This window comes from Cyprinus carpio, chromosome A15 (genome assembly GCF_018340385.1).
Source record: "Cyprinus carpio isolate SPL01 chromosome A15, ASM1834038v1, whole genome shotgun sequence".
Classification (NCBI taxonomy): domain Eukaryota; kingdom Metazoa; phylum Chordata; class Actinopteri; order Cypriniformes; family Cyprinidae; genus Cyprinus; species Cyprinus carpio.
In genome coordinates, this window is record NC_056586.1 from 13,881,283 (window position 1) to 14,025,461 (window position 144,179).

At 36.8% G+C, this 144,179-nt stretch overlaps 5 protein-coding genes across 8 annotated transcripts in view; 2 read left to right on the forward strand and 3 right to left on the reverse strand.

Annotated features, from left to right (window-relative positions):
* Positions 1–6,428: 6,428 nt before the first annotated feature.
* Positions 6,429–37,479, reverse strand: LOC109088010 (mediator of RNA polymerase II transcription subunit 13-like). 2 transcript variants are annotated; one of them, XM_042771084.1, is made up of 30 exons: positions 37,347–37,479; positions 34,675–34,909; positions 33,838–34,006; positions 28,857–29,002; positions 24,839–25,036; positions 24,560–24,754; positions 23,869–24,028; positions 23,644–23,751; positions 22,839–23,543; positions 21,494–21,710; positions 21,380–21,410; positions 21,162–21,283; positions 20,291–20,333; positions 19,017–19,210; positions 18,727–18,926; positions 16,753–17,657; positions 14,601–14,768; positions 14,297–14,520; positions 13,714–13,906; positions 13,282–13,627; positions 12,984–13,200; positions 12,711–12,902; positions 10,700–10,923; positions 10,466–10,608; positions 10,227–10,385; positions 9,949–10,092; positions 9,708–9,868; positions 8,901–9,065; positions 8,659–8,759; positions 6,429–7,331 (listed from the first exon to the last, which is right to left on the reverse strand). In XM_042771084.1, the coding sequence occupies exons 1-30, from the start codon at positions 37,413–37,415 to the stop codon at positions 7,199–7,201; spliced, it is 6,267 nt and encodes a 2,088-aa protein (XP_042627018.1). In that variant the 5' UTR covers positions 37,416–37,479; the 3' UTR covers positions 6,429–7,198. The 2 variants fall into 2 exon arrangements, with proteins under 2 accessions (XP_042627018.1, XP_042627017.1); XM_042771083.1 differs by having other exon boundaries at positions 20,249–20,333.
* Positions 37,480–41,096: 3,617 nt separating this feature from the next.
* Positions 41,097–68,006, reverse strand: LOC109088005 (tumor necrosis factor alpha-induced protein 2-like). Of its 2 annotated transcripts, none has more exons than XM_042771090.1 (13): positions 67,828–68,006; positions 59,168–59,650; positions 57,035–57,252; positions 50,446–51,100; positions 49,115–49,229; positions 48,612–48,722; positions 48,071–48,171; positions 47,380–47,493; positions 47,165–47,300; positions 46,584–46,706; positions 46,003–46,158; positions 44,339–44,460; positions 41,097–42,892 (listed from the first exon to the last, which is right to left on the reverse strand). In XM_042771090.1, exons 1-13 carry the CDS (start codon positions 67,857–67,859, stop codon positions 42,613–42,615), a joined length of 2,646 nt encoding a protein of 881 aa, XP_042627024.1. In that variant the 5' UTR covers positions 67,860–68,006; the 3' UTR covers positions 41,097–42,612. The 2 variants fall into 2 exon arrangements, with proteins under 2 accessions (XP_042627024.1, XP_042627025.1); XM_042771091.1 differs by lacking the exon at positions 67,828–68,006 and adding an exon at positions 63,891–64,037.
* Positions 68,007–69,363: 1,357 nt separating this feature from the next.
* Positions 69,364–81,984, reverse strand: LOC109063343 (protein phosphatase 1 regulatory subunit 14A-like). The gene is made up of 4 exons (XM_019080415.2): positions 81,657–81,984; positions 71,672–71,752; positions 71,285–71,317; positions 69,364–70,689 (listed from the first exon to the last, which is right to left on the reverse strand). Exons 1-4 carry the CDS (start codon positions 81,852–81,854, stop codon positions 70,555–70,557), a joined length of 447 nt encoding a protein of 148 aa, XP_018935960.1. The 5' UTR covers positions 81,855–81,984; the 3' UTR covers positions 69,364–70,554.
* A 4,497-nt stretch (positions 81,985–86,481) lies between these two features.
* Positions 86,482–93,480, forward strand: LOC109063342 (tissue factor pathway inhibitor-like). Its single transcript, XM_019080414.2, has 9 exons — positions 86,482–87,053; positions 88,281–88,451; positions 90,752–90,820; positions 91,095–91,136; positions 91,233–91,388; positions 91,478–91,549; positions 91,702–91,872; positions 91,963–92,010; positions 92,468–93,480. The coding sequence occupies exons 1-9, from the start codon at positions 86,666–86,668 to the stop codon at positions 92,644–92,646; spliced, it is 1,296 nt and encodes a 431-aa protein (XP_018935959.1). The 5' UTR covers positions 86,482–86,665; the 3' UTR covers positions 92,647–93,480.
* A 15,497-nt stretch (positions 93,481–108,977) lies between these two features.
* Positions 108,978–144,179, forward strand: part of LOC109104007 — a 59,610-nt gene continuing 24,408 nt past the window's right edge. Inside the window, exons 1-3 of one of the 2 annotated variants that reach the window (XM_042771085.1) lie at positions 108,978–109,626; positions 129,430–129,507; positions 140,382–140,788. In XM_042771085.1, the coding sequence (XP_042627019.1) occupies positions 140,432–140,788 (357 nt within the window). In that variant the 5' untranslated portion in view covers positions 108,978–109,626; positions 129,430–129,507; positions 140,382–140,431. Of the gene's footprint in view, positions 109,627–129,429; positions 129,508–136,551; positions 136,923–140,381; positions 140,789–144,179 lie in introns of those variants that run through there. The other variant, XM_042771086.1, reaches the window with a different exon arrangement.

Sequence of the window (144,179 nt, forward strand, 5' to 3'; positions counted from 1 at the left end):
AATCCACACCAATGCACAATAACATTGTGTGAATTGTTTATTATAAACTTGAGCTACAGATTTATTTTCCATCATTGCCTGTAAATGTTTTTATCACTCATCAGCTGTTAGAAATCATTCTCAAAAGGCCCGTTCACACCAAGAATGATGACTATTAAGATAACTATGGGTTTGTTTACATTACGATTGTACTAAAAATGCAAAAGTTTTTCCTTTGTGTTTTTGAAAACTTTCATGGAACCTTACAGACATTGTCAAAATGATCCCTGTTCACACAGATCCATGAAAACGACTAAAAACGTTGTATTATGTCACAAGTGTGCTGTACATTTCCCAAAAAGTGAAAACATTTTGATCGCCATCTGGTGGCTGGAGTATAGGACATAAACTGCCAAAATAAATAATCAAATTGAAAATTCAAATACTTTTTCCCAAAGATGGTTTATATATATATATATGGCTAAATAGTATAGGATATAAATATATGCCATATATATAATATATATATATATATACATATATATATTTTTGATCGCCATCTGGTGGCTGGAGTATAGGACATAAACTGCCAAAATAAATAATCAAATTACAATTGAACCAAGTATTTTATATGTATTTTTTTTTTTTTTTTATGAATGATTTAGTATTTAGTATCGAGAAGTTAGGACTTAAGGCTGAAGGTTTGGGGTTTGTGGTTGTTTTCATTGGCCAAGGCCCGCCCATGAGGCCGTTTAACCGACATGTCAAACAACCAATCACAGTTCGTTTCATTCAGCTTCACGTTTCAAGGCATGGAAATGTCACCACAATAACAGGCCAGTGTGTTAAACTCTCGGACGTATTTGAAATATTCTATGCCGCAAACTTTAAATATTTCACATACTTTTGAAGCTCCAGTGTTTAGTTGATCCTGATAAGTGCTCGTTGTCACAGTTGTAAACACGGAGGCTTTCTTCTTTCGTTGAGGGGGTTTGGCGTCACGGCATCTTTGTTTCCAGACAGAAAGTTAAAGAACATGACACACACATCTCCCGGAAATCCTGCAGAATTCAACCAATCCGATGACGACTTCGACACTCCTGAAGTGTTTCCACTTTTGTGTCCCATATGCATCAGACGTTTAGCCAACGGTCCGTGGGCATGATGTCTGAGGCTGAGACTAGGTTCGATTCAACAACTGAATGAAACGGATTCATTCCTGAATGAATCTGATTTTGAACAAATCGGTTAATTCAGTAACTCAGTCTTAAGTCACTTGTTTAGTTAAATGAACGATTCAGTGACAGACTCATAAAGACTTGTCGCCACCTACTGGTGTAATTATGTAACCAGCTAAAGTCACTAAAAAAACACTGGAAAAAAAGCTTAAAATGGCATGCAGAATCACATCAATATTTCAAACATTGTCTCTAACTGAGAATCATCCTGAACAACCATGAAATCCTCTCAGCGTGAGCAGATGGTCCTTCCAATATGCAACATCATCCATGTATTGATTGACAATTCAATCCAGATGAGACCACATTAGACTGCAAACTGACATCTATCACAAAGACTGAATCTTCCTCTTAGTAGTGCAAAGATCTATATGATGGGCCCCTCACAAATCAATAGCAACAATAATGTTCTTGTTTCACAAATCCGTAGTATTGATGAATAAAAAATCCATGCAAATTCAACATATTGGTAGCTTCAAGTCTTACGTGCACTTCTTATAGACCACAAAAGTTAAACCAAGCAGTTGAGATGTGACGAAAATCCACACATTTGCCAGTCTGTTCTCATTAGGACACACTGGCTCATTCTACACCCTCAAAGTGTATCTGTTTACCCATGGATCTCATTTGATGAGACATAAGGCAGTAATTGGATGAGGCTTGTGATCAGATGTTCTCTTGGGGAAGCTAATTCCACTCTTTCTGACCTGCCTAATCTTCTAAGACCAAGCTGGAGTTAATGGGCTGCTCTTCCCCCACCAACTGCTGCGGGGTGAGTAGGATATCCAGACTGCTGTATAGAAAATGCTGTATTAGAGCTCTGCAGAAGGATGTGACAGTATAAGCTGCACAACACGATCCATGATAAAGTAATTTATGCATGAGTACTGGACCGCAAGTGAATAGAAGATACATTTTCATGATTAGTCGAGCAGAGGTCATGCGTAAATGGATATCATATATAACATCCCTTCTGACAAAAATCGTTAATCTGACCGTAATAGTTCCCATTTACTGGAATGTGATTTTTTCTTCTCCACTGGGAGGCAGCTAACAAAACATTATATTTTAACAGACAGAAACCACATTTGCTGCTGCCTGGGATACTGTATATGACTTTTTTCATATTCTCTCATTTAAGAGAAGAGGCTGGAAGTGCTGGCAATTTATGAGTGCACTAGACAATATTTCAGATTGAATTTCAGTTAAATACACTCCTACTATATATATAGTTTTAAATATATATATATTTAGTGTGATACTTTGTTCAAAACACAAGACAATTATAATTTAATGAACGAAAAGTTAACTTTTCTTAGATTTTATAGATACAAATGAAGCAAAAACAGGATTATTACAAGTTTTTGAGCAATACAGTGGTGTTTTGTTCCTGAATGAATCAATGTTTTTGAACAAATTCCTTGAGTGAATCATTCAGCGACTCACTCATTTAAGACTAGCGTAACAATATAGTGCAAGAATTTCAAATATTGGGGGGACGCCTTTGACTCCTGCACTCCTGTCTTTTTTGTAGCATCTTTTAACAGTGTTCAAAAAATGCAAGAAATCTCATTTTGAAATTTCATTGCCCACGTCTAGGGGGCCATTCACACAGAATGTAGACCAGACTAGGTGGCCTAAGCACACCTCTAAGTGGGCCACAAGATTGGTTAAAATTATTTAAAATAAGACAGAAGAAGTTTGAAAATAGGCAAAACATCTAACAATCAGGATGTAAGCTGAAATTGCATTTAATTTTTTATATAAACAAATTTATTTTAACATTTTATTGGGTAGAAATCACTAATTGTGAGTAAAAAAAAATTAACAGCTTGTAACCACAAACTAGAAGAAATTAATGTAAAAATTAACTGATAATAATAAAAAAAAGAGTAAAGAACATTCAGTCATTGGGTTTATGGAATTTAGTTAAGTATTTAATTTATATATTTTAAAATACCGCCACGCCTAGTTTCTGTAAATAAAAGTTTGAAAATGTGCTTCTTTGTCATTATTGCAGAGCACCAGAAATATCTCTGGGTTCCTTTAAATATTGTCCAAGTCCTTGGAGTCCAAAAGAGAACTGCTATGATAGAGAGAACAGGTTTCAAACAGTGCTCCTGTATATGACTTTCTTTTTATTCTCTTATTTAAGAGAAAAGATGGGAAGTGTTAGCATGAACACAGTTTTATAGCAAATTTCCTTGCTTTTATCTCAAAGATCATAGATATCTTTAAACCCCCCCACACACACACACACAATGGATAACGTCGTGCATGTCAGCAATCCAAATGTACCACCTGCCTCCTCTCAGAGTCCCAACCCTGTAATTGTACGTTGATTTGACAGACAGCTACATTATGATCATATGAAACGGAGCTAATCATGCTTTCCTGTCTCTTTCATCTGCACCAATGAGCTCCTTCCATACAGAATTCAATGACATTTCGCTTCTGCGCCACAGATGAGGAAAGGTCTTCTGTGACCCCCGTTTTTCAGGCCTGCTCACATGCAAAGCAGGTTATACAAGTCTTAAAAGAGCCTTCCTTTCAGCCGGCGACAGCAATCGCAGGCCCTCAGAAATAAAAGCGATTATAAACGTCAGCATGTTCATTATATTAAGCCTGTGTGCCTTTCTATCTATTCTGCTCAGAAATATGCAGGCAATTAATTAAAATCCCATGTCCATGCCTGGCAGACATTACTCTAATATCGGCTTTAAAGAGAGCACAGAGGCAGCGATCACAGTGCCAGGTCACATCACAAGAGACGGCGAACCTCTATATTTCCCGTTTGTCCTCTCCTTTTTTTATTGCCATTCATTTTCCATCAGCAATACGATGCCAGCATTATGCTTGACTGATGTGGAGAGACAGAGCAATTTCCTGAGACACTTAACACCAGGTCACAAGGGGTTGAAATACGATAGACAGATACAGGCATTCAGAGGCTGCCACTCGAGATGATGCCAACCCAGATGTTATGTCAATGGCCCAGGGTGAGGAAAACACTTTCTCAGTGCTTCGATTTTCAAGGATGGTGAAATTGCGCCTCGAGTGTGCTTTCAATTTGCCCAAAGGGACGAGGTGAAAGCGAGACCTCGCTATGAGTTGATATTCAAACGCATTCATTCAGCTGCCTCATGGAGGAGACTAAATATGGAAATCAACTTTGACTGCCAGATGTTTCCTCTGTGTAATAGAAGTCATTACCATCACATTTAGCACTTCGTTTCCAAAGCGCCTCACATTACGCGGTGAAACGTATTCCTCTGCGAGCTCGGTAACAGTGCATTACGTGCAGATAATGATGACTTTGTTATCCTGTGGTCTGTGAGGTCCATTTCCCAACTCCCCCTACCTACAAATGTCAGCCCCGACAGGCAATTACAGGAGTCCGATTACTCCCTTCTCTGCTATCGCCCTCCAATCTCAGAGACCCCTGGCGTGGTGAAGAGCTAAAGCTAATTTTCCCCCGGGCCTGAAACACATGGACTTGGCTATTAAAGGCCTAACAGGTTTAGTCCAAGCAGTCTGCTGTGACACTCAGTCGATATCCTCCATCCTCTCGGGTCATCTCAACTGTCAGCGGTCTGAAGGGAGAAAATGCTGCACTCAACTGCTGATGATGTTAAAATCAGCCATAAAAAATGCTGAAAGACATGATTCATGAGTATATGGAAATATTTCAGAATAGGATTGCAGAGGTTAAAGGTTTGCTACATTGGCTGAAGCACTTAAAATAAAGTAAATAAATGTATGTTGTAGATGTAGCCTACTTGCACTGCTCAGATAGACGATAGAGCAAGCATGAGCTTTGTTTTTGTCCACCTGAAAGGTAGAAGTTCTTCTTCAGCGGCTTCAGGATGTTATGAAAGCGCGACAGCTCCACCTGCTGCTGGACACATACAGCTGCGGGATGAAATATCCTTCACGATTCGAAACATTTACTTTTTTTGGAATTTTTTAATGGTAAGCATATTATCAACAGGATATATAAAATCGTTATTGATTTAAACTTATTTTTACTACTGTCAAGCATTTTAACTGCAAAATAAAAAATACTAAAATGTTTTTAATCTCTTTGTTGTTGGGACGTTGTTCTGTAACACTTTTTGTTGTTGTTGAATTAGATACTTTTATCCAAAGGGACAAATGAATGAAGAATATGAAAAGCGATTGTTCTGTAATGTAAACATATATAATGTAATAATCTCTCATATTCGGTTCAATTAGTTTTTGTTCGGGTTGTATACTATACTACATAGCAATATTAACACTATGCATTATTCAATATGCAGCTTGGGAGTTTACACTTGTGTACACTTTTGGACTTTAATTAAAAGATTAAAGTAAATGACGGTTATAAAAACATTTATTGGGGCAGAATCTTTGGTTGTGATGAAAATGACACGACCTCTCAAACTGACATGAATTTTCACACAGTTGCTTGCCTTTATTTTTACCTTTTTAAGAATACATTCCCAATGTTTTAAGACTTGGAAGACTTAAAGGTAAAGCAGTAAAATCTGGACGCATTAAATAGCAAAAATAAATCATGAGGCATAATAAAAAGTTTCCAATTTTAATGTAACCTTATTGCATGAAAACAAAAATGAAAATTGTTAGTTTTAATAAAAATCAAGACCTGGGACAATATAAGTGCCTTAAGTAAAACGGAGAGAGAGAGAAAGAGAGAAAAAGCAATTTCCAAGACAGAATGCAGAACAAAATGAAAATATTTTGACACTACAGATGAAGGTATTTTATCAGCAGTAGCACATATGACTGGTACATGTCTCTGAGAGAATCAGGAAAAAAAAATTATAATTCCTCAAGAGCCATAACCATCATGTCAAGAGTAGTGATGAAAATATAGTGTGTGATGCAGTGCCCAGTATCTCAATGAACAGTTACAATACTGCTAACACAACACATGCACAGCTCAGCCTCTGGTTCAGCTCCATCAGGAAACGAGCGCATATGCAAAACCAGTCGCCAGGACACGCAAACAGGCCTGATGAGAATAGCACCTTGTCATTTCACAGGGATTTGAGAAGAATAAATACACAGCAGTTTCTCCCTCGAGGGCTTATCATATCTGGAGAGTATGATGAAACCTCCTGCAACATGGTTTCTCATTTTTTCCTTAGAAACCCAAGATATACAGTAAGTTCAAAATCAAGCAGGATGTGCAATGATGACCACAGGTTTCAGGTTTTACACACTTTATTCCTAAAACATTAGCTGCACCATCCATAGCGGCACACAATTGTATGTACACATTTATATACACACACAATTTTCTAAATTTTTGATATAAAATATATAATCCGACAATGTACCTCTTGTCCTCTTATTTGAACACATTAAATTGCTGTACAGGAATTCTGTAGCTACAGCCTATCTTAAAGTCCCCACCACACAAAGGTAAGAACGTGAGCTCCTGTATACTTCATCTGTACACTGTGACAGTAAAAATTGTGGAGAAAATATTTCTCTAAATATTCCTCTAAAAGTAACCAACAGCAAATTCACTTGTCGGTTCTGTAATTAAGACAATTACATACATGACAAACCATTTTCAATTCATTTAGGAAGGCAATATGCAGCTTCCTGTCTTTATATAATATAAAAGATTAAGAAATTACACATTTAAAAACATACAATAAATAAGATATATGCAGGCATTTCAACTGGATAAAACCTGACCCAAACTGCACTTTCAGGCCATTATCAGGACTTGAGTCCACTGAGATGGACTAGTTTCCTTCCCTCCAGTTGTTGTGAGATGGACACTTGGCATGAACTGGGCAGCCTGGCCTTGCCGTAAGTGCGCTGTCTGATCTGTCTGAAGTTGGTTTGCCCAGCCGTGTCCACAGCGTGGAGGCCTGCGGTGGCAGTGCAGTGCAGTGATGCTGTGTCTCTGCAGGGTCTGTTGGGAGAAATCATGGCAACAGTTGTGCAGAACCCCTCGTTGGTTAGAGCATGTTCATTATTAAGTTGTACATTTGGTTGAGCACAACAAAGTGCACGGGCAGACAAGAGCGCCGGTCCTGAGTCGCTGGGTCACAGGTAAGCCATGACAGGGCGTTATATTGTTCCAGCACAAATCTGCAAAAAGAAAAAATGTGTGAGAAATCCATATACACATATATAATTTGAAAAAGTGGATAGATAGTTCATCTAAAAAAAGATAATTATTTCATTAATTAGACATCATGTCATTCCAAATGCACAACTCTTGCTCTCATTTTCAAAACACACAAAAAATATTTAGGCATAAATTTAAGATTTATGTATCTGAATTGCGTATAAACTTTCCATCCATTTGGATTCCACAATTTTACCATAAACAAACAAACTTAATGTGATGTATTTTTGTCAGTCATAGGATTTCTTCACTCAACCAAAAAAAAATATATATATATAGCATAATGCTATTTACTATTTGCATCTATTTAATTGCATTGATTCTAAGACATTTGAATAAATGCATTTTGAAAATGTAACTTCATATTTTCAATATGCATTTATTCAAATTGCTTAGAATCAGCATAAATCTGTTCACTGTGAAAAATTTAGGTGAGCTATCCCTTTAAATGTAGGCCTAATTTTATTTATTTTTTTGCACAAATGAAACCTTCATTAAAAGTCCATTTCATTAAAACGTTGTCAAAAGTAATCCATATGAAACAAGTGGTTTAAGAGACACATTCTCTTTCTAAAGCGATTTAATTTAGACTTTTTCACTGATCAATCTACATCCATTGAGCCTCTGTTGACCACATTAGATGAGATTTGTGATTAGAGGCCTTAATTGTTCATTATTTGAAGCAGCGGTTCTCAACAATGGGCCTCTACAAACTTCCAGAGGGGCCCCAATAAATCTTAAAACTATTTAAATGTAGTTACATTAACATATCTAAATTAAAAATGCTAAAAATGTCATGTCTCCTTAGAATGTCATGTTCATGTCTTCTCAGAAGACTTGGACTAACTGCTTGATTCATATGGATGTCTTTATGAAAATGTTTTAAGCTGCAACATTTTGCTAGAATTAAATTTTTAATGAAGGGACTGAAATCATAGGTTTCATTAAAAATATCTTCATTTGTGTTTGCATGAGTGAATGTCTTGTTGGTTTGAAACCACATGAGGTGGAGTAAATGATGACTGTGGGTGAACTATATCTTTAAATAAATGGTGTTCTGATGCCTTTAAACAAAATACTTTTTTTGGAAGCCAGTTTATTCATAAATCAAATCCAGTCTGGGATGGTTCATAAATCAGCTGCAATCCTTGTAATCTTGAATTATCAAAGCTCCAACAAGTATGAAAAATGAGTGTTACACCATGTGGGAATTTTTTATAAATGAACAGAAATATATTAGAGACATGGGATATAGGGAAGAGTGGCTGTAAGGGGTCCAGCTGATACCTGAGCACATCTGAGGTATGGCTGGAGTCCAGAGGGTGTGTGTGTTTACTGTGCAGCAACTCATCTGACTGCACTGATGAAACATTAAGGTGCAGAGAAGCCTAACAGGAAGACAGAAACATTCATTATATGACACTTTTGCAGCTCTGTTAAATAGATTAGCTTGTGAAACATGATTTGGACAATAAAGCTGTAATGTATCTCTATAGTGAACTGATTATTACATTTACTGAGCAGCTTACCTTCAGGAAAAGTGGACATTGGTTCTTTGCCTGTGGGCAGGAGGACCAGAACCAGTCAGGCAGTGGGCCAGCTTTAGCCGTCGACACAAAGTAGCCCAGAGCCATGGGCTGCTGGAGGATGTTGGGAGACTCGTCGTGAGACTCCATCCTGTCTGTGCTCTGGCCCTGAGGACGGGGAGAGAGACAGTGAGAGGGTGAATTCACAGCTTTGAGAAATGATTTCAGCCACTTAAAACAGTTGTGTAAAAGTATGGATACAATTCAAAATAATTTCTCATTACTCCTAAACTTAGTTTCTGATATTGAGATATTCAGAGATATACAAGATATTGAGCACACCATTAAAAAAAAAAAAAAAAAAAAAAAAAAAGTAACACTTTTATTCAGCAAAAATGCAATAAACTGAACAGTTTATTTGAAAGATTTCAAATAAATGCTGCTCTTAAACTTTCTATTCATCAAAAAAGTGTTTCCACAAAAATATTAAGCAACAAAACTGTTATCAATACTGATAAAAATAAGAAATGTTTCTTGAGCACCAAATCATTATTTAAGAATGATTTCTGAAGAATCACGTGAAACTGAAGACTGGAGTAATGATGCTGAAAATTTAGCTTCACTTCACAGGAATAAATTGCATTTGAAAATATATTCAAATAAATCTAATAAGAAATTGTAACAATATTTCACAATATTACTCTTTTACTGTATTTTTAACAAATAAATGCAGCCTTATCGAGCATAGGTGACTTCTTGACTGGTATTGTATGCAGAAATTCTTCAGAAGGACAGAGCAAATCAGTTTACCTTGCTTCCGTCTCCTCCGTGGTGGTAATGTGAGCCAGGCGAGTGTACTGGGGAGGTGGTGGGAGAGTTGGGTAGGATGTTAATGAGATCAGGATCAACCAGGTCATTCTCTGACAGCAGGTCTAAGATCCCATCCATGCCGCCCATTCCATCTGTGACATCTGCAAACACAATGAGAACTTATGTTAGCCTGCTATAAACACAATAAGTGTTCGGTGGGGTGGATGTGAAAGTGTCTGACCGTTGTTGGGATTAAAGGCCTGGAGGCCGGCAGAAGTGGGGAACACGAGGATGTGAGTGCAGGAGGTGTCCTGAGGAGTGTTTAACTGTGACTGCATGTTCAGGGTCGTGCTGCGGCCAAACACGGAGCCAGTGGACACGGAGTCTATGGAGAGAAAGAAAAGGAAAAGAAATCATGAACTTTCATCAAATAATCATCAGAAGTTTCTAAAGGTCTGAAAGACAAAGTACAGCCAAATGCAGAACAACCGCTCTGTGCGAAAGCGCCACATTAATTACCTGGCATGATGACAAAGGATGCCTGTGGTTCCATGGCGACTAAACAGGTACTGAGTATGCTGGGACTGTCTGCGGCAGAGATGCCGCACATCCTGCACATCTCCTTCAGTCGTCTGCTGAGAGACTGTAAGTTTCGCCTACTCAACATAATACTCCAATCTGATTGGAGCAAAAACAGCAGTTAGATCAATAGCAAAGGGCACATGATGCCAAACAATTTGAATAATTGCGATACCTACCACGTAATTCCCCGTGACCTATCCTTCCGAGCCGGCCAATCACAATGCGCCAAGGAAGTGAGGTCATCTGTACGAGACCCAGGCACCATTCCCAAAGCTTCTGAAGGCCCTGCCGTCGTGCAGAGCCCTTTTTCCTCCGAGCTCTGTGTGAAAACACACAAACACCCCAGTCATAAACAGAGGCCTGGGCTGGAGCAAACGAAGCCAATCGAAGACCAACTCTTGAGTGCTCACCGGTTGGGTACGTCAATGCTGATGACGCAGGTTTCCAGCAGCTCTCCGTACTGGTCTGTGCATGAAGCCAGGAGCCACCTTTGGTCATGTGACAGGCAGTAGGCCACAAACAGCACGTTGTATTTCTGGGCAGCCTCTCCAAAAGTCTCACCCAGCTCTGTCTGCTTGTCCTTCACTGGTGCCAAGACGAACGGTGGTGCGTAGAGATGTAAACACTCTGGTCTCTGAGGAGGACAAGGACCAAGAGGTCAATAGTATGATATATACACAATTCTATTTCTTAATATTTTTGTATCTATAAAAACTGCAAAATGGCTGTTGTTCCAGGAAAATTATTTGTGTCTCATGTTGAATTTCCTGCCATCAACTGCCTTATTTTTTGATGCCACAGACCCCAAAATTAGATGTTCCCTTTGTGAAACACCCCATTTTAAAACAAAGGCAGCTATACACTTCTGGTTGAAAGCTCAAGACACATCTTTTATTATTATCAATTTTGAAAAGAGTTTTTGTTCCTTAAAGGGATAGTTTACTCACCCTCAAGCCATCCTAGGTGTATATGGCTTTCTTTTTTCAAAAGAATTCAATCTGTGTTATATTAAAAAATGTCCTGGCTCTTTCAAGCTTTATAATGGCAGTGACGTCCTATTTTATACGCTGGAACGGCACTCTAGTGAATGCGCGTACAATAGTTATTGGAAGCTAGAGATTACAGTTAATAAAGTTTTAAATATGGATATTTTTCTATAGAGATTAATTTTTTTGATTTTTTAGGTATTTATTAACTGGAGTATATGTGGAGTACTTTTCATTATGAATGGATGCACTTTATTTTGTTTCAAAATCTTGACCACCATTCACTGTCATTATAAAGATTGGAAAAGCAAGTACATGTTTAAAAATATTTGTATTCGTCTCAAAGAAGAAAGTCATATACACCTAGGATGGCTTAAGAATGAGTAAATCATGGGGTATTTTTCATTTCCGGGTGAATATGAAAAAGAAAAAAGCAGATAGGCATAGTATGTGTACAGTGCAACAGCAAATAGCTTTTTTTATATTTTAGAGAAGTCAAGTTCCGATACTGAACAGGACCACATGGTGATGCCAAAAAAACCCCTAAACCAACCGCCTGCTGACTGCATATATCTACTACAGTACAAGGTTCCTTTCAGAATAACTAAACACAGCAACATACACATGACGGATCAAACCATTATTGAATGTGTGTGGAAAGTGTGAATGTTTGCAAATGGCTGTGCCTGTGCATAAATACAATTTGCAATCAGTGCATCAAGAGCACTCATACACACATTATTATAAAAGACTCATGCGTGCTTACTGTACAACTCCTGTACGCCACCGCAATCGTCTTTACCTTGATTGCAGTCTTCATCCATCAGAACTTTACTAGCGAGACTGGTTATCCAGTTGAGAAAACATAGTTTGCATGTGTTGTGTGGACAATCTGTTTAGTCTGTACTTCAAACAGCACAATGTGCAAGGGCTCGCGCTCTTCAGAGACAATCACAGAATATGACAGAGCTCGTGTTTAAAAGCGAAACACACTGGAATGAATAATTCACTGAAAACGCAACTCAGGTCTCTGTTCTCTCTGCAATCTCTGATGTAATCAGCCTGGTTTCCTTTATATTAGCGCTGTTTTGGACGGATTGTTTGAATGCATTTGCTTTTTGGATCATTGGAGTGAAAACTTTCCCGGAGTTTTGCGGCTTAAAATGATCTGATTGCAAGCAGAGATGCAAAATTGGGTTAAAGGGTTAGAACAGAAATTGTGCTTCAGTAATTTTGCGTTAATTGTGTTCAAATTAATCGTATACGTTAACGCATAAACGTTGACAGCCCTAATTATAATATATAAAACTTTGTAAAAAAAAAAATAATGAAAGAAACAGAAATAAAAAACAAAATTGGTAAATCTGTATCGATATGTATTTGAAATTGAAATTGAAAACCCTTTGCCTAATATATTGCCAATTATTAGGAGTACCTCTTTGCTCTGTAGTGCAGTGTCAATGGCCAGGCCAGGGCCGAAGCCCGTTAGCGTTTTGACATTAGTGGAGGTTGGCAGACGCCGTCTGCACTGAGTGTAAACTGAGAAAGCCAGAGACTTCAGGTGCTGTGCGTATATATGGCGCTCCTCACTCCAGACCGGCTGCAGCAAGTACTGGCTGGGTATAATCTGGCAGAAAAAAAAAAACAGGCTGTTTAGTTCCAAGTAATGTGACATTTCTTAGAAAGCACGGATCAGATGGATTCTTACTTGGACATATACAGCATTCCTGATGTGAGGAGGAAGAGTCTGAAGCATCTCTAGATAACAGCGAAGAAGACCCATCGTCCACACGCTAGAATTGCCGCCTTGGCCTGTCTCCTCATAGCTGAATGGATTTACGATGTAGATCACTATAGAAGGAGGATAGGTGACGGCGTGGGAGTCTCCATCAGTCGGCACCCCCACCTTCTCTCTCTCCATTGTGCTGAAACACAGATAAATTAAGGATCAGAGATCACATCTGAGAGAATCAGTAACATGATTGTTTGGATGTGAAAGGTGGTACCTCTCTGCGGGCTCAGACTGGACCTGAGGTTGGTTGGTGGCCGACGTGCCGTCACCCAGAGTCCCTGCACTCTGACCACCAGTCGGCTGGCTGGACTGCAAGCCTCCAAAAGGAGGCAGTGAATTGGGCTTGGAAGATGGCATGGTGCCTATGCCCTGAGAGCAGGAGGAAGAGGAAGAAGGCGTGGATGTGGTGGTGGTGTTAGTGTTGGAGGTGCTGTTGGTAGATGGGGTGGTGCTCTGAGCGGCTGTTACGGGGCTACCAGAGCTGGAAGTGTGTGTAGAGCTGGTCGGGTTTCGCTGGGAAGGCAGTGAGCTGTCCAAAGACTGGGATGCCAGAATGGACGCTAAAGAGATAAGAAATATTTAAAGACTGTTAGATTTACCTTGTCCGCACAACATCGAAGAAATTTTAATTTGTTTCTGTACATACCCAAGTCGTGACAGCACACTTGTGCGTAGAGTTTGAGTTTGTTAAACGCCTCGCTGCTGCTGCTGTTTATGGTTTTTGAGAGCCAGTCAGTGAGAGTCTGATCCGGGAGAGGTTTGGCTCCAGTATCACTCACCGTCACAATGCCATCAGCATGAGACTTAGCGATGGGCTTGTGCTGACCGAGCCGACACGACTGTTGAACAACAATAAACCATCATGTCAATTTTATTTGTATAGTGCTTTTTACAAACATCTTCATAACATCTTAATATAACATCTTAATGCCTACTCAGGTATACTGTATGTGGATAGAGTTGTAAATACTTATATATCCAACTTCATATAAAGAGCTGGCCGATAATATAGTTGTTTAATTTTACAACAAAGCAAAATCAGGTGGTTGAGACTTGCTATATATATGTTGTTGTTTTTTTTCCCCAATCTTGCAATGAAATAACTTAGGCACTTGAGATTTCCTATATAGTATTTTTTTTTTATGCAAGTGTACAATTCAAATGAGGATAAAGTTGGACATAATACATATTATTATGCATAATTCATTAGTTCTTTAGCAAAATCTAACCTCATATATAGCTGTCAAGTCTCTGAAGAAAGTTTTGGCTCCATTAAGCAGGGCTTCGTTGTCGGGACACACCACCATATATTCGATATCCCGCTGAGAGCTGTACGGGTCTAACAGAAGCTTCTCCCAGTATGGCAGAGCAAAAGGAGACAGCACCACATAGTCATACTCGTAACCTACCAATAAGGTGGGAATGGGGAGGGGCTCTGGAGATTCATCTGTGCCTGAGAGAAAAGAGTTGTGTAAATGTGCCTGTATCATTTATAAATGACGCAGAGGATGGTGTGTGTTGAGTTATGCCTACCGTACGATCCCCTGCCAGCCATCTTGTGGAACTGCTGCCAGGTGAGGGGGCCCTGGACTCCCCAAGAGCGCACAGACCTCTTCTTCTGGATGGTGTCCTGCAGGACAGGCTGCAGTGACAGCAGCATCCTCAGCACATCCTGAGAGAACAGCATGCTCATATCGAAAGCTGCAAGAACACAGAGACAGTAGTGTTTTACAAACACACCAGATTTAGATTTAAACAGATTCACTGCTTAACACATTTAGCTTGAGCAGGGCTCCAGATTCATTCTTCCCACTGGTCGCTCTTTTGCGAACTAACTTTCTCAGTTGGTTGCACGAGCACATGATTTGGTTGCAATATTTTTTATTTATTTATTTTTTAGAGCTAAAACGTGGGATTAATCAATGCATGCTGATTAACTTTTATCATAGTTTAAGTGGTTAACATTCAACCCGTTCTTTTTATCTGTAGTATTATTTGTGATTTGAATTTTGTGAACGGTAGTTCCTCTTTTGCTATGTTATAAGTCGGGCTTCAGGTTCGAATTTGCGATCTTGTTGTCATGTTTTACAAGAAAAGATAATTGTCTGTTTTGCTTACATAAATATACACACCTTTCACTTTTTAAGACTAAAACAAAAGATGGTTTCAATGTTATTCTTAATTAAAAAGCACAACAACAATAAAACTGTAGGGTACAAATGACAAACTAGCTTACAAAACGTTTATTAACAAAAATGAATAAAATGAGGTTTGACAAATAAATTACAGAATGTTAAGCAAACACTGAGGAATCAAATAAAAAATAAAAAATAAAAGAGTGCCTCCATAGCGTAACGTTAGGTAAACAGCAAAGATAACAAGCTTTACAAAATGAAAACAAAAATAAAAGTAAAACTAAACTTGCTGTCGGTGACACGTTCACCTTCTCTGGTTTAAGAAGCGGTCTTTTACTTTACTTTAGCTTGAAAACCATCCATCGTTTCTTCAATAATCAATGATCATTTCACCCTTTTCTTGCAAACGACTGCTAAGCTCACATTCTATTCTGCCTTCATCCAATCAACAACCAGTGGACTGAACCAAATCCTGCCCTAATTTTTTTTATTTTCCAATGATCTGTTTCTTTTGGATGTACGTCACAAATACAGAACAAATGATCTGTTGCTACTTCAAATTCAGTGTGACTTTAAACTGGTCTTTGATTCCAAAATCAAATCAAAATTAATCCTATTTAGATTAATACATTCCTGGACTTAATGTAAATGTATTCATGTTATTTCAAAGAAAATATTGCAACAGCTCCCCCATAAATAAATTAATGAATACACAAAAAAATTAAATATGAACAATTAACAAAAAATCCAACAACTGAACAACTCCAAGTCCTTTTTATTCAATTCTACTCTCCAACCACCATAGAAAACACTTTTCACAAACTAATTAATTACTGATGGAAACAAAATCATCTCTAGATATCCCGTTTTATTCCAAAATGGGTCACATTATGTCAGTAAATTGGACTGTAAACTCATGTTTCATGTTGACTTTAAGACCTGACTCGAATTACATGCTTAGTTCTGACTCAAAGATGTAGTGTGCTCAAAACAAGTTAATGTTTTGAACTAATAATAATAATAATAATAATAATAATAATAATAATAAGATATTTTTCCATTAAATATGAATTAAAATCCAACAATCTCAAAGCCGAAACCACTGTGGTGCAGTTGGGCTTGGGTTGTGTAGCAGACCTCTACAGCAGTGGTAGACTCAAAGACCCCCCTTTGTCCAACACAATATTCAAGTCTATTTCTGGTATTTATGCTGTAATTTTGAAAAAGCTGCTTATTTTCAAACTTTTTTAAATAAGAGAACCTGAGGGTACAGATATTAAATGAATGAACCACAATTCATTTTGTGACTTTAGAAGTTAAAAACAACAATTACTGAATTACTAAATTTCAGTTTACATCTTGTGTTTTGCGTTTAAGCATTCATACTAGAGTTAAATTGTTTAAATATATTGCTAATTTATTCAATTCTTTTTAGTCCTCTTGTGGCCTCCTGGTGGGTGCTGGCTTTCTGGTTTTGAACCACTGTTAAAAACCTTGCACTGAATGAACAGTGTAAAAATAAAAGAAGAAGAACAACAAAAAAATCTCACCGTTGCGTTTGGCCCAGTGGTGTAAAGAGGAGCTCTTGATCAGCATCTCATCGACTTTTCCCCCAGACATGTTGTCCATGAACTGTCTGCCATGCTCCAGAGCCAAGTAGCAATCACTGTAATAGTCCCTCTCCTCCAGGCGCAAGGGGGTCTTGAGACTGGTGCTGGGATGTTCTGGCCTGATGATGGGGGAGAAGGGGTTAGTGCACAGGTCCTGCAGCAAGAGGATTAGATCATCCGGGACCTGCTCTTTAAGGGCCGCCCCTATCTGAAGGGAGGCTGCGCGTACAGCTTCAAAGTGCTTCTCAGTCTCCCGTCCAGCATCTGAACCCCTTCCCATGATGTCCAGCTCATCCTCCAGAAAGAGGCCGGCCCCGTTTCCATAGCGACGGTTCATGACCGCGCTAAAACCGCAAGAGCAGGGGTCCATGCTTGAGTACTGAGAGTCCATGTTGGGATCGCTGATGTAGACGCCCACATCTGCCCCCGTAATGTTCATGTTGCAGACACAGATGCAACAGCTGTCAAAGTTGCAGTCCTTGAAGAGGTTCATGACCGATTCTGAGAGGATGAGGGTGACGTATAGGCTGTGAGCTTCCGGGATGGAGGGCACGGTGGCCGGCTCCACTGAATTTAAAGGTCGGCAGGTGGAGGGTGTAGAGGCGGGAGAATAGAGGTCAGAGTTCTCGTATTTCAGTGAGCCCTGGACGCTGGCAGGGCCTCTGGGGGTGCGTGGGGTCCGGGGTGTCCGTGGCGTTGGGGCGGAGATTCGAGGGGTGGCAGGGGAGGGCAGGATGCCAGCGCCGCAATTGCTGGGCGGGGCGCTGTTGGACATAAAGGTGTTGTGTGTCTGAGGGGTGCAGCTCTGGTCCTGCTCAACTGCACTTCCTACACTAGGGATGTTGCTGTTGAAGAAGAAGAGAAAGTGTCAGATATAGCGACTAAAATATCAAACCAACTGGCATTTCAAGCCAAACGTGTGACAGAAATAAGACTGTTTGGTTTAAAATGATAAAACATAGTTGGCTGATTTCTGCTTGTCACATAGTGGGATCTTTAGTCATCTCCTCAAATCCTCATCAAGTCAATTCAATTCAGGGAGACATGATCCAATTCCAAAACGATTCCTGATTCACGGTTTAAATTATTTAAAGTGATTCACTGCCAAAATCTGTGTAAAGATTCAGCATAAAAGCCTTTTAAAAAGCATAAAAGCATCTTATGTCTGCTCTGTCTCTTATGCTCCCCAAGGCTGCATTTTTTTGATAAATAAAAATATAGTAAAACGGTAATAATGTGAAATATTATTACAAATAAAATAACTTAAAATAAAATATGAAAAACATTACATATATATATGTACAGTATATGTATATATATGACAGTGAATCAATGTCTTCTCTTTCTCTTACAGTTTAAGTGAAAGTTCACCTGTTGTTACTCTGTGGGAACTCACCTGTGGGAACGAACTTCATAAATTCACTAAGATCACCTTGGGAACAGTTCATAAGTTATTGCAAAATAGCATTTAGTTTTGAATAAGGTGTTCAGAAGTGGCAGAAAAACATCTCAGCATTAAAACAGATGCAGGTACACGTTCTAAAACTTGAGTGTGCTTGCCATCAATGCTCTGGACACATTACTCAATTAAGGCTGCACTATCATTAATACTGAATTGCTATTTTGGGCTGGCAGCTGCTTGGACCACAAACAGCAGAGAAGAGTGTTATGTGCTTGTTAAAAACTTGACCCACTTACATCAACCACCACCTGCTCAATATGCATCCTCCCAAGTAAGGTAAATCAATCAATTAAAAGCCTTTTAGGCTTCCATACATGCCAACAAGCCAATGAAAGCTTGAATTGCTCAATGTCTCATTAAAGGTTTGTTTGTTACAAAATAACAATCAACCCTGTGTAACACTAAAATCTGCTAGGGAGGAAGAAAAATCCCTCATTTCTGGGCTGTTGCACCTGTCCTTGTTGAGGAAGGTCATGGCTGCCATCGGATGAAGCATCTCCAGTTTGCTGACTGTCCAGCTGGGCCGGTACACACACTCTTCTGGAAGCTTGATGGGAAGCAGACAATGGCTGGGCAGCATCTTCAGAGGGGCGTAAAGGGAGCAGCCGATGAGCGCTTGACAGGACTCTTGCTTAAACACGTAGGAGAAGTCCTGAAAATACAATTAAGAAACAGTCTTGCATCACAAAATGCCTCTTCATGAAAATATTCCTGGGAATTGGCAGCAGTAATTAAGTACTACCTTAATCTCTGAGGGTTTGGGGCTGCAGAAACCCTCCTCCACCTCCATCTTGAAATGCCCGCTGATGGCCCCATCCAGAAGAGAGAGGCCAGCCCCTGACTCTGTATTCCCCATGTTTATAGGAGAGTAGCCCATGATGATGTGCTGCTCCAGTGATGGAGGGGTTGGGAACATCTGGTGCAGGTCTGCAGAATCTAGATCAATAAACACACACAATGAAGGAACAGAATTTTGGCACTATAAATAGAAAATAGGTAACAGATGCTTGCCATTAACGTCTCAGTCTGTGATGACTTGTACAGCACTAAAACGGTTTTAGTTTGAGAAAACATGTAGCTCTTGGATTCTGTAGCTCTTAGTAGGAGCCCATGTAATGACTTTTCTAGAATTGCACAGATATTAAAATCCTATACCATTTCATAATAAAAAACAAAAACATAAAAAGCAAATTTGAGGAAACAAATGTTACGAGCAGTGTTATTTTACTATTATTTATTAAGTTTTAGTAACTTAGTTATATTAACTTTAGTACTCTTAAGAACTAAAATTAACATTAAAATGAAAGAAATTGTACTTTAGTTTTATTTTTAATAAATTTAGTACCTTAACATCAACATTTTATCAGTTAGTTGCCAAAGCAACTCATTTTTGTTTTTATGTTTAAGTTTTTTATGTTTCAGTCTTCTAATATTTCTATTCTATTTTATTTCAATTAATGAAAATTTTAATAGGTATTTTTCAAGTTAATTTAAGCATCACAACATTATAATGTACAATTTTTTTTTTTTTTTTTAAGATTTGCTGAAGATTACAATTAATTTACTGTTCTGGAGGTTATTTCTAGAGGTTACTGTTTTTAAAAATAAACTTAAAATGAAATTAGCTAAAAAATGAACTTGAACAATATCAGATACCAATTATTATTTTTTTATTTAATCTTTAAATATACTTTTAAAATATATTTAAAAAACAAATGTGTGATAATAAATAAATATATTTTTAAAAATATCACTCTAATATCAGCCGATAACCAATGCGGTACAAGTATATATAAAGCATTTCTACAGATTTAACAGCATAATGTAAAAAATTCCTACTCTCTCTACGGATAATATGAACTTCAATGAACACATTTTAAACCAAACTGCTCACACACTTCCAATAACAGTTATTATAACAAATGCATCAGTAATGATGCAGATTCAGCAGGGGTCATGAATTGAGGCACATACAAGGCAGGGGGTCTGGCGCTGCAGGTTTTGGTTCTTTCCTACCAAATTTTCCCTCTGTTACACCAGCAGCTCTCCTGGATCCAGGCTGTTTGGAGTAAGACAAAGAAAGGCTCACTTTAATTGCTCTACTGTTCTCCTAGTTCAGCAAATACAGAATTTTATGATCACCTACAAGTTTTTATAATGAGGCAGGACATCCAGCAACAAAGCTGTCTCTAATGGCACTTTTCCACTACGTGGTACGACTCGGCTCGGTTTGCGTTTCCACTACAGTTTAGTATCGTTTTAGAGAGGGTGGGATTATTCTCATAGTTGCACCGCCTCTACTTCTGTGACTCCTAAAAAACTTTTTCATCCCGCATCGCCCGATATCAATGAGAGGAACGTCTGTACTTCCTCAACAGACAATGAAACAGCCACTTTTTGGTCGTTAAAAAAAGGTGCGCTCGTTCAAACCAGTTGCGTTCGATCCTTCGCTGGCTGTGCGGATTTAAATCTAGTAGTTCTGTTGTGTTTGTGTCGCAAGTTCAGTGATGCAGGTAATGACAATTCTCTCCGGCCAATCAGTGATCAGCAGAGTTTACACGTCACGTTTTGGTCACGCTACGGTTCACTTGGAACCTCAACCGAGGTGGTGCTAAAAAAATACCAGGTACTGTACCCAGTGGAAAACCACCCAAAAGTGAACTGTACCGAGCCGTACCATGCTTTGGAAAAGCGCCATAATTTGCCTTCAATATGAATATCACTGTATCCAACAGATTCATTACTGCTGGAGCTTCACAAAGCATGATTCATATCAAAAAGTTATAGAAAACAGTTCATTATGATGCTACGCTTTGTTTAAATTAGGACAGCTAGCCTTCTAACTATCCACTTCACAGTTAGCTGGTGAGTTCATAAGGGTACTAACCGTCAGGTCATCCTCGTCAGAGTTAAAGAGGTTGTCCAGGTCATTAATGGACACAACCAGATCTGTCTCATGAATCAAGCTGGTGGTAGGAAGTGGTTTACTGCCACCTGACCCCTGGGCATCTGTGTGAAAAGGTGTGTTCAAGATGACCCTCAGAAACATTTTCAGAAACAATGAAAAAGTTTTTATCAATTTAAGTGTAAGGAAATAATACTCACCATCAGAAGATGGCAAACTGCCATCATCCCTCTAAAGGCAAAATAAATAAATAAGACTTCTCACTTTGAGAAACATGATATCACAACATTTTTCTAAGAAAATCACTGTCTGACCTTATTTTTCTTCCCAGGCTCCCTCTCGGCTCCTGGTTTTTTGTCTTTATCAGAGAAAGTAAACTCCTCGTCTCCTTCCACAAAAGCATAAGGATCAGATTCATGCTCCTGGTCTCCATCGCACTCAGCTGCAGAGAGATACTGTTTTTTCTTTTGCTCGTACATCTTCACCAGCTCTTCCGACACTTTCAGAGGCCTTTTGGAAGAGGACATAAACCTGCAAAAAAACACCCCACACTATGTTACACCTCTAACTGGAAGAAAGTAATACTGAATAACCAATCAGTTACACCAATACTACTTTGACATTTATTTGTTTGTATTTACCATGATGGATAGCTAAATAAATTAACACCCAGGAGAAAATGAGACACTTAAATATTAGTAGTACTAAAAGATTTATACAGACACATCACTGTAGTTTTTTTAAGAAATTAGTACTTTGTTACCTTAAAGTGTTAATTAAATTTTTTTAATATATTTGTAATTTAAAAAAAAAATACATTTTAAAATCATAAACATGCTTATTATTATATTTTTATTATAATATTCCATATATCAATTAAATATATTTTATATAATAATATAAATAATAATGGTCATAAACCTGTCCTATAGCCTGCCATAGCCACTAAATCAAAACATCAAGTGTGTAGCAAAAACCTGAGGCTAAACTTTCCAGAGACGCTGACATAGTCAGTGGTCATTTTTTCAGCAGCTGTAGACTATTTATCTGTTCCAGCAAAACATTATTAGGTCACACAGAGTGCACCAGAAAATTGGGCCAGGAACAGGGTCCAATTCAACTTATCTGCCTCTGCAATCAACTAACAACCCAGCAAAGCTGCCTGATGTTACTGACAACCACTGAAGCAAAATTACTTACAAAAGGGCCAAAGAAATGTTCTTTATGGAGGCGTAACTTGCCTTACAGTCTGTAATTAAGATGTTAAAAAGCTAACCTATTCTCAGGCATGTTAGAAAAGCTTCCTTTTTCAAACAGGTAAGGACATGTTTTGAACAGCAATTCAATTTTATTTTTTACAAGGATCCATTCTGCCTGCCAAAAGAAAACTGTTGGTATTCAGTTCAACAAGCCAAATGACTTTTCAATCACACTTCTCAAAGTTGAAGAGGTGTTCCTGTGGTTCAGTGGTAGAGCATTCTTCAAAAGGTCGTGGGTTCAATTCCCAGGGAACACACATACTGATAAAAAAACAATGTATAGCCTGAATGCACTCTAAGTCGCTTTGGATAAAAGCGTCTGCTAAGTGCATAAATGTAAATGAAAATGTGTTGGTATTTAGTGTCACAATATCACTATTTAGTGCACAAGGCTACTCACTCTGTAACTGACACAACACCATCCTGGCCTCCGGCTCTGTTACCATCCTCGAATAGTGTGACCACAGGAAGCTGAGGTGTTTGGAAATCTGCATTCTTCCTACCAGGCACCCTAAAGTACCTCCAGGGGTTATGTGTTGTGTCCTCGTTGGGGTTTATGGCGGAGCCAATGTACACGGTGGCTTCTAGGGACTCTGGGTATGGAGGTGGGCAGGGTAAAGGCATTGGGTCTAATGGAGAATCATCTGGGGGTTTCTGGGGTACTAGGCAGGGCTCAGAGGAAGGAGGATAGAAGTGTTGGTGCAAGGGTGAGGAGGAAGTCTTTAGGCCGTCGGCAGTCTCCTCTCCGCGCTCACAAGGGTGCGGGCTGAGCGGCGGGGGCTGAGGAGAGCCAGCCATCTCATCAGTTGAGCTGTGCAGCATTGGGGTCTTGCTGGAGGTGACGTCAGCGTGGTGGAGGCTGGGGTAGCGGCTGTCCTCGTGGCCCTGCAGACACAGCCTGTGAACACCATCTCCCTGCTCCAAGTTGGGCTGTTCTTCACACAGTGAGCTGCGGTGGTGGAAGGGCGTCTGTGGCCTCTTTTGCTGCTTGTCTCCTTTCTCCAGCTTCTCCGCCATCTTGTGTTTGGTAGAGGGCTGAGGAGGTTGGCCAGCAGATGGAGGATGCCCTGGGGTGCTACATGCCCGCTGTTTCTGGTTCTTAAACCTGGAATGAAAAGTGAAAGCTCAGTGTCATCAGCAGGCTTTCATTCATTAATTTTAGTTAATTACATGTCATTTGTTGCAAATGTGCAGCTTGAGAATACCTTGAGCAACTGCACTGTGACCTTTGAGACGACTCCACAAAGTCCCAAACAGAAGCTTTGTCCGTTTCTTCCTCGCAAACTCCATTAGACATGGTTGAAAACTTTCTCCTGGAAAAATAAACCATACCAAACACCTGAAGTTGCTTTGTTCTTACACAATAAATTTCCCATTGCCAGGTAATTTGCTCTGGCTGATCAGTTAAGCTGTAGCTTTTATAATCATACTTGTTCTGGGCTCGGTTAATATTGCACTCCTGCCAGACTCGCTCCACCATTTGGCTGGCTAGCCGGCGGGGGATCTTGCCTCCGTGATGACTGCTGCTGTCCACATTAAAGGCGCCTGACATAGCTGAGAGTTTCACCCATTTCTGGGCAGGCTGAGAAACTGCAATAGAGGGGGGAAAAATCATTATAACTAAATGTTTTGACAGCAACAGAGAATCCAATGCTTTGACGCTGAACTTTTTGAAAAAATTTGAATTTTCGAATCTTGCCGATATTCGACTGATAGTCGAATCGTGTTTGAGGGCGGGTACAAAATACATTACCAAGAGTCAAGTCAGACATTCGACAGCCATAATTACTGACATTAAAACACATTATGCTGACAAAAATACATTAAATTAATAGTCACATAATTAAACAATTACAATTATAGAAAATGCTACGTTTTTTACAATACATAATATTTTTTTCTTCTGCATCTAAAATGTCAGTTAATGCTGTAGTAAGAAAAAAAAATATATATAAATCAATCACATAACATAACGTTTCCATTAACTCAACCCCAAATGGAGGGAAAACAAATTACTTGTGTAGAAGTAAAGTTCAACTTTTTAACTTTTAACTTTTTAATTTAGATTTATTAATTTTTTTTTTCATTTATTCACAATAACTGAGAATGTAGTAATGGTACCTGCTTGAGCCTCCTCTGGTGAAGTGGGAGGAGTCAGAGTGACTGAAGAGATGCCAGTATCTCCATGGACCATGTGACTGTGCTGACCTCCTGAGTAAGAGCCCGAGGAGGTGGAAGAGCTCACTGTAGCCATGACTGGGATGTCTGACTGGGCCACCAGCACCAGGCTGGCTGGGTACACCATCCTCACCCCAGCTGTGCAACATAAATGATTACTTGCACCTGTACTTCACATTAATTGAGATTATGTTGAACTCTCAATATGTACGGCTGACTTACCAACAACAACCTCAACAGCAGCCAAGGAATCATCCTCCCAGTCGAGGTCATCCATCTTGTCATCTGTGACCTCCTTGGTGTTGGGGCCTATGGGATAGAACTGCTTCCATTCTTCAATCAACTTCTGGGTCGGTGGATCTGACAGCTTGAAGGACTGGCCCGTCAGAGTCCCACTCAAACCATATGGAGAGAGGACCACTGGAGGAAAACAAGCAGTCTGTCAGTAACAAACAGTACTGTCTCAATGTAATTGCAAGTGTGATACTTCCTGGTAATATCTCTATTCACTTTGTGGTTACCTGAGAACACGAGAATGCTTAGGGCCACAAAGAAAGCCATAAAACGAAAATCATGAGCTCTGTCAATAATTCAGTTCACACTAGATCTGAAACAGGACAATAAATAAAGAGCAAAGGTATTTCCTTTCTGAAGTGTATTATGAAACATGGCATTAGATGTTAACATATGTCTCGTAATTATTATCTATATATCTATGTTATATTAATATCAATAAGATACTATTATACTTTTAATCATATTTAGAATTTGTTTTGTATTTTCCATTCTGATTTTAATTTTTCAAGTTTTAGTAATGTTGTTGTGTTTTTGTAGTTTAAGTTTTTATTTCAATGTCTCTATCTATTTTTATTTCTCTCTCTCTCTCTCTCTCTCTCTCTATCTATCTATCTATCTATCTATCTATCTATCTATCTATCTATCTATCTATCTATCTATCTATCTATCTATCTATCTATCTATATATATATATACACACACATACATACATACATATATATACATACACACATATTTTAATTTTATTTAAATTTCATACATCAAGTTAAACTAGGTTAAAATGAGAAATGTTTTTGATATTTTATTTCAGTTAACATTTATTTCAAATAACAATTTTTATGGTTTTAATTTTAGTTTTCTATATTAACCCTGATATATACTAAATATATTTAAAATAATTTTTAAAACCATTATATATTTTCCCTATGATTGTTAGATGCATAAAATATTAAAAGAACTTCATTATTAACCTCTTTCCTGAAACTTTTGATCAATTTAAGGCGTCCTTGCAGGATAAAAGTATTCATTTCGTAAAAGTGTATAATATATTTACGAACATGAATTGCAGTTTGCAGCTCCTTTAAAGCAAAGGAAACTGACTGGAGCACAAACAGTTGCATTATCTCCACTCCTCCTCCTACAACTTCCGAAGCTTTTCTCACCTACAAATACACATTATTCAAAACTGTGGTGAGATCTGACCTGTGCTGATACAGGGAGTTTCATGACACTTTAACACAAAACAAACACAAAAGGCAAGTCAAAACTTGGCGTGTTTCAACATGTGTACGAGTAATACAAATTTTCACAACGCAAGAATGTTCATATATGTTTATATTAGTCTAATTAAGCATATCGTTAGAAGCAAGAAATATAGTCATGTTGCAGTCATAGTAAAAAGAGCAAATTTTTTCAATATGAAGGAATAATAGGAATGAGTGCACTTGGCATTCGACATTATTGCTTTTGCAAATACATCTAACAGGAGTCTAGCATAAGCATCAGTTGCCCTTTGGGAGATGGTTAATGAACTAACACAAGCCAGACAAGTGAGCACAAGCCCTGTGAACGAGCTCTGCCAGAGTCAATCTTCAGCCATTACAGTGAGAACAACTGGGATAAAAAACAAAACAAAAATAAAATTAAATCAATCAATCTGTGACTGCTAACCACTTAGAATGGAGAAAAACAAGCTTCAGATAAAGAGGTTTGTCATCAACTCTTAAAAACAAGGACTCTTCCATTAAACAAATATTTTACTCTAAGCCCTATGAGAACTGTGGAATGACCTGAAACCATTTTGGCAGCATGTTATCAACACATCAGAACTTAATTTGTATTTAACCTGGAATATTGCTTTAAAAAGCATCAGCATTTCCAAAGGTGAATTAATGACTGACATTGATCCCACATAGGACAACAGGTTGAGAAGAAACACAGATGCATCTTGTTCAGGGTAAAGCATACTGTTGCAAGCAGTAATGTAAGACACAAGGTTGTGAACTCAGCACCTTGGAGGGAACGGTGGTGATGTAACAAAGTTGAAAGCCAGAGAAGTACTGAATCTGGAAAACACCTCATCAGGGCCACAGTGGGGCTACACTGAGATAATGACTATCACAAGAGAAGCAGCGTCTCAGAGGTGTTAACATATTGTAGGCCTTCCATTACTGTGCCCTTGAGCAGAAGAGAAAACATGTGTTTGCCACCAGTCTGACTGCTGAGGCAACGACAAACCACAAAAAAGACAACAGAACAAAGGGGAGGGCCTGTCATCTCTTGAGTTTCAACACTCAAGTGTAAAATTCCCTCTCATGTCTACTGTCATTATGTGCTTCACACTGAGTGTTAAACTTTCCGCTTTTGTATACAACTGTGTGACTTAATGTGAGTCAATAAAAAAAATAAAATCAACAAATGAGTTTAATAGCATTATTTTCACATAGACACTAGGGATGTGTCACGATTTTCGAATATTCGATTAGTCGATTTAATTACAAAATATCGATTAGATGTGGACCGTGCCCAAATGCATCTGACCTCCAAAGCCCGGTTACAACTCACTGGCCGCTTTGTAGGCTATTTATAAAACAAACAAACTTGAATTTAACAAACATAAAATATTCCAATCAGATTTCTGAATTAAATTAATAAAGGATCGAAACAAAATATGAGCACTGGACATGCTCATTTTTTTAAATAAAAATATGAAATAGGTTATTGTTATAAATACAGATGTTAAAATGAATGTTCACATAATTGCCGTCATTCAGGCTGGTCACAATATGTTTTAGCGCGTACTGTGTTTTAAGAATGATATTCTGTTTTAGCGCATAATGTGTTTTAAGCCTAATATTCATGGCTGATTTAATCTGTTCTAATCTTAATTAATCTGTAAACTTTTTTCAAAATGCTATTAATGTTCATGCTCATTTTTAAAATAGAAATGTCCTAGGCTCCTACAGCCTTGTGAGCAGTTGATAATCGATGGACTGGTTTGTTAATAAGTGCCGTCATTCGGTTATGGTATATTAATATGTTTCAGCAATCATACAACCATCAGTTGGCTTGGGTTAGGATAGACTATTCTCTAATGAATTAAACAGTTTGTTATCATACAGATTGAAAGCCTGAATAGTCTCTCTATTCTAGAACATTTATTTGATCAAAAATTCAGAAAAAAAAACAATAGTATTGTGAAATATTATTAAAATTTAAAATAACTTCTCTATTTTTAAATTTTATTTAAAATGTAACTGATTTCCAGCAGTCATTACACCAGTCTTCAGTGTTACATGATCCTTCAGAAATCATTCTAATCATTCTTTTTCTGGATTCTTTGATTAATAGAAAGTTCAAAAGTACAGCACTTATTTGAAATAGAAATCTTTTATAACATTATAAAATGGCTGCAGTTATGCAACCACTTTTAATCAATGCAATGCATCCTTGAATAAAAGTATTAATTTCTTTAAAATAATCTTACTGACCACAAATCTACTGATAAATGTAATTCATCCTTGAATAAAACTATTGATTTAATTAAAAAAAAATGTTCTTACTGACTCCAAACCTTTAAATGGTAGCGTATATTATACTAATATTATAATGTGCAGCATGAAAAAAAAATTATATTTGAGATTTGCTCAAGATTACATTAAACAAATTATTAGTGTAACTTTAAGTGAGATACAGATCATGGCAAAGGTAACCTAAAGTAAGAACAGATGAAATAAGCATGCAAAATTAAATATAGAGTATCAACCAAATAAAATAAATAAATAAATCTTTTGTGAACCAACATGGCATGATTTTTGTGTGAAATATCAATCACACAGCCTTTGCATGTCCTGAGGTTGAGACTACAACAGCATGACATAAAAAATTCAAGACACAACATACACACAGATCAGATCAGTCACCTGATCAGTAATACTCCTACCTTGAACCGAGCTGCTGCTCTGCTGGGCCAAACTCAGGTGCTCCTCACTCAACAGATAGACAGGCTGGTGTTGGTTAATCTCCACGCTGGTGCACACGTTACTGTCTCCATGTACGAAGAACGTGAAGGAGCAGGACAGGTGCTCACTGCAAAGGAATAAGAACAAATGGAGGATTACTCGAGGGTCTGGAGTTTACAGCCCGAGAGAAAGTAGCACACTTCCTGGAGGTCTCTGGGAATGGTTTGTGGACAGTTGAGGTCTTTACAGTGTGTTTACAGGCTTAGTGCCTTGAGAGCTACAGTTAGTGAATAAACCTTTGTGACACTGTCACACAGGACACGTTTTAATGGTTTTATATATATTTGAGTTTTATGGCTTTACATGATGTCTTTACATGATTTCATTGCTCTTAATTGTTTAAAGGTGCTTTCACACTTAGTTCGATTGCCTGGTCCGAACCTGAGTTCTATTCTACTCTATTCTAGTTCAAGCCCGTCAGGAAATTCAGAAACACACATTCTCATCAAATAATACGTCATTATTAGTGGTTCATTTCCATGATTTGGTACGATTGTGACCACACCTTTTCGGGTACGGTTTGTGCAAGTGCACCTGTTTTATAAACATAATTGGACTGTAAAGTAGTGGTCGACTGATATATCGCCAAGGACGATATAGCGGCCGATATTTGACATTTTTCAAATATCGGCATCGGTCGATAAGTTTTTCTGCTTGGCCGATGTGTTTGAGGCGGGACTTTTATTTTGACGGTGCTGAGAGCGGCAGCACAGCTGACATTATCCCTCTTGTTTACTGTCGTTGTTAATAGTTCTGTCTAATATGATAGAAGTCTGTCTAATAATCAGATAGAACAGTTAAAGTAATTAATGTATACAAAAAGTATTATAACAATTGCTGTTATATTATTAGTAACAGAAAGGCAAACATTATAATACTTTCTCGTTTGCCGTCAGCATTAGGCAAATAGGCATTTATATCATTTTACTAGGGGTGGATCAGTTCAACTTTTTCACGGTTCGGTTTGTATCACAGTTTTAGAGTCACAGTTTCAGTATGGTTCGGTACGTGCTGTGTTTATGGAAAAATTATACCATCAAATAAAAATAAAGAAAATAAGAATATTCTATCTTACTACAAGCAAAAGTACAAATAGATACAAAAGAGTAAAGATACAAATAAAATAAACTGCGACTTTCAGGTTTTTTTTTTTTAGGTAGGTCTAGTATTAGTTTTTAGGTACAGAAATTGAATAAAGTAATCAAATGTAATACAGAATTGCATATTTGACTGTATAAATTAAAGATTAATCTTTATCCAAGTTACAAAAGCTATCCAATCAAAAGCATTGAGTGATTTATTTGTTGTTGCTGTTCGATTAATATTAAGATGATCAAATGCACTGATACAGTACGTTCAGCAGGCTATGTCTGCTATAGGATACTTACCAAGACGGACATTTTGACATAACTTTTGTGTGAATTTGTCCATTCAAACACAATACTTTTTAGAGAGAGCTTAATATTTGCTTGTGTTCTGAGATGTGTGCAATACTTCAGAGAGAGCTTAATATTTGTCTGTGTTCCGTGATGCGGGTTTGCATGCTTCTGATGAGCGAATGCACAAATATTTTCACTGCTCGCACGAGCTCGCGTCCTCTGGCTCTTAAATGTTTAAACTGGCAAAACTTAAATGAGTTTAGTTTCACCACAGAAATCAACGTGTGCTGTTTAGGTCTCGCCTGTTTGTCCACGTTTTTTTACCCTCATCGCTGTAGCTGTAATGTACTGGGAAGCCAGAATGCACATCCATCAACAGAAACATACATTAGCCAAACCCTGTTATTCATAAGAAACCATATTACAGGTGCGTTGTCAGATTTAAGTTAAACCACGGTCCTAGCGCGTGCCGAACCGTGTGTGGAGAACCGAACGGTTCAATTTTTTTTTGTTCTCTGTGTGACGGTCGGCCGTGTGTATTGAATGCTTTAAACCTTAAACTTGTGATTCCAAATTATGCATTTGCACACTGCCATATTCATGTCATTTTCTCTGTGTGCTGTATGTAGAATGAGTGTTACCCTGACTTTATTTGAAAAATATGATTCCCAATCCATACAAACTTCCAAGAATACTGAGTGCCCTGTTGGTTAAAGTGTTTACTTCCTTTTTATTTATATTTTTATTAAATATTTATTTGTGAAAAATACTTTGTCATCTTAAGTAGAAGTATGTTTATTTTACACATTTATTTTTTAATCCATTGTCAAATGATATTGTAAATAGTAAATACACCACTGGTTTTCACTTCACAACTGTCGCCTGTCATCTTTTTAAACACTCAAACTCACATAGTATAATATGACCCCATTTAAAACTATGTAAACTATGTAGGGCTGAACGTTACACATTGACTAGGAGTACTATGAAAAGGTTACTACGCGAGTATCCTATTACAAGTTCAGAGACTTCAACTTTGGGGTTTTATAAAGTGTTGAATTAAACTCGCTTTGTAGCACACATTCTCAAAGTTAACAACCCAACACCTGTGAGTGTGACCCGCAGGCTAGAGTAAACAGCTGTTACAATGTAACCAGACGTGCAGATGATGAGTGATCAAATTCACACATTCAGGAAATATCAGCTGAACCCACAGTTTTTTTTTTGTTTTGTTTTTTCACGAAGCCTTAATTCTGAAGAAATTTTATATAGATTAAAAGAATGAATCATAATATTACAAACTTGCATTTGATAAAGCAAAAATCTGAAATGCTTTTATAAGGGAATAAACTATGCAATGCTTCACAGCAAATAACAATCATGTCAATTTTGTTATTTGCAATGCTTCATGGAAGTGGGCAGCTGCTGATGAGCTCTTCTGTCACCATTTCTGTTTCCATGGTAAGAGAAACTTCTTTGATAGGTGAAATTTCTGCTCAGGATGCTTTTATTTATAATATTGAAATCATACTGACTTGTGGTTTCTTTAGAAGCTTTAAAGTCAGTTTGTATTGGAAATACACCCTGTGTAACTCCAAATGCACGTTATTGATCTTATTGAGAAAAACTCATCCACGCATTTCATTTTTTTTTTTTTTTTTTTGGACCTTGTAAATTTTAAATTAAAATGCTAAGTTAATCTCACAGTGAAATGACAGCCTTTTCACTGGCAACATATGCTGGACTTCTCCAATCATTTAGTCCACTTAAGATTCAGCCCCCTTCTTACAACTGACTTCAAGCTTGCATGCACACCTGCCTACATCCAATCGACAACTTTTTTTTCCTTTTGCAAAAATTTGTTTCACTTAGATGTGTCATAATATGAAAGAAAAGATCTGTCACTAATTCAAATACATCAGAACACGAATCTGAGCCCATGGTTGGTCTATACTGAAAGAGTAATACATTATGATAAAAATTCTAAGTCATTGTTTTAGTTCTGTTGCAAATGTTTTATACTACAGACATATAATGTTCTCTTTAATGGCAATTACAATTTGACTTTCTAGACCTTTACAGTGGCAGCTCTCTCTTTGCATGCCTGAACACTGTAGCCCATTCTCATTCAGAAAAACCAATGCAGAGAACCAGAACTTCCTGCCTTTAAGCCAACAGTGCAATGCTCTCACTGGAGGGATCGAGTGATGACCCCTGGTGACACTAGAGGGTACAGTGCCAACATCACCCTGTGCAATACCAGTGACGTATGAGAGGAAAAAAAAGAGAAAGAGAGAAATGGGGAACCCTGCATTCCTCAAACGTCTGTTGAGCACTCTTAGTCAAATGCCACAAGCAAACCACTACAAACCTCAAACTACAAACATGGCACTTCAAAGCATGTACACTGCCCTATGCACTGCCGTTAAAAAGCATGATGTGAGTATGATTTAAAAAAAAAACTTGTTGGCAATGATGCAACTAAATTGATTAAACGTTACAGTAAGTCATTTATAATATTACAAAACATTCAAATAAATGCTGTTCTTTTGAACTTTCTATTCAAAAAATATTGAAAAAAATCATGTTTTTTCAGTACTGTTTATCAGTATTGATCATAAGAAATGTTTCTTGAGCAGCAAATCAGCATATTAGAATGAGTAATATTCAGCTTTGCCATTACAGAATTTGTTTACTATGATATATTAAATATATTAAAATAGAAATAATAGATATTAAATTGTAAACGGTAACACTAAACAGTAGTGTATATATTTAGAGCTCAATGTGACCTAACAGCATTCAAGCTCACCTGTCTGCCTTATGAGAAAAAAAAAAAAAAAACAAAGCACCAGAAATGCTCAGCCATGAGTATCACTGCTCATTAGGAAGAACTCTGGATGTCTGACATCTTTTCAAGTTTAGGCAGAGCTGAACAAGTGAAAGTGAAATGGTGGTTCCTGTTGACCTACCTAGTGTGAAACCGCATAGTCAGTGTTTTGTGAGAAGAGTAAGCTCTTCATTAAAACTTAGACAGAGGAAGCAGCCACACTTTCCAGCTCTTGCATCCTTAACTGACACGGAGTGCACAGTGCGCACAGCCACAGCAGGAAGCCGTAGCCTCCCACCCACAGACACACCACAACACCTCTTCCCCAGAAGGAGCCAATGACATTATACAAATGAGACAGACAATTAGATGGACCGCACCTTTTGCCCCTCCCTACATTATTCGAATGTTTCACTTAAGACAGGCACTTCATTAAGATGACGTCAAGCTCTGGTGCAAACAAACAGAATCCCTGGCTTCCAGAGCAGGAGCTCTTCCTCACACAAGAATGCCAACAGCCTGATGTCACTCGTCTGCTGCGACAAACAATGAGGATCATGCTGTTAAATGCCGCAGCTTACGGCATGCATCCGCATCGCTGGGCATTAAAACACACCAGGTTATCACCAAAACGTAAACAAGGCGCACAGTGGTCACAGTTTCAATCTTCAGTTTGCACGACTTCTCTTTTACCTTTTGTTGATGGGCTTCTCATCCTTCTCGTAGGGTTTGACAAACCACTTGCCGATACGAACAAAGGATCGGTTCATGAGGCAGCACTCCAGCAGGTTATGGATGGCTTTGAAGAGCAGCGTTCGGCACTCGTAGGTCAGGCCGCTCTCCCACGAACCGTCCTCATTACCTTGAGACACAGAGGACACATCAGTACTCTATTATATCCACATGCTCAACTGCTGCTGGCCTAGTTAAGAGCCTTTACATCACTTTTGAGTTAATCATAAAGCACAGGGCAAAAACAGATGGATACTTTGGAAGACCACACATATTGCAATTTCAGGCCAGTAGTCAGTTTTGATTTTATGTGTCTGAAAAAGAAAGAAAAAAAAAACACTACCATTCAAACATTTGCAGTCAGAAAGTTTTTTTTAAATAATAGAAATTAACAACTTTTAAAAAATCTAACCAACCCAAAACTATTGAATAGTAGTATATTTATAATTTAACTTTATGTTAGATTTTAAATTTGCTTTATTTTTTATTGGCAAAAAATAAAGTCTCAGAGTCTCACTGCAGACATACTAAAATCCTTGAATAGTTTTGCTTTGACGCAACTGCAATGAATGCAGTTAGCAAACTTCAACAACTGCAATATCAATAACCAGTCTATGACTAATGTCTGGAAAAACACCTCCAGGTTAACTACCAATTTTGCTATAAAAAAAAATCAGCATCAAGCCCCGTTTAACCTCTGACAAGAAAAATGTCATCTCTGACTACACATATTTCTAATTGTGTATGCACATGTTACAGTTTGGAAGATGTGTCAGTTTAACAACCAAGCAGACATACATGATAAGTCATGGTGGACGAGCTCGGCAAAGTTGGGGTCGTCTCCCCACCAAAAGATCCAGAGCTCCCGCCGGCCCGGGGTCTGGTGCCTCCGCCACACGCTCAGCACGTCTGCCTTCAGGCAGCGACTGAAGCTGCACAGGATGGGGTCCTCCTCCGTCACCGGGAAGAGGATGGGGGACGAAGTGGGGCCCTGCCATACAAAACACTTCCATTTGATCCCAGTGAGGTCAGCCTAAAGGCAAAGAGAGAAGGAGAATGTGTGTGAAGGCTCAGCAACCAGTGATAAAGTGACACCTCCACTAGGATTAATAGGCATGCATATGCAAAAACACAGCCAAAATGGCAATTTGATTGCGCAACTTTGATAAATGTAGACGTGCAATTAGTTTTTCTGTGACTAATGCAAGATGACGCCATCTAACCATTAAACGTCGTGAATCAACACGTAGGCCTATTTGAAATTCACTGTCAACATTAAGCTCTGAAAAACTTTGACTTTTGCTTAACTTTCTCATCACTTTGATAAGTATCTGAAAACTTTTCTCATATGCATCATTTGCTTGTCCAAGATTCATCCGACAATTTAGAGTACATTTCATGTCTATTGAAGACAATTAAATTTTTTTAACAAATTTTCTTCACAAAAAACATTATAATCTTGAAATTGCTTTGATGTCCCATAAATTACATCTTTCGCAGTAAGTGGACCTTGAATTTAAAGTAGCATTCATATTTAAAGTAACTTATTCTTTATTTAAGATTAACTGTATTCACGTGGTTAACAAGTACACTGAGCAACTAGCAGATATTGTACACTGATTCAATTACATTAACTGAAACCAGCAGTAATTTTGCTGAGAAAGCATACTGATTTTGCACTTTTTTTGTGAAATGTAGCCTCAATTATAGAATAAGCCCCAAACAAAGATGAGATGACATGTCCACTCATAATCTGCATTAAAGATCACTTCAATCAAGTTCACAGTCTGACCTGGATTAGTGTAGAAATACAAGTAGTTTATCCAACATGTCCATAAAAATATGAGATTTTGGTGCAAGAAGGAAGTGAAATAAGGCCAGACAGACAGGAAGCTTATCATGAATACTTGGCTCTTGTTTACAGATCACTCTACAACCTCAAATTGAAGAAACTAACGCAGGTGTATATAGGAAAATTAGACTTCTATTACCACACAATACATTTACAAAGTTCAGCAAGCATTACTAGTACATAACCAAGCAGATAATTAGACTAGGCCATAACAGACAGAGACAAAACAAGGACCACAAACAAAGCTAAACAGCTTTATAATCTCTCCTTTCTTGACAAAGTTCACACATACGGTCTTATCAGGAGCGATACAACGTGACATGAAGAGTTATTTCTCCAGCGGACTGATCACAGTACATTAGAACTTTTAATTATTAAAGGTTTTCTGAAATGTTATGTTTAAATATGCAAAAGAGACGTTATCTAATTAAATATGCACTAATATGCATATATTTCCAGAACAGAAACCTAAACATTCAATTAAGACTCCTTTCATTCTGTTGACATATTAAAGGTTTTTACAACGGGATTTTTTTTTATTACTCCATAAATCAGAAAATACAGTCAACAGCCAGAAATATATATATATATATATATACACCATGTTTAGGAATAAAATGTTATATAAATCTGACAAATGACACATAAACAAACCACTAACTGTTTTGTGCCACTATTTTAATTTTTCCATGTATATATATATATATATATATATATTTTTAAAACTTATTACAATTAAATTTGACACAAAACGTCATGATGAAAAACAGCTGACTGAAAAAAAGCATTCAAAAACAATATCTGCTATATAAAGTTTTCTCATTTTGTTCTAAATGTCTGTTGTAACAGTAGGCGGTTTTGATATCTCTTTTTATCACTTCATAAATCAGAAATCACATTCAACAGCTAGAAAACATATAAAAACACATTTTCACCATGTTTTTAGTAATTAAATTATATAAAAACCAGATGAGCGATACATAAACAAACAAACAAACTCTGTGAAAACCTTCAAAATACAGATAAGGAAAAAAAAAGCAAACTTTGATATAAGTAAGTACTACTGAAGTGGAGGTTTCTGACTCAGTAAAGAAGAGAAAAAACTCATTTTGAGAAAATAATATATTACAGTTGAAATCTACAAGCGCGGATAGAAAAGTCTATTTTGGACGTTTTCTTTTCACTTACACGAAAGAAGACATGTTATAAAAGCAAACTAGCCTATAATCTCAAATTATTATCCAGTGCATGAAAACAAACAACGGTAGTGTGCTGGATTTGTCTGTTGATATTGTTCAACATCGCTTTCCCTCTAAAGCTGTTTTTCTACTTAAGAGTTACTTCATGCCAACAACTTGCAGCTTGTTCCAGCCAGTTAACGTTAGTTCAGCAAGTGTTTACCAACGTTAGCAAACACGACCTAAATAACACAACAAAGCCGTATCTCGAGCGCCAACCTCTGTTTACACAACACAAACAAACACCTGAATGTCTAATAAATATTTACAAACCGGCAGCGGCAGCGGTTTAGTTCGTATTAAGATCAACAGGCCTCTGTTTGTTTGATTGACTGGCCGGCTAAAAATGGCTTCTGGCCCTCAGTCAGTTGATCTCTTACCAGACAGAAGAGATTGGAGTGGCAGTCCTCCAGGCTCGCCCCGTTGGGTACAAAACAAGAACTCATCATCAAAGCGCAGTCCGGCGGGCCATCCTCTCTTTCAGATCCCAGGAACAGATAATGCGATGATGGGGTTTGGACAGGGTCTCTCGGACACAATCAGCAGGACGGCTTCGCGTCCAGCGAGCTAATTAGCTTAGCTCCGCTATGACTCCGCTAGAGGTTAGTCACTTACCAGGAAAAATTGCGCTAAAAACTCCCTGCGCGCATTTACCATGATCCGCGGTGAGATATTGTTCACCCCCGAGATTTGTTACATCAAATAATATGTGATTTCAGCAGTCCGAGGGGGTAGGGAGCGAATTCAGCCCTCCCCCTTTAGCTTAGCATAGCATCAGGCTAAGCTAAGCGAGGCAGCAACAAACAGTTCAAGCCAGAAGAATTCAGCTTCAGATTTTACTAAAAATCACTCGCTGCTTTCTAGGTCTTCACCGGACTGTCGTCAACGGCCATTCACGGGAAAGCTGACGATGGAAGTCAAAGGTTCTGGTTAAAAAGTACAGTTAAAAGAGGCAAGTCTGTGCTGTGCTCAGCTGTGTCTCACTGGTTTGTTTGAATACATTGGTCGCATCCTTTAATGGCGGCCACAGGGACACAACTCTACTAAGTTTTTATTCTGTGTACTCTACTCTACACTCCACTCTACTCTACTCTACTCTACTCGGCTCCGATTGGCAGCGCTGCGACTCGATAGAAAGAGGAAAGAGTCGATGCTGCATTCCTCAAAGCTCCAAAAGAGTTGACTCCCCAATAGAGCTGTCACCTGCTTTTAGGGAGATTTTCGATCTTTTAGATGGGACCCCATCCTAAAACATAAAACGCATCTGTATAGTTAATTGTATAAAGGTCCAAGTTGTACTTTGAAAAAAATATTATTCTAAATTTGATTATTATTTTACAAAAATTACTTTATGTGGAATGTGTAGTTTCTATTGTTACATTTTTACTTTTTTAAATTTATAATACTGTACTTTTATATGTTATTTATTTATCTATTTTTTATTTAGAATTTTGTTTTATTATTAATCATCAATTATATTATTATTATTTATGTATCACAATCTATAATGAAATCATATATATTATATTTGTATAATAGAGTCATAATATCATGATTATATCTAGATATTTTCTTTTTTTTTATGTTTATGATTTTTTAAATTTTTTATTAATTTTATTATTGTATATTTTTGAATGTAAATAGGAATTAATGGTAAGTGTAAATTGGTTTTTTGAAGATAATTTCCTTTCGCCATTTCAAAATTAATATTTCTGTAATGTTAATTAAGTTTGATTAATATAACTAAGATTTATATAACTATTGTTATGCACTAAATAAATATTTTTTTCTTTTTTTTCAGAATCTTGGAAGCTGATTCATTCCAATTTCACTTGTTATACCAGCTTCTCATCTACTAAAAATTTGATTGGTGAGCTGTTTATTGTGAGCATGGAAACTAAGCTTTCTGAATCATTCATGAGAGAAGTTGGGCAGGGACATATGATGACATTGACATTAAATTAATAGCAACATGTGCTTGGCTGCATATTGATGGAAATACAAGGAGATCATGCATGAAGTATTATGGCATTTAAGTTATTCAGTGTTTGTTAAGGCTTTGGTGAATATGGCTAATGACTCATGCTAAGCAATTGTAATCTTATGACTCCTTCAATAAAAAGTCTCATTAATTCATATTAAAATAGACATTTATGCCACATTAAGTCATGTCAGCTGGATGAAAAACATCTTGTTTTAAAGCAAAGCCCATAAAAGGGTGAACTGCTTATTCAGATAAAAATTTACTATTGTTATTATTTAATGACTTGTTGCTTCCAAATTTGAAATAAAATCAAGTGATGATTGAGTTAATACTTAATCTAAAAAAAAAAAAAAAATGTTTCGATACTTTTCAAATTAATTCGTTTTGATTGACAGTGAAAAGATCGCACAATGTAAAGTCAAAAGCTGGCACTTAAAATGAAACAACTTACATTTAGCCTAATTGTGAGACATCATTAAAGTGTTTTGTTCTTTTATAGAGTGTATATTCACACCCATTATGGGTTCATTAAGTTGACCCTTTCCCACGTTCACCCCTGCTGTGTATTTGACATGCTAAAGGGGCTCTTTTGCGTTTAATTAGGTTCAGCAACGCCTTGACAACCTTCTTTCTCCTAAATACTTGGGACGTGTGTTACAGTAAAAAGAAAGTACATCTATGACAGAGGCTGCTATTAATCACATAGTAAGCTAAATATACACACTGAATAGTTATATTAGAATTCATGTGATGTCAGATTGTGTGTGTGTGTGTGAGTGTGTGTGTGTGTAAGAGAGAGAGAGAGAGAGAGAGCGGGAGAGAGAAGCGCGCCATCTAGTGTACAATAAAAAGGCAATTGCATAAGGCGTAAAGTTGACATAATAAAACATAACATATACAAGGATATATAATCACATATCCACAAAGGCTACGTAAGAATTTAGGAGAGAGAGAGAGAGAGAGAGAGAGAGAGAGAGTAGGTGTACCTTTGCAAAAAAAAAAAAAAAAAAAAAAAAAACAAACCATTAAAATGTAACATTTAAGTTTAATTAATAACAACTGAAGTTTAATTTTAGCAGTAAATGACATTTTAAGTAGAATCACGTGGTGCATAGTGACCACCTCCAGTGTTAAATTCAAATCTTTTTTAATTACTTAAACGAAAATCGGTTTAAAACAAGACAGTTTTAATACAAGACAGTTAATGGATGAATGAAACTGCTCCACAGGTCGACTTACCAGACATAGGCTATTCCTCAGAAGCTCTATGAGAGAACTGCTTCCAGGTCTATATGATGTTAATGGTTTTTTATTACATGCCAGTCCTGCATGTATTATTTTGCAAGAATTATAGGGGGTCATTGCATGCATCTCATGAGTATGAACGCTGAGATGGACTGACGATCGTTAATCACTTGTTGTATTGACCAAAGAAATGGTTTGATATTTGTGTTCAAACATTCACATTTTTTTTAATTTCCTCATGAATTGTTTTGATCAATAGTCGTTTTGTTTAAATTTTTAATGTAGCTAAAAACCATATAGGCTAGGCTATTTAATGGCATAAATGGCTTCGTTTGTCTTTGGCAAGACTTATATAAAACGTATATGGCTATACAGAAATTGACTTTCAGATGAACCCATGCTATATTTGGAGTACAAACTGTTTCAGTTAAATTAGTGATCGTGTTCTAGCTTCAAGTTTAAACAGATGCAGATGTTCAACCAAACAGTTCAAATAAACAACAAAGGAATACCATTCTCTAAAATATGATTGATTACTGTACTCTTCACTGTTACAGTGTTATAAATCATATTTAGTGTGTCTCTAGCCCTTGCGCACGCGTCTTTGGTTCGGTTTGGACTATTGCTCAGCACCAAGGACAGCGGCGACCAAAAACGCGCAGCCTAGATGATGATGATGATGATGATGACGTGAGGGTCGATGTGACGTCAAAACCAGCGAATCACAGCAACACACAAGCTCCCAGTGTATCTGACTTACTGTTGTAGTCAGTGGAGGATTGGTGCTGTATTTAACACACACACACACACACACACACACACACACACACACACACACACACACACACACACACACACACACACACACACACACACACACTCAAAAAAAAAGGCTGAAATATCTGATCCTATGTCATTTATTCGTATATGATTTAATATATGTACACTGTAAAATATTTTTTTTCTTCCTATAACCAAAATAGCAGTTTACGTCAAAGTCTTAAGTCTTTAATATGTAGAGTACCCTAAAGTTTACTGAAATGCTCTTTCTTTTCAATGGCGCTCACACAGCAACATATACAGACTCATCAAACATATGATGAAAAGACAAGTTGGATGAAATATGGTATTTTTAAAAGACAAACTCTGTAGCACAGTAAATGCAGAACCAATAAATGTTAAAAAAAGAAGTTCTGTCCATCAGTATTTTAGGTAAACAAACCAAAAGCTTCTATGACAGTACATTGAGCACAGTGTCTCTAAAGTGATATAATTATTCATGAATTTTCGCTAATTCTTTTGGTTTTAGTTATTTGTGCTTGGATTGGTTTCCATTGTTGTGGTTTTGTCAGTATTTATTACTGATCAATGAAATTACTGGTGTAATAAATAAGTCTTGCAATACATAAATAGTCCCTCTTGATTTATTTCACAGGTAAATCTGAGTGATCTAAAAAAAATACAATTATCTTTAATGACAAGATGATAGATGACTGGACCACAAAACTATCCATTTAAATGTGATAAAAAATTATTAAAAGATTAAAGATAACTGTAGTTGCATAGTACCTTAAAATCAGTCTTCAGTCATGTGCAACTAAAACAAAATATATATATATATATATATATTTATATTTATAACTATCAATTTCTGTCGCAAAAGTCAAGATGATAAATGGTATGATTTAGAAAAAAATTCCCAAACCCAAGCAGTGTTTTGATCAGTAGTTATATATTTTTTACAATGCGCACTCGGACCCCTGCAACTTAAGATCCTAAAAGACATTTCTTAGGGATGGTTGCACTATATATTCATACAATAGCACACATCAATTCCAGAAATAAAATATATATAGTGGCCCCAAAGATTGTTTGGACATTTTTAGATACACAGAATGTATGAGTTTCATTGCATTAGGAATGGAATAAGGCTACACCTTTTCACAGAAGTCTTTTTGACATTTTTGCAATGCCTTTTAACCAACTGGTCCTGAAACAATTTATTGAAATATGTATGAACACTAACATTTTACAACCACAAAATGTTTTCTAAAATGTTTTTCTTGAAAAGTGTGTTTTTACAATGTTTTTTTAAATATAATAATTTCTATAAAGGTTTGATTTTTACTTAGTTTTTTAATGCAAAGACATTCATACATTTTTAAAAGTGCCAAATATTTTTGGTGCCACTGTATTTCACAAGCCTTTGAAATGTTAGTTGTGCAAAAACAGTTGTAGTGATGCCAACTGTAGTGTCATTTTCTCATTTTTCTCAGAGATCCTGCAATCTTGATCATCTGTAAGATGTTCCTACTTGTCCTTATGATATGACAATGGCACATGCAAACATTTTAGAAACAAATGCTGTGCTAATGGGCATTGCTCCAGTGCTCCATGAGTGCTCCATTTGAGATGGTTTACAGCATGTCATCCTGGTTTTCCCTGGTTGGAGTCCTTCTGCGTCGGAACCGCATGCTGGAGAAGAGGGACGAGGCGGTGAGGGCGACCCGGCTCAGGCCTACATTTAGACAGTGCACTTCTGACGTCACTGGCACCTCAGCGAAGAGAGCCCTGTCACGGGACACCCGCATGACGCTGTCGCTGTTCTCGATGTCCTTCACTATATTCAAGATCTCTTGCCTTTCTGTTTGTCGGGTCATCCCACGGATATTGAGTATTGCAGAAACATGCTTCCTCTTCCAAACACAAGAAAGATTCACGTATGAGGCAGATTGTCATATTAACAATAACTGTTCAGTGTCATAATGCATGTTTAAATAAGTGAAATATTGCATTAGTTAAACAGTAATACGGCTGCATGGTGAGTGGTCAGTACTGACACTTTACTGGAATAGACTTTCATTAAGTGAATTTCTCTTTACATGCTTTGTTTGTCTTAAAGTACAAGCCTATTTTTTTTTTTTTACAGAAAACAATTTTTTGTTTTCATAACTTGCAAAATGGAATATTCTTCTAAACTGAAAACTCTTCAAATACAAAGACAAAAAAAGTTATGTTTAAAAAGACTAGAGCTTGTTTTTGAAGTTTATTCTATAGATTTGTCAAACTGTAAAAGGAATTTTTAAAAAAAGAGAGAAAGCAAAGACATTTATAATGTTTCAAATATGTTATAATAATTTCAAACGTGCTGTTTTTTTGTTAAATGGCTGCTGAAAGTTCAGCTTTGTCATCAAGGAATAAATTACATTTTAAAGTACATTAAAAAAAACTGTTATTGTAATGTAATGTACTGTATTCTTGATCAAGCCTTGGCAAGCATAAGAGACTTCTTTCAAAAACATAAAAATAAATGTACCAACCCCAAACTTTTAAAAGGGCAGTGTATTTATTTATTTATTTTATTTTTCCTAATTGTTTCTCATTTCTTTTCCCAAATCCAAACTAAACTAAACAAGTAAAAGCAAATAAATAAATACAAACACAATTGGAAGAAACAAACAAACAAACAAAAAAAACTTTATAATATTCTATAATGTACTGTATATGTAATGTATAATGTTTATCTGTATACTGTATATGTATAGCTAAAAAAACAGGGTGCAAAGAATCCTCATTTAACCTTCTCAGAGTTGGCTCCTGTTCATTCAGAGTTTCCCTAGATCATAAAATGTGTGAAGATATATACAGTAGATCGGAAAGATTCCAAATGTTCATCATTTTAAAACCCAAAGGTGTTGCTAATGCTAAACAATGGAGCCAACAGCACATCTAGGTCATGTATTTGAAGTTTCAGGCTTTTTTTTTTAGCACACATTCCACAAAAGAGAGTTTCCTCTGGATTCTGCAGCCGTATAAAGCTCTTGATTAGGCGACTGCCTTCTCTAGGTTAAACCATGGAGATTTAGGTCAGGCCCGGGCAGGATGCCTGTGTTTTTGCTTTGTCTTTGCGAGGATCCAGAGTTGGACAACTGTACACCTTTCATGCGAATCTGGGATAACCAAACAGTCTCCCATAAAAATCAGGAAACCTCAAAGGTCTTGTTTGCTTTTACAAGCCACTCGTGTCAAATAGAAGGAGCATGTTTTGTCAGATGACCTGAGCTCTCTGCTTTTTGACCTCGATCATATCAGGGGCTACAAGGTGTCCCGGCCTAGCGGCACGCTGCCCCTCAAGACACTCACCGTATGTCAGGGAATTCCCGTACCAGGACGCCAACTTCCATTTGGATGGAGGGAGTGTCTTCCAAGAGAATGATCTCCGATAAGTGTGGAATACAGCTGTCGAGCCAGGAGGCGGAGGATTCCTGGATGGGGGCAAACAAAGATAACATCAGATCTGTCACTAGATCCATCAAATCCTTCATATGCCGAGACCGATCGGCAACTGGAATTTGCAGATGAACGTTCAGATTAAACACAGCTGCCTGGCACTTAAGACTTTTTCCAAAAGTACATTGTACAATGGCTTCTGACAGACAGCCAAAGACCACAGGGCCCAAACGACTCCGACATACAATTAGAAAAGGCTATTTTTACCCTTGTCTCTGGAAAAACAAAAACCTAGAGGATTAGGAGCACATGTTGTTCCAATTGAAGGTAAATATCTGTATGCCCATTACACCAAGGCAGGTCTTCCTGACTCCCAGTTTGACCTTAAAGGCAAGTCATGACTTCAAAGGCCCGGGCCAGGACATTCCTCCATAAACAAAGGCATCCTGTTGTCCACTGAGGTGACAAACAGATGTTTTAACTGAAGCAAGGGGTGGACACTGCACAGGGGAAAGGAGTGTTTGGGTGGGTCACAGAGATGCCCTTTGGAGCCAAGGGCCTGTTTGGCCATCTGCCTCCATGCCCACTCCAGACGTGCCCATTCTTCAGAATCTCTTTTGTTTGAAAGTTGCCGGCTGTAGACGGTTCGTTTTTGAGTGATTAAAAACAGGACATGACATGTTGGCAAGTGTGATGAATCTGGGAATAAGGATTTCGTGAGAAAAATATATTTGCCAAGCTAATAAAAATAAAATGAGGTTACACTTTATTTTACGGTGTCCCTTGTTACAGTGTAATTATACATTTAAGTGCTGATTAATATCAATTAACTACATGTACTTACTATATGGTTAGGGTTAGGATTTGGTTTAGAGTTAGTTGCATGTAAGTATGCATAATTTATAGTTATTATTAAGTGTAACTAAAATGATTCAGAAAACAGTACAAAAAAATCTCAAAATTTCCTGAATGTGCAGTAATTTTCCATGTTACAGTAACATATGAGGTGGTCAATTTGTTTCATACGTATGGGATTAAATAGGAAATCATAATTACAAAAAAAATCCAAAATGTATTTATACTCTGCTGATCATACTCAAATATTTTACATTTACCAGTACTAGCATATTTTATAATTATATCATAATTAATATTATATATCTTGCTGATAGCAGGGTTGTTATTGTTAACCAAAAATAAATAAACAAAAAGGACAAATTTTGTCTTGGAAAGTGACAGAAATAAATTTAAGTTAAAGCACTAAAATGACTAACTGGAAATTAGTTAAATCCTAAAGCTAAAACTGAAATAAAAAAATATGAAACCTAAAAAGTAATAAAAAATGACACAAGCATATATCACAAAACTACTAAAAAAAAAAGAAAAAAAAAAATGAAAATAAAAACTAAAAAAATATAAAAATAAAAGCTACATCCGAAATATAAAAACTAACATTCTTTTAACAGAACAGCGCTGGGTTTCACAAAAGCAACTATTGTCACAAGAGTTCAATGGAACATGTGACCGAAGTTACCTATTGATGCTTTTGGGAAGGATCTTTCAGTTAAGTGACTCACCAACTCTTTGAAGAGTGTTTTTAGGTGCTTTCCTTCATCACGAAGGCGGCCAGCCATTCTCTTCCTCATTTTGAGTGACGTGCAGATGATTCTGCCCCTCATGATGGCCCGCACATATTCAGTCATCACACGCCGGTGCACCTCCACCACCAGGACCTAAGAGCACACAGTAAATAAGAGGCTTATCTCACATAAACCCCAACATGATCATATTTGAAACAGATACATCTTATTTCACCCTGAAAGGTTTATTTTGGGATAATGACTGACTGTCTGCACATTATCCACAATATTATATGGCTAAATTGACAATTAGACACACAATTGATTTGGGTTGAAATTGTTTTATGTAAAAAGAAAAGGCTGAGAGAGCTATATAGACTTTAGCAGTAATTGTACAAAAATACTTGACCACAGAATTGTGATGAACCAACATGAATTTTAAAGGGCTGTGTAGATACAAGAATAAAAGAATCATAGCGTACTTGACAAAGCAGTAAAAATACACATTTTTAAGAATCATTTTATGACAAATTTGCAAACTGAGGGAGGAAATTCATGTTATTGACATCTTAGTTTACCTCATAAGGTGGATTGTCCATTCTGCAAAACTTCTTGAAGTGCTCTTTTATGAGCGCCTCGATTTGCTCAAAAGGTTCAGTGTTGCTCAGCCATTTTCGTTTAATCAGCTTATCAAAGAAGGGCTATGTGAAATCAGACAGAATTGATTAGAAATGACACACACAGTAAAGTACACACTAGACTATAATGTACTATATTTGCCTTCACCAGGATGTGAGGACTTTCATTTTTAGAGACAAGAGAATGCAGCTAACTTCCTGTTAGAGCCCCATCTTGGTAAAAAAGGATGCAGCGAAACTATGTGACCCATGAGAGCTGGTAATGCCAATCTGTACAGCAGACACTGAATACTGTTCGGCCTCAGGCCAAAAACATCTAATTCACTAGTGTTTTTCACATAGTGCTGCTATTTTAGTGTCTCAAAGCCAGAGTATCTGTGCAAAACAACATTCTTGAGAACAGCCCATAGGGGAAATGCTGATAAGATATTCTTTATATTCTTGGACAGATATGCATGACAAACATGTGCGTGCGTACATGTCTATGTGAGGAAGTGTGGGGTGATCTGTGGCAGCCTCACCCTGATATATTCAAAAAGTCTGTCGTTCAGGACTCTCACACTCAAGTTGACAATCCTGTCCAGAGCTGTGTTGGCTCTACGAATCGAGTCCTCGCTGGTCGAGGGGTCACACTGGCCGCAACGCTCCACAAAGCTCCTAAACACACCAGGTTATATTACAGAAACTCTAAAATATTAAAAACATCATATAAATAAAGGACTTTGAGGAAGCCTACCTGAAAGGTGGACAGCAGTTGACAAGAGCGATTGTTTTAGCGATGTAACAATCTTCATTTTCTCCACAGGTGTTTACGAGCATCTCATGGAACATCTCCACCTTTCGCTGAAAACTGCAGCAAAAGGATGGCATGGAGATAATCTGACACATTTCTACGTGAATTATCCAACTAAATATATAAAATGTATTTATCTAATAAATTAGCAATTTTTTTTTGGCATTTACGACATTAAAAAAAGGTTTTTTTGCAACTATTTTGGAGCCCCATATAGGGTCCAAGATAGAGTAAAACATTAAGATTGTGACATATTATTACAAATTAAAAGTACATTTTAAATGTAATTTATTCCTGTGATGACAAATCTGAATTTGCGGCATCATTACTCCAGTCTTCAGTGTCACATGATCCTTCAGAAATCATTTGCTGCTTAAGAAGCATTTTATTATTATTATCAGTGTTGAAAACAGTTTTGCTGCTAAATATTTGCTAATAAATGCAAAATGTTGTGGAAACTGTAATATTTTTCTTTGAGGATGATTACAAAGTTCCATATGTATTTGAAATAAAAAATGTTTTGTAACACTGTAAAAGTATTTAGTGTCACTTTTGATCAATTTAATGCATCCTTGCTGAATAAAAGTATTAATTTTGGTACAATAGTGTCACATTTCAAGTATCACTTTCCCACCTGTACAGGAAATCTGCCAGTCCGTTGAGACTGCATTGAGCAACCCGTGAGCCCAAATCTCTGTTTATGGCCGACGATCTCTCAAGGTCTTCTTGTAGCCTCTATAATCAAAAAGTATAATTCAATGAAATATCTTGCTCAATGCTCTTAATAAGGTGACTATTTTCTGGAATATATTTGCTTAATTTCATTCATGACCACTAGGGTGCAACACAGAGCCTGCAAAAACAATGTGCTGTAATGGAAACATGCTCACGATGGGAAATGTTTATTTATTTTAGTTCCAGCTAGGAGACGATTTTATTGTTACACAGAGGTGCACGGATGCCATTCGACATGTCTTACGTTTTTTGTTCTAACAACAGACCCAGTGTCTAAAACCTGCTGCAAATATTGCAGACAGCCAGGAACAGTGGACCATTATACACTAAATCTATACTGAGAAAATAGATTAAAGTAACATGTGATGCCACCATATGTCTAGCACAATATCCTATTTTATATAAATAAGCATGAATGGTCCGTGCATCCATGCGCTGACCTGAATAACAGTGCGAGCCAGAGGTAACTGATACTCTTCAACATTCAGGGTGTCCAGCCATCTCTTTTCCTCCTCGTCCAAAACCTGAGACAGCTCATTGGTCACTTTCCCCTGGAAAACACATTTCAACACACTCATTAAAAGCAGCCTTGCTGTGAAAGGGGATGGCCTGTATTGGGTATGTACGAAATTATAGCATCATTCATGACATAAATTTTAGACTAATGCCACTATTTTCAGGATGGGGTAAAGGATTATTAAAAGCCCACACATTCATGTTGCTTAATGAAGGGAAAAATATGTTGTCAAAGTGACGCCTATTGTGTAGTGCTCATTGTCGACAGGAAAACCGTGCGTTGACCCCGAAATGCCGCACTCTAATTGACCGTGCAGGTTGCAATGACCAGCCATCTCTATGAGTGGACAGGATGTGCCGTTGTTCAATGCACACAGAAAATGCTTCGAGATACTTGGGGATGAAGTTTGGGAATTTCGGTTCTTACCCTGACTGAGTTGAGGCAGTCAAGCTGGAGTTTTTCCACCGTCTCTGCTGGCAGCAGTGGGCCGAGCTGTGAGAGGTTAATGGGTGTTGTTATGGTGATTGTTCCAAGGACATCTCTGCAGCAACAACAGGAAGAGCAAATCACAAACTGAGTCTGGACTTCACTCATAAGGAAACACTGAATTATGAAGGAACAGGAATGGGAAGGTACAAGAGTGGCTTTCACCTCTCATATCAACCAGAGCTATTTATAACAATCAGTTTTAGGTTTGCTGTTGCTGTATGTGGCTTGACAACTGGATACAGTCAGTAATACTTAACAATGCAAATTACAAAACAGGCCATCGCTAATGTACATCGCCACCAGATTTTCTTTTATTATCGTTCAAAATTTTGGGGTTGGAAAGATTCCCTAATTTATTCCTGTGATGCAAAGCTGAATTTTTAGCATCATTACCAATGATCATTTAGAAATCATTCTAATATGTGACCCTGGACCACAAAACCAGTCTTAAGTCGCTGGGGTATATTTGTAGCAATAGCCAAAAATACATTGTATGGGTCAAAATTATAGATTTTTTTTAATGCCAAAAATCATTAGGATATTAAGTAAAGATCATGTTCCATTAAGATATTTTGTAAATTTCCTACTGTGAATATATTAAAACTTAATTTTGGATTAGTTATATGCATTGCTAAGAACTTCATTTGGACAACTTTAAAGGCGATTTTCTCAAATTGTTGTATCTCGGCCAAATATTGTCCTATCCTAACAAAATGGAAATTTTGCAAATGCAAATGGAAAACTTATTTATTCAGCTTTCGGATAATGTATAAATCTCAGTTTCAAAAAACTGGCCCTTATGACTGGTTTTGTGGTCCTGGGTCAACATTTCTTACTATTATCAATGTTGAAAACAGCTGCTTAATATTTTTGTGAAAACTGTAATACATTTCTCAGTTCAAAATTTTAAAAAACTCTTTTGGAACAATATAAATGACTAAATTCAAAGTCTTCTGAAGTCATATCGAAGGTTTATATGAAGAACAACCTGAAATTAGAGTTGCCAATCACAAATATTCAGTCCTCAAATTTCCTTTGCACACATACAAATTCTAATTTGCTGTTTTACTCAGAAGAAACAGTACCAATGTGTCAAACCTGACACATAACATTTGAATATGGCTTCAGAAAACTTAATAAGGACCACTTTTAAAGCACGATTTTGGAACTTGATAACCCCTGGTCACGGTTTGGTTTCTTTTTTCTAATACAGCTTTTGAATCACATTGTTTTGAGTGAACAATCCTAGTCAAACTGCTGGTGTTTACCTATTGTAAATGTTGTAGAGCCAGTCTAGTAAAGAGTATATGTCAGTGATTTGCAGATCTCCATTAGTGATAGCTTGGAGACGACGGGTAACAGCCTGATGGTAGCTCTGTGTGTACACTTGGAAGGAGTCGTATTCCACAGGATATACAGACACCACATTACGCCGAGCCGCTCCAAGGTCCTCCACCATACGCACTCTTAGTTTATCCAGATAGGCTGCGAGCTCGCCTGCCAGTGCTTCTTTATGCTGGGGAAGGTTTGCATCAGCCAACTCGACTACTGCCTCCCTCCAGCGTTTCTTGAACTCCCTCGGCCGTGGGCCTCCTGGAGCGGCTCCTTCACTCTGAGCCCAGTCCCGATCGGCTTGCTCCTCCTGCTGGAGCACCTGTACCACCAGGCCCAGGTTGGGCCCAGCAGTGGGGCAACGCAGAGATTCCCTAACCACGTCCCACAACTCTTTCTGCAGGGCCTCGTACAGCAGCTCCACATCTTTGGCTTTGCGCCGACTGCTGTCTTTGCTGCTGGGGCTGCTAAAATCCTCAGTGCCCCCTGCTGTCGGGGATTCGGCCTCCCTACACTCCTGCTCCAGCTCCAGAATGTGAGTGTCAGCCAAAAACAAATCTCTTTTTGTCACCAACTGCAGGATCTCCAATACTGACAAAACAGAGAAAAAGAGGTTAAAAAGTGTAACGATTTAAGTTTGGATAGTGCACTCTCACGTCTATGTTCAAAAATGGGGGGTGACAGTTAAGGGGTTGTATTTTTAATCACAATTAAATTCATGATCATGACAGGCCTAGACATAGGACATATTTGATTTGAGAGCCACAGCGAAGATGAAATAAACTCTGTAACTCTGTACTCATACACCTGAAATTAACTTCTAAACTTAAAGCTCCTACTTTTATGAATCTGGGATCTGGACCATGCTCAAATCAGCAATGATAATTTTTGCTGAATAGAAACTAAAAGAGCAAAAAATGTTGCCTGAACTTGCACTTTATGATTCAGTATATATATATATATATATATATATATATATATATATATATATATATATATAAAACAAAAAGGCTGGTCATTATCAAAATATTTTTCCTTGTCCAGTAAATCATGAGAACTTGAAACTTGGACAATGGGGAGCTGAGGACCACTGTTCTTAGCTTAGGAGAAGATGTATGTATATGGGAACATTATTTTGGCCATTCAATAAAGTTCTTCAAAATTCACCCATTAGTAGATTTCATGCCATTAAACCTAAAACATAAATGCAATATATCTTCCAGATGGTCATAGGGACTGCCAATGCACTCTGCTGGCTATATAATGATCTCACTTGTGTTTATTACGTGTAGCAGCACTTTTTGACATTCCAATTTTTTATTTTATGAAGAAATTTTTGATGGTTTTCTTTGATGAAGCAGTCTTTGATTAATTGAGAGACAGGTCAGCGCTCACACCCATCCTTCATTATATCCGTTACTTTCCTTTGGGATGAACACATTTACTTGGGCTAACAAATTGATCCGATGTCACTGTATCATCTCACTGACTCTGAGACCGGACTGCTGATGTTTATACCTGGAGGAAGAAAAGGTTGACCTAGTAAACTTAAGTCTGAGAGGAAGAGTTTAAGAACCGGCTTCCTTTTAACTGATTAATTAGAATATTAATAAAAGTGGCCATGCCCCAGAGTAAGCTGAATAGAATTGGGAATAACAGGAATTGGAATTTACTTTATTGTAATTCAAAGAAATTCAGCAGGTAATGGCATTCCAGGGAATTAACTGTTTGTCTACCCTTGTACATGAATCTATCTGTTTGTACGGCTCATAAAACTTTCACATTTTAAGACTTTTTCCAACTTTTTAACTGTCAAACAAGGTTGTGTGTGTTATATAATATATACTTATATATTGGAACTTACATACCGGTCAGAAGTTTGGAGTCAGTATGATTTGTTTTAAAGAAATTAATGCTTTTATTCAGCAAGGACACATTAAATTGATCATCATGAACTTTAATAATGTTATAAAATGTCTATTTCAAATAAAAGTTGTTCTTTTGAACTTTCAAGTCTTTCAGGAATGTATCAAAAATGTATCATGGTTTTCAAAAAATATGAAGCAGCTATTAATATTATGACAAAACATTGATATTAATGTTGTTTATTGTTTATTGACTATCTCAGCATCATTACAGGTACCCAAGGATGTTTGTCATTAAAAAATACTGAATTATTTTGCTGTTTCAATGAAATGTCAATACCAATTTACCAAAAATGAAAATATAAAAAATGACATCATGAAAATGCACAGAGTAAATTTTTAAATTCATAATCATATAATGGTATACACATATAGGGAATAGGTAATCTCCTGTATAAATGTTTCTTGAGTAGAAAATCGAATTATTTCTAAAGAATCATGTGACACTGAAGACTGGCGTAATGATGCTGAAAATTTCAGCTTTGCTGTCACTGGAACTGATTACATTTTAAGATATATTAAAATAGAAAAAGTTATTTAAAATTGTAATACGATTTAACAATATTACTGTTTTAATTGTATTTTTGATCAAACAAATGCAGCCTTGGTCAGCATAAGAGACTTTTTTCACAAACATTAAAAATACTCACACTTTTGAACAGTAGTGATATATACTGTATATATATATACACACATACATATTCACATGCACTTGTGTAGAATGATAGACATGACTATTGGAAAAGCAATGATCCAGAAGTTGAAATCCATGTAGTTTAAATGGTTTTATCTCACAGTCATTAAAATGCACTGAGCTGTGCAGAGGACAACACTAGCTCTTTGTTTCCACAGAGTTTCACGCACTAAATTCATGGTGTGGAGCATACTTCACTTAAGCATGGACATGTCACCACCCTTCCTTAATGAAAACCACAGGGATTGAAGTGCTGCCTTTTAAGGGCAAATATGGCACATATGCTACACATATACCCCCACCACAGCTTCCAAGAGGACATAACACTGTTTGCTTTTGGGTGAGGATTTAAACTCGACTGAAAAGATCTGACTAAGCAAGATATCCTCTAACATAGCTCCAACACACCTGCACAACCAACACCTCTCAGTCAGCCATTACAAGGAAAAGATTAGCCTTGATTCTAGGAATGTAATGGAATACGATCTGTTCTTTGTCGTGCCACAGGTTCGGGACCATTTTCCATTAACCCTCTGTGTTTCAGAGTTAAAACCTTTCTGTCAAGCCGGAGCACAAGAAACCAAAGAACTTGAGGATAGCAGCCCACAGAAACTCCTGTTCTCATTTATTCATTTCCTCTTTTTAATGCTTGGCATGTGCAGAGTAGACAAATTTTCCCCAGAAGTGAAATATTTAATAAATGGAGGATGATTGTATTTCCTGCCTCTCAAGCAATACTGAGCCCATCCTGAAGGAATTCCACATGCTAAAATTTTGTTTCAACATCCAGGCCCAGTGAGATGAAGTGGCTTCCAAATGACAACTGGCCTCGCCTGCCACTGGAGACCTAAAGGTTGTAAAAATGATTTCATGATCCTTCTCAGGACAGATCGGTCCTACTCCCTTCTTAATTTATTTGGACATGGCCAACAGAACAACAGAACAGAACAAACCTAAATTGGACCATTTGGAAAATGCAAACTCCACCTTACTCTAAGTGCTACCCTGCCCTCACTTAATGTAGGTTTATTTGAGATGCATTAACAAATCCTCCTGCCAAATGTTGGACAATAGCTGGATAAGGTGGAAGTGTTGGCTATTCCTTTCACGGGTGACTGCCAATTGGCATGCAGGAATATTTGCTATCATATATGGGAATGCATTAACTGTAAACATTCCACTCAGATACAGATTCCATGGTTCCAATGGTTCTCAGCTGTAGTTATGGCTTATGGTTGGAGGTTGCGGATTGTAATTTGGCGAGGTCTGGAAATCATTGACTAGGATGAGGGGTAAACGCCCTTCTATATGGTTTCTTTATCAGTTCAGTCAGATGTCATCTAACCCTCTGCCAATCCCAAAGACAACTATATGCTTTCAGTCTTGATAGGTACCAGCAATCCGAATGCAGCAAAGACCTTGCTGTCTGAACTCACAACAAAGCAATGAATTTAGTTGCAACATGCTTCGTGTTTCAAGAACAATTTTTTTTCCATGTTGCGACATCATTGGAAGGGTGGTACTGTTGTTAAAGAAAAATGACTAGATTTACTTCCCTTGGTGGAACTATATATACTGTATACTATATTTACTGTATACAGTGGGGCTTAAAAGGGTGGGACTACTAGTGAAAATGCTTCTATTTAACATTTTTCTGATTTAACACAATTTTACTTCCATCACATATTATATTGCCAGCAAAACAATATGAATAAAATTTCGACTTCAGAATTAAAATGTTACATTTCTTAATTTTAATATGTGGTTCTCTTTTTATTATGCTTTTAGAGCATATATATTATGTTTTTAAAACATTATATTTATCAAAGATTCCTAAAAAATGATCATGGTTAATGGTTTCCACAAAAAACAAAGGCACCACAACTGTTTAGCAACATTGATAATAATAATAAATTATATATATATGTATATATATATAAATAATAGCCAGTTATTTTCCAAGTGAAATACTATTTCACAATATTACTGTTTTTATTGTAATATCGATCAAATAAACATAGCCTTGCTGAGCATAAGATACTTCTTTTTTTTTAAATCTTACCAACCACAAACTGAACAGTAGTGTGTAGATATATTGTTTATATTAATAGTTCATATAAATAATTATATCAGTTATATGTTGAGCTGTGGAGTAAGGTTGGTAAAGCAATGGCAATGAGAATGTTTTGTCAACTCCTACTCAAGTGAAATCAGATCTGGCAGCAGAAGTTGACGATTAACAGTTGAAACACCCTCCATGAACAGCATTCCCGTCCTGTTCTGTGCTCCATTTTCTGGATTTTCTTGCATGTGCAGCGACCGAGGCATGTGTGGCATTACACATTATTTGAAGCGCATCTTATGTCCCATATATTCTTTTAACGCATCATTGTGAAGATGTTTGATAACATTCTTCAAAAAGGTTCTCTGTGAGTTAAATAATTAAAGCCACTCAGGAATGTGGGGCCACTTGAGAACAGCTGGGTGGATGGAGCAATGCTTTCTTTTGTCACAACACTTATGTCTGCAAAATAAATGAGAAGTAAGCCTTTTATTTAAGCTCATAAGAACCTTTCTGGAATACTTAAGAAACTACAAAAGCAGACTAAACTAAGAAAAACGTGTTCACCATTGGAATGTTGTATATCTAATATGGCATCTGATCAATGTGTGAACAAAAATGCTCTTCACCCAAATTATGTTTAAGTGTCTGGTGGTCTCTTCAGCTGAGAGTTGCTGAACGAACAATTTGGAAACCCACATGACTGTTGCGGGAGGTCACCAGAAGGTTTCCCGTCAACATAATGTGGCTAAATACACAAATAAAAAGTTATTTTTTTGCTGTGTCAGCTGCGACATGCAAAGCAGCAAGAATCACTAACCCTGTCCCCCCTGCTGAAACAAAGCAAAGACATGACCAAACATGAAACTGTGGGGCACATTCAGTTCCCCTTTGCCCAGATTCCTCTTTTATCATGTTCCATGCTGCATTTACACAAGGGGAAGAGATTGATGGTTTTAAATGGGACAGCCCCTTAGCCCGTATGGTGAAAACAGCAGAAAAGTCTTGAAAATCTGCTAAAATGCATGCCGCTCTGACAGGCATGTTCCCCAATTATCAATCTTTCTGCAAAATTGAGTTCCAACTCTAATCAAACACACATGAACCTGCTAATCAGAGTCTTGCTTAAAATTATTGTGTAATTATGTAAGAGCAATTGCGTAAGAGAAGGGCTGAAATGAAATTCTTCTAGGTTGAACACACAATAAACTCTGTTGACTGTTTAACAAATGCACAAGCAACCACTAACAACTGTAGATATGTTTGCAAACAGTCCAGGCCTGTAATTCTAGCACCTGGTATTGCTACTGTAGGTTGATGGTCCCAGTCTGATCCTTCACTACCATCCTTTATGCTTATTTTCTTTGACCAACAGAGCCTGCAAGTTGTTGCTGGTTTTGAACCTTATCTCTCCTTGTCTCTCAGGAAAACGCCTGAAACCTGAGCATGAAATCATGTGCAAATTCCTGCCTTTCATGTACTATGCTCATGCAGGCCAGGCTAATCAATCAAGCTCTGGTACAATATGTGGTCAAAAGTTTAGGAACAAGCATTTAAGATAGTTGAATAAATTAAAGATACATTTGTAGTTGAATTAATTTGCAAATAATCCCATGTTAGACTGTCTGTAGATTTTCTAGAAGGGCAATACAATTCGGCTTCAAAAGTATAGTCATAAATACTGTATTACACTGACACAAACAATTACAAAACAACTGTTAAATAAATAGCTAAACTGCCGATGAATGTTTACTTAATTTCATGTACTGTGAGGAATATGAGTCTATAAGTTGCTGAATGGTTACTCTACAAATGCACAGCTTCATATTCAGTTGACTTATTACCTGAAAGTGGCTCCCTGGGTTTGACCTCAGGCACCTCCTCCACTGGCTCCTCTTCAGGCCCCTGAGATGAGTGGTCCTGCATGGACTCCCTCTTCATCTTGCCCTTGCCCACCATCTTCATGAAGGAAAGTCGGCGACTGGTAGAGTCAGCATCAGTTTCTGAGCACAGGTCACCATTGGTCAAGCTCTCCATGCGATCTTTGCACTTTCCAGCCATTCTATTGAAAGAAGAAAGGTGATGAGGAGAAGTGTGTTGAGAACAGTGTCTATTCTACTAGTGGCAACAAATGTAATTGCAAAATTACCTCCTATCTGCAATAAATCAGCACATAAAAAAAAAAAAAATTGGGATTCAAGTTATTAGTCCTAAAATGTTTATCTCACTACATTTCTTTCTCATCTTAGTGCTTGGAACCGATATGGAGTGCATTAGCGGCTGTCCACTTTTCAGCTGCCTTTGTTCTATAAGTATTTTTTTCCCATTCATTTTTCCCATCGGGATTTTAAAAATAGTCTTTGTTGAGGAGTTATAAGTCATGAACCATCCAGCTATAAAGTTGAAACACAACATTTCAAACCTTGAATTGAAGCAAAACAGTATTGGAATTTCGGACAGACCAAACAGACTAAAATACAAGACTGTTTGCTTCTGTCTTAATAAATGCATTAAAATCTCATTAAAATGAACCAATATTCAAACAAATCTTCTGCTGTGAGTTGCAGTTCTTTTCTGCACAAATACTGGCCACAAAAACACAGATGAGGAAAACAACACAGTGCACTCCAGGAGAGACACTCGTCTTAGTTTGCCGGCATCTTGCCAACACCAAAACTGTCTGAAAGTATTGAATAGAATATAGAAAAACTGAGAAGATGTACAGAAAAGATGTGAAAAGCACTGATAATTTCTATGCAAATGACATTGGAAAAGACTTAACGCAAGGAAACTTATCTCAACTCACAGGTACTGAGATTTATAATTCACTCAGTTTTCATGCTTTCATTTGATGTGTTCTGTGTTAAGCGGATAAATAAAGAGAATAACAGCATGTTTGTTCATCTTCAGAAAGTGATTGTGTGAAGATCAGAAACTACGGAGCAGCTGCAGTGTGTTTGGTGCTGTCTGCAGTCGCAGTGCTGTGTGTCATGCTCAAGAATGAAAATGTGGCCAATGAGAGAAATCAGCTAATACTCAAGAACACAAACCAGACAAATGAGAGAGAACAGCTAAGAAATGAACTTCTGATTCTTGGTAAAGTTTCTTTAGTCTTTGTAGTTATTTGCTATCTACCTTCCTAACATATTTGCAAGCTAAATGTGTCCAGTTTCTGGTGTCATCCACTTCCACCTGTTATTAGCTGAACAAAACAGTTCTTTATGCTGCTTGACATTGTAAACTGGTATTTCTGACCATATTATTTTAATGTACTACTGTAATTATAAACAAGCTGGTCAGTAGTGCAAATTGTTTTACTGCACTTTGTTATTTTTGTTCTATTTTATATCGAACATTCCCAGCTTAGATCCACATTGAATACATTTATCTTAACTTGAGAAAAGTTGGAGGAATATAAAAGTATTGCTTTAAAGATACATATATATTCATAAATACTCAAATAGTTGGAGAGTGTAGGGAGACTGACTTGATTATGTCATTTGCAGTGCTTCATGGGAGTATACTATTAAAAAAAAAAAAATACAAAATTTTTATTTGTTATATATATATACAGTATATATATATACATATATATATGTGTGTGTGTGTGTGTGTGTGTGTGTGTGTGTGTAATGCATTATCTAGTTAAAGTGATAGTTCACCCAAAAATTTTAATTCTGTAATCAGTTACTCACCCTCATGTCACTCCAAACCCATAAGAATTTGGTTAATCTTCAAAACTCTGGAAAACACTTGATTAAGACACTTGATTCATATGAATTTGCTATACAATGATTTTATGATCTTTTTGGATTTTCATTTCTGAGTGAACTATCCCTTTAAAGGTCAATTATTGGACTGCATTTATGCCACTCCCAAAAAGTTGTTAAAAGTTTGTTTAGAAACAACTCATTAATCAACCTTAAGGAATCATTAAGAGGAATTGGAACTATTAAACTCTTTGCAGCCCATAATACCTTAGTAAGCTCCCTTCTGAACTCCGTCTGCCCTTCTTCTTCCTCTGCATGGGTGAAGCTGAACCTATAGAGCCCTGTGGGGAGGGGGTGTCCTTTCCTTTGCTCCTGCCAGATATGCGCAAGTTCTTGCCCAGTTTGCCCAGGGTCTTGAGGGGAGAGACTCCTTTCATGCGTTCCAGGGTGCCTTTGATGGAGCTTCCCTTCCCTGATCCTCCACGCCGGACCTCATTAGCCTCATTTTCATCTTCCTCATCCTCAAACGGGTTTCTGTCCTGGGGCACACGCCCATCCAGAAGTGAGCCTCCATTGCTTCTTGGCCAGTCCTCATCTGATCCAGGCTCTTTAAATGAATTGAGGTTAAGACTCATTTTTCTGAGAATGAACTCACTACGTGTAGTCGACAAATCCACGCTAAACCTGCCTCCCTTCAGCCGAGACGGGAGGTTCTTAAGGACCGGCATGGTTGCGCTGAGAGGATATATGCTGGAAGAGAGATAAAACAGTTAAAGGCATATCTGTCAGCATCACCACTACCAGTATGAACTGTGCATCCATTACAGATCCAATCTTCAGGAAATTACTACTACACAGGCCAGTACACTTGCATTCATCTATGATGCTGCTATGCACTTTCATTTTTTATGAAATTATTCCTGAAATTACATATTACAATCCATATAGAAATAAAGAAAGCAATATCAACACAATATCAGCATAGAAAACAGTATTACATAACAGAGATAACAGATCTGGCAGTTTTAAATGAAAGATTAATGATTTTATGATGGGTAGAATCAGAAGCACACCCTTTGGTTAATCCTGAAGAGAACTTTTGATGTTGCGGGCCTGCCTGTATTACAGGGGTGATCCAATATTTTTTATACTCATTTGAGGAAAAATGACACATACAGCCCTCAGAATGAGAACAACCTTTTATTCTGGCTAGAACAAGCCACCCAAAACTTACATCTGACACTTTATTTTACAACCGAACCCAGTGTTATGCCTGAATATATGAAATCTTGTGTAAATAAACAAAAGGAGGCTTCAAATTGATGAACCGAGTCTATTTCAAGAAAACATGTTTGCCTTTTTCAAAGGCTTCTTGGCTAGAATAGCCCTCTTGGATATTTATGGCTGGTGACAAAAGGGGATTGGAACAGCGCTGAATCACTTCCGGTTTGCTAATTTGTGTATGTGTGTGTGTATACGAGGGGGCCGATACTTAATGTATGATTAGCTTTGGGTTAACAGTCATCTACCTGACTTCCTTGCGATAAAAACAACATTCTGCAATTTTAACAATAACTCACAAAAAAGAAAAATGATATTACCAAAATGTATCTGAGATCAAAGACATATTTCATATAGTAGCCTGGAGACCAATTTCACTGTGTAACAGCCAACAAGCTTTAAATTCCTAGAGAGGGTCTATTGTCTGTGGCTTCCTACCTCTTTTAAATAATTATGTCTGCATGATTTTTCCATATGGGTCACCTACCATTCAGGGCTTATTCTTTTATGATCATTCACACTGGAAGACGTGAGTTAGGCCATGAACATACTGAAAGTAGCCGACAAGATATTTCGCAGAATGTTTCAACTGTTCTTGTCGATGTAATAAAAGTCTTTCATTGTATGCAGAAAAATAAACACTTAATAATTTGTGTCTTACAGAAGAAAGAAAGTCACACAGGTTTAGAATGGCATAAGCTTAGTAATGATGAGAAATGTTTCATTTTTTAACCTGACTTGTCACTTGATCATTGAGTCACCAGTGGGATTTAATTATTAAACAAGAAGGGAATTTACAAAGCAAATGGAGTGAATGAGAAGAAAGTAAGTTACGCAACCGGTCAAGTGCTTATTTATGCTTAAACTGTTTAACAGGGGATTTACAAGTTAAGTTGGGACTGAAATGTCTTACGGCAATTGAAGTTCCATTGCAGATCATCATCCTCACTCAAAAAAATCTCTGAAATTCCAGCTCTAATTATAAACCTTACAGTGGAGCCAATATGAAACGTCGGGCTAGATCATTGGGTGAGATATAAAAGCCATACTACCGCTTTCCCAGACCAACTCCTCTTCCTGTCTCATTCAGGTAGGGGACAAAAGGGACAGGTCCCCCTGCATTACAGCCAATGGCAGTGGCATTCTTTAATAAGTGGATAACTGCATAAATTCAAGGAGAAATCAGACAAGTAATCTATATGTCATTTTCAAATTATCTTGTTAAATTGGTAGCTGTGATTGCAGAAATTCACAGTGACATAGAAATAGAAATAGAAAATGCAGTGACATTTCAGGTATTATGGGATGGCATCTTGGTGCGTATATATTTTTACAACAGACAAAGACTAGATATTAAATATAATATAATGCACTGAACATTAATTAAATTGATAATGTAACACAAAGCACTCTAATGTACATTACTGATAACAGAAAAAATCTGATGTGTCTCACAGGCACTTTAGGGAATACTTTTTTTTTTACAGTTTTTCAAAGTAAATTATACAGTCATTCTATTTGCTAAAAAATCAAGTTGATAGTATTTTACAGTACAATTACATAATTACATAATAATTACATAACATAATAATTCACTGCTGACAAGATGGGGTAAAAACTGATAAAAAATTGTCTGTCCATGCAGTAGAATTTTTTTTTTTAAATCAGTGCTACATAACTAAAGAAAACAGAGCAATAGGACTGTGGTGAAAAAATGTAGGAAAACTTCAATGACCATAATGCACTGGGCTCGGTCAGACTATCCATGAACAGGGATACAAAAGTTCAGAATTATGATCTGTGGTTTTAACAAAAACCCTAAAGCTGTCAAAAGTCTGCCGGATGACCCGTATTGAGACTTCATTAGACGGAAAAAAATAAACATGGTTAACTTACTTATATACTACAGACACTGTAAAAATACAAAGCTTGATGAAAATCGTTGAACTTACACTTTAAACCATTTACAGTTTTTTTCACTATGTGGTAAGTAACAGTTGACCAATTAATGGGTTTTTACTGCATTTTTACAGTTTTTCCTCCCTTGAAAAACTATATTCTTGTTTGTACTTTTTGATTTGTGTCAAAGATGGTTTTTGGAGGATGCCAAAATACTAAAATCTTGTGAAATCTAAGACCCAGAAGCTTAGTCTCACTCTGTTTGCACCATAATCCTCCTCATCTGCATCTACCATTTCAAAATTATGCGGAAGACTGCAGTGCCAGCACGGTTCAAAGTCTATAGCAGGGATGGGCAGTGAGTTACACTCAAACAGAGTGAGGACTGGTCTTAATATGTGACAGGCAGAGGCACTGCTTCTGTTATAGCTTTGGGTTTCAGGCTCTGGTTAAAGGAAAAGCACTGGAATGTTGGAGAGAGCCAAAGACAACCTCCCAATGACTTTCCCCAAGGTGAAGTTTCAATGCTCCTGAAGTCATGGGGTAATGCACGCATGTGATCTCAAACAGGTCCTCTGAAATTTAGAGAACTGATTAAAGCCTATGTGTTTTAATTGAGAAAAAAAAAAAACATTAGATCTGGTTGAATGTAAGATATGTATTGTGCAATATTACTGTTTAGATAGATAGATAGATAGATAGATAGATAGATAGATAGATAGATAGATAGATAGATAGATAGATAGATAGATAGATAGATAGATAGATAGATAGATTTTAGTTTGTGTGTCATTGAAGCCATAAAAGTGATTGAGGACGGAAGTGTTAAAAGGGTCCCTCATGCCATCATTCATCACCACTATATTACAGATGAACTCAAACAAGCACAGCATTATATGAGTACCACAAGGTCAGATTACTTGTTTTGACGCAACCAACATTAGCAAATCTTAGTCGTCCATCTTGACATTGGAATATGCCCTGCTATAAAGGCTTGTGCTTTTCCAGGACATATTATCTTTCCCTTGGGAGTAAATCTTTAACTGTACACCAGGAGAACAATGTTACCTCATGAGACTTTCTGTGAATGAGGATGGAATCTTTCTTTTTTTTTTAAAAACGGGAAGGCTAAACATTTTACTTAATAAGCAGGAAGAGAAAAGTATTAAGTCAGCTAGTTTAAAAATCAGTCAAACTATTTTTTTTTTTTTGACAAGGTTGCAAAAAAGATGTGTAAATGAGGATTGAACTGAAGGACAGAGAGGACAGTACTAACTACTGACACTGTATTCACTTTAGTTCATATGTTTATATAAGATGTATTTGTTAAAAAAAAAAAAACTGACTGAAACCGAAAAGTTTAAATATATATATATATATACATACATATATATATATATATATATATATATGTATATATACACACACACACAAATATATATATATATTAATAAATATAATAAATAAATATAAATAAATAATATATATATATATATATATATATATATATATATATATATATATATATATTATATAGCTTTACGCCTCCTTTATAACCTCCTTTACCCCCTCTAGTTCATCTGTTTTTAAAGAAATATTCAACATAGCCTAGTAATAAAATACTCCAATATTTCATTCATTTAACGCAGTTCTGATCAGATCCAGAGTTGTGAACAATAAACTGCAGTGTTATTACAGGCGGTAACGAGTTTAACATGGTTACAAATTAAACGAGATCTCGTTACAGTCAACGCTACAGGTCCAGTGAAATTTAGCACTTTATAATAACAAACGGGAAATAAAAACTTACAGAGTCCATGTCGATCGATCTTCATGTCAGGAACCAGAAGTAAAAATATTTGAATGAAATAATGAGATATTTATTTAAATCGAGGAACGTCACCTACGAGAGCAGCGTAAGCCAGAGCAAGTGATGTGGAGCTGCGCTGTCAGGACTTTTACTTTTAGTTCGTGGGCTGGACTAAAGAGAAAACACACATTCATCCGCAAGCACACAAGAGCAGGTAAACTGCTAAATATATTTAAAGTAGTGTTTTTTATTTGAAATAATAATATTATTATTATTAATAATAATATTATTATTATTATTATTATTATTATTATTATTATTATAATTGATTATTATATAATAAATAATATTTTATTTAAATCATTTAAGAATGTAAAAAATAAATTTAATAGTAATAAATCGCATTTATATTTAAATTTAATGAAATCAGCAAAATTTAAATTGTTAATTAAAAAGACTTTGAGAAAACATTTTTTATTCATTTAAATGTATTACTATTAGAGTATTGTTGTTGTTGTTTTAAATATATTTTAAGAGCATTTACAGTAAAAGATAACTACAGTTTCTCCAATAGGGTTTCACCAGTGTCTGCCTCAAGTACTTGTCATTTTTACATTGATTTAGTGTGTGTGTGTGTGTGTGTGTGTGTGTGTGTGTGTGTGTGTGTGTGTGTGTGTGTGTGTGTGTGTGTGTGTGTGTTTAGATAGTTTGAAATCATAGTACTGTATTCATTTATTTAGGATATCCTTCATTTAAAAAAAAAAAGTTATTTAAAGGTATATATTGTTTATTTAAAGGGTCATGGGTCATTAAAATTGATTGTAACCTCACAGCTCTTTTTTTTTTCTTCTCTCAATTAACATTTTTATATTTCACAAAACAATCAGGCAGCACACATGCCAAGATTAAGTCAGACAATTTGTTTAGTATTGTCTGAACAAAAGAAATGGCTCATGGAGGGCACATTGCAATCGAACAAGGCCTGAATAAAAGAAACTAAGCATGTTGGAGGAGTGTGAGCTTCTCCAAACACTTGTTTTCTTAAGCATCTTGGCAGCCCATTGAGTATTATGATATCTGTTTCCTTGGACAATATGATGAACTGTACAAAATAGCTTATTCGCTGATGCATAAACAAAAGATTGCCATGTCACGCCTCCGATGAATCTCAGGGACATTCGTATAGGTCAAAAACTTGGCATGGCTATTGAACTCGTATTTCTTTTTCAGAAACGAGAGCGCTGACCAGTTGGGCTGACCAATTGGGGGGGGGGGGGGGGGGGGGGGGGGGGGGGGGGGGGGGGGGGGCGGGATTACAAGATTTACATTCTGTACATTCATGCTTCAAAAAGATCAAGCTACTCACTTATCTTCATGGATGCACTTTCTCATGTCCTTGACCTTGACTTGTCCCTGCTAATCAATTATAAGATGCATGCTATATTTTTCAGTTGAAACTGAACAAGGATATCACATACTTTTTCCTGTTGATTGTCATGGGGCAAAACGCACATCAGGAAACCACAACTGGCGCCACATCTAAGATAAGCACTAAATAAAGAGACACTGTATAAAGAGAAGCTGCAAACTGGGGTGAATTCTTAGCTTGGGTAACAGGAAATACCACAAAATAACATTAACTTTGTCATTGTTGTGTGTGTTTGCTGGTGCATCCTTTGCTCCTGTTCTGCCTACGATGTTCACCTTGGCGACGTTTCAAATATTTCTCAACAGCCCACGTGATACAAAAGGACAATCTGGCCCATGTTTCATTTGGCAACATTTTATGTTTTTCAGATTTTATTTCATTTATTTTTTTTGTAAAATGTTTGTTTGACCAAACATGATGATCCCTTTCTCTTTCTAAAATCTAATATCACATGTTTGTATATCATTTATAAAGACCCACATATACTAGTAAAAATACAATTATTATAAATATGTGAAAAATATTTAATTTCTATTATTTATTATTTATTCTATTATTTATCTCAATATTTCATATTTAAATTATTTAATATATTTTTATATGTATTTATTTAAAAAGTATCAGATCATAAAGCATTTATTTATTTATAAAATATAATTTATAAAAACCCATACAGTATATACTGGTAAAATACAATTGTTATAAATATGTATAAAGTATTATGCATAAAATATTTACTTTTTATTATTTATTATTTGTTCTATTATATATCTGTTATTATTTCATATTTATATAATTTATTTATTTGTTTAATATAAAAATAGTATATTTTATTATAATAATTAAATGTGTAATAATAATTAAATTGTGTAAATTTTTTACCCATCATTAAGTGTACAGTTAGACATGCATATTTATGTATTTATTTAGTTAGTCATTGATTAAAATTTTATACTTTTACATTATAAAAATTTAATAATTTTAAATTATAATTATTATAAGTAGTGTTAAAAACTGATTTTAATTGCATAGTTCACAATATTTAAATCTGCAAAACTTGTGTATTTAAATGAGACATACATACATATTTATTTATTTATAAATAGAGAAAATATTTTACATTAATTTAAAATGTGTTTAAATAAAGACATTACAGCTGTTTTTATATGTCTGTCCATTGCTGCATGTAAAGTCCTACTGTCATTACACTAAAACACACTATTCTTAGTTTCTCTCCCAAAGTGTTATGTTCACATCCCTGTTTGTCACCACTATTATGCAACTTCTTGCTGGCACCTTAGTGAAGGGTCAGCGGGGATGGTCCAATCGGAGCCTGCCTGCATCCTGCAGTGGTGCTCCATATGGACCACAGGAAAAGCCCTCTGCATCTGTGCTGAGAGAAGTACTCTATGTCATACCACTAGAACAGCAGCCCTGACCACAGCGAGCAATCAGCCGCAGCCTTACTGACACGCTCCAGTGTGGTGGATGCCAGCAGAGGAACAGGGGTTATCCTTTATAGGGCCCATTTTAGCTGGTAGCATCCTGATTCCGTTTCGCTGTAGTGTGGGCATCTGCAAGCAGGAATGGACTGGATGGACGTCACAAGTGTAACCTTTTACATCGAGCGGGTCAGGTTAAAGCTAATTTAAGAGGTTTGTGGGGGAAGATATAAGTCAGCATTTGAGGAAAGATTGATTATGGCATGGCTTTGTCTATCCCAGGGTTGTGATGTTATTGCAGTACATGTGTTTTCTGTCATCAGCATTTTCTGTTTACTCTGGGCACAGGTGTTGTTTTCACTCACTTGTACATGCTCAGAAAAAAGGTACAAAAGCTGTCGCTGGGGCATTATCCTTTCAAAAAGTCAATCTTGATGGTACACATCAGTTATACAATGTAAATAAATCAAATAAATTCATACTTCTTTTGTTGTTTATTTAAGAAAAACAAAAACATGGTTTTCCGAGTCATTTAAATGCAAATTAATTTTGCACATTGTTAGGCCTATGCAATTCAAGGTAACATGAAAACATTTTGACAGTTTGATTTTGGGGTTTTTTGTTGTTGTTGTTTAACATTTTTAGTATCAGTTAGGTCCCCACTTGATGTTCAAAGTCAAATCTGAAGACCTCTATCTTTGATTTCTGTCCACTGAGACGAGATGTCCAGAGAAAGTGATTTAATAATAATCAGTACCTGACACATGTGAACATCATAACATAGACAATGCTAAATAAATCAAGATGTACTTAGTCATATTCCACAATCATAAAGATCAAAACAGTTTTGTAAATACAAGAAGTGTACAAAAATACTGAAGTATACTTGACATTAATGTATATCATTGGCACTGAGACCTACACAACATCCGAATAACCTTCTTCACCCAAGAGAAACAGCTGAACCCCATGACATTTAAACTACTGCCTCCACTTGTCATTTCAGCAATTTTGAACCTATGAAAAGTCAGAAAGCCCTGTCAAACCAGAAAAACGTTCTTCTTACCTTGTCTGGCAGTGAAGCGATGGTAAATCCATAAAAGACTCAGAGCAGGGACATCCCAGTGTCCCAGAGGTTTTGTATCTGTGTATGTGTTTGTCTGTTAGTTTGTCAGGCAGTTACTGTAAGTGTCCAACTCAGAGAGTAGCTAACTATACATGTGCTGCCGTCCAACTGAAAGTGCGTCCGAAGCCCGGGGCTAGCTATGGTCACTTCCTTAGTTGTTTTGGAGCGCAAAAGACGATGCTTTTTCCTCAGGAAGCCGGCCATCCCCTTTCCTTTCCACCAGCTCTGAGCTTCCCCCACCACCTCTTGGGCCTATGGGATCATGGGCACTGCGACTCCACTAATTACGATGCAGTACAGTAGTTTTCTGTTTATTTCTTTATTGACTGGCATGGATATGTGTACTTTTGACTAACATGATTGGTCATCATTGGTGTGTGGTGTGAGGGAAGTGGATCTGAGTGTGTAGGAGTCTACTGTCCCGCTCGGCTTTTGTCTGGAAAGTGTTTGTTGATGCTAAACGTCCTAACACATCTGAAAGTGTTTTCCCAACTGTGGGTTGAAATAAGCAGGGCAGACTTGGCGGGTTGCTGTGCCCGGGTCAATGAGTGCACCTGCGCCATCTCTGCGTGGGGTAGTTTGTTTGTTTTCTTACAGCGAGACTCGGCATTGTATTAGACCCACGGATCTATAGAGGCTTTGATCACCACTGTGGTAATCAGAGCTATTTATGTTGTTTACATCATAGGAACAAGCATGCTTTTGCTGCTTGAAAGAATTTGCACTGCTCTATCTGAAAAGCAATGTTTCTTTTGGTTTCTTTTATCCCTTTGTTGACAGGCCTCACCGTCGACATGGTATGCTTCTGATAAAGCATGCGTTTACAAAATGTTATCTTTGTACAGAGTTTTAAACTGCCATTCATGTGTTTCCATCTTTCAACAAGCAATACTGCTGATTGACTGGCTGACTAGTTGTTTTTGAAAGCTGAATAAGAGCTGCAACTGAATGCCAATGTCCGTGAATAAAACTATTACAGTGAAGATATTAAATTATAAAACATCTTCTGTGCTGATTTTTAATAGTAAATGGTTTGTAAGTCAAGTGAAACACATTTATGTTATACAATAACATATACAATAGCTTGTGTAACCAAAATATATTTAATAAGATCCTATTTATGCATAGATGCATTACTGCCCTCTGCTGTCTTTTTCAAACAGTGAGAAGACTTTTTTTTTTTTTTTTTTACAGGATAGCTCAACATCTTTTGTTAGATAGATATATCCACAATTTATCCTGAAAATTTCTTAATTTATTGTAAAGAAAAAATCACAAACTCATAAATCTGTCATTATTTAAATTTGATTATGTGTGTGAAATTAAAAGGTAGAAAATCAAACCTGCAAAATCAAATACAAGCACAAAACTTTTACATTTATGCATAATAAGTACTTTAGTAAACATAATAATAATAATAATAATAATAATTAACAGAAGACATACAGTAGATTTATTATTATTTTATTTCACAAAGATATAACGGGCTATTTACAGCATTATTTATTTCTGTTCTTTAGCTGGAGTGTTTTTGTTTCATTTAAAATAAAAAAGGCTTGGGGATACCAAAAAAACAATATCAAGAGGGATACCAAAAGATAAATAGCCCATTATTTTTTTTCACTCAGTTTCATATCATTATAAATACAAAATAAAACAAACAAGTGAAACAAGCAAGCAAAAATAAAAAAAAAATTCTGGTACTCTGCCACTGTACAAACCATACTGGTGAATTATACACTAAACTAAATACAAAGCTAGAGGAAAGAGGAAAACTCAAGAATTCATTCAAAATGTGGAGTCTTCTTCAAACATACAATAAATTTGACAAGCTTGTAGCAGTTCATATAGTCGCAGCAAACATATTAACAATACCTTATTATTTTGTGACAAACCAGCCTTGTTTTCTACAGGGAAAAAGCTTAAGCTGTCAGTTTTAATGAAGCATATTAAATTCAAGACTTTTCCTGAAAATGATTTAATCTGGCAAAATCCTACTACATACATAAACAACACAACAGGAAATTACTGTAACTGATTTGAAATCTAAAAAGCACCTTTCAACAAATCTTTGGTCCATTTGTGGAAAAACTCATGGCTTCGGCATAATCTAAAAAAAAAAAAAAAAAAAATCTAATTTCATGAGAAATGTCCTTCACATGGGTCAGTATTTCAAAGGAAAAATTATTTAAAATGGCTGTTATGCACTGAACAAATTGTTTTCTCAGGTGACCTAAAATTCACTAAATTAACTTTTTATTACAGCCCAATAAAGTTTTTTTTTTTTTTAATATTACCAAATAAACCTGACTGTATTGGGTTATACCAATGAAAGCAATTTTATGGGATCAGGTAGAAATAATTATTTAAATGAACAAATAAACATTCATTATGTGAAATCACTTCTACTGTAACAAACAATTACAGACAAATTTATAATTGTTTAAAATTTAAAAATGATAAAGACAACTTGTCATAGGTCCATGCAGTGGTTAGTCAGAGTTTTACTCTGAGCTTTAGGCAACTCTAAAGCAATTTTTATAGTTATTTATTTATTTATTTTTTATTACTTCACAAATTAAAGACAGCAACATGTGCTGCTGATGCCTTGATATGTAACATTTTTGATACAGGAGACTGAAGAGCTGTAGATGTTTGCGCAGGTGCTCAGTTTATCTCAGTGTCAGGAGAGCCCTCGTGATCAGGGAAGATGTGAAGCTGGGGATGTTCAATCCCATTGTTGTGAAGATCTTCTTGTTTCTGCAAGCCATGAAGTTTATTCACCAATTCTGTGATGAAGACCTGATGAAGACATGGAGAAAAGCACACCATCAGAGAAGAATCTTTAAAGACATGATGAAATGTGTCAACAGTGTCTGAATGAAAACAACGCAACTTATAAGAATAAGACCTGAATATCTTTTAAAAGTATTGACTTGTCAATATAAACTTTTTGTCAACAGAGGGCAGCAAAGGACGATGCAATGGTTGTAGCCCAGATCTAGAGGTTTCAGCTGGTTAGCATGTCCTACTTAGCCATTACTGGTGGTTGTTGTAACTACATCTGGCTATAGAAAGCATTGAGTAAAAATATTTTATTTTTCTGGGTATTATCCCATAACACAAACATGTTTGATAAAGAATTTTGTCTATTCATTAACACTATCAGTCACTATTTCCTGCAGTGTGACAGTGAGTCACTTTTATGTCTACAATAAACTTAAACACTTGCAGGGGGGTATTTTGTTTTAAAGATAAAACATTACAGCTATGTGTGGAAATGGACTACTCAACTTTGTAGGAAAAGAAATATCATGTTTATTTCCAGTTGTGTGATAGAAGTATAACATATAATTAGCAGAAGGGAGGGAGAGAAAAGGGAGGTAGTTAGACATACTTCTGTGTTGTTTCCGCAGGTATGAAGGATGTCCTAGAAATAGAAATTTAGAGAATTAATAAAGAGCATGACACAGATCTTATCCCTGCTGAAAAAAAATAATTTAGATGGTTGGATGGATAATGCTGGTTTGATTCAGTTCTTGCAACCAAAGAGATCTTGCTACTTAAAGGAATAGTTCTTTAAATATATTAATTTTGTTCCAAAACCCTATGGGTTTCTATTTTATGTGGCAAACAAAAGAAAAAATTTAAAAGAAGAAATTGCTCATAAAAGTAGTTCATATGATTCATATTTCAGGGGGAACTGTTCCTTTTAACTAGTTAAATAAACCACAAACTGGTGACCAGTAGGTTTTCCTCATCAGTAGTTTCAGAAAGCAGATACCTTAAGCTTCTGCGTCCTTTCTTCATCACTTTGTAGATCTAGTAGCTCGTCAATGTTCACTTCTTCTGGCATATCCTCTTCCTGTGAGGAGAGAAACAGTCACATTTAAGGCCTCTTCACACCATCATGAAAAATGGTAGGCTGAATGAAAATGTTATGTCACTCTCTGAAAGTAGGTGGCACATCTGGAAATCAAGAAAACTTGTTACACAAACATACAGTAAATTTATGTTAAATAAATTTTGTTTTGCTTCTTACACCCACTTGTCATGGAAAAGAAAGGAAGTTAAACAGTATTTACAAGACAGCTATTTCTGAGAGCACTGGCAAATTACAGAGCAATTTCAAATCTTCCGTTTATGTCTAAAATTCTAGAAAAAGTTGTGACTGCTCAGTTGTGCTTCTTCCTGCAAAAATGATATCTATGAAGAATTTCAGTCAGGTTTCAGTCCTCATCATAGCACAGAAAACACACTCATTAAAGGGATACTCCACCCCAAAATGAAAATTTTGTCATTAATCACTTAAACACATCATTCCAAACCCGTAAAGCTTCCTTTGTCTTCGGAACACAATTTAAGATATTTTGGATAAAAACCGAGAGGCTTGAAACTGTCCCATTGGTCTGAAAGAAAACAGTGCAGCGCAACCTGCGTCCAGCTCATATTCTCCAAAATGGCGCTACGGTGATATGGGGAGAGACAGAGGAGAGAAATTGTTGAATAAAGTCGTTATTTTTGTTTTCTTCGTGTACAAAAAGTATTCTTGTCACTTCATAATGTTACGGTCGAACCACTGGTGACAGGTGGACTATTCTGAAGATGCTTTTTATACTTTCCTTGACCTTGACAATGTTATTAACTTGGCAGTCTATGGGACAGTCTCAAGGCTCACGATTTTGATCCAAAATATCTTAAATTGTGTTCCAAAGACGAACGAAGCTTTTACAGGTTTGGAACGACAAGGGGGGTAAGTGATTAATGACAAAATTTTCATTTTGGGGTGGAGTATCCCTTTAAAATTACAATGCATCAGACCAAGGCTGCATCTCATTGCTAGTTTTACTATATCTTAGTGCTGCATTTAACACTATAAATCATGATATACTAATAGATCGAATACAAAACTATACAGGTATTCAGGACAGGCTTTAAGATGGATTGGATCCTACCTGTCTGACCATTACCACTTTTTTTTTTTTTTCTTAAATGGGGGATCATCTCAGTTAACGCCAGTAAATTATGGAGTGCCGCAAGTATCTGTCTTAGGCCCTCTGCAATTTGCTGCCCCTTGTTAATATTATAAGAAAATAGTAGAAAGATTAGTTTAAATTATGACCAAATTACATTTCTAAATTATCTAAGCTAACAAAGTGTATTAAAGATATAAAAGACTGGATGACCAATAATTTTCTTCTATTAATTTCGATTAAGACAGCATTTTTGCATTTCCCCTAAACTCTGGAACAGCCTTGCTGATATTGTTCAAGGGCTCAGACACACATCTCTGTTTAAAATTAGAGTAAAGACCCATCTCTTGAGCCAAGCATATACATAATACATCTAATAACCTTGTACTCCAGTTATATCTAATCAAATGCATATTATCATTCCTTGCTTGAAATGTTATGAACAGCAGCTACGCCAATTATTCTCTATCTGCTTTTCTGTTTCTGCCACAAGATGGGAATCCCAAGGTAACTAAAGATTACACAAGCTTCAATCTGGATCCAGCCTCTTATGAAGATTTGAGATGACCCAACACCTGAGTAGAGATGACGCCAACCCTCCGAGGACTTCAGATGACGCCAACCTTGAACCGATATACAAAACTACCACACTGTCCTTACATTACTATCATTATGAACACAACATACAGTATAATCTGTTGTTAATCATGTTCACCATCTGTTTGAATGCATGTCATTAACTAACTGCATGATTTGTACTATCAAAGAACTGTACATATCTGCCATATGTGTATCACTTTGACATAGTCACTACTGATAAACTGCTCCTAATTGCAATGTAGAAACATTCTTTTTCTGTGAAGCTGCATTGCAACGATGTGTATCATGAAACACATTATACAAATAAACATGAATTGAAAAAAATGCGAATTGAATTCTGAGATTCTTGATCTCTGCTATTCACGGTCAATTAACAAAATAGTTTGTTAGTGAGTGCCACGAAGTTGAAATTTTATGTAACAGCAGCATATCCACATGTGACAAAAAGCTCAAATCTTATTGGCTGGCCAGTGTTTTTCGCAGTGCAGTTGAAAAGAGAGAACACTTTTCCAACATTCTCCATTAATAATTTTATTTTAGAATAAATTTTTGTAATTTATTTATTTATTTGCACTGACAGCATGCAAATGTCTGTGTTGGTCTGAACAGATACTGTACTATCAGCTGCTCATGCAAATTAAGCCACAGTCATATTTTTGTGAAATTTTTCAGACACTGTCCGTTGTCAATAGTTCCGCAATGCATGAGGCACCACTTAGCCAGAGGTCACTTGAAACCCAGCAGCTTTATATTGGTAAACACTGTGAATTTGCATGTTAAAAATTCAAATTTATACCAGCTGTGAAATTTGTATGGGGACATTTGTGGGTAATACCCCTTATGTGAAATTCCAGAATGTTGAAGACCAGAAATGCAAGCTCATGTGAAGAAGTTTTGCATTAGGCTGCTTTGCAAAATTTAAGTTTGAATGTATATCTATAGAAGATCAATACGTCATGGTGCGACCTCTTAGCAGAATTAAAAGAACACAAACTTTAAAGCTACAGGTTTGCAGCATTGCAGGAAGGTGAAGTAGAGAGTTTAATTTTAAATGTAGTCTTTATTATAAATGTTATTATATTTTATATATTATAAAATTTGTCTAGGTGTGAAAAGACCTTTACATTTAAACCTTACTTTTCATGTAGTGCATATATCCTAAATCAAACAGGCCTCATTTAATCTTTTATTTCAGATATTTATTTCAGGATCTTTATCTGGTCATTGTTTGTTAAAAAAAAAAAAAAACTTATGAAAAAGCATGCTAAAATCTGAATACATCATTAATGCATTAATTATTAAACAGTGTGAACAAAGCATTTACAATTAGACTTAAAGGGATACCCCAAAAATGAACATTTTGTCATTAATCACTTACCCCCATGTCGTTCCAACCCCTTAAAAGCAACGAGAATACTTTTTGTAAGTGAAGAAAACAGAAATAACGACTTTATTCAACAATTCCTTTGTCAACAGTCTCCTCTGTGTCTCTCCATATCACCGTATGCTGCGTATTTTTGTTTTCTTCACTTACAAAAAGTATTCTCATTGCCTCATAACGTTACAGTTGAACTACTGATGGCAGATGTCTTTCATACTTTTCTGGACCTTGACAGTGCAATTTGCTTGGCAGTCTATGGGACCAAAATATCTTAAATTGTGTTCCGAAGACGAACAAAGCTTTTATGGGTTTGGAACAACATGGGGGTAAGTGATTAATGACAAAATTTTCATTTTCGGGTGGAGTATCCCTTTAATCCAGGACTTGATAAAAGAAACTCGCAACTGTTACATGCTCTCGTAAACAGAACAGTTGCATTAGATATGCACATTCAGATATATTCGCACTTGACTGCCCACCACATAAATCAATGAATCCCCTAAGTTGTCTCTAAATGTTAGAAGTCATACTAAATTGAGAACATTGATGAAATCAGATGGTGCCATAGCATGCAGGTCCACACAGCTTTATAGAGTATTGTCTCCTGCTCCATTCAGCAGCTGTCAATTTAAGCCAGACAGCTGTCACTCAGCACTAATCTATTGTGTGGGAATTAACAAGTCCCGCCCTTCCCTTTTATTCAAACCACCTCAAATACACCTCCAGATAAACCAGACTACTTATTTACAATACTAAGTGTCTGCATTGATTTTAAAATCGTAACTGCAGTGGAAAAATTATTTCCAATAGGAAATGGTGTACCTGAAAAAATACAATCTATTATTTATTGTACACACCTCTGTTTCAAAAATGATGTAATTTTCACTTTCCTTTCTATTGTGGCTTGGTGCCTTCGAAAATAGGCCAAGGTCAATTTACAGGTCCTTCCAGTAAATCATTTACAAAAAAAAATCAAGCTTGAAACTTGCCACCCTCCAGCAAAGCAGAATGAAAACATCACAGCATATTTTCTTCTAATATATGCCAATCTGATCATTTATTTGATCCCTTGGTGATCTCTGTGCTATCTCTGATACAATTCTTTTCAATTTTTATGTTATTTAAGAAAAGTATTATTTTCTAATTAATTAGAAAAACTTTCAGAACAGTTTCAGATGATTTATGGAAAAGATTTGAATCAAGATATTTAAGTTGTATGAACCACTATTAAGATACATCTGTGGTGCTTTTGGAATCTTTTTTTTTTAGAAAAGAAAAAGTGACCAGTACAATTACTTTTTTTTGTTCCACAGAAGACAGAAAGTCAAACAGGTCTGAAACAACACAACAAATTTTTAATTAAAAGGAATAGTTAATGCACCAAAAATTAAAATTTGTTGAAGATTAACTCCAATCCATAATGTAGATGAGTTGAGTTTATTTCTTCATCAGAATAATAGTTGTCCTCTCACACCAAAATCCACCAACATGTTTGTTTAGAATATTTTGGGCTGTTTTTGCTTGTAAACAGTGCTTGATCTGTGCATATTTTTCTCCTGATTCAGATGAAATTACTTTTTCGCTGGAGAAAGCAATATTATGGATAGAGGACATTTTTGTGGAAGAAACTTTGAAGTTTAAAATGTAAATACAGCCTTGATTTACATTTTTAAATCCAGCCTTGTATATTATAAACATGTAGCTTTTCACTTCACATTAAATTAACTTATGATTTGGAATCGTGTGGGATTATAGTAATATTTTTTTCAGCAGTTTGGACACTCATTCTGACGGCACCCATTCACTACAGAGGATCCATTGGTGAGCAAGTGATGACAAGAACAAACTCATCTTGGATTTGCAAATTTTTACTTTTGGGTGAACTATTCCTTTAAGGATGAACTATCGCATTAATCACAAAAACTAGCTAGAACTAACTAGAACTGATGTGACCTAAACTAACTCACAACATAGTATAGAGTGTGGTGGGATTCAGTCTAAACTTACCAACTTAACACCAAGAACTCCAACTACATTAAAATTATTACCAAAACTCCAAACTGCCATCAGTATGGTGTACATCCACACAGCAGATTATGCGCTGGTCATGCAAGCCAGAATGTTTCCTGATAAGGTTACGGAAAACTACAGGGAACAGGGCTGGCGTGGGAGAACTTTCAAAATCCTGAAACTAACACCACCGTTCAAAGGTCAATCAGAGAAAGATCCATGCCGAAAGCCCTACCAGGGCATCAGTGACCTTTCTTTTAACTCCAAATGCCACTGAAATCCTGTGAAACAAACATAACCCTTCACATGCTGAACATACAGAGCAAACCTTCAGTAATGCCTTTGCTTTTGATTCATTCCTAAGCAGAGAAGTTTTGCACATTCAACAGAAAACAGAAAATTAGTACATCAAATAGTATTTTAGACATCAATTCCTTAAAAAAAAAAAAGAAAGAAAGAAAAGAACTACACACTTCATCAAATATGCAAAGGAGAATGCTTTTCAATAATCACTGGTCTTGAGTATTTATATGTGTAAATATTCTTGTCAATTTTGGTTGGTCATGGTTTATTTAAAGCTTGTCTCTGTAGTAATTCCCCAAAAACTCGAAACATGAGTTCTTTCACCTTTTACACGCATGAGTGCTGAGTGAATCACTCAAACTGGTTTAGCATCAGTTGGTCCCCCTGGGCTGTGATTCAGTCTCTATTAATTCCAGGCCAGTAGCTAATGGGTAAGAGTGTGTGTGTGTGTGTGTGTGTGTGTGTGTGTGTGTGTGTGTGTGTGTGTGTGTGTGTGTGTGTGTGTGTGTGTGTTTTTTTCTGTACTCTTTGAGTTGGGCTGTTTCTTTTCTTCTGTTTCTGTTTCTATGTCTCATTAACAGCAATTAACCTAATTCAAATGTCCATCTCCTGTGGCTTTCTGCAGGCATTCATATATGGAATGGAAGACTGAGAATGTGACTAATGCTTATAAAACATTATTTCCAAAACATTATGTATCAAGACAACTAGTCTGACAAGTAAGGCAAGTTTTTTTTTTAAATGTATCACTGGTGTTTGGTACAGCAGGCATGATAAGGCCCTATAGGGCTAGGGATTTTAATAATCGTCCTGTTTGAGCTACTATTTTGTGAACGCAATGAAGTCAAAGGGGTCTTATGTCATTTTGGACCCCAGTGACTTTCATTGTGTGGACAAAAACTGTTCATTCTTCGGGATATCTTTTTTTATGTTCCAAAGATTTAAGAACATTTCGGAACAAATTAAGTAAATGATGACAGAATTTCCATTTTTGGGTGAAATCAAACCATATCTGAACACCAGTGGCTGGTTGCTGCACAGAAACCCCCTTCAATTCCTCCAAAATGAAAAAATGTAGTTCTACATCCAAACTCTTTCATAAAGGGACATAGATTTGCATGATGAACTCCAAGTAACACTGCATTCAATCCAACTAAATCCAAGCAGAGTAAAATGTCAGATCTTTTGTGCATCATCTGCCCTTAGGACTCCATAAACTGTGATGTAACTGTACGCTGTAAATGCAAAAGTGCATGTGAGATCAACACGGGCTGACATGATTTAGTCAAATTAATAACATTACATGCCTTTGATGGAATTGTTATCATTCGTTTAATCTACTGTACAAGAAACAATTTTATTTTGTTTGTTCTTCAAATGTTTGTGCACGCTGAATAAATGATTTAATGCAGCCTGTGGTTAGTGACCTCTTTACAAGCTGACCATATTAGGAACAAGAACTCAACTGCAGGTCAACTCTGTAAAGTCATTTTTTTATAAACATTCTAAATGTGGCTATCAGTTTCATGCATCTGCTGTTTTTCACTTTGGTCCTTGTGATGCTGATATAAGCATTTTGGTTGAATCCATCCAGGTGCATTCAGTTTCTGATCATCATTCCCATGGTAATGGAGCTACATACAAACATAGACATTATTGCATTACCACTTCTCAAACTGAACTGATAATGTACAGCAAAAAGAAAAAAGAGAGGCCTTTTATGCATTTAACGTGTAACATCTGTGTCCTTTATTTTGAATACCACAATAAATTCCAGCTAATGCTAAACTTCTCAGCTGAATTTACATTAAGATCAAATGGCCCAACCAGTATTTAATGCAGTCTGAGTTTTCTTTTTCCTTCCATTTCAAAGTGCACGACTATGTTAGCATGTGCCAAATTTGGCTATCTAATACCCCGTGACAGATTCATTTGCATCAATATACCACAGACTATGATTGAATACATAACCACTGACATCAACAACAAGAAATATGAGAAGTATTTTTTTTTCCTTATCAGTCTGTTTATTTAGCTACCCTAACCATGCATGATTACATTTCACAAAATTTTGGATGTTATTTTTAGCATTTAACTTTGTTTAGTCAGTTTAGAACAACTGCTATTAACCATTACCCATTACCCATTGTCACATCAGTAGTACAAAGTTTTGTGACTCTAGGTCCGGCCCATTTATGATGACATGGAATAAAAGATAAACCAGCCTCTGGACTACAAGTTAACATGAATCTGACCACTACAGAACTGTAATCTAGGATTTTTTTAAGCTTTGATAGAGCAGAGGACTAATGGTCCCGTTCCATGGGGCTTGTGATGCCCTGTCTGTGGACCAGTTGGTAGCAGGTAGTCATTTTGCAGGATGGGGGTGGAGGACAGTGGCAGGAGGGCTTTCTTTGTGAGATACAATAACATATGGGGTCATCATTTCCACAGCCCCCATCCCCCTCACTCACAAGAAACACCCCATGAGACAAATATACCATCAATCAATCCCAGGACCATAAGAGCAGGATGTAGTTGGGTCTGCTGCCGACAGGAAATGATGGAGGGGATCTGATTACAGCCTCAATTGGGGCTGTTCCTTTTTAGCACCAACATCACATCATGAAGATTACAAAAAGATCACTGTTGGGATTCATCCAGTAATGATGTACACTTAAATGTTTTTTAAAAGTTTCAAAAGGTACTAATAAGTAGCATTTAGGTACTAATATATACACTTCAGGTGCTAATATGTACCTTTTAAGGTACTATAATACACCCTTTAGGGGTGTTAAGATAACGTCCCAGTGACAGCTCTTGCACCTATTTCTTAAAAAATATATTATCTAAATTATGTAAATTATTTTTGAAGTTGTAAATAAAACAGATTATTGGAGTAGCTTTTACAATAAAATAACATGTCACGTTAATACTTCATGTTTGTCACATAAATGTCATGTTTTATTCACTGCGTTCCTTGCGGTTTCTTATTTCAGTGTACAATTTAAAGCAGACAGTGCAAAAGCAGCTAGATCCTGTTTTTAAAAAGGATTTACATGACAAAAAATATTAAGAGATTAAAATATGCGACTTTAATTAGTAGCAGGCAAATCTGGAAATATACAAGTTGTGAAACACACTGCAGAAAACCAGTAATTATAGATGTTGAAACTAAATGTGTTGCAACACCCCTTGGTCTCCCCTATAAAATTTCATAAGCGTATATCGTGGCAGGATGCCATGTGTTTTCCAGTGTCAGAGCGCAAGCATCTCCCTCCTCACATCCACCATCACAAAGCCCAGTACCTGTGAATGTTTACTGTTTTCCAGAAGCCTGTTAGTGTCCCAGAGCTCTCCATGAAGGCAGCAAGTGCACCAACAAGTTTTGCCCGCATCTTTGAGAACTTAAGATTGGCCCACTGATTTCGCTGCTCATGGGAACTGAACCCACTGAGGAAAAAAAGTCACCTTTGTCTTAAAATATCCTAAGAAACAGGAATGTGAACTAACTGGATGTAAATTGTAAGCATTTCTGCATATCAGACGTTTACTTGTCATGTCTAGTTTTTTAAGCCTCTCAGGAGAACAGGACAAGTAGCCTGATGTAGGCTAACTATGTGTGCTAAATCAGCGGAGTAAAAGTAAAAAGACCATTTAGGGATGCAAATCCCATTTCAAAGTTACTTTTGTGGTCTTAAATAAAGATTTGATAAAAAGGAGTACATAGTTCATTTAGGCATTACTATAAATACAAAATACTAGCTTGTATAATACACACACACACACACACACACACAAAATGTGCACATTTGTATAGCCTACATAAATACAGAACAAAATCTAGAAATGCAGTGCTATAAAAAATAAAATTAAATAAAAATATAAATTTAGAAAACTGCATATAATAACATAAAGTAAAAGTTGGCATCAGCTTGTCATTGTTTACACATTTATTCATGAAGGACACAAAAGGCTGTGGATTCGTGGACTGATCCAAGAAAAGGTTCACGCCCTTTACGAATAGACGTGCGTAATAATCACTGATTTGCACATCAAAAGGGACTCAGTCAAGGTTTTTTTTTTTTTTAAACATACTTGTGGAAGGAAAAATCCTTTATCGCATTCTTCCATCTTTGCCATCAGACATTTTACATTCCATTCATTTTCAAATGGTGTGACACCTGCTTCACAATTGGGACACGTAGACTAGGTGTATATTTTCACGTGGGTAGTAATGATTTATATCAACCTCCCAATGATAGAAACTTTCAATATTAAATATTATGGCATCTTACTAATTAATTAATTTCACTGACAGTGTAGACATATAATCGGCAATCAAGAAGAGATTTATCAGCAACGCCTTTGATGCTTCCAGGTCATTAAATATTCACAGAAATTATTTGAAAGTCTTCATACTGAGTTTTTATTTCATTTATTACATCGCAGCCTATTGTACGTGTGTAATATTATTATTTTTTTGTTACAAGAGGACTCACCCTTCCCAAATACAGCTCGTCAAGTCCACAATCTATCCACTTTTCCACATCCAGGCGCCTCTGGAGTTCCTTTCTGTTATATTTTACTGTGACTCGTGCTTGTCTCTTCTGCACACTCAGTCCAGCTTCCTGGCTGGTGCCTCGGTTCGGTGAGTGGATCTTATTGTTATAACGCCTCCCCATCCGATTCGCAGCCATCTCCAGACTATACAAATAATTGATCAAGAGTCTGGCGGAGTAGGTGCCCTGCTCCGGCACGAGAGAGTGCTGACACCTCCAGAGAGCAGCGGGCCGCAGGGTCCTAGAGCTGCGAGGTTACTGCCTTACTTTCGCTCTCGGCTCGGGTTCTGGCGAACACCAGAGGCGCGCAAAGAGGTGTTACAATGTTTGGGGTTAGATAGAATAGTGTGTTAGTTAGCCCAAAAATTTAAATTTGCTGAAAATTTACTCAGAGTCCAAATAAGTGATAAAAACATCACAATAATCCACAAATTATTAAAATAAAATAAAAAAAACTCCAGTCCATCATTTAACGTTTTGTAAAGTGAAAAGCTGCGCGTTTGTAATAACCAAATCCATCAGTAAGCTAAATTCCAAAATCCATAGTTACGTTTCCTCCAGTGAAAAAGTTAATCCCCTGTTGTCCTCTTATATCAAAATCCACCAACTTGTTTAGAACTGTTTTGGACTGTTTTCAGTAGTAAACACTGCTCGATCTGTGCACATTTCTCTCCTGATTCAGACAAGACAACTTTTTCACTTGAGAAAGCAATATTATGGATGGACTTGCTTAACGTTAAAATTACCTAATGATGACTTCTCCCTTCACAAGATGTTAATTGATGGACTAGAGTCATGTGGAATACTTGTGGATTACTGTTTTATCAGCTGTTTGGACTCTCATTCTGACAGCACCCATTCAACACCATCTGTGACACCCAGGGCCATGCACAGACATTTTGAGGGGCAGTGGCCCAAACCAAAAAAAAAGGGGCACAAGGAGGGTGGGTGCTTGTTAATACAAATATACAGTTAAAAAAGAAGACAGCTGTAACAATTGACTTTACTGTAGATGTTTTGATTAGAGTGGGCTCTCCCTCACTCTCTGAGCCTGATTCTGTCTCATCTTCAACAGAAGTAGGGGAGAGTGGGGTAAGCTGAGCCAGTGGGTAAGTTGACCCACCCCCTGCATCTTGGCATCTGTACACATTTACCGTCATGTGACCATGTATTTTGGAACCACGCATCATTTCTGCCAGACTGTGAAAAGGAGAAACACACTGGGGGAATGGAAGGCACCACGGCCGTAGCCAGGGTGTGAAAATGAGTGTGGTCTGGGTGGGAATTGTGCTATAATAACCCCTCTCATTATACTGTATACACTAAACACTTTAAAAGAGACAGATATGTAGATGTTTGTAAAAGATGTTTTCTCTGTTTTGGAGGAATGAGCATTGTTAAATGATATCACATTGCACCATTACTTTAGGTAATAGGGGTATATAATTTTATCAGTTATTTATTATTCATTCAGCAATACATATGCCTATTACTATTATAGTTTTCATTAATAACAATTGCTATATAGATGATAACTTTGTCTAGTGCCCTTATGAATGTTTTTGGCATGGCTTTGTGAAAATTTAACTACAATATGAAATAGCATAGACGTAACATACTTGTTCTACAGATCTTTGCACTAGTGTTATATGCTACTGTTTTGATAGTGTTGATAATGTTTCTGACATATAATATCATGATGTTTTTTTTTTTTTTTTTTTTTTTTTTTTTGCGTTTGCCTTACCGTATGTGGTATCCTTTCAGCAATAACATGTCTGTGGGCTCTTTTGATTACTATCAGTTTAAGTTCTGGCAGTGTTGCCAGATATTGCTAAGAAAACAAATAAAAATAAATAAATACAAATATCTTTCACCTATAGTCACTAATGGCCAAAAGACTCTCTGTTTAGTTTGTTTTTAGGAAGGCTACAACTTTGGAGTTCAATATATTGTTTCAGAGATGCAAACAATTAAATATGGAAATGTATACTTCATTTGGTTGGTTTTATGTTGTTAAAGATAACTTTAAGAAAATAAATATGACTGTCTGTAAAAATAAATTATTAAATTAGTTTTTAAATTATTATTTATTTCACATGGGTTTGAATCAGATTCGGTCAGATGGTCATTTTACACCCAGATGGTGCATCTTACCCACTGACTCGACTCGGGTCAACTTACCCCAAAACTCTGCAATCTGAGCCATGGGAACACTTTTTATAAGAAGCCATATTTTTAGAACCCTTTGTCATAGATACATTCTGATCATTTAATATGATAGGAATACTTTCATTTGGATAAGATAGATACTTTCATTGTACTTTTGTGTCATTTTTCCTTATCTTGAAGACCACATTTTGTAAGTAAAAAGTGGCTAATCTTACCCCACTCTCCCCTATTAGTATTAGACATTTAATTTAATATTTTACAGCATAAATCTATATTATATACTAATAAACAACTAATTTAGAACATTTATGGTTTTTTTTTATTTTTTTATTTTTTTTACTATTTATAGGCCTACTTTTAATTTGGTTTTAATAAAATATGATGTATTTTATAATATATTATTTTTTTAAAATAATATAATAACATATTTTTTATAACATATTTTTTAAAAAATATGATGTTTAAGTGTGTTTGCTGGAGAGAGAGGAGACAGAGAGTAAATGGGTTGATGGCCTCCCTGGTTCTGATTTTTGCAAACTTGTTTGTAATCACAATGGACATAATTTTATTTATAATTCTGTGAAATTTCTATTTTAAAATTGTTATTTTGTAAAATTTGTCATACCTGCCCAGGGACTACAGGTGGAAATTAGCAATTGTTGCTACAACCTGGCCCAAGACATATTCTCTTGTTTAACAAGTTTAATGTTTATTTGTGCATTGTCCCTGTTTCAAATAAAACAATTCCAAAAATGTGTTATAGATTACTAGTATCAAGACTAGGGTTGGGAACTGAGAACCGGTTCTTATTTGGAACCGGTTTGAGAACCGGTTCTTATTCAGAACCGGTTCTGTTTTTTGAAAAGAAAATATTAACCGTTTGATAACTGTGCATGTCGTTTTATCTGACTGTACATGTGCAGGCAGCACGCAGCACCTGCCACTACTAAATTACATTACATTTGTCCCATATTGTCATTAATATACATACTGACTTCAACTTGGACCACTAAATAAATAGACTTCTATTGTTATGTAAGTATGAGAGTTAGATTATTTAGTGTACAGGCCATTTCAAGAGTGATAAACAAAGTGATAGAAAATATTTATTTTCATGCATTTTCAATGTTTAAAAATGTGGAAACCACTCATTGCATCACAGCATCTCCTGACTGCATTATTATTTGTAAAATAGGGGCTTTATGGAGTGTGTGTATACATGGTTATAAGTATAATAGTTTATATTTCATTAATTTAGGGAAATGAACAAGTGTCTTAGTCCTCAAGGCCAAGGGACTATTTGGCCAACCAGCTTATTCCTGCATGAAAAGCAAAATGTTATTGATAGTGTAAAAATCATCAACTTTGAAGCACATGCTGATTGATGGACTAGCATTACTCAACATTACTTACTACCTTCCAGCAAGACTACATTCAATGAAGGTAAAATAGTAAAAAACATAATAACAGTTCATTTAAATGGAACCGAAATATATGTAATATATGTTGAATTTTGACATTGCCAACTTTTAAATTAAGTTGACAGTAAGTAATAAACAATATTGTGCATTGAGTAGTTCAGTATTGTGCATTTTTCCTTACCACAATTTTTTAAATAGTTGTTTAATGATTTTAATGGAACCGGAATCGGAATCAGAAAATTTCTAACGATTCCCAACCCTAATCAAGACAAGTGATTATAATGGGAAATATACTTAATTAAAGGGATTAAAGTGTGACAAACTGCTAAATGTTCTATATGATGATTTACCTGCATGCTGGCTTGCTAGAGCTTTGTATTCTTGTTTCCAATGTTGAACTGTCTTTAGCAGCCTCCCTTTGCTCTTTCTCTCTCTGTCTTCTTTTTTTTGAAGGCCTTTTTTGTCTACAAAGTGTGCCAACAACAGCAAATTTGGTGTTATCTATATTAGATCTGATCGCGTACAATAATTTGATTAGACATTCTTATTCTAAGAACATGGATATTTTGTACAAGTTGTTAGCACTTTTAGAAGGCCGAGCAATTACCGACAAAAATAAAAAGGGGTGATGGGAGGACTGGTGAGAGGGGCCCCTCAGCCGATAAGGGCAAAGGGGCAGTTTTACTAAGGACTATTTATGATATTAATGGCTTCAAAATGATGCTGGAAAATATCTGAATATATTTTTGAAAAGAAAATTGCTATTAATTTTCATTCCTCTTAATTTTGATTTATAGATATATTTTAAGACTAAGTCTATATACTAAATAGCTATGTAGTCAGAAATCAAGGTAGCAATTTTTAGTCATGTATTAAATAATAATCAGTCATTTTATTGACTTGATTTTATTTGCACAAAGCACAAACTCTTTTTTGGTTACCATTTGAATTAACCTTGACTTTCTGTACAGACGGTTCCCACACACGCACAGATTGTTGTGCCGTCATGGTGGGAACTTTTTATTATTGACGCCCACTGTTTTTATACTGACCTCATGATATTCTTTTCTCAGAAGTTCTGTCGATGCATAGGAGGCCTGTGTGTCTGCGCGTGCCTCTGCGATATGACAATCTAGTGAAAGACAAACAATGACGTCACGTAAGAGGAAGTTGTTTGTTACATTATTTCCCAGGAGAGGAGGCGCACACCTGCTGCGTCCGCACACACCAGCTATATAAATAAAGAATCTGGTTCGTTTCCATAGGTGTGGTCATAGAGTTCGTTTAACTTTATTCGGTTCGACCCGTCGTATAGGACATAACCGAAAAGATCTAGGACAGGTAGACGGGAAGTGAAGAATGGCTCAGGTTTATTTCACTGCCTCCATCGTCGGGTTTCTCTGTTATCTGTCGGTTCTAAACGCTTGTAAGTGGGACCCGGAGCTCGAGCAGGGTCTGAATATCAGCTCATTTGATAACGGCGCGGCTTTCCTGGCTTACCTGCCGGAGATCTCGGACGCAGAGCAGTGTCAGAATGCTTGCTGTGAGAGGGACGACTGCCAGCTCGCTGTGATCGGGACCCCAGCGGACGGCAGGCCAGAATGTCGATTGGTCAACTGCGTGAAAGACGGCAAAGACGTGTGTGTTTTGACCCAGAGCACACAGTTTAAGGTGTACCGCAAGATCCTGGATAGCGCTGATCAAGAAACTCGAAACGCGGCCGAAGTTCGCTCTGTGAACGGCACAGGTAATACAAATCACCGGAGAAAAAATACAGATAAATATAGCAGGCTATTATAAACCAAAGTTAACGCCAAAATGTAATTCATTCTATTCTTATTGCAGTAATTATTCATTCAATCACAATAAATTAGCCTAATAAAAAATGTATATCATAATAAATTATTACGTGACTAACTGTGGTAGCCTATTTGGAGGAAACTGGAAAAAATCCATATGTAAAATGTAATTGCATGTAAATTAGCCTCTTAGGGAATGTTTATGAAACAAGTCATGAAAAAAAGTTCTGAAAACTTGTTTACAAAAGATTGGTCTGTACAGTTAGTTTTATAGCTTTCTTCTCACATTACTATAAATTTGTGTTATTTGGGTCACACAGACTTCAACATTTTTATTATTATATTATTAGTTCATCATGTAACTTGCTGGTGGCCATATGTTACCCTTATGTAAAGTATACAACAAAAGGAAGTTCCGCATTTCATGGAATATACATGAGGTTGATAAGTTATATAATAATCTTTTCATTGAAAAACTGGTAATAATTATATGAAATTAAATAGTTTTAAATAAACCTACATAAACAAAAAAACAAAACAAAACAAAACAAAACAAAAAAACAATGCTGTATAGAAACCCTCCTCTTTTTCCAGGTAGTGGTGCAGCATTGTTGTCCACTGACTTGAGCAACCTGTACTTCAAGTTTTACAGCTCAGTACTGTAAACAAAAGACTTAAACTGCAGAGGGGAAGGTAAAGTGGCATATTCCCATACCTATGGCAAGCCATTTTATCTTAAAATAATCCCAGCATTACTCGCCGTAATTGCATTTTTACTAGTAAGAATTACAATTACAGAGCTCCCTAAAAATAATTGTTATAGTAAGAACTGAATTAGAGAGCTCTTTAATTGGCATTGTTACTTGTAAGAATTTAATTGTAGAACTCTCTAATTGAATTGAATTGTTAGTAGTAAAAATGCAATTACGACGAGTAACGCTGGGATTATTTTAAGGTAAAACGGCATGCCATACATACCTGAATGACATCAGATTTTTGGTACCACAATAATATGTTACAATGAGACAGCAGAGTTTGAACTGAGGTCTGCAGTTATATCATGACCAACTGCATTGGCAGTTTGACTGCCAGTTCAATCTGAGAAACACATTTCCTACAGTTAGAACAGACATGTACACTATATTAAGACTATTCCTTTTCTTCTTTCTTATCAGATCACTGCCTACTTCCAAGTATGGTGGGAAATTGCCGCGCTGCCTTCCCACGATTTTATTATGATGTCATCAATCAGACATGCAAGCAGTTCGTCTATGGCGGCTGTGGGGGCAATGATAACAACTTTAACACCCAGGAGGAATGTGAGGCTTCCTGTAGTGGGGTGACAGGTAAATACCAGACAATATTTAGTGAGTGTTAACATTTCAGTTTTATGCAAACCTTTATTATGTAAAAGGTTCATTGCCTCTAATGTTACTAGATTTATAATCCCAAATGCAATTGTGATGGATATACTTGGAGATATTGAGCTTGTGTAACTCTTTCTCTCCTCTGTCATGATCTGCTTTTATACCTACACACATACACTACTGTTCAAAAGCTTGGGGTTGGTAAGGTTTATATAGTGATTGTGAAGTTTATTGCACTCACCAAGGCTGCATTTATTTGATTCAAAATACAGTAAAATAGTATTACTGTGAAATATTACTACAATGCAAAATAGTTTTCCATTTGAATATGTTAAAATGTAATTTATTCCTGTCATGGCAAATCTGAATTTTCAGCATCATATCTCCAGTCTTCAGTGTCACACGATCCTTCAGAATTCATTCTAATATGCTGATTTGCTGCTTAAGAAACATTTCTTATTATTCTTATTGTAACATTATAAATGCTTTTACTTTTGATCGATTTAATGTGTCCTTTTTGAATAAATGTATTAGATTATAAAAAATATACTGACCCAAAACTTTTGAATGGCAATGTGAAAAATAAATTAATTTAACTGCTATTTAAATTTGGACTTCCTGCTTAAGAGCTAAGCTTTTGCGTCAAGCCCTCTTCATTGTTTGGGCTTCACAGCTGAGACATCTGTACATGTGTACAAGTTAGTCTATTGAAGTGCAATGACAAAAACAGAGCACTTGATGACAGACAAAATGAATCTTCTGGAAGGTGTGGTTTTAAGTTGAGTGCTTTTATTAGATTTGTTGTAGCACACAAACAGCTTTCATCACTGGAGTGGACTGGAGCATTTTGGATCACCAATATATTCATACTCTACAATGTGTTAGCAGCCTAGTTAGGATGTAGTATGCAAGAAATATGGATAAATAAATGCAAATCAGTAAACACAACCTAGATTTGAGGCAAGCTGCCATTTGCATCTAGGTAATATTTGCATTGGCTTACTTTGGGCATCCAGAGGAAATGCAGATAAATGTATTGTACTGAAAGAAAAACATTGAGTTTTATTGAGGATTTTGGGTTTAAATCTAAAATTACATACATACCGGTATGGAAGGCCCAGTTTGCCATTACAGTCAAGTCACTTGGAAAAGTTTTTAGAGCATATCAGTCTATGATCTGACATGTCTGTGGTGATGAAAACAGAGGCTTAGAGAAGGGGACCAAAATATGAGCTAAATATATAGGCTAAGGCTAGTTGTTTTAATTTTAAGGGCTGAAATCGAAACTACTTCAGTTGAAGTCAATTAGGTTGTTTTTTCTACAGTTTGTACAACTTCAGTGAGTTTCAGTGGGTTTATGCTGAATGTCTTAACAAATTGGTTTCATCTTACCCTGGGTTGTTGAATAACCGGTTTGGTGACCTTTATGCAGATGGATTACCTGTCCTTGAAAAAGGCATGCCAAACGCATTAGCTGTCACTGTTTTTTTCTATTACCTCTATCCACTTTTTATTACTTCCACTGTCCACATTTAAGTGTTACTTTTAAATGAGTGATCAATTTAGACTGTAGTTTTCTTTATGGGGTCATTGTGCTTCATGCCTGCTGTATCCGAATGACCCTTTGTGATCCATGGAATTACCAGTTTTATGAGATAAAATGATGTTTAAATGGAAAAAGATGCCATCTGCTTACAATAGAGACACTAAAGCAAAATCCTATTATTGTCATCAGGAAATCATACAAAGAATTTTACTTACAACACTCTGAGCTGTTTTGTGTTATGCAATGTTACTGTGTGTGTGTGGCCTGATGTGTTTATGTGAGGGTGTGTTACAAATTGTGCAAATTGTGTCCATGGGACTTGCACTACATTTTCTTTTTTTTTTTTTTTATAGAACATTCCTTACTGTTTATTTTCCTTAGAAAACATGGAAAAGATTAGTTTGGTATTTAGTTACTGAATTACACTACCATCTAAAAGTTTGGCCTCTGTAAAAAAAATTTTTTTAAAGACATGAATTATTTTATTCAGCAAGGATGCATTAAATTGATAAAAATGAGAAATACATTTATAACATAATAAAGGATTTCTATTTCAGATAAATGTATTTTTGATCAAATATACGCTTGGTGAGCATAATAGAGTTCTTTTAAAAAATTAAAAATTCTCACCGAGTACAAGCTTTTAAATGGTATTGTATGTCTCTTGTTCAGAAATGTATAGTTATATACACACACAGAATAGTAATTGAAAGTGTCTCTCTGCTCTCTTCAGGTGCTGTGCTCGCGGAATCTCATTCCATTGCTCAACGCAGCAGAATGTCCGTACCTGAAAACAACATTGGTAATCAAAGTCTGTTATCAAGATATACCAGTGAGACTGGTTCTCAGACATGAGTGATTATGACACAGCTGAAGAGTGATGCTTATCTGACTGAACATTCTATAAATAGTTCAATTTGTTTCAGAGTTCTCTACAATCATGCTCAATCTTTCACAGTTCATTTAAAACTGAGATTGTATGAACTTCAAAAATGGATGATAGACACTATTTTGTCTTTAGTAGTATCCATTTTAATACAGATAAAACAATACATATTCTGTATCTCTTTCCTTAGACACTGTACCTCTTCCTGAAATGACTTCAGAGGAATTCCAGGGTATTTTATCTTTATTTTTTTTTACTATTTAAGTACAGAGAACAGTTGTACACTATTGGTTCTAATGTCTTCTTCCCCTCTGTCTTGCCGTATCAGAGAAGTGTCTGGCTTCTGCACAGTCTGGACTCTGCAGAGCCGCCTTTAGACGCTATTACTACAACAATGGCACCTGTCAACTATTCATCTATGGAGGTTGTGGGGGCAACCAGAACAATTATAAAACTGAGGAATCATGCATGACAACCTGCACAGGTACACTTGTGTGTGACTGTTAATTTCCTGATCATCCGTCATCGCTATAAATCACTATAAAATTATAACTCTGTGTGTATGCATCCCAGTGAAGGTCATTCCTAGCAGCAAGAAGGAGCCTGCCATTTCCACTTCTCCTTACAGCATGCACAGCTTTGAAGGTAAAATGCCAAAAAAAAGTCACGTCAAGATTCTCTGTCAGATTCTACATCAGCTGTCTTGAATTTCTGTATTTCAAACGTATTGCAAATGATGCAATAGTGAATAATTATACAATATGAACCAAACTTTCTTTATCCCGTAATTAATACAGAAACCTGTGCCGTGCCATCCGACTCTGGCCCGTGCCGTGCAGCCTTCCAGAAGTTTTACTTTGAGTCCAGCACTCATTCTTGTAAGCCCTTCATCTATGGAGGCTGCGCGGGAAACCTAAACCGCTACAACAGTGAGGAAGAGTGCATGGCAGCTTGCTCCGGGAAAGATGGTAAGAGGAAAACAGAAATTCTCCTTCTGGTAGTACATTTGTGTCTCTGTTTTGCTGGTAGCTTATGTTGTTGTATTTCTTTTTCTACAGGCCGTTTTGATGGACATGGACACAACAAACGTAACCGCTGGACTCCAGGTAAGGCATTGTTAAATACCTGATATGTATTAAAATTTATTTAAATCATTAGAATGATTATAATTATAGTAATTATATGAATTAATTCTAGAGAGAGAGAGAGAGAGAGAGAGAGAGATAGATATCGAGTAATTTTAATTTATATACCCACACTTCAAAAGTTCAAAAGTCTGCGGTCAGTAATATTTTGTTAAAGAAATTAACTTACTTTTATTTAGCCAGAACACATTAAATTGATTAAAAGTGACAGTAAAGGCATTTATTTACAAATGATTTCTATTTCAAATAAGTGCTGTTCTTTTGAACTTTTTATTCATCAAAGAATCCTGAAAATAAATGTCATGTTTTCAACAATAATATTAGGCAGCACAACTGTCTTCAACATTGATAATAATAAGAAATGTTTGAGTTTGTTTTTATTACAAAATTTAACATGTCTTGTGTCTTTTATTCCTAGCTTTCTTTCTAGTGGCCACCCTGGCCATCATGTCTGCCCTACTTCTGGTAGGTTTGATCCTGATCGCGGTGCGCAGAAACGCCCACAGGAGGTCCTTCATACTGGATGATAAGGAGGAGTTACTGCCTGAAGAGGAGCAGGTGTCCTATGAGAAGCAGCCCAAAGTAGAATCATGCTAAAGCTAGAGACCTTTCAGTGTCTGGTACAAACATCCATCTCATGGCACTCCAACATTCAGCTGAATTAAAACTACAAAGTTTCATTAAACTTCCAATTTGACTACATTTTGGTAGAGGTTCCAAATTAGCATACGTAGAACATAATACATGTGCACGTTTTGCAAACATGTGCATTAGTCACACATAAGACATGTGAAATTAACTAAGAATAAAGTTTGTTTCAGTTTTTAAAAGAGATATTTTTAACTGTGGGATATGTTGCACTAAAAATTGGTAAGTTGGTTGAAATACTTCTGTTACCTTCTTTGACATCTGTCATTTTTTATGGTTAGAATCCTACATAGTAGAAGTAAATTAGCTTTCAGGGATGTATTTATTTTCACAACCATAATGAATAATAAAGTGGTTTCCCTTAAGTTTTTTCTTACATCACAATGTATATGTATGTATGGATTTATACATAAGAATAACTGAATAATGAGTTCATTTTTATGGGTTTATAACACTCATGTCACATTTTTATTGAGAATGATTCTATGTAAGTCATTAAACCTTTGCTACAGTTCATAGCCTTGTTCTTTGATTGTAAGCATATATAAAAATTCAGTAGATATGAGAACATAAGAATGCAAACATGAGAAAATACAATGATACCATAATAGAAAATGTTTTAAATATAAACATAAACTATCCTGTAGTAGCTACTGCAGACTTTTGTTGACTAATTTGCCCACCAATGAATGGTCTGTATGTGACATGTAATTCATGCCAGCCTATAGTTTTTTAAAAAGCATTGTTATTTTAAAATCTTTAACAATAAAGGTAATTTATTCAGTTTGGGTTCTTTTTCCAAGTACTGATTTGTTGATATGTTAGCGCATCAAGAAGCAATAGGACAGGCCAGTCCTAGTTACACAAGGAAGTTGTCAGTTTATTTATTTAAATCCACTTTTGCCTGTTGATTTCAAACACCATTTTTTGTCAGATATTAGGATTATTTTGGGTTTCACACTCCAAACTAAAACTCCATTATAGCTCTTGGATAAATAAGTGAACACAATTAAACCATTAGAGCTAGAGTTAACTATATAATTAAGGTAGATTATACCTGGAAGGTCATGACAGAGGGATATTTTCATGAATGTCAGGGGCAGGTATTTATTGTTGAAAATTATTAATGGAAGTAATATGTAAGGAACGAACAGGTATCAGTGTAAATAATCAGCATGTTGTCCTTATGACAACATTCCAATACTAAAGACTTTTTTTGGGCAATAACTGTGTAAATGTTAATTAAATTTAAGACTTTTAAAATATCTTCCTGGTTGGAAATTGACTTTCAATAAACCTACTTTTTAAAGGCAATTTCTAATACATATTTTAGGTACATAAACATTTGTAAAAAAAAAAAAAAAAAAAAAAAAAAAAAAAAAAACTTGCCCCCTAGTGGTCATCCAAATTCATTTTAATATTAATATAATTTTAATAACCACTAGGGGGCGATGGTGGATTTGATGTTGTCACACGTTTTTAGGAACACAAGCAAATGCAAAGTCCGTTCTGTATTAATTTGGTCACGTTTTAATTAATACCACATGTACCACACTCCAATCATGAAAGTGCATTTTATATTCTCAAGTCAATATTTTACTATGAATGAAAACTGTGAATAAAGAGTCAGACATGAGCAAAGAATAAACCCCATTAGTATCTAGTAAAACAAAATATGTTTTAAAAATCCATCTTCAACTAAGAATGTGTTTAAATTATTAAACAGCGAAAACATCAGCGTTGTTGCTGTATGGGGTACAGGCAGAGTGAACCTCATTTATAATCTGTTAAGAGAAAGTCTCACGCACCGAGCTGCATTTGGAATGTAGGTTCTGTCTTTGTCTCAGCAAGCTGAGAGCTCTGAAATTAGGTCATAAAGACCTAGCGATTAGCTCATTTCCCAGTCATGTAAAATCACCCCCTCCACTCAGACAGAACAAGCAAAAAAAGGAAGGCAGGAGAACATAACAAAAAGTTTGGCTTGCATGGCAAACTTAGTGCAAAGTCTTTGTGTCAAGCATTACAAGTTTACCATGAATAACCTGAATAGACTTGGATCGATGCAATTCATACTGAAAGAATTAAATCAAAAGGTCTTGATGGAGGTGTTTTGGAAAACTGAGAAAGTGGGAGGAATGAAGGGGTCATGACTGACACTTAGATCACGAAAGTGCAGTGTGGGAAACGCTGCGTTTACAGAGCCCCATACATCTACAGCAGGGCTCCAGGATGTTGTGAGGGGCATTCGTGTTTAAATGTGTGTATCTGAGCCTTGGCCTATGTAACCCCTGCATGTTGTCAGTGCCCGTGGTCATCTGGTTTCCATCCCCGCATAAGTGTAATTGTGCTTATTTTGTGTGACACCCCTCCTTTCTCCACTACTCCCTCCTCACCAATCACACCAGCTGCCCGACTAACTGCAGAGATGCTCGGCATTCCATGAATGTGAGAGCGCCAAGCCTCCTAATTCACCCTAACACACAATCATCTTGAGTCAAGTTATTGAGAGTTTTGAAGAGACATTTCTAAACAGACTACAAAATCACATTAACTTTTGTCAGCAAGTAACTGTTACAAGGTGGAGGAATGTTCTCATTCTAGAGAGCATCTGATTGTGTGACCAACAGAAGAGCAATACATCTTGGCATGAAGAAGAACACATTTTAAAGCTGCTGGTTTGAAAATGTACAATCTACTTTTTCTGTAAAGCTTCAAAGCAGTTTGCATTCTTCTTCATGACATGATATATTGCTCTTCTGTTGTTCACAAGTCTTTAAGTGATACAAATTCACAGGTCAAAGTTCACCAACATGAACTTTGGAATGCAGAGAAATTCTAATGCTCTTGCGTTTTCCGTTCTCCGACATTTACATGTTATTTTTCTTAAAGGTAAACTATGGAACTTTGACCTCTATTGAAAAATGTTATTACATGAAACCTGCTGAGTTTTTTTTTTATTTGGCACTGCTCATCTGCACAGAAGAATATGATAGTTTGAGGCATTAAGGCCCACTGCCATTAAGAAGAAAGCAAGGCATATATCTGAAAAACATGCTGATCTGCTGCCACAGTAGCAGGACATTATTTTCTCTGTTTATGGACTTGATATACAGCTAAAATTTCCTACAGATCTACAGACCCACCCCTAAATATAACTGTCACTGGGGTGTAAGCAAATACCAATACTAATAAGTGAAATCGATACCCACCTCTGAAAGATCATCTCTATCAGTCCCAATCAGTGTGGATTTGTTTGCAGAAGCGGGACTATTCATGACGGGGAAGAACCAGCCAGTACACATGGCCTTTCTCGACCTCGAGAAGGCATTCAGTTGCGTTCCCTGGGACCTCATCTGGCATTCCCTTTGCTCTCGCGGAGCCCCCGAATAGTACATAAGGTATATCCAGCTTCTCTACGCCAACACCACCAGCGTTGTTGGATACCCTGCCAGCCTGTCTGAATTGTTCCCAGTCACCGTTGGCGTGCACCAGGGATCCGCCCTCTTCCCACTCCTGTTCATCCTTTGCATGGACATGCCCACAGTGGGTATTCAGGCGCCTCAGCCATGGTCACTTCTGTTCACTAACGATATCTTCCTAGCTGACGAAACCTGTTGTGGGTTCGAATGTGAAGTGGGATATTGGAACGAGCGGCTGGATGTGCACGGATTGTGCCTCAAGAAGACTGAGTTCATGGAGTGGGGCCCCAGACCGACAAAGGATGATCAGAGTTAGAGGAACGCCACTGAACAAGCCTCAAATTAAAATATCTCTGTTCACTTATCAGGAGCAAAGGCAACTCCCTCCCCGACACCTGCGCTTGGGACAATGTTGCGTGACTCAAATGGAGACAAGTTACAGGTGTTCTTTGTGACTGCCAAACGCCCATACCACACAAGGACAAGTTTTACTAAACCGTCTTATGCCCAGTCACTCTGTACGGTTCCGAGTACTGGCCAGCCACCACCAAGCATGAGCAGATCCTCCATGGTATGGAGATGAAGATCGTCCGGTAGTCCCTTGGCCTCATGCGACTCGAATGCTTCATGAATGAAGATGTCCAAAGTTGCATGGGAAGCTTGACTCTGCTGGTTTGGCCACGTCATCAGAAGTGGCGATGATACAGTGGCAAAAATGGCCTACCATTTATCACTATCTGGATGAAAATCTGAGCTTGTCTGGTGGAGAACATGAGCGCAGTCAATATCACCCCTGACGATGCCCTGTACCGAGCCAAGTGCAAACAAGCAGACCCTGCACCAATGCGGCAAGGAAGAAGCCACCACCACCAATTCGGCAATTTTTTTAATACTTATGAACTGCCATGAGACTGCGTTGGAAATTTCCTGACAAATCCAACCTGACCGCTCATGATATAAATCATTACTGTAGGATTGTGGGCCTACCACAGTGAATCGTCAAGAGAACAGTTTTAACAGATTTTTTTGTGCCACTTGGTTTTGATATCGTACTGTATGTAATGACATGGTTACAATTCTAAAGAGTGGCTTGTAAACATTAATGCATTTATCGTATGCAATTAATTCAAAATCCTTAATGCATTAAAATAATTGAAAGCAAATTACTAAAGCAAAAATAGATCTGAATAGATCTGCTATGCTGCTGCTGGTTATAGCTTTTGTTGTATATTATTGCTGCTGCTGCCAATACATACAGTACACTATATGGTGCTGTGAGTATTTAAGACATAATGCTGCTGCATAAATAGCATATATAATAACCCTTAACAGATCTATACAGGTGGAGCTGGGGAAGGTGGAGGGTTTTAGAGGAACTCTGAAAGCGCTCTGCAAACTGCTCTAGTGGATGCTAACCAGCCATTTAAATGTAAAGCAGCAAGCTCATTGGCTGTATTTGCAACATGAACTAATCAGCTTGTGCCAAGTAGTTTAACGCTGTGAATATCATCAGTTTGTGTTAAGGACTCATCAGCCTGGACCATCTAGAGTTTCACGATAGACCTTGGCATTTAACATATCAAATCTTTTTAGTTGAAGTGTAAAACGTTATATGGTTTTCTCAGCTGTGGTGAGTTTGTTGCTTGGGCATTTCATTTATCCTATAGTAAAACTCACAAGCCCATTAATCCCTGCATCAGTTCCTCCACTGCAGCCCTCTGCACCTCAGAGGCCTGTCACCACGTCTTTAGTGCCTGACAACAGACTACACTGAACACCAGAAGACCAACACAAACCACATCTGACTCAAAACAATGATAGAGAGAGAATGACATTGGAGAAAGACACTGAGAAGACATGTCACAGATCTGGAAAGACAAGGTTATGATAAATGACATAGAAGAAGAAGAAAGAGTGCAGTGGGGTGAGATGCAGCATTAGAGAAAGCCACTGCTGATGATGTCATGGCTTTGGCTCTCTAGAGCATGGAGAGGGCCGGGCCTGAGCACAGTGCTGGGGTGGGGTGGGGGACGTGGATTGGGTCTTGACGGAAAGGGGGACTGTAATTTGAGTGACCCCCATCTCAAATTGAAAGCAGTTGTGAATTCTCTCTAGGGTAAAGTTTAGCAATCCAGACTCAGCTCACGGTTCCCACGACACAATCCGACCTCCCTCCTCACTCTGTCCCGATGTCCATTCTTTCTCTCGTTCCTTCTTAATGCCACTAGTCTCCGTGCCTATAAATGGGAAGTCTGGTGGCAGTTTCGAGGAATGGCCTGCACTGAAAAAGGCAGTACTCACAGCATCCATGCTTATTAAAAGAAATCTGGAGATTATAAAATGCGTCTGAAATGGAAAATAGTTGAGGCAGATAATTTAAGAGATGGATGGGTGGCTAGACTGCACCCGTCCCATTTTTCTTTCTACTTTCTTTATCATTCTATCATCATCTTTATCTTTCTTAGGAAGATAAAAGCCTTTTCTATTTCAGCATCTGGGACAACAATATTTATTATTAAAAGGCATTTATTATTTTTTTGTCCAGATCTAAACATTTAATCAAATGTACATTTAAAATGCAATTGGATTTGAATGTGTTTTTGATTTATAAATTATTTTTTTTTATATATATTTTCTTATTTTTTTTAAAGGGACATGAAGTCAAAAATGTCCAGAAATCATAATGGGAAAAAAAAGCCTAATTAAGAGAATGAAATAAGTGAAAAGAAAAGTATATTACAGTTTGGTATTGTAATTATTTTCATTTTAGAAAAGTTTTTTATTTTTATTTTTATTTTTTCATTTTATTTTTAGTAAACTGCTTTGCTGCTTAATTCGAAAAAACTTTTGTATGCCAAGTCAAATTCAGAAAATAAACAGAAAATGATATCAACAATATTAATCAATATCAATGAAATAAGTCTCTTAAAACATCAGATAATTTGACCTTTTATGACAAGGCATTTGTTCATGATGTTAAAAATCAAGCAGTGTGACACCCCAAAAACAATGATATTTATGAATTCATTATTTGTGATATTTGTTTTAAAAAACACACACACATTTTTTACTTTTGAAAATATATTTAAAAATAGTTTTGAAATGATTTTGTAAACTCGCATTCATAGTATAAGTCAAATATGTATAACCTTTTACTTAATGGTTACACCACATGAGATTTTTAGAGTCATTAAAGGGATAGTTTACCCAAAAATGAAAATTACCCCATGATTTACTCACCCTTAAGCGATCCTAGGTGTATATGACTTTCTTCTTTCAGGCAAATACAGTCGGGAGTTATATTAAAAAATGTCCTGCTCTTCCAAGCTTTATAATGGCAGTGAATGAGGACTGAGATTTGATAGTCGAATAGAGGTCCAATAGACTGCGTCCATCCATCATGAAAAAGTGCTCCACATGGCTCCAGGGGGTTAATAAAGGCCCAGTGAAGCAAACTGATGTGTTTTTGTAATAAAAATATCCATATTTAAAACTTTATAAACCATAATCTCTAGCTTCTGCTAACCGGTACGTGCTAAACTTTTCTTGAAAATGGTATAAATGTTCTAATCTAATAAATGTTTAAATCTACACTAAACTAGATTTTTCTGTAAGGGCTGCAGATGTGGTGGCGTTTTAGTTCTGAGGTTCATAGTTAGCAAGTTCTATCTTACACAATTCAAGTCTGATAAGAGAAATTAGAGGTCTAAAGTTGTTCGAGTTTCCCAGACTGTCCACCCACTTACTACGAATATTGTTGTTTTAGCAAAGTGCTGGCAAGCCTAAATCATCTAATCAATTGATTATGTTCTTGATTAACTGAGACAGTCTGGGCTAAAGCACACCTGACCCATGCAAGAAAAGAGGATTTATTTGGAAAACACTGGCATATCAACTAATTGATGCCTGAAGAGTTTCCTTGTGCAAAACGATGATGTTGTGGTAGGCAAAAATATGGCATTCAACCATAATTTCTGTAATCTTTTTGGCAGAAGACTGCACACAGAACTGATGGGAGCCTCTGCATTGTCTCGGATGACACATTGCCAATATAAAACTAACTGTTGGCTAAATGCTTCCAGACTGCAGCTGTAATGTTTTCTCTCAGTTGTATCTATTGTTATGATCTCAGTCCAGAATACCAGTTAGGTAAAATGTGTGTGGCATCCTTTATGACAGCCAAGTATGTGTGTGTAGCAGACTTTATAAGCAATGAATTGTATTTATGGTTCAATAAGAATTACAGACTTGTGCCATAGAAAAATGTGTGATCTTCTGCAGAAGGGAGAGGCTTCGGTTTGATGTCAGACATGAGGAAAGTTGTTTAAGGTCATCAGAGTCTGAAACCTCACTTTCTCTCTCCTTCCCTCTCTACATAAGCACCATTGTGTTTTTGCATGATAAAATCAGGAGGAAGGAATGTTTGGGGCTGATTCAAAAATGAAAATAGCAGTTTAATTTCCAAAGATGTGTTATATGTTAACTTGGAAAAACAGTGGAGACATGCTTTGTGTGTCTAGAACACTGATTTGTTGCATAAGAATATGTTTATGTTGATAAGCTGTAAAAATCTGTTTATGTGTGAAATACCTTGACAGCTTCACACGCTGTTGCTCTGAAGGGAGTAAATGAATGCTTCGACATTTAACGGCACTAATTGCGAGTTGTGGTGCAATTTATTTTCCTGCAATCCTATGTGTGCTCACCTTTGTGCTGGGTGGGTTGTTCTGTTTTATTAATCAGGCTGTGTCCACAGCCTTCTGGAGTCAAGCCCTCGGAGACACCGTCTGGGTCTGTAACATCACAAAAGGAGCATGATGAAGTGTTTTGGTGTGAATCAGTGACACAGAAGGTCAAAGTCTCTTGGATGCATTTATCATCTGAACTTTTTCACTCCGCTGTTAAAAAAAAAAAAAGTACAGCTGCTGATAGTCTCAACTGGAATGTCTTTGGAGTTAAACCCGATTAGCAATCATTCCCATGTTTGGTGATTGAGGCTCTCTTGGGAAAGAGGTCACGATTGGTATGACCGGCCCTCAGTCAGTATTCAGAATGAACATATCCATTCATTTTAGGTTAGTGTTCGTGACAGTGTTATATACTATTTATAGTATTTATTAATATTTTGAATTGCACTGTAAAAAAAAAAAAAAGATTTTTCGAAGTTATTTTGGAATATGTTATGTATGTTACAAGAAAATACTATTTCATTCTTCATTCTAATTCAAAATTTCATATTAAATCCAATGCATAACTGACTGTTTCTTTGTAAATATTTGTAAAACTGGCCAGTAATTTCTGAATGAAAATTGTTACTACACCATTTTTTAAAAATAATTTTAAGTTTTTATTTTAATTTGTTTTAGTTTTGTTGTAGTATTTTAGTAGTTCATCTTTATTTCAATTGCCAATGCAACATTTCTAGTTTTCATTTAAACAAAGTTTTTTTAACCTAATATTTATATAGTTTTTTATGCAATATTTAAGTTAATGAAAAGCAAGTTTTAATAGGTTTAGTTTTATTTTAACAATAACAACTCTGGTTTACAGTTTATTCTAGGCTTATTCTTATTAGCTCTCGTTTACCTTGTCCCAATTTGTGTACTATCCAGTACTATAGACTATTAGAAATTAGAATTAGTGTGTCCCAAACTGAGGCTATCCCAAAGGTACCCAGATGGTCTACTATTTCCCAGTAAAAATTGGAAGTGTAGATCCGTGCACACTCTAATGGCCACAACCAATTGCCTGGTGGATGCAGGTTCAAGTAGAACTACAAACAAAAAGTGCTAAAAAAAAACCTACAAACATGATGGATATGACAGACTGACGGATAAGTAGAAGGTTTTATATTTATATTTATGCATTTAGCAGATGATAAATGCATAAGATAAAGTGCTTTGAGTGATTAATAATCAATATCTAACCCATTTATTTATTGTTTATTTAATGGTCTGGATTTTATTTTCTCTACATATTCTCCGTAATGTGTGTGTCTCTATATTTCTGGTTGACTACTGACCTGATTATGTCATATATTTGGAAAAAAAAAAATATGACAGACTAAACAAGACAATCTTTTAATTGACTAATATGTCTAGCTATTTTTATAGTACGTGGGAAGCCCAGACATCAATGAGAAGTGCCATTTAACATTGTTTCCAAGATGGTGGTGGGTAACGTGCTCAGCACTGAAACAAACGTTAAAGAAACATAAAACCTTTCACTTTCCACTCTGCTCAAATTGTGATGTTGAGTGAGAGAAAGTGAGAGTAAATGTGTTATGTTGCATATTTGAAGTGTTTTTGCATTCAAGATCTGGATCCAAAAGATGACGTACTGTGTAAGAAATTCTTTCCGGTAGTATGATCTAAGAAACAAAACTGTTGCCTGCCAAACTATCAAAACATAGTTCTCATACAGCCAGATATTTTCCCACAGTGTCTTCCTGTATTGTTTAATTACTTGTTAGAGGATATGACATCATTCAGTGAGAATTATTCTCTGAGAATATTTCGGATGTAGAGTCATCTGGATCAGGCTTTTAGTGGGCAGCATATCAGACACCAAAAATAGCTACTTTACCAAGTCTGGTAAAGAGTGGGCTGTAGAAATGTCTGCTCATGGATGAACATCTTGGGGGCGGAGACCTAGATTGAACAGAAGATAATTGGGATAGGTCTTGTAGAGCTCTGGGTGGCCGCGGACTATAGACTTCCCCACAGCTGCCCTTACAAAAGAGAGCTTTCAGGATTATGGGTGGACAAATAGGAAATGTAAAACATTAGAGCCCACCAAAGATGCCTGTTGTATTATTTTGAACACTGGGCTAGATGTTTTTAAAGCAATATTCCAGGTTCACTACAAATTAACTTCAGTTGACAGCATTTGTGGTGTAATGTAAAATTAATTTCCACTTGTCCATCCATCCTTTTATTTATTTTTATTTTTTTTTTTAAAGCAAACACCTGGGTTACAGTGAGGTAAATGGAGCCAAATCTGTAATTGTTGAAATACTTACTTTTTTCAATATTATAGCCAAAAGATGTAAACAATGTGTGTTAGCATGATTTTAGTGTGGGAGAAAAAGTGTACTAATGTTTTCTGTGTAAAGTAATAACCAGTTTTATGACTTTGTTGCAATGACAACATAACCCTAAAAATTGTGATTTAACACTATACAGCTAAAGTTTTAACAGAATAATTAAAGGAAGTGCTTTTTGTAAAATTATATGCTTAATATGTCTAATTCTTCAAAAAATGGCCCCATTCACTTCACTTTAAAGCCCAAAGTATTTTACAAAAATTATGTTTAGCATCTGATAGCGTTAATTTAACCCAGAATATTCCTCTATACAAACTGTTTTAATAATGTTAAGGTATGCTGGTTAGTTGGTAAGAGTGTGCTTTGCCCTTAAATGGTTAAAAATTTCAGGCATCTATTTACAAGGAAAGAAAATGAAGGGACTCAAACAATGTTACTGCCACCAGCTGCGGGAACAGATCGCCAGCCACGCAGCACCTCCCTGTTCCCCTTTGCCTCAGTAACAGGTGTGGAGCCGTCGCCTGCATTTCACAGAGACTTGTGGTATATAGCGATCAAAACCCGAGCCACAGAAAAAACATTGCTCTCACGCTGAGCCGTCACATCCAGTTTAGAGATGGACAGAGACAGGATGTAGGCCCTCTGTTTACTTTCACAAAAGGCTCCAGCCATTTCCTGTGGGTCATTTTGTGACTGAAAGCAATAGTCTTGGGTTCAATGGTTTGCAGTTCAGCTGACCGTCACGCCATTTCTGTTGACCTGTACTCTCAGAAACAATAAAATTATGTGTTTTCACTTGGCGGACGCAACAAAGCAAATTATATCTTGTTTTGAAGGTGATACTTATACAAGTGAAATGAATGAGAAGTGCTGTTTTATGCTTCACAATGGGTGTTTTGTGGAGGTATCTGGACAACCGTACATGTACGAAAATAAGTCATTGGTTTGTATTTCCCCTCTGTCTCCGCCTAGACAATTAAATGGCATAATCCTCAGTTTGGTCGAATACTTTATGAAAACAAAGTCATTTTTAGTCATCAAATATATTTGATTTGAACTTAAACTCACATTTGATCAAAATTGACATTACAGTAGTCATAAAGCTATAATCCCAGTTAAGACTACTAATCTTGACTTGAATCTTGATCTTGACTTAATCATGACTTTATTGACATTGACAATTGGAACTATTTCTCACAGTTTTTATCTAATAATTGCAACTCTATTTCTTATAATTTCCAGCTTTATGTCACACAACTGCAACTTTATATCTCACAATTGTTATATGTCTTACAATTGTAACTGTATCTCACAGTTGTTACATTATATTTCATAATTACAACTATTTCACATGCAACTTTGTCTCACAACTGTGACTATATCTATCAATTGCGACTTTATATCTTAAAATTGTGACATTATATTTCATAAGTGCAACTATTTCTCAGAATTGTGACTTTATATCTTAAAACTGTTACTTTGTATCTCACAGTTGTGACTATTTCTCAGTTACGGCTTTATATTTCAGAACTGTGGCTATATCTCAATTGTAACTTTTTTTTTCAATTCTGGCTTTATATCTCATGATTGTCACTTTATATCCCACAAGTGTTACTTTATATTTCAAAAATGACTTTATTCCTTGTAACTGCTGTAACTTCATAATATCCTAACTGCAACTTTTAACTTTATAACCCACATTTGCATTCATCTCTCACAATTGTGACTTTTTATTTTACAATGTAACTTTGACACAATTTGCTTTTTTATTTTTTCTACTCTGAGGCAGACAGGCTTCCACACGATTAGAAAGCTATTCATGAAGATGTCTTCAAATTTGTACAACATACCTTCCATAACACCATGAATTAACAGGTTCTGGTATAGTTTTGTTGTTGCTCTGCTGTTCTACAAATGACAAACATGAGTGAAACAAATTACATACATTTTCTAATGCTTAAAACCTCCAGTTTCAACCAAGAGAGGCCTGTAATTGGCCTTCGCTGACAGCTTGGAAAGCATGTGCAATCCCATGCACCCTCCCACTGCGTATACATGAATCATGGATCATTTGTGCAAGCCTGTGGCTTCTTTGTGGTGACCCCACCAGGCTCCAATTGACTCATGCTTAAAGGTGACTCTGATCCCTGCCAACGTTGCCATCACTGACTACCTGGTGACTTTCAGACTGTTTCCCATGAACACACGTGCAAGACAGTGATAAGTCAAAATTCAATCATTAAATTCTCATGCTGAGGTGTGGTGCAGGCGGTGAGTGACTGTTGCCAGTCATTGTGGTTTAATGACGTCTTAGGCTGATCAACAGCTCCAGGTCAGAGCCAATGACCAGGCTGCTGAAATTAGAGAAATATGAGCCTTTGTTTTCTAGTCACGCTCCCCCACTTGAGCTCCTCTCCATGCCAGTGGCAATGCGGGTTGAGAAACCGGGCCCAATGTCTGTTTTTTTATATCTAGGTCATTGGGATGTGTGTGGCTTTGGATGGGAGCGCAGCCTAATCTATGGGCTTTCTCTAGTAAAATGCTTTCAGCTGTTGTGAGCTTTTTCACCCCTTTAAGCTTGGATCTTGCACACTAACACACTGGATCATTAGATAGTGATTCCCTGTGCTTTCGCCATTCAACCTGATGTTTTTTCTGTTGATGGTGACTGTCTCTTGAATTTAAGTCTGTGTTGTTTTCCACCCATGCAGAGGAGACAGATGGGAACAGCTTTTGTAATTTTTCTGGCATTTAATCTCTTCGTGTTGGTGGTCTGTGAAATATATCTAACAACCCCAAGTCGAGCATCACTGTTTAAGCCATCTTCAGAGCGGGGGAAGCTACATTATAAAACTACTGTTCGGCATTCAGCCAGTGACTTCTGCTGAAATGCTGAATTCCTTGAGTGTGTCTGCTGTTTATTTGCCAGAGGTTATTTATGCTTTCTCTCAAAAACACCTCTGGTTCTTAGTTTCCTGTTTTAGAATAGAGTTCCCTGGTGCCTGTAGGGGACCTTTGTCATGGGACCTGGGTGAAACCATTATCCTTTAAGAAATTATGTAATGTAAAGTATAGGGGATACTGGATTTTTGGCTAAAAGTTTGTATAAATAAATGGAAAGTTCACCCAAAAATGAAAATACTGTCATTATTTACTATCATGTTGTTCCAAACCTGTATGAATTTCCTTTATTTTAAGAATTTTTTTTTCTCTCCATACAATATGAATCAATGTTCACCGAGATTTGATTACCAACATTTTTCAAAATAGCTTCTTTTTTATGTTCCACAAAAGAAAGTCATGCATGTTTGAAACAACATGAGTAAATGATGACAAAATATAAATTTTTATCCCTTGACTACTTATTGAACATTATTTTCCAGGGAAAAAATATACAAGTTATCAAACATATGGATCTGTGACCTTTGGCGATAACATGCCTCTGTAGATCGGTAGGACATGACACAATGGTAAGCTGCTGATTGAAAGGTGTAGTTCACTCAGAAATGAAACACTGACTGTGCATACACTGTACGACATAATAGTGGAAGCTATAGATTATGGTTTATTAAGTTTTAAATATGGATATTTTTCTTACACAAATGCATCGGCTCACTCAGAAGGCCTTTTTTAAACCCCCGGAGCCGTGTATGGATGCACTTTTTTTTTCCTTCAAAATCTTGACCATCATTCACTGCATTATAAAGCTTGGAAGAGCCAGGATATTTTTTTATATAATTCCTATTGTATTTATCTGAAAGATGAAAGTCATATACACCTAGGATGGCTTGAGGGTGAGCATGGAGTAATTTTCATTTTTGGATGAACTATCCCTTTAAATAACAAGATCAGTTTTTAAATATATAAGCCATCTGCTGCAACATATCTGTATTATAACATATTTAATAGGTTTTGAGCAAAATGTAAACAATTATGACAAGTAAAACTTCAAATATGGTAAAGGTGACTTAAAAAAAACCCAACTTGAAGTTCAGTCTGGCCTTATTGTTTGCCATGTGGTTTGATTATGTTCCTTATTACAAAAATCTTTTGTAATATTATTGAACTATTGTTTAAGATATAGAAATCACAAGAATTTCATAATTTAAGAAAGTTGTTTTTCAAAACCAACAAAGACAAACACTGCTAAAGAAAACAATATTTTATGCAATTGAACTTTTAGATTCAAAACCTTATAGTTAGCCCTTGTGACAATGTACTTTTTTTTTAACTATTTAGCAAAAACATTGATTATTTGCATATGGATGGATTACATATTGTCCTGTTTTGAGATACTATACTTAATAGCTGTGAATCTTCCTCAGTAATGGAGTCTCTGCCTGTGACTGGCAGTAATTCCACTACATCTCAGCAATGACATTCTTTTGTTATTGCTCAGTCTGTTTACACCAAGACAATTAAACTACAACTGAGGACAAGAATTCTTAACATTGTGGTGAAAAAGCCTCATTCAAACAATGCTCGCAGCATTTTTCTTTATCTGTGCAAAATAAACCCATTCTCCATGTGGAAGGTCATGCACCTTGAAGCTCTTCAGATCCAGCAGTTTGTTTGTCTAGAAGTAAAATGTGATCTTGGAATGTCTTGGATCTCCATCCATCCCTTTCAGTCTTCACTCTTGTAAATATTTTGTGCGCAGTTTACCTTCCTTACAAATTGAATGAGTCAGTTTATGTTTTTGTAGTTATCTTAACAATTTAACAGAATTAAATTTCATTAATGAGATGCATGGACCTTTTCATTATCTTATCATTCCTTTTATTAACTGATAACATTGTAGTGCAGTAATTAAGCATCAACACTAAGTTAATGTTAGATTGTTTGAAAAGTATTTCTTATAAAAATAACATACTTTGGGTATTTGGAATAAACGCTTCTAAACAAACTGTAGAAGCCTATTTTTGTTCTCAATACATTTTTGTTCTCAATCTAGTTTCTTCCAAAATATTCGCTTGATTAAAGGGTGAGGTGATCTCAGAGATGCATGACAAACAGTTACGGTGATGATTTAAGACATTACTTGCACTGACATGTCTGAGTATCCCTCATAAATGTAACAGAGCTTTATCATTCAAACTGAATGGATGACATGTTGGAGTCATTTCAGTTTCAAGGAAGTTATTTTGATATCTTGCTATTCCAGCTTTGTCATATGAGAAACCACAATGGCATAACTTACATTTAGACCAATAAAACATATAATGAAGGTATATTCTAACTGAAATGTTGAGATGTTTTCTCAGGACAAGAGTCACATTTTTAACGGGACAAGTAGTCACGTGTTTTAAAGGTTCTAAATTCATTTAAACCAAGGGTTTGATGCATTTGTGTTACCTTGTGTACTTTTGACTGTTTCATAATTTGTTTTATTTTTAATTCATGTTTTATATGTTTTTCCATTGTGAAAACTTACCCCATACAGTGTGAAAAGGTCTATTGGTGAGATTAAATTGACGCAGAAATATATATATATATATATATATATATATATATATATATATATATATATATATATATATATATATATATATATAGCTTGCCAAGGTCTCCCCTACAGTATCGGGATCTGATAACTTAACATAAATAACGTAAATGCAATCATAACATGGTTATTTGACATCTGAGGATGTTGGCACTGTGCCTAAAACAAGTTCATAACTTCTCCGGCTAATTTAACGCGTTTTAATAGCTCTACAAAGTTGCTAAACCACAGAGACGCCCTCATAACATAAACAGAGCTTTGTTGATCTCTTCACTCATCCGTCGTAATTGTACGGTTTGGGGGAGACTGCTCATATTCCCCGAAGCAAACTGATGAATGAGGACAGCAGCAGTAGAGGAGTTAACGCTGACAGGAAGTTCAAGGAGTCCGTGTCCACGGTGGGGCACGTCAATACTCCTCTCACACTCGCGCTCACTTATTTTCAAGGCACATGTCAAAGCCCAACTCACTTCACTTTCGCAGTTCTCCACAAGCAATTTCCTAGCATTTTTTAAATAAATACATTTCCTACTCATTCTAAATGTAGTGTGAGTGTGGATAACGGAGACAAAGAAACCAAAAGGAAGACGCTCGCGTTTCTTTCGGCGTTCGCACGCGCAGAGCGTCAGGAGTGAGTGACGCGTGACTTACTCATATATGGAACTGTGTTCGCACGAGCAGTAAACCCAGTGAGGATGTCACCTCATACTCAGCAGCGGCGAGACTCTCAAGAAAGTTGGAAACTGAACACTGGAGCATCCAGCGTTGCTTAGTACATTACAATACATGAAGCCAAGCCTCCAGACGCGTTGTTTAGCCAAAGCAAGCAGGAATACTCCCTGATGCGCACGAGTTGGGAAAACTTTTGATCCTTTTCATTAAAGTGGGATATTAGGACTGGAAACGGAGTGGGTACATTAGCTGCGTTACTTTTGATGTCTCCGGTCAGCACAGCTGTAAAGGTATGTGTCACAGCTTGTCAACTGTTTCAGACTTCAGACGGTTTTAATAAATAATATTTCTTAGCGTCTAACAACTGGCACCTAGATCGATGCAGTTAATTCAACAAAGAGATTTATATATCAAAGTAATGGTGTATTCATATGTGCAAGTCAAGTCTCTCATCATCATTATCATCATTCTTGTTTAGTACAACTAATCCTCCTTTTGTTTAGTAATACTTATTTAAATATATACTATATATTTAAATTTGTTTACTCACTTCAGATTAATTTATGTCATACAGGTCTTAATTATAGTTTCATAAAAGATGCAGTATGCTTTTATTTCTCTATTGCCTGCAGGGGGAAAATGGGTTAAATCAAGATGGTTAGCTGGTCTTAATTGGTCTCCCAGGCTAGTTAAGGTGATCTGTAGTCTGGTTTAAGAGGGATTTGTTGGTGCTTTTAAGCTAGTTGGACCAGCGAAACCAACTAAAAGCACTTGATTGTGATAAGAATAACCGAACCAAACCAGATAACCAAACAAGATAAGACCAGCTTAAACCATCAAAGACCAGCAAACCAGTTTAAGATGGATTAAGATTTTTTTTCTGCGGGGTCATACTGTACACCTTGTTACTGGTTTAAAATGGTTTAAGCTGGTTTTCCAGCCTGGCAAGTGCCCAAAACCTTACTAAAACCATCACAACAGATCGGCTAACCCCCTTAGGCTGATTTGAGATGAAACCCCATCCACCCCCATGGCAGGGTATAGACTGATATCTTAAAATATGTGTATCATCTCAATCTTAGCTCACAGGGAGCAGTGGAAAACCCTTTAACATGACTGCTGTCAGCATCGGATCTTTTGTCAGACATTTAAAGTCCAGGCTTTCTCAACCGCTCTTACAGACCCCCTCTTGCTCAACAAACACTATTTTCTTTAGCAGCTGGAATGCTGACTATTTGGGGTGGACAAATAAAATTTCCCAATGAATCCTGTCTGGTCTCAATTTACTCACTCGTTAGTTCAGCCGGGAATACAAACTCATTGAAAAGATGTCAGTTGTTACATGTGGGAATCTGTATGAGGAAATATTGCCTGCGTAAAGCCCAAAATATGTCAGTTTCTATTCAAAAAGAAAATTTGGCTCCAATGAAATCATGTGATTGATTGGACAAAAAGTACCATGTAATGCATCCCAGCTATTCTGAATTTTATTATAGTGCTGTTGTTTTGTGAGTTTATGTTGACGTGCATTATGACCTAAACACACACCACATAGTTTGTCTGTCAGTAGATCTGTGGAGTCATGTTTATTTTCCTTTTAAACACGCAAGACACATGTGTTCTCAACCGGCTTCAAGGTCTACATTTTCTTAAAAAGGTCCTCACGCATGGATTTGAGCTCTGAAAACTCTCCACAAATGACACTTTATTATTTTTGTTATTTTGAAAATTGCAGCATATCTCAGAGCAAAACAATATCTTAAATATCGCCCATTTAGGTCTTTAGGGAGGAAAAGGGTATTGTTTGGTCATTTTCATCATATCAAAGAGAAGAATAGGCTTCAGGATTGGTCATGGAATCTGAACCGAGAGGCAGGAAGTCAGCCAAACCCTCCCTCTGGATGTTTGGGGCTTTGAATGTGAAGGTTAACATGCAAAGCTCTGTTTGCTTTGAAAACCAGCATCCCCTTTTCACCATCCACTTATTCACTTGAAAAACTGTCCTTGCTAATGCCGTCCTGCTGCTTAGTTTACCACGAATTTAGGAGACAAACCCCCTCCTCCTAAGAGCTCAGAGGGAATCTGCCAAATTCCCATTTCCTCCCATTGCACCCCAGCTACAAGAATTTGTGCTGATGAGCTTCCCAGCCCCATGCTCCATGTCCCTTATGGAGAGATGCAGTACAACCTGTATCTGAGGTGCAAAGCACAGCTTGAATTCTGTGTATTGTCTTTCATAGTGTCAGTATTTTTGTTGCAAATGCTGAGCTTTATCACACAAGTCTACTTTGGTTTTTACTTGTACACCGCACTTTTGAAATAAAAATGCTTTTTTTTGGCATCTATGGTTGATAAACCTTTAACATCCATAAAACCTTTCCATTGCGCTAAAGGTTCTTTGTAGTGGAAAAAGGTTATTTAAATTATTAAACTGTTCTTCACATTCAGAAAATATGATTCACTGTTCTTTGGAGAACAGATTTTTCAAACTATGCATACTTTTATGTGCGCATTAAATATGTTTGCACTACTTATGGCACTTTTCCACTGCATGGTATGGCACGGCTCACTTTTGGGGGATTTTCCACTGTGTACAGTACCAGGTACTTGCTACTTTTTTCAGTTCCACCTCTGCTGAGGTTCCAAGCAAGCCGTATCGTTACAAAAATTTGACGTGTAAACCCTGCTGATCACTAATTGGCCAGAGAGAATCGTCACTAACTGCTTCATTGAACTTGAACTTCAGTTCCAACCCTGCTCCAACACACCTGTGTGTAATTATCAAGTAGCCCTGAACACCTTGATTAGCTGGTTCAGGTGTGTTTGATTGGGGTTGGAGCTGAAATCTGTAGGACAGTAGCTCTCCAGGAGCAGGGTTGGAGACCACTGCACTAGACCCACTAGATTAAATCTATTATCGAACCGTGCGATGATTAAATGTAACTTTTTTCGAACGAGCGCACCTTTTTTAATTTTGTGGTCTGCTGAAATACAGAAGTACAGATGTTCCTCTTGTTGATAGCCGAGGAGCAGATCCAGCGAGAGCTTAATGGGATGACGTGGAATTAAAAAGTTTTTCAGGAGGTCGCTCAGCTCTGCAATAGAGATGGCACAACTATAACAACATGTCAATAATCCTGCCCACACTAAAGCGGTAACAAACTAAAGTCGAAACACAAACCGAGCCGAGCCAAGCCCACCCGTACCTCGCAGTGAAAAAGTGCCATTAGTTAGTACACCTACTCTGTTTCACAGTCAGAAAATAAATGGAGGAATTGGAACAACAATTAAAAACTATGACAACAATAGGCACTCACATAAACGAGATCACAACTCTAGTTTTATCGATCACAACAACATTTTGTCACTCATAAAATGTGGAGAGAAATAGTGCAGGCACTAGAAAAGGATGAAACTTTCTAGTGTGCATGAGTGCTCGTGTTTACTTATGCAGTCAAATGGAGAATATTTTAAAAGCCTATGCATTCAGTAGGGCTGTGCAAATAATCAAATGCGATTTTCATGTGCATCTCGTCAGTAAAGCTGGTTCTCTGATTAGTAGTAAATCTCTAGCACGTGCTTTCAGATGAAGCGGCATTTAATACACAGAGCCGTAGTTCACTGACAAGCTACTCAATATTGCATTCATAATCGGCAATGAATCCCTTGAGATTATGAACGTGATATTGTGTATTGCATTCGATTATTTGCACAGCCCTATCATTTGGGTGCACATGTACATTAAGCACTTCATGCTAAGCATAAAAAAATTAAGAACATAAGCATTGTATTTATGCTATGAAGACATTCTATAGAGTACTGCAGCTGTGATGTCAAAAGCCGGAAGACTAATTCACCATTGGTTCTGGCAAGATTTTCCTGTGGATTTTTATAATTGGTTTTCCAGTTTATGAGTAAAACAAGGTAAATATAAATTGATGATATTTGGACATTTTGTTGTTGAACGTGCACTGCATTCAAACCCCAAACGTTCTTATGGTTACTTAACAAAAACATTCTGCTTCAAATTTAGTGTTTTCAGTCTGGGTGTGTCTAATTCACACTGCAGAGTAAAAATTCCCAAATATCATATTTATACTTTCCACAGACTAGTGTTGTCACGGTACCAAAATTTCAGTATTCAGTATCAATACCAGTGAAAATCCACGGTTCTCGGTACCAATTTCGAAACCAAAGCAAAACACAAAAACATGCTAATTGAACAACATTATTTTTATTAATAATGTTAAAAATGAAATGTACAAAACAAATTGTCTTTCTTTATACTTAATTAAAATTGTTTCAAGTTTTTCCACAAGTAAAAAAAGTAAGAAAAAGTAAACAAGTTTCACCCAGAAGTTTTTGTAATATTTCTGCTGCCACTTAAAAACAGCTGTAAACTGTTGTCAGTTTTAGGGTTTGCTGGTGTGTTTCAGGATCTTCCTCAGTCTACAGCTGTGAAAGGAAAATATAACATGCTTAAGTAATGCGTCTGATGCAACATTAGATCATTGACACCAGCTAAAATATAACTTTTCGGTAAATAACAAACATCAGCTTTTAGAATAAATTTAGATAAGATTACATATATTAAGCATATATCAAATAGATGGAAACTTCAAAACACTTTACAATAAGATTCCATTTGTTGAATAACAAGACCTAACAATAAACAATAGTGATATAGCAATTCTTCTTCTTAGGGGTTAATTTCAAAATTTACTTATACATAAATCACAAATTCAGTCTGTTAAAATTATTTAATGCACAGTGAACAAACATGAATGATGAAGTGTTTGTATTAAATAACATTCAAAAACATTAATGAATGTAAAAAATATATTGTTCACTCACTGTAAGATGTTACTAGATCTAACTTGTGTTAGATAACATGAAGTCATTGTAAAGTCTATACAGGAGATAAAATTTGACTGTACTTTTATTTAATCCAAACTGTGTTCATATATAACTGTTCTTCTGACGGACTAATATGATATATACACTGTTAACCATACAATTATAGATTATCTAACATGCATATTTTGGATACACAGTTCATTTAAAAGCCTCTGGTGTGTAAGAATAGTAAATACCATTATGTCCTCCTGTTTTTTACACTAATAAAGTTATAGGAACGTTAAATTATATTAGCGTTAGCCGCACTTAAGCTAACAATACCAACCCTTTTACCATCTGCCTAAATATTTTAGTTTACTCGCCAGACTAGATAAAAAAAAGCAATATATATGTTTTTTATATATATGTTTTTTTTTTATTTAGTCTGGCGAGTAAACTATATAACTATACAAACTATAACTATAACTATAAAACTATAACTATATAAACTATATAAAATAAATGTTTGTAAAATGGCACTTTTTTAATATCTGAAAGTACAATCATTATAATATGATAATCAATATTATTTAATAATAGAACTTTAGTAATTTGAATTAAAACTTGATAATCATGTATGAATGCATATCACTCTAAAAACTGCTGGGTTGAAAACAACCCAATTTGGGTTATTTTGGCAACCCAGCGCTGGTTCAAAAAGGGGCCAGCGCTGGGTTAATTTAACCCAACAAGTTGGGTTATTACGTTTAACCCAGCATGCTGGGTTGCTTTTTATGGTTTAAAATTACTACATTGCCAGGCTAAAATGAACCCAAATCGAGGTGGGCATTAAACCTACAAATCTTGTTCATTTTAAAATCACTTTTACACACAAATAATAACTATCAAAAGGTAAATTTTTATTAAAAACAAGAGAAAACAGTCAAAAAGTAACATGCATGTAAGAAGAAATGCAGAAAAGTATGGCATTAACAGCTACAGAGTTTATAAATAAAGCATTGAACATTTGTTGAATATAACTTTTAAGATCAAATTTGACTTTTTTGGTAAATTTTATATATTGTATAAAAAATACAAAAACACTTTTATACAATAATTGTACAATTAGTTAAGTTCTTTACAAACTATTCTGCCATGGCAGTACACAAATAAACCACCACATTAACACTGATGTTATAATATTTAACAGACGTGTGTGTGAAAGAATGTGAGCATGTGTATGAATGACAGAGTGTAAGCTCCATTTCTACTAAACAACACAAAACAAACATTTAACATTTTGTTTTTACAAATTATACACTTACAGTTTGTTTCATAGTCCATGAATACAGATCATACATCATGGTCAATTTTCATGATCTCTTAAGCATAATTGATGTAGTCATGAAGAAGCCCCATCAGCACAGCATGTGACATCTTTTACATCATCCAGGGCAGCATCCTTCTTTAAAACCACTGTTGCATCAGTTTGGGGGAAATGACATTCTCTTCTTTGACCAACATTCATCCCAGTCACCGCCTGTTCTTCATCAGTGGCCTAAAAAGAGAAAAACATTTGAAAATAGAAAACATTTAATTAAATTATCCATTTTCAGATAGAGGTGTATGCACATCATTAAGCATAGGTGAATTTTTATAATTTCAACACTTTGTGTGGTTCTTTAATGTCTCTGTCTACCATAGCGCTCTGGAATGCTATAATGGAAGCACTAGTGTGAGGGCATGTAATATTGTTTGAATATATTGCTTTCAGAAAGCTACTTCTTTACTGAAACATTAAAACAGACATACCATTCACATACCTCCCAATTTTCATGTACGTGGAGGGCTGCTCTTCAAAGGGTTAGTTGTTCACCAAAAAATAAAAATGGTCATAATTTACTCTCCCCCGTGTTGTTTCAGACCCATACAAACTCTGCTAATTTTTGGAACACAAATAAATATATTTAATATTCTCTTAATTTTTGTCCTCCATTAGTCTGGGAGACCAATATTTTCTTTTGAACAGACATGTTCGCTATCATATAATTTAAGATTTATTCATATATAGATATCGGAATGGATTACTTCTACGATAACTGTATTTATGAGGCTTGAAAATACAGATTATTTAGACTCCTTATGGATTAACAAAAAATTATGAGAAAATTAAAAATATATTCATTTGTGTTGTAAAGACAGACAAAAGTCTTATAGGTTTGAAATGACATGACGGCAAGTAAATTATTTTTTTGTGTGACCTATTCCTTTAAGAAAGGAAGACCAAGAATGATGACTCTCCAAATCAGACAACTCCAAAGCTGGTTTGAGTTCTGCAATGAAAAACACAGACATCAGTGGTTTTCATGAAATATGTGGAGAATGTTGTTGTTTCATAATGTTGTGTAGTAAGGAGGGAGGAAAAAGAAAAAAATATTTTCTAAAAAATAACTTACATAAATCTCAAAAGAGTGATGCTCTCCTATGTCTCCGGTTTTCAACATCTACAAAAAAAAAAAAAAAACAAAAAAAAACAACTGATAACATGGAATTATGAAGTTCACTTGCCTTAAACTGTCTTTCCCTCTCTACCAAAGAAGCTGAGAAAATTGCCTCCTCCTCACACAAGCAGGCTGTGTCATTAACTCCAAAGTTAGTTTGAGTTCTGCAATGAAAAAAGGGACATCAATGGTTTAAATAAAATATGAACATGTAATCATACTGTTGTTGCATCAAATGTCAAGTAAACAAGCAGGACATAACAGAAACATTTATTTTCTAAAAATAACTCACATCAGTCTCAAAAGAATGAAGTTATCTTGTCCCTGGCTTTCAACATCTACAAAAACGAACATTCTTTTAATCTTAGCAAAAAAAAAAAAAAAATGCCAACATGATGGAATTATAAGGTTTACTTGCCTTAAAAACCCTCTTTCCATCTCTTCTGAAAAAGCTGAGAAAACCACCTCCTCCTCACAAAAGCAGGCTTCTATGTAACGTTAGTTAACTCCCGCCGCGGGCACAATGAAGACAAAAGCTCAACAAGTCTGAAATATTACATGCAAAACATTACTTTTAGCAATTACCATTTCAACAGCCTCAGTCTTCATTACTGCTGCTAGTCTTCATAACATAATGCTGTTTCCTTTAGGAAACTAATGTACATTCAATTTAACCATAAAAAATAAGATAACAAATTAACATGAGTGTAACTGTAACCATAACGTCTATTAACACCTCAAAAAGTGCAGATATTGTAAAATCTTATGTAAATATGACATTACACACTCACGGACATTATATTAAAAGTACCTTTTCCGTTCAGTAAAAGAGGCCGTTATGACCTCCGTTTCTGAGGTGAAAACCGCGTCCGCATAATTTTCAATATAAGCTCTTTTATTTCTGCCTTTCATGAAACCTCAAAATACTCCCGGACATAAACAATGAATGATAACTTTACATTTTGAATCTTTACTTAATGTCTTTCACTCACTTCTCACTTCTTTCACGCTGAGAAAATGGCGGCTTCTAGCACTGGTATCGTTCGATGTTAACGTGACGTGCGTGCTCTCTTTCACATCCGCGTTCCCAACCCAGCACCGCTAAGTTATAATCAAGACCAATTTTCAACCCAATTGGGTTAAAACAACCCAACGTCCTACCCAGTGGTCTCAACCCAACATTTGGGTTGAAAAAACAACCCAGCGTTTTTAGAGTGTATTAGTCATTTTAACTGAACTTCGGACTGGTGGTGGTGCTTTTTTGGTCAATCAGTGTTTCTGTAAAAAAAAAAAAAAAAATTATAAAACTAACAAAAATACTGATAAGATAATAATGATACGAATTGTACCAATAAGAACAAAATAAAATGCACTAAGGATTAATGAGCTGCTGGATTCATGAATATTAATCATGTTGTGTGCATTCGCTCAAACTGATTTGCTGAAGTCAAAACAGGGACGATAATAGGTGAGCACCAGCCAATGAGATTGCCATTTGCGCTTTAGCTCCGCCCACTACCGGAAAACCCGGCAGTTTTTAAAAGCTGAAGAATTCCAAAGGAACGCTGTTATTTTGACAGGAAAATACAGCAAAGAATATCGTTTACATGTAGCATGTCAATTCTCTCTCTCGCTCTCTCTCTCTCTCTACGTGTGTGTGAGACAAAGTGACAGCGAGTCTTCACACTAGAGTTTATGGTATGTCAAAAACAGGTGCATTGCACATCCATTGAGATGAACTGAAAAAAATATCACAGATCGCTTGACAGAGGGTGAAACTCTGAAGTGCTCAGTCAGTATTTGGCGAGTGAAAATATATCTATGCTAAACATAATTTAGTCACCCAGAGTGAAAATTTAGTCACATATGCGAGTGATATATGCTAATGGTGATGTTTATTTCTATTCGACATTCAAACAAAAATATGGAATGTTGCCCGGCACATGAACCGCTAGAGGAGATCTTTCTGTGCCCAGAGAAGGAGGCGAAGAACCAATCTGTATAAGGTGTGAGACCTGAGACTGCCTTGGTGATTAATATAAGACACTACTGTCGTGCTGTCTGAACGGACCAGGACGTGATGGCCTTTGATGGCCGGAAGGAAGGAATGCAGGGCTAAGAAGACTGCCAACATTTCCAGGCAGTTGATATGTAGGCATCGCTGCTGAGCTTTCCAGGAGCCGGATGCCGGATTGCCCTCCAACAGCGCATCTGGAGTTGGACGCATCTGTTGTGATCACTTTTCTTTTGGAGGCCACGCCCATCCTCCCTCCTGTCTGAAACAGGTGAGTGGTCCTCCAGGGGGCCACAGCTTTGATACAGCGGCGGTCCACCCTGACCGGAAATCTCTTCAACCTTCAAGCGTGGGGTGGGACTCGGGCTTTTAGCCAAAATTGGAGGGGCCGCATGTGGAGCAGGCCCAGCGGAGTTACAGAGGCGGCAGCGGCCATGAGGCTGAGCAGCCTCTGAAAAACCTGCAGAGGGCGTGTCGTTCCTGGTTTGAGGAGTCTAGAACCATTCCCAGAAAGACAGTTCGTCATCTGGCAACAACTGGCTCTTCCGTGAGTTGATTACCAACCCGAGGCGCACTGAGTGACTGAGCAGCAGCTCTTATTGAGCGTTCAGTTCCCGTTCTGATCTGGCTAAAACCAGCCAATCGTCAAGGTAGTTCAATACCCTTGATTCCCATCTGCCTGAGAGGGGACAGAGCTGCGTCTATGCACTTTGTAAAAGTGCGTGGGGCCAGGGACAGTCCAAACGGAAGGACTGCATACTGATAGGCCACTTCCTCGAACGCGAATCTCAAGAACGGTCTGTGACGGGGGGCTATGTGGATGTAAAAGTAAGCATCTTCACATCCACGGTCAAAAACCAATCCTTGGGGCAAATATGTGTGAGAATTTTCTTGACTGTCATCATCTTGAACGACCGGAGCATAAGTGAGCTGTTCAGATGTCTGAGATCTAGAATGGGTCTAAGCCCGCTGTCTCTCTTTAGGACGAGGAAATAGCGACTGAAAAAGCCTGACTCGCTGTTCGCTGGGGGCACTATTTCCACAGCGCCTTTTGCAAGCAGTGCTTGCACCTCTTGCCAGAGAACAATAGCATCCTTGTCCGGGACAGAAGTTTGAACGACGCCTCTGAAGTGGCGCAGTCTGCGAGCGAACTGCAGCGAGTAGCCTCATTAAATTGTTTTCAAAACCCATCTCGAGATTCCCGGAATGGCTGCCCAGGCCGTGTAATGGGAGGCGAGAGGTTTTATTTTCTCGAACAAGAGCTCGCCTTGAAAAAGCGGGGAGTCTACGTTCGTATAAGTGATTGAGAGAGGATGAGCAATTTTGCTCTTTAAAGTATGTGGGTCCACTATCCCAGCGGTAAAATATTCGGGCACGCGCTGCACCTGCAGGACTTGACCCGCTGAAATCGAAACTCCATCTCTCAGAGGTGTTTGAAGAGGTAAGGAGTGAAGGCGAGCTGTTTTGGGGGGCGTTCCGGCCGAGGCCAGAACGGGGCCCCTTCTTTTCCTCTCTAGCGCCTCAGGATGGCTTCGGCAGCTCAGGGTCCAGCACAACTCGTGGGTCGGGACCTTGACGCATCAGTAAGGTGAAGCGTTTCGCCGGCCTAGAATGCTGTTTCAGCCCTGACTCCATCTTCCGCTGACGCTGATGCTGCTCTGGCTTTGCAGGCTGAGCAGCAGGGCTCATCTGGCGGCCCGCAGCCGCGGTGCCAGGGCGTTTAAGGAGGAAGTGACGCAGCGCCTGTGACGTCTTCTGAGCCTCCGAAAACCATTCAGTGATCCAATGAACAGTTGAGCCGAATAGCCCTTTCTGTGAGACTGGTGAGTCGAGGAAGGCCATTTTCTCAGTATCCCTGATCTCTGTCAGCGTTAGCCAGAGTTGGTGCTCCAGCACCACCAGGCTGGCCATGGTCTTGCCGATCACTTTTGCTGTGGCCTTTGTAGTGTGCAGAGCGAGATCCGTTGCTGTGCGCAGCTCTTTAAAGGCCTCCTGGTGCTCTTGGCCAGACTCGTCCATATTACAGAGAAGTTTGGCTTGAAACACTTGAAGGATCGCCATTGTGTGCAGTGCGGAACCAGCCTGTCCGGCTGCTGCATAAGCCCTGTTGGCAATAGCCGAGGTGGTCCTGCAGGGCTTAGATGGATGTGCTGCATGGCCTTTTAAGCCGAGGGCAGATGGTGGGCACAGACATGCTGCGATCGCTTCCTCCAGGGGGGGAAGTTTGGTGTATCCCCCTTCGTCAGCACCATCAACGGTGGTGAGAGCTGCTGCAGTAGATGGGTTCACCCATGCTGAGTAGGGAGCTCATGGACGGCTTGCAAGAACGGAGCTAGGCACTGACGGGAGGATTGCTGGTGGGTGTCTGGCAGGAACCATTCATCCAATAAGCCATGGGTAGGCTCGTCCGGAGCCGACCATTCGAGGCCCTTTCCTCCATTCCTGACACCGCCAAGGACACAGAGTCGTCAGTGGTGATGTCATCAATGACTATGTCCTTCTCGGATGCGCCAAATCAGACCAGTCCGCTCGCAGCTGAAGAGGGGCACTGGTCCTCGTGTGAGAAGCACACAGGCGTGAGAGGACGCGGGGAGGGCGGGGCACACAGGCGCTGAGCCGACGTGACACTGCCCGAGCCTGCTAGAAAAGATCCGCTGCCCCGCTGTTTTTTCCTCTTAGGGGAGGAAAAAGACGGGAGGGACTGCCAGAGGGGGGTGGGGGTGGTCTTTTTGGAAGATGTTTTTTCGTGTTTGTAGGGGGGAAAGGCTCATGCTCTCGCCATCAGCGAGCACAGCCTCTGCGTGGGCGCGGCCGAGGCATGAGGTGCACTCGCTGTGCCGGTCTTCATTGTGCAAGAGTCCCTTGCACGAACCACACTTGTGGTGCGACATTTGAAGCAACGCGTGCTGAAATTTGCTCTAGAAAATTTGCTCTTTGCCTGGATGCCGGATGCCTGCAGTGATGCTTCCGTCGCTGCTTTCGGCTTATTCCACAGCGGTGAGCAGAGCTGGAGCTTCTTCTAAGGGTGCTTTCACACTTGGTTCGCTTGCCTGGTCCGCACCCAAGTTCGATTGCTCCCCCCTCCCCCTAGCACCAAAAGTGCTAGTGTGAAAGCACCCTAAGGCTTCTTCTTGCAAAAGAGTCAGCGAAGAGATAATCCTCGTTGCTGAAGGAGAATAATTTGATGAATGGCGCTACGGACTGACTTATATAGCAGTCGGCCCCGCCCCTTTGGCAGGCTGAAGCGCCATTGGTTGGTGCAGCTACACAAACGTGAACAAATCAGGCTTCAGCAGAAAGGAAAAAATGAGTTTTCCCATACATAACGAGAGTGAACGTTCGAAAGGGAACCTGGTACTGTAACATTTTCATTTTTTTAGTACCGACTTGGTATCAAAATACCATATCTTTTGACAACACTACCACAGACCTTGTTTTACTCATAAATTTAAAACACCCATTTTAAAAATCCATTGGAGAATCTTGAGGGAAGCCATGGTAAATTAGTCTTCCAGCATTTGACATCACAGCTGCAGCACTCTATTAGAAAATTCAATTAATTTTGAGGTTTCATTTTCATCTGGAAGGCAAATTTTCTCAGATATTTGCAGATAAGAGCATCAGCCCAGCAGATTTTGAGGTTTTAATGGAGGCAGTAATGCAAACACAGACAGAACCCCCCCCACTCCGACCTCTGAAGTCCCCATAATGAGCGCTAGAGCAGTCGCTCAGCAGCCAAGAGCTTTACACCCATCTCCCTCAAACAGCGGCATTTCCGACACTGGAGAAAAGGAGAAAAGAGCTGGAAGTGATTCAAAGAGTTGATGGGTTTGGGAGCGGACAAGCTTGTTGACAGTGGAGTTTGCTGACTCCGTCCATCTCAAGGAGTCTTGTGTTTGCAGTGGTGATGGAGCGGGTTCATTTGAGAGAGTTTTCAAGTGCAGGTGTGGAGCATCACAGCTGGAGCATCACAGCTGTGAATGCCGTCCTCTGTCTGGTGACTCGAAACCATACTCATTATCCTTGTTGTTTTTTTTTGTTATTCTTATCATTGATCACTAGAAACATTCCTGTTAGTAATATAAAACTGTTTAACTTCCCAGGCTCATTACACTATATGGATTCACTATATGCATTACATAGCCCTTCCTTTTCCTGGCTACTAAAAGGTCCATTAGCCCCCCTTTAGTTTGTCACCTTGAACTTTATGGACAGACAGCTATTATTTTATAGACACCATTTGCAACACAGCTTTCCTTCTGTAATTAGTTGCATGCACTAAGACAAAGGGAATTTCCCTGGTGGAGCAGGCTAGAACTCAGCACTACAGGCCCTTTTTTATAGCCCCACTCTTCGCTGCAATCGATGACACATTTATTGAGCCTCAGGAACTTGGATGTTTCAGCCCTCTCGGCCAAAACTCTTTCCCCTCACTGTATGTTCTCTGAGGCATGATTGTTTTTCTGTGCAATCGTGACATATTTCTGAAAAACCATGAAAATGGGTTTTTTGAACTGTATAAACTGCTTTCTATTGGTCATTGTGAGGTCACTGGCCTTGTTTCGTCGTGTGAATGGCTGGGAAAGCTCTGCTCTTGCTGGCCAGTTGATGATGGCCAAATTTGGATGATCTCACATGGCATTCATTACTGATGCACAGCTGTTTTACTGTGCGCTAATGGGTCATTTAAAAATGTAGGCCAAATTCCCAAAGATCCAAAATTTGTGCATGAAATGTGTATGAACATTGAGCTCAATAGAAACAATCCGAAAAAAATAGAACGGGACACATTATAAACCTAATCAGCTTGGCTGGTGAATATTAATTATTTGACATTATTTATTGATCGGCTAAAAGGCAGATATTTTTTCTACTTTGTATGTGTTTTATGTGCAATTACTTATTGAGCACATTTTAATTAATAGATAAAAAAAATGTTTTTGGGTAGTGGGAAGAAAGTCAAATATTAGGTTGATAAAACTGTATTGATAAAAAAAAAATTTTCATTGGTAGAATTAAATCAGAAAATTCTTGGAAAGTGTTGCACATTTCTTATTTATTTTATTTATTTTTTCATTATTTTTTTTTTGTTGCCTACAAAGGCAAAACACCATAATTATGACAACACTGGAAGTGCAAAAATGGCTTTTTTGGCCATATTTTTTTAATGAATTGTTTAATTGTTCAAGTTTAATTTGCATCAAGCAAAGCAAAACTCTTGAAATATGATGATTTTTTTTTTCGTCAAAAAAAATCATGGCAGGGTGTGACTCCTTAAAACATAAGTGACATGTCCATGTCTTCAGTTAGAATTATTCCATTTCAAGTCAATTATGATTTGCTCCGAGAAACCATATTTTACAACCCCCACTTATAATTGTCTAGGAAAATACAATATTGAACAAAGGCTTGAAAAAAAGGCTTGAAATTCCTGTGATTGAGGACCACATACAGCGTGACCTGAATTACTGTCCTTCCCTCTTCACTGCCCCTTTGCTTTTATGCCCACTGCATTTCCTTACCAGCATGTGTAAATAAATACGGGGGACCACCCCAACCGCACATTATCTATTGTGTTTGTGAAGCCTTTGTTGTCTAACCGAACAAGGAAAAGGGTAAAAAAAAAAATGGTGCAGGCGGTGGGCAGAAATTTTGAAGGGGTAGTGGAGAGGTGGATGGCAGTACTTTGGTCCGGCTCCAGAGAGAAATGTGAAGGAAAGCTGGAAAAGAAACAATAACCTTCAAAACTCTCTGTGTAAGACAATAGAGCAGCAGGGCCGGGACTGACCCCCTCGTATGGGCTACAATAGACACGCTTCTGTTTATTTATGTGTTTGGGTGCATCAGCATTGACCTCACTGAACAGGTCAGCTGTTGAACATCAAAACACATCTTCATCCCTCCACACACTCACATGCATCTCTGTTTATGTTTGTCAAGCAGTTTTAGATAGATGGACGTTGCATTGGGTGTGAGTGCGTTTATAGTAGTGGGCTCTGTTTGCAATAAGATTTCATATGTTGACAATTCTTTACAGTTCAGTGTCAAAAGTAATAGTATTTAATGCTTTTTTAAATACCGTAGTTAAAACCAGAAGCTTTGCTTCTACTTTGTGTTTTTGGTTGCAAAATAACCATGAAGAAAATGAATAATTGTTTAACATGTTCAAGAAACTGTTCAGTGAATAAAAGTTCTTTTATTGGCATCTGTGGTTCCAAAAAGAACCTTTAACTACCATGAAACCTTTCCTTGCACAAAAGTTTCTTTACAGTGGAAAGAGGTTCTTAACATTATTAAAAAGTTCTTTACACTAAGAAAATGTAACCTTCTGAAAAGGTTCTCTGGTGAACCTATGGCAGGGGTTTCCAAACTTTTTTTGTTAGCTGAATCCCTGGTACGTAAAAGTGTTTACTTGAAGTTTCCCTTGAGATTTTAACCCAATATTTTAATTATGTCACATATATTATTTTATTTTAATTACGTCATATATTGCAATTGCGATTTGAATTGAGTTGTGATGGGAATAGTTTCTTTTAAGGGGTGTTCATACTTGAGTTCACTCTTTAGAAGAACCAGCTAACACTATGAGTTACAATACAATACAAATATTTATGTCTTAACTTCTTCACTTCACAAACATTCAAACTCTCAAGCTTTTAACACATCAAATCCTCAAGATTTTATTTTGGTGGAATAGTGGTAAAATGTAATAAATGTAAACTTCTATCCACAAAAATGTTGGAAATTATTCCAGTGTAAATGTAAATAAAGTCAACTGAGCACACATTGCATTACCAAATGCATGTTAAACTTGCAGAGAGGGAATTCATGAGAAGCATTTACTATGAACTGAGCCACTCACAAAATTATAAGCTGCACGTATGTAAATGAACACAGTGCCACTCTTCACTATGAAACACAAAATGCAACAGACGATATATTTCTTTAATTGCAGACTTTATGATAGATCACAATTACAGGTTTATTATGATTAATTGTGCAGCCCCATTTGTTTATTTTAATGTGACAACGTTTCACCACAGAATTAAAAAAAAAGGTAATTGAGACTTTTTCTCACAATTCAGAATTTTGCTTGCAATTCTAAATTTACTTCTCACAATTTTGCCTTTTTTCTTTGAATTCGGTTTACATCTTTGAATGTAAACAGACTGTTTCTTTTCTGCCATGAATTAAAAAAAAAAAAAAGTTAATTATGAATCATCATTCATTATGTCTCACAATTCAGACTTTTTTCTTGCAATTCTGAATTTCCTACAATTCTGACTTTTTCTTTTGTAATTCTAAGAAAATTTAAAGAAAAAGTCAGAATTGTGAGATATAAACTAAAAATTTTGAGATATAAACTTTCCCTTCTTTTCTCAGAACAACATCAAACATCTGAATTGTGAGATGAAAAGTTGCAAAAACAGACTTCCATATGAACCCCTGTTCTGTGGCATATCTGCAAAAGCCCCTTTTGAAAGCTTTATTTTTCAGCATTCTGCTTTTTTGTCAGGGACTGACTCTTTTATATTACAATACAAGAAACGGTGAACTCCTTCACACTAACATATAACTGTCATCCAGCTCTTCTATCTTTAGGACGTGCAAAAGAAAACTCCCCAAAACACACGCACGCACACACACACACACACACACACACACACACACACACACACACACACACACACACACACACACACACACACACACATATTTATGCAGGCAAGAACAGGTACACAGCTGTGCAGCTGTGCTTTCATGTAATAGGACTCTGTCAGTGGGTAGTTTTGTCTCTATGACTGTCAGAGTGTCGAGCGTACGGATGCACCTGGAATGATGCCATGAGAGATGTGATGAAAATTACATGGTGGAAAAAAGCCTCCTGCTTGACATTTTTCATTATGACAAAGTTGCAATTTTGCTCAAGGGGCATGTCAGGGTGTTTGGAAGACGTATGGAGACTGGCTGCTCTACATTAGGGAGATTGGAGTCTCGCTAACCTCATTCTAACCTCTCGCTGGCTAACCAGATGTTGGCTCTCATCCACTCGGCCTCAAAAATACTTGCTGTCCCCACCCCCGAAAGAAGCATTTATTTGCTATTAGAAGCTGTTGTCGGAAAGCGAGTTAATTTTTACCACAATTCCATTTCTGGAATTCGGGAAATTCGCAGCAAACAAGCTCTGGAGCCAAAAAGTACATGGGGATTTAACTGCAAAGGGTTGTAGTGTTCTACAACCTTCATGCTGACAGTTACAGGAAGTGAGATGCCTTTAATGAGGCAGAGCTGGAAATGGGCCCTAAAGGACCCAGGGGACTGCGGTGAGAAACACTCTGAAGGACAGTGCATGGAAAAGTGCCAGGGTAATTTTTAATTTAGTCTGGTTATGAGACATCCAAAACAGATCATTACGCTTGGCACAAACAGAGCTGCCTAAATAACAGGAGCTATATCACACACAGACCGAATCTGTCTGGTATGTATGATCCAAAACTTTAGATCAGCGGCGGTTGTCGATCATTGGATTGTGACCCAAAATTAGATTACACGTCTGTTCTGACAGGAGGGACAAAGCAATGCTGAATGTGAATGATAAAATGCAACTAACTATATAATGTTAGGGATGCATGATATGTCTGTACCATAATGGTTATTGGACAATTTTACAGATTTTTGTTTATTTATCTGTATCAGTCGATATTGGATATTTAAAGGGGTGGTTGATTGTGATTCTACTTTTTTAACATTAGGTAGTGTGTAATATTGCTATTTGAGCAATATTACATGTAAACAATATCTGCAAAGTTACAAAGCTGAAAGTTCAATGCAAATGGAGATATCGTCTTTTAAAATTCTGGAAGTTTAATGCCTACAAAAATGGCTGGTAGGGATTACAACAAGTTACTTGTTGGGTTTGTGACGTAACAAACCCAAATAAACCATTTACAACACTGTTCCAGAACAGTTCAACCCAAATATTCAGATGTGTGCAGCACATTTTACTGAGGACGAGGACTGTTTCCTGGGAGAGTAGCCTACAATGCCTGTGATCTGGCAAATAATGCTGACTCACAGCCTGTACATTTTAATATTTAAAGGAATCACCACTGATGATTTAAATGCAAGTTTTGAGCAGTGTAGAGTAGTGCTTGTTGTTTGTCGTTTCTCCGAACACAAATGCAGACATGGTTTTATGTTTACGCGGCCCGATGCAACGCAACACATAAAAAGACATTAAAAACTTAAAATTAAAAAAGTAATTATAATCAGTAATTATGAAGAATTTTGTATTTTTTTATTTTATTTACTCTTAAAACATATTTAAAAAGAAATAGACTTTTTTCCCCCAGTTTTATTTTAAGTACATTTTATTTGCGATTTAATAATTTTTGTTAGTGTTTGGCCACTTGCCCACTATTTATTCTGGGTCCTCTAAAACCCATTTTAGATGATAGAAACCTCTTTATTGAAATTCATAAATCAAAGCGTAGAAAAAGAGCATTGTCAATTTTATTGTAAGACATCAGAACAGAACGAATATGTAGAACTTCTACCCAATGCTGTGAACTGTTTCTGTCTCTTTCTGAGTTATTGAGGGTGGTTGGATAGTTCAAGCTTTTTCCTTAGATGTTGAGTTCTCCTGCTGGTGTTGTCCTCTGAGTGACGGGCAGCGGGGAGCCTGTGGAGTGAAGGCTGGGGCAGATGACATGGGAGACGGCTTGTCGGGATATGATAAATATTAACACATCATAGAGGAGCCCTGTCTATTCCGATTGTTTCCTTTTCCTGAAGTTCCAGCACTAGTTGCGCTGACAGGACACATGCTCAACATTTGGAAAAGAGAGCTGCAGATTTTTGTTTTTGTGCCAATCATTACATACATTTCATTTTCTCTTCTTTTGTAATACAGAGAGAGCGCGCAAGATGAAACCCTTCGAAGAAAGGCTGCGAGCTACAGTACACCCCAACTCTTTCTCAAACAGCGTCTTTCGATTCTCAGCTCTGTAATTGCTTTGGCTCAGGCCTTTGGTATTCTTTTCCTCTTGATTTTTTTTATTATCTTCCTCTTCTCATTGAAGAAGCGGAAGGCACTGTAGCACTGATAAAGAAAGAGCCAGTTTGCTGTAGTTTTTCTCAGTCTAAACTAATGGGAGTATACACTACATTTGTTGGGTGGTTATAATGTTCTGACTTATGAGCTGACATGCTTCTGTCCTGCAGATGTGTCACTTACATTTTTATTTATTGATAGATTTATTGATTTTGTTTATTTATTTAACAGGCATTGCCTTGAGGTGTTACTCACTGAGCTTGTTATTATTTTATTTTGTTTTGTTTTGTTTTGTTTTGTTTTGTTTTGTATTTTATTTTATTTTATTTTATTTTATTTTATTTTATTTTATTTTATTTTATTTTATTTTATTTTATTTTATTTTATTTTATTTTATTTTATTTTATTTTATTTTATTTTATTTTATTTTTTTGTTTTGTTTTGTTTTGTTTTGTTTTGTTTTGTTTTACAAACAGAACTTATTGCAGTGAGGTAACAGTGTTACACAAAAAATTTATTTTATTTTATTTTATTTTATTTTATTTTCCAAGCAGACATTCTTGCTGCGAAGTGACAGTGTCATTTTACTGCCATTGTTTTTTATTACACATTTTTGATTATAATTGTTATGTAACTTATAGATCAACTGAAACTGTTTTCTTTTTAACACTTTGCATTTGTTTTGCAGGTTTCAACTTCCTGTGATACAATCACACCATGCCTGAGGGGGCGGGCCGCAACAGCCAGAAAAAAAACAGCAACCAAGGTCAGATGCCACTCAGTTAATTTCAATGTTTGCAAATCTGAGGATGATGATATAATATCCCAGTTATAAAGTTACTGACAGGAAACGCTCATTCATGGTCTGATTTTGAAGTTGCTTTTGTTAACTTCTACTGTATGTTGTTGCTGAGTTCAAAACCACAAACGAGAGCCTGGGAAAATGACGAAAGATATCTTGTCTGAGATATTGCACAATTTTCAATGGAGATAAGTCATCAAGCATGCCCGAGATAAGAGTGTATATTAGGAATGAAATGCTAACAGTTATCAGTTTCGATTTAGTCGGGTGATCTCCCTCTTGATATTTTTGGACCTCAGCCTCTCCTACTTTACAAAGAATGGTTGCTTACATTATCAATTCAAACAAACTGAACAAGACTGTTTAGGGTTGGTCACCTCTCTTTGGATTGGGCTTTCTAAACAATTCATGATTGAAATAGTTCTGATCATTCTACAGAGACCAAGAGACACATTTATGTTTAGAAATAAATTTTTATGTCAAATAGAATCTGGAATATGAAAAGTTGTTGTCGATATACTTTGCATAACATCCCAAAAGAGCTTGCCTGTAAATACATATATCAGGCCTCGCAAAATTTCAAAATCCCTGGTAGCACTTTGGGCAGGTACTCTTGAGATTTCGGTAGCCCGAAAATTAATTTAACTAGCCCAAATAAAAAAAGACTTTTTTTAAGCGTTTAAATGTTAATCAAAAATATTTTTAATACACAAATATCAACAAATATGAAGGAAGGAATTTTATTTAACTATTTATAGGGTATCTGCAGAATTTACATTTCTGCAGAAGGCAATTTATGACCCATTTTATTAGGGGAGGTACTCTTAAGATTTTGGTATGATTGGTGTTGGTTTATGTATATGGTATAATACAGTATTGAGCCATAAAATGAAATGATTCACAGTTCAGATATAGGTTTTCACAAAAACTAAAATCTTATAAAACAGCATTTCAGCCTTTAGACCATTTTTATGAAAAGGGATAAATCAAACACATAAATTGCCAGTTTAAAATGTATAAATATTATTTCTTAATTGTTTAGATTTTTAGAAGGTGCATTAACTTCTTTCTCATTTACAGCTTTGTGTTTCCTGCATAAGAACATGAGCTGATATTTGCATTGATCTGACCATAAACAACAAGAAAGGCTTGTTGGAAATGCAAATTTATTCTCTGCCATGAGGTGAAGCTTTAGGAGCGCTGAAATATTGGGGCTTCCCCGGTAACAGCTGTACACAAAGCAGCTCCGTGCTTTTAAATGCTGCTTTATCAGGAATTATAGGTCAAATGAAATAAAAATGTCAACGACACGTTTCTGAGCACAGTCGGTTCTCTTCAGATACATTCAAATTTTGACTTGAAACATGTAGTGCTTAAATTTATTTAATGACATCATTGCCTTTTGAAGCTTAATTCAGCCGTAACGCAACTCTTGTCTTTCCGTCCCCAACTGTAAGACCTCTTGAAATTATAGTTAAGATATTTCTTATACTATTTAACATATTTAAATCTTTTTATGGCCTTAAGTTAGATACTACTCACATTAGGAGTTTTAAGGACCTGCGGGAGATCTGCATTAGATTGAGTGGTGATACATTTTGATACACAATAGCCCCAGGGAGTCGGGCTAGCGATTTTGTGAGCCCTGCATATATGCTTTTTAATATATTTTCAAATATATGTGGCCAGATTTCAAATAAAAATGTCATAATACAGACATCTTTAGGCGTTTGACCCAAATCATGTCGTCCTGACCTTAGCTAGCATGTGATGACTGGGTGGTGTTGATCTCTGAGCACCTTTGGAGGGAACCACTTGTATTTGGTTCACCACTTCCTGTGACGGGGCGTCAGGTGCAGACTGGCACAGCATACAGGAAGTACTATATCTCAACAGATGGATGAGCATTCAAATATGCCAAACATTCACTGCTTGAGCCCAGCTGCATCTTGTTCTGTTTTTTTGTGAGTCATTCCTGTTATGCAGTACATTTTGAAATGTTTTGAATGTCTTTGTTGTAATTTAAGAATTTATTTCTATAAATAGGCATACCAGACTTTCAGAAATATGCTGTGGTTAAGGTCAGGCACCTAAATGTTATTAATTCTAACTCTACACAGAAAATAGGATATAACTAAACCAACTTTCATGTCATTAACTGGAGGAGGAGAAAGTTATTAAGCAACTAACTTGTATTAACTTGTGCTAGCTTGTTCATTTATTTGATCAAAAATACAGTAAAAACAGTTATATTTAGAAATATTATTACAATTTAAAGTTTTCTGTTTAAGTGTATATTTTAAAATGAATTTTATTCATATGATGGCTAAACCTGAATATTCAGCATCATTACTCCAGGCTTCAATGTCACATGATCCATCAGAAATCATTCTAACATGCTGATTTGGACTAGATAAAGATCAAGAAAATGATCAATGTTGAAAACAATTGTGCTGCTGAGTGCTTTATATTTTGTGAAAACCGTGATACATTGTTTTCAGGATTCTTTGAGTAGAAAGTGGAAAAAACAGCATTTATTTAAAATAGAAACAATAATGCAACAATAATGTAAGAGTAATAAATTGATTGATTTAATGCATCCTTGCTGAATAAAAGTATTAATTTCTTGAAAGAAATGACCTCAAACTTATATATACAAATATATATATTAGTGCTGCTGTCAAATCGATTAATTGCGATTAATCACATCCAAAATAAAAGTTTGTGTTTACATTATATACCCTGTATGTGTGTACTGTGTGTATTTATATGTATAAATAATTACACACACATATATGTATATATTTAAGAAATAAATTAAATATATATTTATATTTATAACAAATCATTTATAATTATTAGGGATGTAACGATTCACTTAACTCATGATTCAATTCACGATTTTGATTTTACGATTCGATTTTCTCAAGGTTTTTTTTTTTTTTTACAAAATATGATTGAAGACATTATACAGTAAATGAAAATGTGTCATTTTATTAGGCTATTGCTGCACGTTTCTTTTTGAAATAAAACAAAACTAAATTAAAATTTAAAGCAAACCCCAAATCAAATAACTAATTACACAAATAAAAGAAATCTCTTAATATTAACATTAAGGCTTTATCTGTGCTCTTTCCATTCAAAATTAGATGCAACCACTGGATTTTAATAATGACCCAAACAAAGATGCAGCATACATGTAGTTTTTAATCTAAATTAGATTGTATAATTTAGAAATTTGAAGCAAAAACAGAATGCTCTGACTTTAGTTTTGTGAAACTATACTACATAAAACATATCTGGACGAAACAGCAGACGAGCTGAATGAGACGCAGATTCACTCTCTGACAGCAGGTGGCACTTATGAACAACAATGATACAGTGTTTCCTGGGTTACCGCTGTAAACAAAGCAGAGCTGCGCTTATGAACACTACTTTAATATGCATTTTTCAGAGGCAAAATGAAAAGAAAATACCTCGTAAACTTTTCTAAAGATAGTCAGTTCCCAAGTCAGTACAGAGATACATTCATATAAACTCCTACTCCAATTGTATCGCCATTTATTTGGGATCCGATTTAAATCTCACATTGGAATCGATTTTCGACCAGCTCATGGTAAATTGTTACATCCCTAATAATTATGAATATATACACATGTAAATATTTGTAACATTTATACATGTGTGTGTATTTATATATACATATATGTATACAAATATACACAGTACACACACATATTATGTAAACACAAACTGTTATTTTGGATGCAATTAATCATGATTAATCGATTTGACAGCAGTAATATATATATACACACAACAGTTCGTTCTGGTTCTCAAATCTGAGTGGTTGAGAACCGTGAGATATTGTACTGGTATCGCTACAGGAATGCCCTTTCACCATTTGTATCACTCTGCTTCCCGTATTTCTCACAGCGAGTGTCATGGCGGATGCCCCAAATCCACTAAAATTTTAAAATAATACTGTTTTTGTGTCATGGAATGTAGTTTTAAGATTTCTTTTAGGCAAGAATGTACCTGTTTAGACTTAACATAGCCTATGTGGTTTGTTAATAAAGATAACGTCTATTTTTACATTTTCTTCAATGTTTTCGGAGATTTGAGCTCCAGGGCGTCAGCAGCCATGCAGTGCTCATGAACCCACAGAGAGCAGCCTCACCTCGGCCAGATTTTCTGGAATTTGCTGCTGGCTCTAATATCTTTATAGTGGTTAAACATGAAATATAATTAGTTTTGGGTAATTCTAACGGGCAGTCTTTGGTCTCATCAATCTATTATTTGTTCCAGAGCAAATAGTTTTAGCTGAAGGCAAAATCTCATCACGTTATATTTTATGTAACTTTAATGCTGTATATTAGAGCGCTGCTGTACTTTTGACTGCATTGTCTAGTAACTTTTATGATGGCTGTTGTTGTTGTCATTTATTATTCAATAAATACTATTTTATATTCATAGTAGTATTTAGTATTGAGAAACAGTGTGTGTGTTCATGATGGGGATTCAAGTGACATTTCAAGTAAAAGATGGCAATAAGTGACTGTTTTACAAGTCAGCAGTAAAGACTTTTATATTGAAAGAGACTGAAACGGAAGTTATTGTTACTTTTAATAACAGCTTGTAAGACGCAGTTAACAAATGCACTGAGCAGCGCTGTCATCGGAAATCACCCTTAACAGATGAAAGATAGAATGACAAACATATCGCTTTCCTCAGCGGACATTCAAACTCATGTTTTATTGTGAATATGAATATGAGCTGAAGAATGAATGCTGTGTCAGATGCAGGTAATTACACTCTCTCAATCACATCTCTCTTTCATAATACTCTTCATAATACAGTGAGCTTTTAATACAGTAATAAAATAAGCTTTTAATGAAGCAACTCAATGTTCTTTCGCTACTAGTTCTAAACTGATGTTTTTGAATTAGTAACCGAGGCTTGAGCTCAGCTGTTAAACTGTTAAACAGAGGTTTGAATCTGTTGTAGAAGGAAGTAGTTCTGCACAAAAGGGTTTTTCAAAGACAATCTGTTGTTTATTCTTAAACGGGTGCATCTCAATAAATTAGAATGTCATGGAAAAGTTCATTTATTTCAGTAATTCAACTTAAACTGTGAAACTCGTGTATTAAAATTAATTCAATGCAAAGTAATTCAATGCACACGGACTGAAGTAGTATAAGTCTTTGTTTTTTTTTGTTTAACAAAAACCCATCAATTCACTATCTCAACCAATTAGAATACTTCATAAGACCAAAAAAAAAAACATTTTTAGTGATTTTTTGTGAATTGTTGGCGATTTTTAGTGAATTGTTCACATTCTGGAACGTATGTTCATTTATTGTACATGTACTCAATACTTGTTAGGGGCTCCTTTTGCTTCAATTACTTATAATTTCTTTGACAGTGGCCTTCAGCTCATCTGCATTTTTTGGTCTCTTGTTTCTCATTTTCCTCTTGACAGTACCCCAAAGATTTTCTGTGGGGTTCAGGTCTGGTGAGAGTTTGCAGGCCAGTCAATCATACCAACAACAAGGTCATTTAACCAACTTTTGGTGCTTTTGGCAGTGTGGGCAGGTGCCAAATCCTGCTGGAAAATGAAATCAGTATCTTCAAAAAGCTGGTCAGCAGAAGGAAGCATGAAGTGCTCCAAAATTTATTGGTAAACGGGTGCAGTGACTTTGGTTTTCAAAAAACACAATGGACCAACACCAGCAGATGATATTGCACCCCAAATCATCACAGACTGTGGAAACCTAACGCTGGACTTCAAGCAACTTGGGCTATGAGCTTCTCCATCCTTCCTCCAGACTCTAGGACCTTGGTTTCCAAATGAAATACAAAACTTGCTCTCATCAGAAAAGAGGACTTTGGACCACTGGGCAACAGTCCAGTTCTTCTTCTCTTTAGCCCAGGTAAGACGCCTCTGACGTTGTCTGTGGTTCAGGAGTGGGTTAAGAGTTATACGACAACTGTAGCCAAATTCCTTGACACGTCTGTGTGTGGTGGCTCTTGATGCCTTGACCCCAGCCTCAGTCCATTCCTTGTGAAGTTCACTCAAATTCTTGAATTGATTTTGCTTGACAATCCTCATAAGGCTGCGGTTCTCTCGGTTGGTTGTGCACCTTTTTCTTCCACACTTTTTCCTTCCACTCAACTTTCTGTTAACATGCTTGGATACAGCACTCTGAACAGCCAGCTTCTTTGGCAATTAATGTTTGTGGCTTACCCTCCTTGTGAAGGGTGTCAATGATGGTCTTTTGGACAACTGTCAGATCAGCAGTCTTCCCCATGATTGTGTAGCCTAGTGAACCAAACTGAGAGACCATTTTGAAGGCTCAGGAAACCTTTGCAGGTGTTTTGAGTTGATTAGCTAATTGGCATGTCACCATATTCTAATTTGTTGAGATAGTGAAATGGTGGCTTTTTGTTAAATGTGAGCCAAAATCATCGCAATTAAAGAACCAAAGACTTAAAATACTTCAGTCTGTGCGCATTGAATTAATTTAATACACGAGTTTCACAATTTGATTTGAATTACTGAAATAAATGAACTTTTCCACGACATTCTAATTTATTGAGATGCACCTGTATATTTACACTCGTACACACTGTGACAAACGCAATATCACACGAGTAGACGTGAGATATGGCTGTATATCGGCACGCTATACTTGTCTACTCGTGTGATGTTGCCCATGTGTGCATGTCCAGGTCATATTTCAATATAAAATAAAAAATACGAAAACAAAAATACAAAATACATTTCTTTTGTGAAAAAGAAGCATGGTTTAGGATCATCAAGATTTGCATTATGTCAGTTAAGTGTATTTCCCCCTTCAGTTTTCATTTTTTTTTATACAGTTTTCTTTATTTTGATATGAAATATGACCTAGACATGTTTTTATGAAATTCAGTCTAATACAAACTTAATTCGTGCTAATTCAGTGGTTCCTCATATGTTGTTGTCTTGTTTCTCAAACACATAAATGCTCTTCAGTATTTTCCGGCAAGGACTGAAGAGTTTGGCAGCTCTCAGTGGTTTTGCGGCATGCACACTAATACACACCTAGACAGGAAATCTCTCTATGAGAGAGAAGTGTGCAACCAGCCCAACTCACATTTTTTTGCACATTAGATATGGTACGTGGTTCCTGTTTGCTTTATGACTGATGAGGTCCGTTTAGTCTCTGCTAGAATAAGATTCAGTTTCAGAAATCATTTGGATACCCGATGTCATTTGGTAGATGCCGTTAGCCATTTGCTTTGAATTAGTTATGAGGACTAACTAAACTACAGTGAGAAGACTAACCGCATTGGTGGTCATTCCAGCTGATGCTGCAGTGCCTGCAGTGGATCAGGTATGTGATCTCTTTCTCTTGGCTTTGACTTGTCTGGCCAAATGATCTCCACAGACTGCCGTGATCTATATAACAGGCCTGATTCTCTGTTAGGTGAGCCTTGTTAGACTCTTTATTGGAGTTTGAATGACTAAATAAGAGTTGAACAGTGTGCATGAGATTTATGATGAAAATACCACAATTATTGGAACTCATAATAAGTACGTATCACTGATCGCAATTATGGACACAAAGATCAAATTAAGGTGTTTTTTACATTATTATTTACATTAGAAGATCTATGTTGTTATGAAAATATAGGAAATTAGCTCTACTGTATTATTTCAGATTTCTAAAACAGCTGCACAATTCATAGAGTCGTTCCATTTTCCATTAAGAATCGTATAATTATGAAGAACAGTATATGTGTGTTGGCTCACGCACGTTCATCAGTCTTATCTAGAGATGGTTAGGTGGTTTGGTTTGTTGGACATTCTGACCCATTTATCCACTCTAATTCATGCTGTGTGCTTAGAGGCTTTTAAAACTTAATGTTGGGAATAACGAAATCCATAGGGATGAGGGTTTTGGTGAAGAACTCCACTGCTGATGGTTCTTCCATGCCACATGAAAGCTTGTGACTTCATGCCCAAGAACGTTAGAGAACGCTGTCTGTTTGCTTTTGTTCCAGAGGATGCACTGGATTTACATTGTTACACTTCATGCATCTGTCTGGCTGAATTTATGCTGCACTTTGAATTTTTTCCTGAATGCTTTTGCATCCAGTACAGCTGATCTTGAGATAGGCATCTAACGAATAGCAAAAGATGGCCGTATCTAGACTTGTGCCGGTATTCGGTAATGCGATATATCGCGGTAATGAATATGCACGATATTGTTATCGTGGGCACTTCCAAATACCGAGAATAATTATATATTACAAATTATTAAAAATTTGAAATGCATTTTAAGAATACTTTTCCCATCAACTGGTCAAAATGCACAACACCGTTGTATCCTGCTTTAAAGAGGCATGTGAACCCTGATGTAAACAAGCACGAACGAGAAGCACATGGAGGAACACGTGAGAGATGCGCTGAATGAAAGCACATTCACTCTCTGACAGCAGATGGCGCTAAACTGCAGAAAATGCAGCCCTTACCCTGGAAACCCCATAAATAAAAACAGCTGCTACTTTCTAAACATTTAAATAATATAAAATAATATTTATATATTTCCATAATTTTTTTTCCCATTTTAATCTGGACTACAACATGTCCTAGATATTGTTTGAAAGTGTTTTGATTCTTTATTGTTCATTACCACTTTACATTAGGGCTTCATTAGTTACAAACTGCCAATGAAAAATTCTTCTGAACATTCATTAATCTTAGGTTTTCCAATTCTTAATAACACATTGTTAAAATCGAAAGTTGCAACTTTGTTATTTAATGAGCTAACATGAGCTAAGACTTGTATTTTTTAACAAAGATTAGTAACTTCTGTAGCAAATGTAGCTATTGCTCATTGTGTATGTTAATGCATTAACTAATGTTAACTAATGAGGTCTTATTGTAATGTGATACCTATGGGTCTTTAAAGTTCTTTTGCACTTTAATCGGTACAAAATTTTTAACTTTAAATATATTTTTGTATTGCTTTATTGTATTTAAATGTTCAGTTATTTTTGTTATAAGAAAAAAGTTATTTAACCTGTTATACTGTATTATGACCACTTTTTTAAAACTTAATTTCAATACCGTGATAATACCGCATACCGTGACAAAACATTATCAATTAATCGCAACAGGAAAATTTGATACCGGCATATCCCTAGCCGTATCTGTTATGTACAGTATGTCTGGCCATGGAGGATTTTACAATCATGGATTGGGGCCAGCAGAAGATAAACACATGCCTTCATGTACTTTATGAGTGTGTTTAAATTAAATTCAGGCAATCAGTATTATCGAAGTGCTTTCAAACCCTGTATGAATGCAGGAAATGGGAGAAAAGGCCGCAAGCTTTTTCAGCTAATGGTCAGTTGGAATACTTGATGAATGATAGGCAGACTTGGCGAGGAAGGGAGTGTAGAGAGTAACAGTTGACTGCGTCGCCCTGGCTGCTAGGCCAGAGGAAATGGAGGATTGTTCGTCTCCACCGGCTTGTGCTCTATAACTGGGCTGCCATTGTTACAAGCACAGCCCAGCATTCAGCATTTAAACAATGGCAATCCTCACAGCGCTCTGTACCGGCCTGTGTTCACTTGCCTTGACGACCAGACTGTTGTGTTCAGTTGTGATACGGCTCTTCAGGCAAAACGTTACTGTTTTGTTTTAGATGTTCTGGTCGTCTGAGGGCACGGCTGTCTAAATGACTTCTGTGTTTGCAGGTTTAATCGTCCAGCAAATTGCTGTCAGGAAGTTGTGATTTTTTTTTCTGTCTATACAGGACGTGCACTGCACCGTAAGATTGACAGCTCCTGCGGGTTTGCTGCAAGTCAGTGTGATTTAGATTTGTACAGTCACACCTTTGAGGCAGGCAGAAAAATATTTGCAAGAAACAGTTTGTAAGCACTTGTAGTTCGTCTTTGTACTTTACTGTTGGTTTGTACCCTACCTGAAAAAAATATGTAAAATATATAAATAAATAAAAATAAGCAATATATTTATATAATTATATATATTATATGAATATATATTTATTTTATTTTCAAATATATTTTAATTAATTATATATATTGTTAAATGTGTATGTATAATATATATATATATATATATATATATATATATATATATATATACACATTTTAAATACATTTTAAAATTTGTATATATCGTTTACTAAAAAAAAACATTTTTGTTACTTGAAACATTAAAATACTTAAACATTTAAAACTAAATAAGTAAACTTTTCAAATAATATAAAAATATTATTTCTTGTGTTAAAAATAAATTTTTGTATATATATGTGTGTGTGTGTGTGTGTGTGTGTGTGTGTGTGTGTGTGTGTGTGTGTAAAAATTTGTTTTTAAATCATAAAATCATCACACAACACAACACCGAAAACCAGAGAATGCCACACCAAAGACAAGTAAAGATTATCCAAAAAAAGTGAGGTATGATAATGTTTTATTGAAAATAAGAAATTGATAGTAAGTATTAAATTCTTTGATTTTTGCATGCAGACTTTGGTATGCTGAGTGCAGTTTTGAGACACTGTTGTGATGTATTCTGGAATGCATGCTTACTGTGGTCTTCAAAAAGCAGAAGATTTAAGCCAAAGTCACTATTAGCTCTTGTCTTATAGAAACAATTGTGATATGAAAGAGATTTAATTTGTGATTTTGCTTTTCATAATAACATAACATTGTCTTATCCATTTTAACCTTTGTTTTTCATTCAATAACCAAAAATTCTGTTTTATGCAGTGATTACTAGTATTTTCACACTACATTGTTTCTGTTTCTCTCTGCTGCAGCTGCCAAGCGCCCCTCCTCTGTGTCCTAGCTGAGTGGGATTGTGAGCCGCATGGCCTCCTCAGGGGGCGCGTCCCGTGGTAGCTGCACCTCTGTTAACACGGTGTGCTCTGACAGTGACCGCGGAGCCAGTCTTAGCTCCTCTGCCTCGTCTGCCTCGCTGCAGGATGGGCACTCTTCCTCTTCTTCCTCATCGCTCCCCTACGGAGCCGTGCCGGCCTACCCCGGGCCACAGCGTAATGGCTCCGATATCAGCCTGGACCTCACCCCTCTCTCCCTGCTGACAGGAGCCAGTCCCCTCCCTGCTTCCACAACACCACAGCCCAAACTCACTCGTCTGGAGAGGGTGGTACTGGAGATAGTGGAGACCGAGCAGGCCTACGTGAGGGACCTCAAGAGCATTGTGGAGGTAAGGGCCAGACACATGCTGATCTCTGTTCCTACGATGTTTCGTACTGTAACACAGAAACAATGTTGAGCTAATGTTAAAGTAATGTTTTTTTTTTTAAATAATTGTAACCTTTTAGGTCTGGTTTACCAAAAAAACTCATCCTAATATTGTTCTAAAACATATATGTGTTTCTTTCTTCTGTAAAACACAAAATCAGATACATTTGAAAAAAAAAAATTCTGTCATGACAACTCACTGAGGAATGGGCATGGTAATGTACTGTACATGACAATGTTAATGTGTTTGGTCTTGGCGGAATAGATCTGTTACGCTGCCGCTGCTGCGGCAGAGCAAGTACCGAGACTTGCTACTGCCAATACATCCACAACATGCTGCTGTGAGCATGTAAGAAATATTGCTGCTGCAAATATAACATACATGAAATAACCCCATAGCATACATGAATCACCTTGTAGCAGATCTATACAGGTGGTGCTGGGGAAGGTGGAGAGTTTCTGAAGCAAGCTGCACTGCTACGGCAAGCTCTAGTCATATATTTGAATGTTGAGCAGCAAGATCATTGGCTACCAATACAGGAGAGAACCAATCAGCTGTGCCATGTGATAATGATGTCATTACGTCAGATTGAATTAGACCTATCGGACTGCACCATCAGAGTTTCATGCCAGAACTCTGCATTTCTCCATGCAATGAAATTCTACTGGTTATTTGGACCCTTGACTTTTATTACAAAAACATTTTTCAAAATATCTTGAGGCAAGATGGGCTCTTTTGACTTCACTATCCACATAACCCTAGAAACCCTATGGCTACCCATTACAAAACACTCAGTACACCTAGCAACAGCCTAGAAACCCCCCCCCAACCCAAAACACGACTGCAAACAGCTATTGTAGCAACATCATAGAAACAACCTAGCAAGCACCTAGCAACAGCCTAGTAACCACCAAAAAACAGCTAGCGACACCATAGAAACGACCCAGAACAACCTAGCAACAGTCTAGAAACCACCCAAAACACCTAAGTGAACAAGTACTGTAGTAACACTGTAGCAAGCCCCGAGCACTAGGGATGCACTGAAATGAAAATTCTGGATGTATTAATTGATTTGTAATAATTCTTTATTATTTTATTAAATAATATTAATTAACTTTGTAAGACTTTTTAATTTAACTTAATAATTTGAATGATACTGAAATAAAAAAGCAAGCCAATAAAATAACTTTTATTGGAAGTAACAATAAAATTGGACAAAAAAATATATTAATATTAAATATCAGTATATGTTTTTCAATTCAGTTCAATGCAACAGAATCAGATATAACTGTAACTAGTTACAAAAATAATGAATAGTCCTACAAAGCTATTATTATCAGAGGATGTGAGCACAGCATAGCATCATTTTACCAACATTGCCCACTATAGCTGTACAACAGCATGTTACAACACAGTTGCGCTATTACAAACAGGAACAAGTATTCTACATCGAATTTTCCTGTCAGCTAGTTATTTGAGCAGACGCTGCTTTTCTGGTGATCATGAGTGGTACATGAGCGGAATGCATATTTATAGAGCGGAATATTGAGCAGAGCATCAAACCGCTCAGTGACGACGGCTAGAGGGAGAGTGAAATCTGCGAGAGTGAAATCAAATTTTTTAAATTGTGGTGTAACTCTACTAGAAACCATCCAAAACAACACAAAGAACAGTTAGTAACACCTAAGAGACTAGCCAGAACAACCTAGCGAGCACCTAGCAACAGCCTAGAAACCATCAAAAATATCAATTATTATATTATATATAATTTATTATATTAATTTAAACAATTATTATCAAACAATTATTTAAACTGCTTGTATATCAAACTGTGTATTTTTGCATAAAAATAAGGGTAGTTTTTGGCTTTGGACCACCGGAGTCTTCTCCTCCTGTCTCATTTCTTCCAGTGATCCTTTCCTTCCCGGCGGTACTCATCACTATTTTAGGTTGCCAAGTTGAGGGGACAAATGGGTTGAAATTTGTATGTGTCGATTGTGTGAGACAGATGCGTTTCATTCAAGATCTGGCAACTGGGCAACCTTGGAATTTGTTGACGTGATTATTCATATAATGTGAACAGCTGGCAACGCCATAACCTAACCATAACCACAAAATAACCTAGCAAGCACCTAGAAATGACCTAGAACCACTCAGAAAACTCTAGAAACCATGTAGCAACCAATGGGAACCAATCACAACACCCTAGCATGCTGGTGTGAAGTTTACATGGGCAAGTTGAAATGTCTTTTGTTTTTTAAATAAGTGTTTTTTTTTTTGTTTTTTTTTTTATATGAATGTTAAACTCAAATAGGAAGACTTTGAAAACCACTGTGGAATAAATACTATTTTTTGCTGGTCCAGACCCACCCAGATGGTGGTACATTCTTTTGAGTTCTAGGATTGCTCAGTCACGGAAGTTTATCTAGATCAGCATTTCAACCGTCATATCTCTTCACCTGCCACCCACCCCGTATATAATCCAGGACTCATATAACAGACAGCAGAGAAAGCTGAGCCCTTTCCTTGTGCCAGCGGCGATTTAAAATGTGATCATTGTGAGATTCTGTTGTGCCATTCATCACACATTCAGGTGGAGCAAAGAAGGTCATGGCACAGGATGAAAGCAGCAATAAATTCAGACTTTCACTTCAAATGCATCTCTGCACTGCTTTTCGCAAGCACAGCGTTAATCCGGGACAATAAGGAAGCTGTTGCTCAGCATTGCAAACACGCGTGCACACACAAATCAGAGTGTGCTGTAAATATAAGAGACTCTTTGTGGATGCTTTTCAACACATTCATCATATTTCCATGCACAGGTTGTTGGAAGATCAGACCTCCACTGTGACCTCCAGCAGGCCTTATGCCCTGTTCACATGGGCAGCGATTTTGTCACAACATTGGTACTAGTTGCTGCTTATTTGTATTTTGTTTCAACAAACTTTTCCTTGTTGGAAGTTAGTTTTATTTTTTTTGGTAACGCTGAACAATAAGGTGTAATTTGTTTGCATTAGTTAATGTACTGTATTAACTAAGACAATGAAATATACATTTATTACAGTATTTATTCATCTTTGTTAACATTTGTCAATAAAAATACAGTTGTTCATTGTTAGTTCATGTTAGTTCACAGTGCATTACCTAAAGTTAACAAACACAACTTTTGATTTTAATAATGCATTAGTAAATGTTGAAATTCATAAATGCTGTAGAAGTATTGTTCATTATTAGTTCATGTTAACTAAAGTAGTTAACTAATGTTAACTAATGAAACTTTATTGTAAAGTGTTACCCTTTTTTCTATGTAATACTTAAGTAACACTTTACAATAAAGTTCCATTAGTTAATG

Bases quoted from the DNA above. Each gene is read 5' to 3' on its own strand.
- LOC109063343 (XM_019080415.2), bottom strand. From the start codon at position 81,854: ATGGCTGCGAATCGGATGGGGAGGCGTTATAACAATAAGATCCACTCA. The intron at 71,753-81,656 runs GTGAGTCCTCTT...CTCTCCTCACAG, and splicing joins ACGAGCTGTATTTGGGAAGG to GAAGAGGATATGCCAGAAGA. The intron at 70,690-71,284 runs GTATGTCTAACT...TGTCTTCATCAG, and splicing joins CCTGCGGAAACAACACAGAA to GTCTTCATCACAGAATTGGT.
- LOC109088005 (XM_042771090.1), bottom strand. From the start codon at position 67,859: ATGGATTTACCATCGCTTCACTGCCAGACAAG. The intron at 47,494-48,070 runs GTGGGAAAGTGA...CTTTTGCTGCAG, and splicing joins CTGGCAGATTTCCTGTACAG to TTTTCAGCGAAAGGTGGAGA. The intron at 42,893-44,338 runs GTGAGTGTCTTG...TTGTGTTTGGAA, and splicing joins CGGGAATTCCCTGACATACG to GAGGAAGCATGTTTCTGCAA.
- LOC109088010 (XM_042771083.1), bottom strand. From the start codon at position 37,415: ATGATGAGTTCTTGTTTTGTACCCAACGGGGCGAGCCTGGAGGACTGC. The intron at 21,411-21,493 runs GTCAGACAGTGA...TTTTGCCTTTAG, and splicing joins AGCCTGGGAAGAAAAATAAG to AGGGATGATGGCAGTTTGCC. The intron at 10,093-10,226 runs GTAATTAATGTG...TTCTCTCCATAG, and splicing joins ATCCTTTGTCATCATGCCAG to ACTCCGTGTCCACTGGCTCC.
- LOC109063342 (XM_019080414.2), top strand. From the start codon at position 86,666: ATGGCTCAGGTTTATTTCACTGCCTCCATCGTCGGGTTTCTCTGTTAT. The intron at 91,873-91,962 runs GTAAGAGGAAAA...CTTTTTCTACAG, and splicing joins AGCTTGCTCCGGGAAAGATG to GCCGTTTTGATGGACATGGA. The intron at 92,011-92,467 runs GTAAGGCATTGT...TTTTATTCCTAG, and splicing joins ACGTAACCGCTGGACTCCAG to CTTTCTTTCTAGTGGCCACC.